Here is a 142,159-nt window from a genome sequence, read left to right as displayed (position 1 = left end):
TCCATATTCACAATTATAATGAAACATAATTATTTAATATGTATAATCAGACTTTTTTTTTTTTAAGTACAATTGGGGTCATCAGTAGTTGATCCACAACAGTCCACAAACACTCGCATAAAACTGTTGTTGCCCGATAAAACAAAGTTCTGTTTTTAAAAACGTAAGGCTTTTCATTGACATAAACTGCACACAGTTTTATCGTGACGCCAGTGTGGATTCTAATGTTAATGTCTTTTTCAATATCCTTTGGTTGTGCATACCACAAGAAAACATTGCCCTACACTTTCTTTTCGTCTGGTTTTTGGACACCGAACGCTGTGATGAAAACATTTACTACTACGATGATGAAGACGAGAGCCGTGACAATGTTCTCCAGTAGATTCAGTATGTAGTGTTTACTTGTGTCGTTAAGATTCCATTTCACTGGAAAACAAAAGCAAGAACAGCACAGGTTCATTCACAACAGATTTGACAGAAATACTGCCCCGTCTAATACAAGACAATTATTTCTCTCTCACTAGTCTTACAGATAAGGACTTAAAAATGGTTACGACTTTGTATAGCACTTTTATATTATTGCCTAAACTTTGTAGTTTTTCTCATTGTCATAAGTCAGTTTGGATAAAAGCATCTGCTCAACTCAACTTTTATTTATATAGCGCTTTTTACAATTTTCATTACTGTACATGAAACATGTTAACAATAAGCAATACATTCAACTGATAAAAATAGAAAAAGCATCAAGAGCAAAGTGAAAATATACACTCATTCACACATGACAGACGACACACACACAAAAAACGCACTTGCACAGCACACATACACTAAACACAGGCACACACTCAGCGAACACAATCGCACACACACACACATAAAACACAGACACTGCTAAATGCCTAAATGTAAATGTTTATATAAAGAAAGATGAATACGAACATGATCAAACTGATTAAACAATGAATGTTATGCTCGATAAAAAAGCTAGAATATAAAATCATTTTCACTTTATATGTAATGCTGCCCATGTATGACTTGCTGTAGATATTAAATTGTTTTACATATAAATAACGTAGATGAAAGTAAAACTGAAAGTAAGTTCATCCCATGAAATACCAAAGTGTTGAAAGTTAATGTTCATGACCTTTAGACGATTGCAGCATTTGAATTTTCCCAGAGTTATTATGCAAGTAAATTATACAAGCATACACACAATATTATCTCTCATATACCGACAAATCTGTATGGAGTATACCGTTTGAATACCATGCTTTTTGTTTGTATACTAGATCATTTGTTGGCGCTTGTGATGTTCCTCGTTTCTAAACTGCTTCACTCTTTCGAGCTCAACTCAAACACATTTATCGCTGTGCTTTTCAACAGGCACGTGTAAAATGTACAAACCTCGAGCCATTTGAAACATGTAGATCACTAAAACAACAGTGTTTAGATAAAGCATTTCATATCTAAAAAGAATTTGTAAATATAGTCACAGCCGAATGCTGCCACATTTTTGTACGTTATCAATGTTTCTGTATGCATTCTCGTCTCCAAGCGTGTGGCTAAAATCTGGGTTCTCGGGTTAAATGATCGAGATCCTCTCACCTATAAAGATCAGCAGGACCCCCACAATGATCTGCAGGATGAGAGAGATGCTGATGAGGGTGATGAGGGGGATGTAGAGGGAGAAACCAGAGCCCAGCTCCACAACGGTCTTCAGCTGAGAGGCGTTGGCCATCAGGAGCGCTATATCCAGCATGCTCTCCGCTGCGCTCTTCTTATTGGCGTAATGGTTCATGTTGATGGGGGTGTTCCTGGTGAAGCGGCTCGGCCGAGGAGGCTGAACATAACCACGCAAAGCCACACATGAAGACACATACAATACAAGAAACTTACAGTACTGGATATAATAAACATTATCGAGTCTCTGGACACATTTGCATTCAATCTAGCATTTATCTTTCAATTTGCATGAAATCCGATTGGTTTGTTTTTGTCCAGCAATAGCCCATCTATTCTTCATGTGGTTTGTGGTTCGAACTACTATAATCTTAATTCTCTGCTTCAGAAGGAACTGAAATTACATTGTGTTTACGCTTTAGGATATTTGTGCCACACGAGAGGAAGAGGCGAGTGGTCGGTTGACCCTGACATGTTTCCTTTCTTCCGTTTGAAATGGGATGCTGGCTTTACTGCACCGCTGAAACGTCAGATTAACTTCCCCAAAGCCTTTTCTGTTCATTCAAGATTTGACTTAGATTGACCTTACAAACAGTGCAGTTCGTGGCGCTTTTTGGGAAGTTTTTCTGACTTGCACGTTATAAAAATAAAAGGCACTATGGGGCATTGAAGACAGACACTTGTGTACAACACGCTACACGAATAAGAATGTATGGACAAAGTCATCTCCAGGTCACTTTAGGCCTAACGGTGATTTTGTGTTCCTGTAGCTCAACTAGGACACACATTTATTTGAGATCTATTTTGCATTTATACAACTGAAATGAATATCGATCGTCGTTTTTACTCTTTAATACTTTGCACCCTTATTAGCCCTTAGTATCATATCATCATAGTATATATCATATCATATATACTGACACTGTTAAACATATTGTGCTGTTTCGCATCCATCACGCACAATAATAATAACTGGGTGACCGGGGGTCAGTCAATAATTTTCAAAGCTCATGGATCATAACAATAGCGAGAACAACACACCCTGGCAGACAATGTGGATGATGTGCATGATTCACCTCCTTACACTCACTTGTGACGGTTGAACGTCAGTCGACTCAAATCTAAGTAACCAACCAGAGAGTGCAGGGGACAAATCAAACTTGAATGCACTGTAAGTCACTTTGGATGAAAACAATATGCCAAATCCCATCTTTGTGTCGCTCTCCCCACACTTGTGCCTTCAATGTTCAAATCTTCCAGACTAAAGTTGAACTAAAATCTCGTTTCGGTTGGCCACGTACCCACATATTCTCCAGTGGTGTGTCAGAGAGGTGTTGACTTTGGGTGCCCAACAGAGGGACCCTTGTGTCTACACTGAGAGCGGCACAAAGTGCCAGTAACTCCCACATCAACCCCTGAGAACACGGACGATGACATGTGTAAAACACACTTCCGTTATCTGACTGTCACAGACTAGGCATGTTTCCTCCATCTCTGTCACTGTGGATCTATGCAGTTCTGTGAAAACCAAAAGGGTTACGTGAACTCGATAACACTTTCAACAAGTTCTCATTAGAAATACATTTCTGTCATCATTTATTCACCCTAATGTTGTTCAAAACCTGTATATTATGACTCTTTGCAACACAAAAGAAGATACTTTGAGTAAGTCTCAGAGGTTTTGTGTCCATACAATGGAAGTCAATGGGGTCCGATGTTGTTGGTACCAACATTCTTCAAAATATCTCATGTTGTGTTCTGCAGAAGATAGAAAGTCATACAGGTTTGGAATGACACGAGGACGAGCAAATTATGATAATAATAAGAGTTTATTTTTAATATAACGAATTTTCTTTTTAGGGTGAGCTATCCCTTTAACATTAGTTCATCATGATTTAGCTAACATGAACATTAAGTTAAAAAAAAAATATTCGTATTGTTGTTCAAACCTACTTTCATATATTCATGATATATTTAAATAACAAATTCAACCTTGTTGTAAAGTGATCCTCTAGACACAAACTAGTGCACGATACTTGCGTCAGAACTGTATTTTACGTGAACTAGTCCACATCTTACAAGTGAAAAAACTGCTTCAATCATCACTGCATGTTTAAAAACATGACTTCATCTTTATGTTTCCATCTCATAGGTTTAGCCGTTTATGCCATTAAAAACATACAGTAGTGCTCTTACAAACAGCTGGAAAGTTATCCACCCTGACCCGTTGTGTGTACAATACAGTCAGTGAATGGAGTGTGACGTTCATCTGCGCTTCAGTCTTTCATTCTGAACAATTAACTGTTCAAATACATCTTTTGAACTGAAAATATAAGATGTGTTTTAAAGAAGAATAGTAAAAATACTATGGTAGAAGTCAACACTGGAGCTAGGGCTGTCACCGTGATGAAATTAGGCTGGCGATTAATTGTATATTAAATAGATGCGATTATGGCGATTAATTGTCTGTTTAAAGGCTTTGACGGTTATAACGATTAATTACAATGAATTTATTCAATGAATAAAATATATATGCATTAAGAAATGTGAAAATTCTAAAATAACTAGTAACATTCCCTACAGAAAAAACGGAGATATGAGGATGATGTCGTCTTGCTGTGTAGATGCAGCGAGTCTGGAATCACTTTAATAAAACTCATAAACACGAAAAGTACAAATCTGATCCAACTCAAATGATGAGAAATGTCATTTGAACGTAACCGTGACGGTGGATGTAAAATGCTGCAGATCCCCCTTGGTTTCTAAGGATTTACAATCATTGCGGTTATCTGAAATAATTGCGATGAGACGATTATTTCATCATTGTGACAGCCCTAACTGGTGCAACTGATGTTCCTCAAATATGACATCACACCATCACACCCCACAGCAGGTGGGGGTCTTTCCCATTTGAGGTGGAAATCCCTAGTATTTCAGTTTGGTGTTTTCCACAGGAATGATGAGGTTTCATTTTGTGTGTTTATTGATGTTTGCTAACGGTTAGATTTTGGTCTTTCTGACCCCTCAACTTTCACTGGTTTTGGTTTCCCACACAAACACCACAGCAAACAACTCTTAAAACCAAAGACTCCATTAGTCATCAAGATGATGTCAAACATCAGTGCGACAGGCTTATGCTGAGTTAAAACCATTTTTGTCATCCTTCTATAATTCTGTGCATGTCGTTTGTGATCTCAAATCTATCAACCGAATTATGAAATACGTGTACTAGTAATTTCCTTCTCTATTTAGCGGATCATCTTCTGCTGTGTTGTATCGACTTTGCACATTTTGTTGTTTCCTCCTTAACAACTTTAAGAGTTGCTGCCATTTATTCTCCATTTATCACTTTTCAAACTTCAATCTTAGCTTGTCATTTTAAATGACATTTGTGTGTTTAAGTTCTGTTGTTTCACGGGTGGATGATCTCATCTCCAGTCTAGAACAGGTGAACCGAAACAACCGGCTAATGAATGAAAGGCTTGTTGAAAAACTTTGAACTGCTTTTGTGAAGCGTAAGCGTTCGTGACCGCACAACAAACGGTCTGCCACTTCTAACTTGTTGTTTACTCTTTGCATCGGACACAAACATCCCAGACAAGCAGATTTGATCAACTAAGTGGGGAACACTTTATAAGATTGCCTTTTCTAGCACTAGTTATCTATGATAAATACTTCTACAGCATTTCTATCTATCTTATCTTAAATCAAAATTAAAAACATGATTTAATGCACAATGATTACCAAATGCAGTAACAACGCAATGCTCGTTGTAAGTTCATGTCAGTTAAAGCAATAATAAATAAGACCTCGTGAAGTATCACCCACTTATAACAGTATGCCATTTAGCAAACTCAATGTGCCACACCACAACATCCATCAGCCTGTCTGACGCATCCAAGCATCACAGTGTGGATGAGAAAGCTCCGCCTTGGAATGTTTGAGTTATAAACATTTACATCCATAAACTACAGCAACCAAAATAGGGTTAAGAAAAGGAAAATCGATTTTATTCAGCGCGTTTTCCCGGCTGGTCAGAAGGATGGGATAAGGTTTCACGCCAGTGAACTTCACACCAACATCCATCGGCGCGTGCGAGTTTCGTTTTGTGACCGTCACGAATGCGATCAATCGGTTACTGTAACGTTGATGTTGTGTGAAAGATGTCTCACCTCTACACCATTCCCTCTGTTGGCATCTCCGTTCAGCTCCATCGCTTCTGTCGCCATTACCCGTGTTCAGACAATAAGTGGCTTGCTTTCACTGTTTGTGCTGCATTATGAGCTCATGGACGATGAAAGGAAAAGGGGACGGACAACCACCTGCCAATCACTGTAGGCGCTTTACTTCACAACATACTGTAGTCACCGCGCCGGACACTCATAAAGTTCATGTCGTTTTCTTATCACTGTAGCCTACTGTGTGTTACGAGATCACGGTATCCTATTGGGTTTTGTTTTTAAGTTTTATATAGAGACAATTGTTTCGTGGCATGGCTTGTGAGCACAAAAGGGCACCGTCCTTGGGGTCACAGGCTTGAATGCGTGCCAACGGGTTTGCTATGACGACAGCATTGAATATTTAGAGAAGCAAGATAATCCGACCGTGTTTGTGCTGCCATCTAGTGGTGGTTTCATCAGACGTTGATTTAGTGGGTGGTCACAAAAGGTACACTTGGCGTGTCTTATCAGCATTTGTGACTGATACAAATGATACAAACAACGCTTGATAACACAATATACAGCACGCACACAGTAATGGTGTGCTGGGTGCCATAGCACAAGTGCAGGCATGATTTAAAATGACCTATATGAACTGTATTGCTTTATACACTAATTCTTATTTTCCTTTCCTGCATAATACAGAAGGGCAAAGAAGAATTGATTTATTTCCCTGAAAAATTTGCACCCTGTGGAGTTTGTTACGCATATTTCTATAATTGTTTTGAGGAATGTTTTTTGTGTTTATCTGTATCACGTTTTGGTGTTAAAATATGTTTGTGGAGTTGCTTTGAAACACAACACACAGTAAAAATGAAATTCTATGTGAACGAAATGATTTGTGGAGAAAACGTAGAAGTGTCATCACACTACTGAATTTGTGTTGTGTTCCTACATGTATGAATAAAATAACTTTGGATATATACAATTAAAATAATTATAAATAAAACTTTATCAAACCGATTTATATGCAAAGGAACACAACTGTAAATAACTATTTGAAGAATCAAAATATTTCAATCAAAAATACACATTTATATTGTATTATCGAACACCAGCACGTTTACTGTCAATCTGAACGGAGCACCAAATGACGTTTTCTGCATGAATAGATGTTATAAATCTCATTGCCGATACTCACATATCTCTCCGGTAGGTGGTACAGTTTCTTTCAGGAAAAGAGGAACAGAGAAAAGGAGGGGAGAGTATGAAAAAGCATCGTCATACAACATTCATTCATCGCATTAAATATTTAGCGCTCTTAACCGAGTCACGCGCAGCCCGAGTGCAGAAATACGGTGCGCACTAGAAAAAGACTGACACTGTATAGTAAATTCAACTTTATTTTCACAGACATATGAGTCATGCTCATGCATATATAATACAATATATCTGCCGGTATCTCTCTCTCTCTCTCTCTCTCTCTCTCTCTCTCTCTCTCTCTCTCTCTCTCTCTCTATATATATATATATATGTGTGTGTGCAATGAGTGCAGCGATGCGCCCTGTTCCGTCCTTCAACCGAGCTTTCGGTCACGTCACGTAAGGGCTTGGGCGGACCCGGCGGTCCATGGGGCCCGTGACGACCTGCGCAAAGGAAGATAAGGGTGCCGCCTAAAAACAGCTTTTATTGGACACACATCGTTGCTAGGCGCTGCATGATGTTCGCTTTACAAGTGCACGAAACTCAGTGTGAAAGCCTGCGCAACTGTCACATAAGGAGCGCGGAACCTTTGGGGAGGAGGTGTATTATCCGAGAGGAGGAAAGCGATGCCGCAGTGAGCAAATAATCTGATCAACGCTTCGGCGCAGGATTTTATGTCGTTTACAGACGTTGACATGTATTGACCGAGGGTTTATAAACCGACACGCGGCTTTCTGGTGAAAGTGGAGGTTTTATGAGAGGTAACGCATTATTTCATTTAAAATTCAGTGCGGGCCATCCTGAGCGATTTTAGCAGGAGACAGCTGCGCACTTCGCACTTTTATGACGGATTAGACAGCATGACAACCTTTGTCAGCTCCCCAACATGGTGAGTTAGAAAGAAATGTTGACAACGACTTGACTCTGGACACATCATATTTATTACACAGCTAATGAAGTGCATTTGACGAATGGATTTGTGATGGTAATGTACAATGCGCTGGAGTTTAAGCAGCTTGCCTCGTGCTTGAAATTGGAGATGCTCTTGCGCATTTCGTACTTCTAGTTTTTTTCTTTGGACTAACCTTTATACGAATGGCATCAGAATTGCCTTTAGCTATTATATGTTAAAGAGTTTTGCTGTCATTAAATGATGCCAAACTGCGTCAGTACAAACTGGCGTTGCAGGTGCGTCGATTCAAGGAGGACCATGGACACGGCTGAATGTCACGGATAAGTGTCCTGAAATTCACGGATCATGGAAAACCTGACTGGATCAGGTTCTGAACAGCAGCCTCCGGGCCTCCCCTCCAAAAAGACAGCGATTTATGAAAATGGTCACGAACATTCCACTCAAGTGGACCCCGCAGCTACAGCACACCGAGGGGCCAGCGATCCTACCGCATACCCCCTATCGGATTACCGGGGTCTGGTTCGGCAGAGGTTTATACGCAGAAGTTTGTGGTTCTCCGAGTCGGAGGATCAAGAACTCGACGCTTCGGAGTGCGACAGCAGCAGCAGTCCGATCAAAAACGCGCATCCGCGGAGCCCACGTATCCAAAGGAGCGCGAACGCGGAGAGTCAAGTCGAACAAAGGCAAGATGTAAACGAGAACTTCTGCAGAGAGCCAGAGGCCAGCGAGGCACAGCAAAAGCAAGATGCTGAACTGGACAGGAGTGTGGGGAAGGCTGGAAGCGACGAGAACGACAATGAAGAGGATGCCGGGATGAAGGCGGTATCCACCTCTCCAGGTGGACGCTTTCTGAAGTTTGATATAGAGCTGGGCAGAGGGTCCTTCAAAACGGTCTATAAGGGTCTTGACACCGAGACTTGGGTGGAGGTGGCCTGGTGTGAACTTCAGGTAAGAAAAATGCATCTACCACATATATATGCGTGTTTCATTTGAGCCACAACTTCAATTTGTTGAATTATTGCACTTATAGGGACAGGACTCTATGGACTCTTCAACTAGTTTGTTTCCTTAAAGAAAGACCTGAGGTGTATTTCAAATCATCGTTTAACATAACAAAAAGAAAACAAATCTCCTTAATTGATATACTACTGTATATAGGCCTAGCCTACTTGCTGTTGTGTGACCTACATAATTTGTTGGTCTCGGCCAGGCCCTGAATCTGTACTGTGTCCATGATCTACAAGTAGCCTACTGTAAATGTTAATCCTCTGCGTAATGTATCACTGGTTATCGAATTAAGTCTTTATATTTAAGCTTTCTGATCGGTTGTTTTATCATTCAGAAATGTTTCTGATCCCATCATTTGACGTGGCCTCTTCCCATCATCATTTACTGTAAAGCAGAGGCTGAATCGCCAAAATTATTTCTACCGATTCAAGATCTCTGACAGTATATCGGATTTCTCATGTTTAATGTTGTTGCCGCGGGCTCTAGAATCATTTGAGGAATGGGACAATTTTAAACAAAATCCAAATGCTAAGGAATTAAAATTTTCACAGAGAGTGATTTTGCTCTCAGCTTTTACTCTTTTGAAATGTCTCTTATGCACAACTGCCTGTTCTATTTAGTGTGCATAAGGAATATAACATTTATATTTGGACAGTTAAATGTTATTCCTGTTTGCTTGGAAATCATTGGCAGTACAACAACTGCAATGCAAATATCAAATGGTTTATTATTTACAATCAGTGTTTACTTCAAATGAATTTGTCATTTAGAAACGTCTGTCTGGTATAGACACAAACACAGAGCTGCATTGCAAATCCTTAAAGGATCAGTCCCTCCTGCACTGGAGGTCATGTGATTGAGTCTGGTCATGTGATCTTATACCTGCTGAAATGATGCAACAGTGCAAGTTCCCTTAGTTACGTTATCTTACATTTGTTATGTACAGTATCATAGCTCTGATCTTCATTTTGTACAGGTGTAAACCAGAAACCACCACACATCTACCTCGCATCTTTGTGACTAGCCATGACTAGGCAGTTATGATTCCTGGAGTCCAGTCTGCATGACGGTTATCTTTTGATTTTTATTTAAATTTGATACATTGGGGTACATGGAGGCCATTTTGATTTAGATTTATCCTGCTTAATGATTGTTAGGATCACACGAAAGAGAGCATATAGATGCCTACCTACTTACTGTACGGTTAGGCATTTGTGCTTAGAGGATTCAGCGAGCTAAAAAATGCTGACAAAGCATCCCAAATCTGCAACGAGGAGAGAGAGAGAGCAAGGAAAACAGAGAGATGCAGGTCAGCCGAGGCAAAGAAGGCAGTGTACAAGGAACTATTGCTTCCCTCGCATCAAACAAAAGCTCTCTGGAGACAGATATTCCTCCTCGGACTGTTTCATACCGTAGATCACCCATCCTGCATTTCCCTCAGACAGCCCTGACCAAATCAGTGTTTTCAGTTATAAGTCTTTAGTTATCTTTGATGGAGTCTATTGGCGAAACCCATAGTGCCACGCCCTGAGCAATAACCTTTATAGAAGTTCCTTAAAAAAATCACCATCTCGGTGTTTGTATTAAAAATAATAATAATAGAAATGCAATGATACTTAAATAAAGGATGGGTATAGTATTTAAACCAATTAGGATATTATAGGACTAGAGTACTGTTCCTGTTTATGTATAAGACATTTCCTGTGTGATGAATAAAAAGTGTCTATCTGTCTAATAGAAAAATGTACGTTTTTGCATATGGTCAGTGTGCTTTACGAATCAAGATTCAAGGTATTTATGCTGATATGTACTTTGGTACAATGAAATCATTTTAATTATTTTGTTTTTCCCCAAAAGAAGATGGGGTAGAAGGGTAATCTATCAAACAATAAATGTCAAAGACTGAAAAGAATACACAATAAAGGGCAAACTAAGAAAAATACTAAATATAAACAGCACACAATAGCCAAATGTAGCGGTGGTTTAAGTCATTAGCTTAAGTCAGAACTAGGCCTTAGTCTTATCAGGAAATTTAAGTAGTTTTACCAAACATGCCTTACTAAAAACATTACGTGTGTGCATTTTGAGACGACACAAAGCAACGATGTATTTTAAGATATGGCAGTGCAAGTTGTCACGGTTTGGACAGCGCTAGCATTTAGTTTAATCTAGGACTAGTCTTGTCCCTGTCCCGGAAACCGCCCCTATACGAATGCATTTTAAAACAGGGGGCAAAAACAGGAAAATTACAGGAAAAAAGAAAAATGTGAAAAGCAGTATCAACACCATATATCAACAGCAGAAAAAAATATATTTAAGTCAGACTCAGATTTGGCAGGACGGTTCTTTTCTATCTAATCTTTCACTCGGTAGTATTTTTGCTCATCATCTTTGTAAAAAGCGTCCAAATTATAATCAACGTCTACGATTTAGATCATCTGTAAATTTGATGGCAGATTAGGAATAAATGTAAGGAGATTTCGGCGTGTCATGGAGTTCATGTGAGGTTTTAGGTAGCGCAGTGTGGGTGTGAATCTCAGAGGTTTTATTGGGCCGATCGTTTGGTCCTCAGGGACAGAGATGATACAGATATCCCCCGTCAGCGTTTAGTAGATTTAACAGCAGAAGCAAAGCAGATGCCAAGATATTGATTTGGTCAGAGCTCTCTGATCATAGTAACACAACTCAACATGGACAAGCAACAACTCTGTCTGTAATGGCTTTGCGTTTCCACTTTGCTGTTGTGCCTCTACAATATGTTACATTTTGTACACAAGATTTCTATTTGGTTTATCTGACACATCCTAACAAAGAATGAAAGAGTGAGTCATTTTATTTAATTCAGTGTTTTGTTTTAATATGTTTTTTCTCCATTGTGCTTCATATCAAAGAGCTCCAAAATGTGAATCGCATTTGTCTGCATATGTTTCCTCTCACGCTGCCTCAATTTGCTTTGACAATGGAAGTTTGTATTTGTTTTTATCTCTATTTTTTTGCATGATCAAAATCATATTGTTTTTACAATATTCTGCCCACCTCCACATGGCCACCCAAAAAACAAAAGTAGCTTAGTGCTAAGTGTCTTAGCAATTGCCTGGACCACCATTTCTTCCACTGGTCATTTCTTTTTCTTTCTTTCCTCTTCAATGTTACCTCAGGATCGAAAGCTGTCCAAAGCAGAGCGTCAGAGGTTTAAAGAGGAGGCGGAGATGCTGAAGGGCCTCCAGCATCCGAACATCGTGCGCTTCTACGACTTCTGGGAATCTCCTCTTAAAGGAAAGAAGTGCATCGTTTTAGTCACCGAACTGATGACGTCTGGAACATTAAAGACGTGAGTCACAGACAACACGCAACAATACACAAATGACTTCCCTTAACCCTGAATCATTTTTGTTTGCAGCTATCTGAAGCGCTTCAAGGTAATGAAGCCAAAGGTTTTGCGGAGCTGGTGCAGACAGATTTTGAAAGGTCTTCACTTCCTCCATACGAGGACCCCTCCCATCATCCACCGGGACCTGAAGTGCGACAACATCTTCATCACTGGCCCTACAGGCTCAGTCAAGATTGGAGATCTCGGCCTGGCAACACTGAAGAGAACTTCCTTTGCCAAGAGTGTTATAGGTGACCATTTTGATATATTTCACTTTTATGAACACACTGCAAAAAATGACTTTCTTACTTAGTGTGTTTGTCTTGTTTTCCAGTACAAATGTTTAAAAATTCTTGAATCAAGATGCATTTTCTTGATAAGCAAAAGAAATTAAGTCTTCTTTTTAGACAAAAAATACTACATTTCAGTGAATTTGTGCTTAAAACAAGCAAGACAAATCTGCCAATGGGGTAAGAAAAATAATCTTGAATTTAGTGACTAAGAAAAAGGTAAGGTTAATTCAAGATTTTTGCTTGTTTTAAGCACAAATTCAGTATTTTTTGTCTAAAAACAAGACTCATTTTCTTAGGTAATTTTGCTCATCAAGAAAATGCATTTGTACTGGAAAACAAGACAAAAATACTAAGTAAGAAAGTCATATTTTGCACTGCATGGAGTATACGCTGTAAAAAAAACGTAATTTTACAGAATGTTACTGTTATTTTTTAACAGATTTTTCACGAATAATGTCCAAAAACCTTTTTTTAACAGATTTTTCACGAATAATGTCCAAAAACCTTTTTTTAACAGATTTTTCACGAATAATGTCCAAAAACCTTTTTTTAACAGATTTTTCACATTTTTGAAATACAGTAAAAAGTGTTAAAATACCGGAAAATACTGCAAATTTACAAGAAAACGTAATTTTATGGGAAAAACGTTTTATTTAGCTGTATATTTCTGGCGCCTCATCTGCTGGAAAATTTAGATTGTTTTTGCAGTAATTTTTTTAACAGTCTTCGTTTGAAATACAGTCAAAAACCGTCAAATTACAGAGAAAGACCACAAATTTACAAGAAAACAGTGGAAAAGTCTTACAGAATGGCACCCCAGCTGCCAGAAAATTTAGACTTTTTTACAGTTTAGCTTTATAGTAGAATGTATAGCTTGTGGTATTTTAAGCAAGTTTTAATCATTTTTGATTTTTTTCTAACACTTTCTCTTTCAGGAACTCCAGAGTTTATGGCCCCTGAGATGTATGAAGAACATTACGACGAAGCCGTGGATGTGTATGCGTTCGGCATGTGTATGTTGGAAATGGCAACATCTGAGTATCCGTATTCAGAATGCCAGAACGCCGCACAAATCTACCGCAAAGTCACCAGCGTAAGTCAAAACAAACAAGAGATTTTTGTGGTTCCAGATTGAGCTTTTGTTGAAGATGTGATAGTAAGATTATTTCTGTGCGTTTATCATACAATGATGTTTTGTAAATCCCATTAATCCCTAATGTCCTTTTCAATGAGTGTTTGTGTGTGTGTTGGATTGTGTGTGTGATTTATCGCACAGGGAGTAAAGCCAGCTAGTTTCACCAAGGTTAGCGTGCCAGAAATCAAAGAAATCATTGGAGAGTGTATACGCCATCGATGGGAGGAAAGGTGAGTTTATCGGCTGAACAACTTCAGGTCACATGAGCGTAAAGGTCAAAGGCCTCTGCTCCTGTCACACGCAGCACATGTAGTTTGAGCACAAAGCTTTTCCTGGAAGTCTGTGAGTTTATTTAACCAATAACCTTTACAGTAAATTCCCTTAGCAGTAACATGATCTCTGAGAGAACAAAGAGAAGATTAAATGCTAATCCGTTGTTAAACCTGACATCACGCACCACCATATATGGAATGTCATATACCGTTTCCGGGTCCAAACGCTCAGTAAGATGCTATAGGCAAACAACAAAAAAATGCTAATATACGCTCATGGTGAGCTATAAAACCCACATGGCCAGTCGTCAATTTATTTTTCATAATTTATTCAAATATTGATGTTGGAGATTCCATGAGCCTGGTAACTGTAGTGTATGCTTTGAGTTAATACATGTTACGCTTAAATATGCAATATGAGTAAACAGTGCTTGGAGCCCAAAAAGGTATTCCTTACGTCACCACTTAACAACCGAATAACATCTTTCCTCAAGACATTCTTCCTTGGTTGTTCGATGTGTTTGTCCATGCTTGCATCTCCATGCATGGACTGTCAATCAGTCAAATATCTCACAACATAATCTGCACACCAAAGCACTTGAATTTTAATGTCTTTTTTCTAATTCATTTGTTGTCTTATTTTTTATGATTATAATTCCATCAAAAATGGTCCTGTCCTAAAAGCTGTCCTTGGGTGATTGGTTGTCTTGTTTTTCTCGACATGAAAAAAAAAGTTCTTAGTTAAACATTTTAAAAGGTCCAACCAGCTCTGTCTTCTCTAACAGATACTCCATCAAGGATTTACTGAACCATGCGTTCTTCGCAGAAGACACGGGTGTGCGAGTAGAGCTGGCTGAAGAGGACGATGGCAAGAAGTCTCCCATTGCTCTGAGGCTTTGGGTTGAAGACGCCAAGAAACTCAAGGGGAAGTATAAAGACAGCGGTGCTATCGAATTCACCTTTGACCTGGAAACAGAAGTCTCGGAAACAGTTGCCCAGGAGATGGTAAACAAAATGTGTCCAAAGATTATAGAAATTCGAAAACGCGAAAGTGCCACCTTCCAGTTAAAACAACCAACCATCAAACATTAAAGACTGACGGTTCTTCTATCCACATTTGATATATGCATTTCTATGCATGTATATATTTAACCCAACCTGTTTTAATCAAATACATCTATGTAAAAACTTTTCAATGGTTTATTCACTGCAGGTAGATTCTGGCTTCTTTTTGGAGAGCGATGTGAAGATTGTCAGCAAGTCTATCCGGGACCGTGTGGCTCTCATAAAATGGAGACGGCAGAGAATCGTCTCGGGCAGCGATGGACAAACGGACAAGAGCGCAACCAAAACAGAGAAGCAGAATCTCCTTCAGGTGCCCTCCACACCAGCGGGCGGACCGGAAATAGAGGAGCTGCAGAGTGAACCCATCAGTCTGGTCTGCAGGGGCCCGGCCAGTGCGACTACAGCTACACGTGAGGACAAACGTTTCCTTTTTAATAAATACCAGGTTCAGATACTGTATGAATTGAATCTGTAATTTGTAATGCACTTCATGTGTCCCAACAATTGTAGCGGACAGCAGTGCAGGCTCAACGATGGTAACAGGCCAAGATAATACTTCCCAGCAGTCTCTTTCCGAGCCTATCTCCACCGCCCAAAGGATCGTAAGCCCTCCAACACAGCTCCTGGCCCAACAGCCATCTGCTGCACACCAACAACAACCTGTTGTACAAATGCACCAAGGGCTCCCGCAACAAACCATAGGCCAGCTACTCCAAGGGACCCAACAACAGCCAAGCCCCCACCAGCTCCAGGGAATCCAGCAACATCCCGGTGCTCCCTTGCAGCAAATGGCACAAGCACACATGCCCGGTTTAATGCCTCAAGGACCCCATCAGCTACAGCAAACTTCAGTACACCTGCACCAAACCTCCTACCAGCAGACACCTGTAAGTTTCATGTTTTTAACTACAGAAAAACCAAACAAAACCACCAGATCAATAGAGGGTATGCATTGACGTCACATTCCCACGTGAACACCTTGGGACACGCCCTCTTGACTGCCAAGTTCCCTTGAGTGGTAAAACACTCAGCAAAATGGCTGCTTTCAATAGGAGAAGCAAAGAAACCGGGACTAAAACAATTAACTAAAAGCAATTATTTGCTGAAATTAAAAGCAGTTGAACTCCTCGGTGATCCTTATGACTTACAAAGGAACCAGGTGTCCTTGGATGCACGGAATTGCGTTTCCTGATATTGTAAGCAGCCAGTGTTTTGCCACTCAAGGGAGTGTCTTTGGCATGGTCGCGTAGGAAAGTGACGTCACATGCATACCCTCTATATCTTAAAGAGATTCTTTCTTTTATTCACCCTTGTTTTGTTCAAAACATGTATGACTCTTTCTTCTGTGGAGCACAAAAGGTCAATGGGAGCCTATGTTGTTTGGTCGCGAACGTTTATCAAAATATCTTCTCTTGTGTACTGCAGAAAAAAAGAAACTTATTTTGAAGTATCCCTTGAAGAGACGGTTCACCCAAAAATGAAAATTCTGTCATCATTTACTCACCTTTGTTACATATCTGTGTACATATCGTTGTTGTGATGAAAGATATTTGTAAGAATGCTTGTAACCAAACCACCATTGGCCACCATTGACTACCATAGTAGGAAAAATGACAATGGTATTCAAAAGTGCCCCAGAACTGTTTGCTTTCCTACATTCTTTTGTGTTAAACAGAACAAAGAAATTTTTCTTACTATGGTAGTCAATGGTGGCCAAAAGCTGTCTGGTTATAAGCATTCTTACAAATACCTTTCTCTGTGTTCATCAGAACAAAGACATTTATATAGATTTATAACAACTTTGGTTGAGTAAATTAAGACGCAATTTTCATTTTCGGATGAACTGTCCCTTTAAGTCCCATTCCTTTCCTCCCATAGGACCAAGGTCATTTGTTATGACGACTGTCTAAAATGTTTTTTCTCAAATTTTGGCTGAATGTGCAGCGATATGCCAGTGTTTCCTGCGGCTCGCTGCTTTCTGAAAGCATGCCGGGGACCAGACGTTGCAGCGCTTCAATCATCGACTCACTACGGAAGAGAACTGACCTGCAGGATTTCTTAGAAGGGCTGCGTCAGACTTATAGCCGTAACAATCCTGAAGCAAGTGCCTCCACAGGGCCGTTATCATTTATGAAAGATGAACAGGAAACAAATGATGTTCCTAAAACTGAGAGTGTACAATCAGGGCAGATGAATTATCATTCTACGTCTCCTGCGAAGTCATTCAGAAGGAACTCAGAAGTCCATCCACATTACTGCCAGGCTTGTGTGGCACTGTTGCTGGGTGTAAAGTCAGGAGGGTTTTTGGGTCGCATTCCTTCACCGTCTACCTCTCCTGTTTCCTCCCCGAAACCATCATTCCTGGCTCATCCGGATTCAAGCTCACGTACACACGAACTGCTAAACGCCGCGCAAAACACATCTCTGTCCTCTGTTCCCGAAAGCAGCCCCAGTTCAATACCAGTTCAGATCACCCCTCCCTCTCCAGTCCACAAAAGCCAAACCACGCCATCACCTCACTACATATTTACACCATCACCAGTCCACACATCACCAAGACACATGTCCATATCACCCTCTCCAGTTGCACATGGTTCACATTCTCCTAGTTTAAGAGACAGTTCCGATTTGTCTCACCTCCATCGCTGTCTCCATCATATCATCAGTCGTCGAACCAGCTCCCCCGTGCTGATGGACCACATAGATGCCATACGTCAGGCCCGAAGCACAAGCTCTTTGTGTGTCCCTCTATCACATCAGGATATGCACATGGGCTCTTTCTGTGTCAAGGAAAGGGAATCTGGACAAGGTCTTGTGGTAGGTGACGTGAAGTAGAGTAGCTATGATCCCGGAGAAGAAATCTAGTATTTTAGTTCTGCTTACCCGTAGCGAATAAGAAATGGGACTGTTTCAGAGAGACTTCTGAAGGAAGCTGTCTCTTGAAAGGTTATTAGAGGATGCCACCGCGAGCTGACAGTACAATAAATGACTGCTGCCGCAAAGCTGCTTATTATCCCTGTCACCCCGTATGCGCTTCCTCTCAGAGCGTCATCCCCTGTGTGTGGAGAAAATCGCTGCTGTGATGTTTTTCTCCCCATAAATACCTAATAATTGACCTGTCACATCACAGCATGTGCTGTTGGAAGAACCGTCCACCCAATATCTCGAAGGCTGTCAGCTGTTAAAAGGCATATTTGTGTTTTTCAGCCTTCTGCACAAATGGTTTCATCTAAGACGGTCTCCGCTCCAGCGACTCCTGTGCCACAAGCTCGCCTGAATCAACAGAGCGTTCCTGCTGCCAACCTCGTAACACAGCAAAACCAGACCGCCGTACCACTAACACAGGAGGTAAGAGTGTTGGACAGGTATTTTAGACTTGTCTTTTTAAAGAAGATGTAGGTTCATATTTTTTACCGTCTACTGTACAGTATACAGTATATGTGGATGGGACACCATGCCTGTGTGCAGTGGTGGAAATGGCCGAGCTCCACTGGGGGGACTTTACTTGGGACATGTACAGCCGTGGAAAAAAATTAGGAGACAAAAATGATTGACAATTTTTCTTAATTTACTATTTAATTCAATTTATTTATATAGCGCTTTTCACAATGTGCATTGTTCCAATATCTAATGAATAAATAAATAAATGCAGTCTCCCGGTGAGCAAGCCAACACTGCACTGCTGTGGCGAGGAACCCAAACTCCAATGATGAATAAATGGAGAAAAAAAACCTTGGGAGAAACCAGGCTCAGCCGGGAGGGCCAGATCTCCTCTTACGTGTCATAGCTGCACTCAGTGACCCCGACCAAAAGCCTCCCGAGCAAATGTCCACGAAGAACAGGGAGAGCCCACCAGCCGCGACCCAGGAAGCCCCACCCGCCGAAACCGTGCAGGTCCAACCCGGTCCCATTCCAAGATCGACACCAGACAACAGAGGAACAACCAGGGAAAAATAGTAATGGCATAATTAACTTTATTCCTCTGTTGTCCGACATCGACCACAAAACAAGACCAACCAGACCAGACCCACACAGTCCCAACAAATGAAACGCCCCGAACCACAACCAACAAGCCCCCCCACTCCCAACAACACCCACCCAGCTACCTCCAATCAAAGTCACTGAGTGCAGCTATAACTTCAAACTGCTGTCATGTGATGTAAGTTTAGCATTAAATACCAAGTATTGTAAATTTAGCATTAATGTGACAAGTAGTCCGTCTTTGCTCTTGGTTGGGGATGGAATTATCTGAGTTGGGATGGTCAGATGGTCGCTTTTCTCTTGGGTGGTGATGGAATTGCCTGAGATGGAGCTGGGATGGTCAGTCAGTCTGCAGGCTCTCGCAGGAGGAGGGCGCGGGATTTTCCGATGTAGCTGGCGTAATCTCTAGTTGAGGATGGGCATATGACGTTCATCTGGGCCTGGCGGAATCTCTCCCTACCTCGGGATGGGCAGAAAGAGAATAATTAGCGTAGCTGCTGTTCATTAGCTATGTATTAAGTGAAAGCTTGGCTGAAGAGATGTGTCTTTAATCTAGATTTAAATTGGGAGAGTGTGTCTGACCCTCGAATAGTATCGGGAAGGCTATTCCAGAGTTTAGGTGCTACGTATGAGAAAGCTCCGCCCCCTTTGGTGGATTTAGTTATTCTAGGTGTTATCAAAAGTCTGGAGTTTTGAGATCTTAGAGAGCGTGATGGGTTGTAGTGTGGTAGAAGCTCTGTTATGTAGGTAGGGGCTAAACCGTTTAAGGCTTTATAAGTGATTAAAAGAACTTTAAAGTCAATATTTACTATATACTGTATTTATACTGTAGGTATGTGTTTAGGTAAAATTATCTTTTTTTTGTGAACTACTAACAATATTTCTATATTTCAAGTAAAAATCTTGTTTCTATTTGCATTTATTTGCAGAAAATGAAAACTGGAGAAAGTCAAAATAACAGAAAAGATGCTCTGTATTTTTTCAGACCTCAAACACTGCAAAGAAAATAAGTTCATATTCACTTTTTAAGCAATACCACTGTCATATTTTTTACACGTGTCTAAGAGAAGTTAAAAATTGTTTTGTTATGTTATAACCTGGATTTTGATCACAGTTTTCATGTGTCTTGTCATGCTGTCAGTCTTTCACATTGCTGTTGGATGACTTTATGTCAATTGATTTTGAAGAAATTCAACAGACACTGGACTGGAATGGCCACAATGCATCTAAAAATGCTGATTAAAAGAAAATTTGGAAAGTTCTCTTATTTTTTCCATGGCTCTATTTTATATCTTTAAACCATAAATGCTGAAAATTCCACTATTTACAGTATATGTATCAGTGTTTATGTATTTGCATAGTTTGGCTTTAAAATCAACAAAGATAGAAATCTTTTACATTTCAAACTGGAATCTTTACTCATTGAACATAGTCCCCCCCGAGTTCCCCCCATGTCCAGCGCTGCCTGTGTGCTAGCAAAGTGTAAGTTTGATAGTTTAATATAGTTTTTTGTCCTTGTGTTTGTATTTCTCTCAGTTTCATCTCTATTTCCATCCCGAAGCTTTCCCACCTCAGGTAGACACGATCTGATAAACCTTCTGACAATATCTCATACCTCTTCTGCAAGTTTTAGTTTCAGAGATAATGCTTTTCAATCATGTGCTAATATCCAGGGTTGCCAAGTCTGCATATAAAATCCAGCCCAATGACATATCAAAACTAGCCCAGTGACCCAAACTCGAAATATTTCACTCACATAACTAAAATACATATTTTACAGTCACTGCTTTATACAATTTGTATTTATGTATTTATACAAATTACTGTATAGTAGTAATAATATAAGTACAGTATAAATATAAATTAATAACATGTTAATAACTTACCTTAAGAATGACAGCTGATCATCCACCTTTACTCCGGCGTGATAAAAAACAACCTGCACATAGTTTTAAAATGTTTGCGGGATAACAATGGACCTGGCAACCCTGCTAATATCAAATGATGAGTAAAAATCTGCTAAAATAAATCATGACATAATCAAATTCCTACAATTCAGAAAGGTTATTTACATAAGTATTTTTAAATGTATTTGGAGATTTAAAAAAAATGTGATTTAGGGATGTTCTCCTAAACATAGTTCTACATTGTAATATCAGTTTTTATATGCATTTTGTCTTTTCCAGACTTTTCAGCCCCTCGTGCCGGCACATTCAGACGCTTCATCTATTCCACAGCATCTTTTACAATCTGCGTCTTCGGTCCTCAGTGTAAGCACTCTGCCTCCACAGCCACGGCTGAATGTTCAGACGGCTGCGCTTCTCCAGCCCCTGCAGATCACCACACAGGTCAGTTCATGCCATTGAAAACGTGTAGGCTTACACAACACCTTTTCTAAAATATCGCATCAAATCTACTCTTTAGCGAGACTGAAATTCGTTCTTCTGCATGCAAATGTTTCGCCTCTGGCTGTTTACTTTCTTTTCTATCCCGCTCTTGATTCTTTAGTTTCCTTCGACCTATACTCTTTTGCCAGAAGGGGGCGCACCGGCAGGGACAGAGCCAGTCTCTTTCTCCTCAGCCTCTTATTCTTCTCCCTACCCTACATATGCTCCTCCCGTCTCCCCTTACTATTCACTGAGCCCCATCACAGCTCATCTTCCAGTGGTACCCATGCACAACGTACCCTGCGTGCTAGGAGCGGGTACACCCGTGTCCACCCCTCTGAATGTGCCCGCCTCTGTACCTCTGCTTGCTATGGCCCTGTCCCCACCCACAGTTCCCCCCGAGCAAATGTACTCCCCCATCCCACCACAAGAAGGCGCTCTTTTCCTAACCCAGCCCTCCTTGTCCCTCCCTCAGCAAGACCCATCAATTCCTGAATTCCCTGTGGCTGTGGTTGAGGTAATGCTGTGGTTTCCTTCCTGCTACATGCAAGGATTGATTTTTATATAAATTAAAAGAATTATAAACAATTATTTTGAGAGGGGCAGTGTACTGGCACATCGATCAAGATTGGTCCAGTAGTGCGTTGCCATAGCAATTAATGATGTGGAATATTTCATATTTTTGAAAGAGACGTATAGTTGAAACAAACTGAAACTTTTTTAACAGGAGTACGGTCACCACGAGCATCCCCAGGTTCTGGCCTCAGCGCACATGATTCTGTCTCGGATTCAGTCTCCTCCACAGGACGGGCAGTTAGAGGTGAGGTTTACCACCATCCAAACTGAGACCATGGAGCCCCCTGTTGGCATACAGATGGGATGTGCTGTTCCTGAGATCACCGGCATGCCCGCTACCACTCAACAAATATCTGACGCTGCATCAGTCCCTGTTCCCCCTGCACTAGCACCCATCCAAATTCAAGCCAACGCTGAGGTAAGTGCCAGTTACTAACACTAGACTGCGACATCCATAAATATGATCATAATATACAGTATATTAATCAAGTTGTAACTATAATGTATATTAAAATTGTTTTTTTTTCATTCCAGGCACCTGTATCAATTCCACTTCATAGTTATGTAATAGACAGGTGTGTAGTTTTTCTCGATCCTCCATCTCAAATTATTTCCTAGTGTATATTCTACACTGCACTAGTATATACTTACACTAGCATGCACTTATATTTTGTGAAGCTTAAATCAAGATGCAGGGTCTGGTAAAGAGATGAGTGACACCTACGAAGGGCCTGGCGGTGGAGCAAAGGGTGACGGCAAACCCAGAAAACACCACCGCAAATCTACTCGCACACGCTCGCGCCAAGAAAAAATAAACAAGCCGAAGCTAAACATGCTAAATGTGAGAACTCAAATCTGAATTTTTGCTGTTTGTTGTGCAATCACGTCTTAATGCTTACTCGTCCTTATTTCATCCTCTCAGGTTAGTAATACGGGCGACAAAATGGTTGAATGCCAACTGGAGACTCACAATCATAAAATGGTGACCTTCAAATTTGATCTAGATGGGGACGCACCTGAAGAAATAGCCACTTATATGGTGAGATTAAAGTTGACATTTAAAGTACATTGAGACACGATATGGCGGCACTTAAAAAGTAAAATTGCGAGTTTGTAAAGTGATGATATAAGTTATTGTTTCAAGTGGCCGTAACTCAGACAGTTTCTGCACATCTCATGTTAATCGTACTCTTAAAACATCCATAGAGTCTTTAGTTTGATCACATTTATTAAAGACAGATACAGCTGTACGATTATTTCTGAAAACATACGATGCGTGCGGGGGTGGGGAGGGAGGGCGGAACTGAAGCATGTGCGCACCCATTGCCAACAAAACACAGACATATGACTTAGTTTCACTGACTGCGTGCGGTTCATGTCCGGCATCTTTTACCTGCGCCATCGGTTTCAAACAATCTCCAAATCCAGTGTTATATCCACCGTTTATATAACATCCATCAGTGAAATGCCGTGTACAAACAAACACACCTCAACTTCTCTCACTATCGCAAGAGTAACGAGCTGCACCTGCAGGCTCACCGCGCAGCCAATCTTGATGCAGCACAGCCAATCGCGACGGTAAGCGGGTCTTCCTATCGCTCGTTGGTTGACGCGTGGACGAGCTATTTCTTTCGCCTTGCCATGGGCGTGCTTTTCCGGGAGAATTGCCCAATAATGGAATAAGAAAAGTTGTCACGTAACGGTTTTTCATGTTTGAAAAAAACTTTCCGAAACCTAAACGAACCTTGGGGGAGTGTATCGAGCACAGAAATACTACGTAATACATCCAACTCGTTTTTTGACAAGTTGACCATGTCAAGCATGAGAAGACAGCACGTTTAACATTGTAAAGAAGTCAGAATGCATGAAACACCATTGCACATCCCCTTTAAAGGTCCAATGCGTTGATTGGAGGATCAATTGACAGAAATGCAGTATAATACACATAACTATGTCTTCAGAGGTGTATAAAGACCTTACGTAATGAAGCCTTGTGTTTTTATTACCTTAAAATGAGCTATTTCTATCTACGTACACCGCGGGGCCCGTTACATGAAATTCGCCATGATATTTCTACAGTAGCCCTAAACGGACAAACTGCTCTGCAGAGCGCGTTTCGTAAATACGTTACGGCAAAGAAGCGAAAATGTTACAACATCTTAGTCCTCTGTCAACCACCGTAGTGCTCCGAAAGGGAGGGGGAGCAGTGGAGTGAGCTGTTGGTTGCAATTTGCAACCTCACCACTAGATACCGCTACATTTTATACACTGGACTTTTAAACCAAAGAGCCATTATAAATGACCTCTTATATTTTTTATTACAATAATATCTCAGGTGGAGAATGGTTTCATTCTACCAATAGAAAAGGAGATATTTATAGACCAGCTGAAAGACATCGTGGACAAGGCAGAGGACATTTTGAGCGAGGAAATGGATGGGGAGAAGACATCTGAACTTGGGAAAAGTCATTTGCAAGGACAAACCCCTGGAGATACAGGAGGAGAGGTAATGCAGAAAGGCACATCACGTGCATGAGAAAATATTACACGAGTGGATATGTGGACATTTTTGTGTGTTGTTCTCCAGGGAATGATGAGACAGCAACCCGGAGCTCCTCAGCCAGTTTATCAACAAAATGGTAAACTCACTTCTATAAATCCCATGTTTAAAAATACACACGCTTAAAGGGATAGTTATAGCAAAAATGAAAATGCTTTCATCATTTTCTCACCCTCGTGCCATTCCAAATCTGTTTGACTTCTGCAGACAATAAAAGTTTGTTGGTAAGCCAACAACATTGGCCCCCATGGACTTCCATTGTATGGACACAAAACCACTGAGACATTTCTCAAAATATCTTCTTTAGGGTTCCACGGTAGAAAGAGTCACATGCCGGTTTTGAACACCATGAGAGTGAATAAATGATGACAGAATTTTTATCTTTGGGCAAACTATCCCTTCATGAATGTATAGATCTGTTTTTCTGGATGAATGGCTGATGTTTTCTGCCGTTTGCTCAGTTTTGCACACAGGTAAGAGATGGTTCATCATCTGTCCTGTGGAAGAGGCACCTGCTGTCAGTCATGAGGCATCCTCAGACGGGGGCCCGTCCACACAATCTACAATAACGGATGGAACGGCCACTGCTCAGCAGGGCGAGAGCGCCTCAGCCCAGCGGCCAGAACCCAGCACAGGATCTGCTTCGGCATCCATGGGTAATGTCAGATTATACCAATTTGTATATCGAGACACTTGGTATAAAATATACAGATTATAAGGAAATGTAGATGGAAGGAATACGTTTTATCGTGTATTGATTCGTTGTTTATCCTCCACACAGATTCAGAAGCCTGTGCCACAGCGCCCCCATCTGGAGGAAGTGATCCTTATGGGGTTTGGAGCCCTCTGTCTATGACCACTACAGACCCTCTTTCCTTAGCTCCCCTCTCCCAAACTCCCCCTGTCCCCCAAGCGCCCGCAATGCCAGTGCAGACCGCTACCTATTCAGAGGAGGGGCCAAATATAGGCTCCGCCCACCTCAGTGCCCAACGCTCCCAACGGTGCCTGGATCCCCACAGCTCTCTTTTTGTGGACGACACCCAGAGTGCCAGATTAAGCTCCGTGTCCCCCATGCACACCGCTCAGCAGATGGCCGAGGTTGCATGTGCCGTCTCCATGGTGGAGGAAGTACCCTGCTGCCCCCTGGTCATGCCACTGTCCCTCGAAGTGAACAGCGGGGCACAGCGGTCGTCTTCTGCGATACCCCCTCCACCATCGCAGGACGCCACATCTGCTCGCGAACACCTCCACTCCATCACGTCGAGTCGAATCGAGCGTGCCCCGCAGCCTGTGGTGCTGCAGCAGCCCGTGCCCGCTGTGGCCGGTGCCAAGGCACCTTCCCTGCCCCAAAGCCCCGCCCCTTCACAGCATCACTTTATCCCTGGGGAATCGGACGGAGAGGGGCGTGGCAGAGGAGGGTTTGTTGACAGCACCATCAAGACATTGGATGAGAAGCTGAGGAATTTACTGTATCAAGAATACGCCCCCATGTACCCATCTGGGAGCGCTGCTGAGACTCCAGGATCCGGCACGGAGTATATCCAGTCGCCATCGGGACCAGAGAGTGCAGTGGGAGGGTCGGGAAACAGCACACCCAGTCTTATGGGAGAGGGACGATTTAGAGCAGGAGAACAGCTGGTAAGTTTAAAGGTAAAGTTGCTTCTATGGAACACAAAAGAAGATATTTGGAGAAATGTCTGTCTGAGTGGTTTTGTGTCCGTAAAATGGAATTCAATGTCGTTTGGTTACCACCGTTCTTCAAAATATCTTTTTTTGTGTTCTGCAGAAGAAAGAAAGTCACACAGGTTTGGAATGATTAAACTTTTTTTATTTTTGGGTGAACTATACCTTTAATAATGAGGCTGTGTCTACTTTTGCTTTTAGCCACAGATACCTGAGCGTGTGGACAGTTTAAGTGCTCTCAGTGACTCTGCTGTTGGAGGTATGACAGGAGCTCTTTATATAATTTCATGAGAATCACTCTTTATCTGCAAAACAGCGGTTAGTTATATATTACACATTTTTTTAACAGTTACTGTGTCAAGAAGACATGTGATGCCACACTCCACATCCTGCTCTGGATCCAGAAGTCGATTTAAAGTACATCGTTCATTTATCATAGGGGTGTAGTGATACTCTCAGCTCACAGTTCTATATGATACTGAGTTCGTGATTTTGATAGTACCATGATAACTAACAACATCTAAAAAACAAATCTTAATTTAAATTTAGACAAATTGTTTTGTTAAAAACAATGTGGGTTTAATTATTTAATTTCTGTATGAAAATTGGTCTTACACTGAAAAATGAACTTTGAACATAAAATTAAATTTAAGAGAGACATCCAACATCATGTATGTTGACACAGGTCACATGTTGGCAGCTCAACCATTAGGTTTAAATTTCCTATTTAATTTCCTGTTTGGTTTCAAATAAAAACAAACAAACCAAATCTTAAATCTTTAAGGACAATCTTATTTTTTTGTATCATGATGTCATATCACAGTATATCATTACACCCCTACTTTTTAATCATATAATTAGCGTAATCTGAATATAATATTAATAATAATAATTATTTTATTTTATTACTATAATATTAATTTAATAATAAAAGTGATTATTACACTAAATATATAATAGTTATTAATTAATAATATGTGTTAGTTCATTGGCATGTTAATGCCTGTTGCTTCCAAATTGCCATTGTAAAGATAATTAAATGTTTACTTTTTAAAAATGGTTTATTATTTTTGATACAATTACAAACTAGTCATTGTGATGTTCCATATCTTGATTTTGTGTCCTATTGATTTGCTCTCATTGATTCAGATGATGCCGGGCACCATAGACATTCTGTCGGGTCAAGGGCATAAACAGCGTAGCTTGAGCAGCACAGCGTCTCCAGCGCACCCTGGAGGCTATTTGGGAGAATGCGCCATGTACGAAGAGCCAGAGATTTCAGCCACCACCGTCGGGCGTTTCTCAGTGGTGAGCACAGAGGACGAGGTGACACGCAGGAAACAGAGCAGCAGATATTCCGCCCCACCTGACTTTTATTTAGACGCCCCACCTCCCCTGACCAAAAGAGACTCCCTGCCGAGGGCACAGACCTCGATCTCAGCCGACGTCACCGTTCACGCCCGCTTCATGTCATCTGACTCTGGGGCCGACAGCAGCCCTGCCAAAATGGCACCCACGACGCCCTCCCGCCATGGACGATCCGAAAGGAGAGGAAGTGACCTCATGAAAAGAGCAGTGGCGTTTCTGAGACGCTCGGGACGCAGTAGCAGCGTGCAGAGCTCTGATTCGCCGAGCAGAAAGGGGGGCGTGTACGGATCCTACGTCAGCAGTGACAATGACTCGGAAATGGAGGATTCAGACGTAAAGAGGGAAGTTCAGAGACTGAGAGAAAAGTAAGTGTGGCTTTGTCTTAAAGACACAAAAGTTGAAATGGTAATATTAAATGGAATTCTCTTACTTGCCCTGTGTGTACTCAGGCATATGAAGGAGGTTTCAGAACTGGAGGCACACCAAAGAGAAGAAATTGAGCTGCTGTATATCAGACTGGGAAAACCACCACCGCCAGGTCTTTACATCTCGTCCACAGCGCCCCCTCCTGGACGCAAACGCAGAACCAGCAAGCACAAACTGAAAGCTGGCAAACTGCTCAGTCCGCTTGTACAACAGCTGAGAAACGTGGCATCTAAAACCAGCGATGGCAGCAAAACCAATGATTTAACAAAAACTGGTCAGAATTTGGTAGCTTTGGATCTGGAGTAATAAAATAATGACCAAGAAAGTCCTCAATACCATCTACTTAATAACAAGTCATTTTTCTTATTGTCAGCCGAAGCTTCCCTGAGCCTGAATGGTTCTCCCGCCAAAGCTCCTAATGTATGTGACGGCCGGGGTCATACCGGGACGGGGACTCTGCCCTCTTCTGTATCCGAGCCGGTTCAGACCCAACAGCCCTGCTCTCTGAAAGGATCTCTGTCCTCTGACAACATCTACTCCGGTCCGCAGGGTGAAGGGTCGAGGCCACGCTGCCTGCCCGCTCAAGGTGACTTTCATTCTTATATTTCCCAGCATGCACGTTGAGGCTGTCAGTAGAATATTCATGTGTTTGATTTCATGTGATGCTGCACAGACCGTATGACACTGAGGTGGAATGAGAGCATTTTGCTCATGAATCGCTATTGCTTTTCTTTAATGTTATATACTGATCGGTCTGCATAGCGCCTCATGATGACTGATTCACTGCTTTAAGTCAATATCAACTGATCAGTACCTGATAATGATAATGAGAAAAGATAATGATCTGATAAAATTGGCTTTATTGAATGAAAATATTTGTTAACGTAACTGTGAACTCAATTATGGGTTAGAGAATAGAGGACTTATATGTCACAGTCCTGCCCTCTTGTTTCTGAGTTTCTAGTCATGTGGCAGGATCGGGACGGAGCCCTTAGGTTTTATGTGAGAAAGCCATGAGTTGTTTACGTTTTTACTTCTCATGTGCTTTCTCGTGTCTCGTCATTGGCCCTGCCCCTCTCGTTTCCTGTATTGCTTCCCTGCCGTGTCTTATGTTTCTCACCTGCCCTGTGTAATTATCCCTCGTTTGTCTTTCCTATAAATGCCCTCATGTTTCTTTGTCCTGTGCTCGTGGATTGTATTGTATTCCTGTACGTGTCCCGTGTGCCTTGTAGCTTGTACCTTGTGCTTGTGAGTATTTACCTTGTCTTGTTGGCTTTTGGTTTTCCTTCCCCTGCCCCTAGACGTTGTGTCGTGTTTTGTTTAGTTTTGTTTTGCCCCACCGAGGGAAGTGTTTTGTTTCTAGTTTTTGTATTTTAGTTCGTTCCTGTTGTTGACACCCCCTCGTGGGTATTTCCTTTGTTTGTTTATTGTAAAGAATAAAATATTTCTGTTAACCCCTTCACCACCGCCTCCCTGCACTTGGGTTCTTCCACGCCGATCGTGACAGTATCCACGAGCCATCACTGAACCCACTGAACCCTCTCCACACCCTCCACCTCGTCCGGTGCGGCCGGCGTCCAGTCCGGTGCGGTGCGGCCGGCGTCCAGTCCGGTGCAGCCGGCGTCCAGTCCGGTGCGGCCGGCGTCCAGTCCGGTGCGGCCGGCACCCAGTCCGGTGCAGCCGGCACCCAGTCTGGTGCAGCCGGCTTCCCAGCCGGTGATCCAGCCGGCTTACCAGCCGGTGATCCAGCCGGTGATCCAGCCGGCGTCCAGTCCGGTGCAGCCGGCGTCCAGTCCGGTGTCCAGTCCGGTTTCCAGTCCAGTGTCCAGTCCGGTGCAGCCGGGATCCAGCCCGGTGCAGCCGAGATCCAGTCCGGTGTCCAGTCCTATGTCCGTTCCGGTGTCCGTTCCGGTGTCCAGTCCGGTGTCCAGTCCGGTGTCCTGTCCTGTCCAGCCGGTGCAGCAGCCGGCCTTCCAGCCGGTGCAGCAGCCGGTCTTTCAGCCAGTCTTTCAGCCAGCCTTCCAGCTGGCGTCAAGCCCTGTCCAGCCGGCCTTTCAGCCGGCCTTCCAGCCGGTGACTCTGCCGGCCTTCCAGCCGGCGCCTAACCTTGTCCCCCCCAGGACTTCCCCCCCTAAGTCCCCCAGGACTCCGCGCCCTCGAGCGCAGCCGGGGATTAAGACTGTCCCACCCTGTCCTAACCCTTTTGGACTGCCCCCCATGAACCCTTGTCTGTCCCCACCCCCCCTCCCATGTCTGTTGTTTTTGTTGTCTCACCCCAGCCCCGTTATCATTTTGTCATGTTTACCGTTGGTTATGTTGTCTATATGTATTTGGATCGTGTCTGTCACCCAGTCTGTCAGGTCTTGTTTGTCAACCCCTTGGTGAACACCTGGGGGTGTTCATTAAGGGGGGGGGCTCTGTCACGGTCCTGCCCTCTTGTTTCTGAGTTTCTAGTCGTGTGGCAGGATCGGGACAGAGCCCTTAGGTTTTATGTGAGAAAGCCATGAGTTGTTTATGTTTTTACTTCTCATGTGCTTTCTCGTGTCTCGTCATTGGCCCCGCTCCTCTCGTTTCCTGTATTGCTTCCCTGCCGTGTCTTATGTTTCTCACCTGCCCTGTGTAATTATCCCTCGTTTGTCTTTCCTATAAATGCCCTCATGTTTCTTTGTCCTGTGCTCGTGGATTGCATTGTATTCCTGTACGTGTCCCGTGTGCCTTGTAGCTTGTACCTTGTGCTTGTGAGTATTTACCTTGTCTTGTTGGCTTTTGGTTTTCCTTCCCCTGCCCCTAGACGTTGTGTCGTGTTTTGTTTTGTTTCGCCCCACCGAGGGAAGTGTTTTGTTTCTAGTTTTTGTATTTTAGTTCGTTCCTGTTGTTGACACCCCCTCGTGGGTATTTCCTTTGTTTGTTTATTGTAAAGAATAAAATATTTCTGTTAACCCCTTCACCACCACCTCCCTGCACTTGGGTTCTTCCACGCCGATCGTGACATTATATTTATATTTTTACTTATACTAACGATTTAATACTTTTAATAATTAATTTATGAAAATAATTATATTCATTTTACATGTACACGAATAATTATTAATCATATGTATTGTAATTATTATTAATAATTATGTTTATATTAGTACTTTCATTCATTTATTTATATTTAATAAAATGCGTATGAATGAAAGGATTCTTAAAATTTAGAATATATCAGTATTGAAAGGTTATATCACATTGAAAGGTTGTATTTGTTAACATTAGTTTGTGTAAATAATATATTTAAAAATATATATTTGTTAATATAAATAAAATATTTATATTAATATTTTAGTTTCTTTTTTTTAGTAGAAGTTAAGTAAACTCAGCGTTGCTACAGTCTTTGATATTTACAGGCTGAGTTAAACGTTATGAATCTATTAAAACTCTTTCTGTTTATATACTGGATGTTTGAGTATTTCATATCAAGCTCAAGTCTCCTATTCTTTCTTCTCTATCTGCAGGTTGGCCACCTTCTCCACAGGCGTCTGCGCAGGTCACCTATAAATCCAGCAGTAAACCACGGGCTCGATTCCTCAGTGGGCCTGTTTCTCTATCCATCTGTTTGTATCTCTCTCCTTTCCACCATTACCCGTCTCATAACTCTGGAGCCCTGCTCTGTCTCTCTTTTACTTTCAATACTTTCCTTATTGTGTTGCTCATCAATATGAATTCCCCTTTCATTCCGTCAATTCACCTTTGGTCATCTATCTGTGAACAACACTCTGAATTTAACCTTTCTTTTGTAATGTTTTATCAGTTTAACTTTTAATAGCTCCGCTCTAATGTATCTTAGTGTTAGATAATATTTTCACCTTTTATATATTTGAACAAAAGCCTGTTCACTGTCAAAGACTAATTGTACTTTCTTTCTGTAGGGTCGACACTTAAACGCTTGTGTCTGGGCAAAGAACGTGCCAGCAGTAAGTATCTCCATTTTTCAGTTCTTTAGACTTTTAAAATATTAATTTTGTTCCTTCTTAATAACATTGGACCTCAAACCTACACAATTCAAATACATGAATTTATATTGTTGCTGTCGGACTGAAAGCTTGTATGATTTTTTCAAAAATCATTCCTGTTGGTCAACCTTCATGTTTGTATGTAGGTTTTGCAAATATTTAACCGGTAAAAAGCAGTATAAAAAGCTTGTCAACTTTGACAACACGGTGTTTTAAATTATTTTAAAAATGCTGTTTTTTCCAATTTCTGTGAAGTGGTCATTTTGGAGATACAAGCTTTCAGTTCGACAGCGATGATATGCTATATGTCACATGTTGTAAACGTTGTCGCTACATAACATTAGCCTTTACATTTAATTTCAGAATGATAAGATTCAATATATAAGTTTAATCATTGCCTATCCTTGACGTCTGGGTGCCCTAAGCAAACCTTTGTAGTGGCCCTTGTCATAGTTAAATTTAGATAAACATAACTGTAAACTATAAGAAATAAAAAATGATAAATCATTTAACACACTTAAATGAATAAAAACTGAAAGACAAAAAACTGACAGTAGTGAAATACACAGCAATATTAATATAGCAATATTACATATTATTTGACAGTTTATTGTAATAAATATCAAAAATCTAAAAGGTGTGCATTATCGCTGACACCCACATGAACACTGTACAGCTTGTTTTGTGACTGTAAGTCATTCACTTTAAATCCTATTGAAGTTATATTAATATGTAGCCTATGTAACTTTGGAGACGGCCCCTAAATTCAGACTATCGAACGTGACGTCAAACCAACTTTATGCCAGTAGATAAATACTGAATTTGTAAACCTGTACTTGCATAATTTGGCAAAACTAAAAGTAATTAAATAAAGTAAGTACTAAAAAGGAAATTTCCAAATGATTCCTTTAAAGTTGAATCCGCAAAATAAAAAAATAGCGTCTTGTTTACATTAGTGTTTTTGATTCGCTACTCAAAGGGGCCCCCTGGTGGTGCAGAGGCCCTACGCAACCTGCGTAGTCTGCGTATAGGATGGATCGGCTCTGAGTTTAATAGAACTTATTTACACGTTTCACAGGATCTGGAACTCCATCAGGTGCCTCCCCGATGCCTCCTAGATCCACTCCCCCGCCTCACCAGCCCATGGGTCTCGCTCAAGCACAGGCGAACAACAGTAACAATAAAACAAATGCTTTCACGCAACCCCTCGACGGACGGCTGAATAACCGGACAGAAGATGCGAGGTCTCCCTCATGCTCCTCACGCTCCCGGATCTGGAGCGCTGTAGAGGTGATGTCATGAACACACTCCCATCTGACTTCTGGCTTTTCTGGCTTGATAGTTTGCTAGACAAAATGTGGATTTTTCTTTCAGGATTCATGGCCTACAGAAAGAAGGAGCGTTTCCCAGCTGCCTCTGGGGAGATTCTCATGGCCACGGATAGATTCTCATACCGTCACAGTTACGGCTGACGCTTTCATGGTGCCTGATAACCCGTACCGGAAACTTTTAGAAATGGACCGCTGGCCAATAACGAAAAACAATGAAATCTTTGCTTTCCCCGCCGTGCATTCGCCTCCGTGGACAGCACCTTCCTCTCCCAGTGAGCTTCCTGGTTCTAGATCTAAGAACATGTAGCTTTCCATCGGTCTCCTGACACTTCTCACACTGACGCCAAAATATTCAAATCGTTTCTTTTAAATGCTTTTCAGTGCGCAAATCTGTTGCAGTCGCTAGCATGTAGTTGTTTACAATGCACAATATGTAGTAATCTCACATGAAGGTGTAAATATACAGTCGGCCAGTTAATTTAGGCATTTGTGGTGAATCATTTATGTAAATTCAGTATTCTTGTACATATTCATATAGCCTATGTAGCACTGACTTTTAGCGTAGGCTATGTACAGAACGTATATTTTTCATCGGAACCTGTTTAGCTTGCTTGTGTTTGCACAGGATCGACTCCCTCAATACCTTGAGCTGTACACAAATGTAAATGCAATACGTTCAAATGCCCTTGAGTTTGTGCAGATGTGTACAGTATAGGCACTGTTTATATACTGTAAATATAAACTCTGTCTGTGGATGCGCATAAATCGAATATGAGTTATCGATTGAGATTTAAAGTGTGTAAGTGTGAACTGATTTGTTGCTCGGAGAGATGAACACAAACATAACGTGATTGTATATTTTTTTTATCATGCCGGCAGCGATCACTGATTTCACACGGCATGCTTGTAAAGTAACAAACACTTGCACTGGGAAACAAAGGAGAACTGACTGTACATTTAAAATGACTACAATAGTGCCTGGGTTGTACTGAGTATCTCAGTGTTGAAGAGTTAAAAATGTCTGCTTTTGTTTTTTATAATCTGTTAGCGTTATCCCACTACCTACATTTTCATCCTAAAGTTCATGGGGTCCGTTATATTGATATACATTTATAAAATGTAATCTAGCACTAGTTTAGTTACATGTCATTTCGCCTTATGAGTGGGCTTAGAGTCATAGTTATCATGAAAAGGGTGTCTTCATAATACTGGGTGTGTCCCAATTTATTTCTGGACTCATGAATTGTTGTAGACGCCCTCGATACAGCACAAAGAAATCACACAGACATATTTTATTTGACCTATATAAGGTTATTTGACCTATATAAGGCTGTCATGCTTCCAGATACACTGCAAAAAAAAAAGTGTTTGTCTTGTTTTCGAGTACAAATGTCTAAAAATTCTTAAACCAGGATACATTCGCTTGAAAAGCAAAATGAAAGTGATCTCGAACGGACACTTCACCCAAAAATGAAAATTCTGTCATCATTTACTCTCCCTCGAGTTTTTCCAAATCTGTATACATTTCTTTGTTCCGAACACAGAGAAAGATATTTGGAAGAATGCTTGTAATCAAACTGTTCTTGGCCACCATTAATTTCCATAGTAGGAAAAGTTACAATAGTGAAAAGTGCCCCGGAACTGTTTGCTTTCCTACATCCTTCAAAATATCTTCTTTCATGTTCAACAGAAGAAAGACATTTATAAAGCAATTTTCCTACAATGGTAGTCAATGGTGGCCAAGAACTGTGCTTCACCATGCTTTTTTGTCAAAATGGTTCCATGAAGAACCTCTAACATCCAAAGAACCTTACTGTTTCACAAATGGTTCTTTGTTGTGAAAAACGATCTTCAAATTATAAAAAGAAAGAGGTGGTTCTTTAAAGAATGTTTTTTTGTGGAACCAAAAAATGGTTCTTCTACGGCATCGCTGTGAAGAACCTTTTAAGCACCTTTATTTTTAAGGTGTGTTCTTCCAAATATCTTTCACTGTGTTTATCAGAACAAAGAAATGTACATAGGTTTGGAAAAGTTGAGGATGAGTAATTGAAAACAGAATTTTCATTTTGGGGTTAACTATTCCTTAAAGTCTTGTTTTGCTGGAAACAAGAACAAATTAATTGAGTTTATGCTTAAAACAGGAAAAAATATCTGTCAATGGATTATAAAAAAGAAACTTAATTCAGGATTCAACTTAATTCATTAAACTTATTTATTATAGTTTATTTTGCTGACCCCTTTGCCAGATGTTCTAGCTTGTCTTAAAGTGATAGTTCAGCCAAAAATGAAAACTCTGTCATCATTTACTCACCCTCTTGTCATTTCAAACATGTATGATTTACTTCTGCAAAACACAAAAGAAGATATTTTGGTATTACACTAAGTAAGAAATGTATTTTTTGTAGTAAACAGCACTTTCTCATTGGCAGACTGTCTAAAATTTGCAAACACTGGCATATATTATAGTGTAATATTTTTGGCATCATGTTTCTTCTGTCAAAACACTTAACTTTAAAGTCCCAGTGAACCGGAAGTTGTGGTCGTTTTTACTTCCGTATTCTGACACATTTCCGAGTGAAAAGGAATTTCAAAGGGGAGAATTAGTAGGCGTGGCTTGCATTTTTCACTGCGAATTGATTGGATGTGTAAAAACAGCTGTTGCATTGATTTTGAAATGAAGCTGGCAGCAGACTGACAGTTGAAGGGGAGGAGTTAACGGATGCTCCGCCCAAGCAGTCTAACCTACGTCATTTGAGATGGACAGTCATTTCAGGGCGGAAGTGCATTTTTAGATTTTAACTGAAGATTATGAGAGTACATGAATTTTAAAAAGATGACCGACATTGATAAGCTATTTACTATAAACGCTGCAATATTTCATGAAAAAATAAGAATTGTCATTTTTCATTTCACTGGGACTTTAACTCCTTTTTTAAAATGGAATGACATTACACTCTCTAGGATAGAGGGAGGTTTCTGCATTCTTTTAACAGTAGCCAATCAGAGGCGAATCAATGCTTGACGACGTCCCCGTCCTGTAGCTACACCAGCAGGATTATGTGAGTGTGTGTGTTGAGGTTTACTTTATTGTGTCAGGATGGATCGAGCGTTCACACTGATTCTGATGGGCTGCTTTCTCATCTCTGTCTCTTCAGCTCCTGTTAAAAAGGTGAGGCGGTAACACTTTAGAATAATGGTCCGTTGTTAACAAGTAACTATGCAGAAAGTAATAGGCAGTACTACATGAAATATATCTCTATGGATAGGCTATATATGTAGAATATATCCATTCATGTTTTGGTATTTGGCTTTTGGTATTTGTAGCCCTATTTATTCATAAATTAGTTTCCACAAACAACCTATTTTTTCACTTTATGTACGTTAATGTTGAGATTAGTAATTAATTGTTTTTTCTTTATTAATTGGTCATAGTTCGCAAGTAATTGTCAATGATGACATTTTTCTTTAGTAATTATCAAATACCAAATAAGGAACTATCTTTGTCCTAAATTAGCTATTACTTACTGCTTAGTTAATCTTGCTTCTATATTAGTTAATAGTATTAAGGTAAGTGTTAATGTAGTACTGCCCATTACTTTCTGCATAGTTACTTGTTAACAACGGACCATTATTCTAAAGTGTTACCGTTGAGGCTCATGTGACTCTATAGCACGAGTCATGAAGATGTGATTTACTCCATGTATTTTTCAATCTTTTTGCAAACATTTATTTAAAATAAACTGTTTGGTTGCTCTTACTGTTTAAATGTTGTCATTTAGAATTTTTATTACCAAAGGGGCCTTACAAATGAGAAATCTCAAACAAATGATCATATAGCGGACCAACTAACTTAATTTTGCAATCCTAGGTTTTAAAATGAAGCTATAGTGGCTGAAGCGAAAGGTCACATTAACTAAAAAGTGATTTTTGATGTGATAGAACAGTCCGTGATGCAACCATTAAACTCAATTTTTCTTCTGACCAAATATTTACTTGAACAGTAAACATTTGTGCAATCCCATGGAAAACGGCGTAAGTATGTACGGAGTGTCTATTTACACTGAGTGCAAATAGTAAGGTTTAAAGTCTGTACAGCTTGGCACAGGAAACCGGGGTTCTAATCCACCTCTCGCTGAAAATGCTCTTTAATCTTTTTCTTTAACTTTACAGATCATAAAGGCATTTGATTTCAATAAAATTGATTTAAGACTTAAAATTCATTTTTATTCAAAAAGTTTAGGTTTATGGTAAGGTTAGGGTAGGGTAGGTGTAGGGCTTTAATATATCAATAAGTTGCCATCATTTTTATAAATATAATGATTTACACTCTTTACATAATTAACATAAATACATGATTTACACGTTATTATTGCATAATGTTTAATGCACAACAATACTGAAGTGCAAATAGTAACGCTATATGCCACTGTTTACAAGTACACTGTAAAACGTTGCTGCAATTTCGCAGCAGGTTTGCCAGTAATTTACTGTAGATTTAATGTACAAATTTGTTTTAATCATAAACTTACCTATTTTATATATTTTTCTTTCATAAAACAAGACTATATCTTGGGTCACTTTTCTTGTTATGTAAATGTTGGTAATTTAAGAAGTTTCAAATATTTTTACAGAAAACGAGAAAAGTGCTAAGGAAGAATGTCATTTTTTTGCAGGTGTTGCTGTGCTAATGCCAGTCTCTTCTTGCTCATTTTAAATCTCAAAAGTCAAAGTATTTTAATTTGGATTAAAGTAATTGAAAACAGTACTAATTGGAAAGTATAGTAATTAAATCTACAGTAAATTACTGGCAAACCTGCTGCAAAAACTACAGCAAAGTTTTACAGTGTACCAATAGCATCTAACTAACTACTATTTCTACTTAATCCAAAGAAAATACTGCTATTTTCGGTTAGTGTAAACAGAACCTACTGTTATTTAAACTTAGTGTAAATAGCATATCGCTAAGAAATACTGCTACAGTATTTTCACTTAGTGTAAACAGAACCTACTGTTATTTAAACTTAGTGTAAATAGCATCTCTTGCGATTTACACTTAGTGCAAATAGCCGCTGCCAAATATTTAACCCCCTGTTTGTACACGAGAACACTTTAATGGTACATTTGATTTCTCAACACAGACACAAAATGTGGATATTTACAGTTTCCACATTAGCTCTACTGTGACCAGCCGCTACGCCACCACAACCATCACGAGCCGCGTGGCAAACAAACTGAATAAATCTCAAGAGATCCTGTTTGAGGTGAAGATACCCAAGAATGCCTTCATCAGCAAATTCAGAATGTGAGTGAGTATGTTACACAATAGGGGATAAGAGACTAGCATGTGGATGTGAATCAAAGTTCATGTTTGGCTGAGGATAACCAAACAAGAACAAAGTAAAAATAACTGTGCTTATTACTTTCAACAGTAACCCAAACTGGTATATTTATCAGTGGCTGTGTTTGTCTCTGCAGGATAATAGAAGGAAAGAGTTATGATGGAGTTGTGAAGGAGAAAGCAGAAGCTCAGCAGCAGTACACTCAAGCAGTATCACGAGGACAAAGTGCTGGACTCATCAAGTACTAAACTCCACTTACGCCCATGAAATCTGTGTGTTTATAGGATTAGTAGTATGCTAGTGATATGATGGGTTGTGTTGTGTTTCTCAGGTCTGTTGGAAGGACTTTAGAAGAGTTTAAAACATCAGTGACGGTGGCCGCTCTCAGTAAAGTCACATTTGAGTTGACCTACGAGGAACTGCTGAAGCGTCGCCTCGGCAAATATGAGCTGCTCATCAATGCCCAACCCATGCAGACAGTCGCAGATTTCAAGGCACGGACAATATAGACATGTGGATAAACATACAAATGTCTTATCTATTCTGTCTTTATTCCAGATGGACGTTCACATTCATGAGAAAACAGGAATTTCCTTCTTGGAGGTGAAAGGAGATCTGAGCACCGATGATCTGGCCAATGCCATCAAAACAACCAGAGCAGACAAAGATGTAATGAATCCATTATTCATCTGAGATTTTCATTATTCTTGAACACTTCACAGAAGTTACCAAATGAGCAAACTCATTATTTCAGGCATGGGTGACCTTCTACCCCACTCGAGACCAGCAGACCAAATGTAAAACTTGTGATGAAACTGGACTGAACGGAGATCTGCTCATCACATATGATGTCCAGAGACAAAATCCTAACGGAGAAATGACCGTGAGTTTTTTAATACAAGATGCTTTGATGGCAAAAAGAAATGTGTGTTTTAAAACATACTAACCTAATTTGCTTAAAGAACATAAAACGAAGAATTACGAATATTATTAATAGCCTACGTTTGATTTTTCTCAGGTGTCAAATGGGTATTTTGTCCACTCCTTTGCACCCTCGGATGTTTCACGCATCCCCAAAAATGTGGTGTTTATCATTGACCGAAGTGGCTCTATGCACGGCAGAAAAATGGAGCAGGTAAATAAGATGTGTTTTTTCGACTACCTATGAAAGCTTTTCTAACAGTGATAAATTCTTAGGTCTGATTCTTTATTTTTCAAATTCTTAAAGAATATATTTTCAAAAGTTATTACATTTAGCATATAGGCAAAGGATTAAACAAATAAATTTACATAATAGTAGAAAAGTCGGGGGTTTTTTTGGAGGGTGCTGTTCAATTCTATCATTTTTGTTAGACTCGCTCGGCACTGCTGAGGATTTTGAGTGATCTTGGTGAGAACGACCACTTTGGACTGATCACCTTTGACAGTAAAATTGATTTGTGGAAGCGTGAACTTCTCAAAGCCACCCAAGCAAACCTGGAGGATGCGAAAGCTTTCGCGAAGAAGATCACAGATAGAGGAGGTCAGTTCTTAATGCTCGTAGCACATTGCAAAGTAAGAAAGTAAGCAACACAAAGACACAAATGTCTTTAACCTTCTTGTAGCTACGGACATAAATGCTGCAGTGCTAGAAGGAGTGAACATGATCAAACAGCATCCACGAGAGGGAACTACCTCAATCCTGATCCTTCTGACTGATGGAGATCCAACATCAGGTGACACATTACACAAACCTACCCATCACGTGTCCACACAGATCAAGTCTTGTCTTATGATGACTAAATCCTGTGTGATTTACATCCCTTAAAGAGAGTAATCTCATAAGAAAATCAAAGGGACAATTTATAGATATTTACCAAACAAAATGAAACGTGTTTTCTTCTCTAACAGGTGAGACCAACAAGGAGAAGATTACAGGGAATGTGAAAGAGGCCATCGGGTCCAAGTTTCCGCTCTATTGTCTTGGTTTTGGATATGATGTGAATTTTGACTTCCTTTCAAAAATGTCGCTGGAAAATAACGGAGTTGCTCGCAGAATTTATGAGGATTCTGATGCCGATCTGCAGCTGCAGGTGCAATACAGAGAACCGCCTTTAAACTCGTGTGAACTTGAGCGCATTGAACTCTTTGTGTGTTTGTTTGTTGTGTAGGGCTTCTACGATGAAGTTGCCGTCCCGCTCCTGACTGATATTCAGCTCAATTACATCGGAGTGTCAAATCTCACCCAGACCAGTTTTAACTTGTACTTCAACGGCTCTGAAATTGTGGTGTCGGGTCAAATCACAGACAACAGTGTGGAGAGCGTCACCACTGAGATCATCGCGATATCTGTACGGTTTTACATCTAGAGCTCTGCGTCTCTCTATCAAGAAGAAACAATCAAAAACATTTGGGATGACATCATTCATGATGAAAAAGTTGATTGATATTCTTTTATTGTCGTGCAGAAAGGCAGTAAGGTGACGTATCGTGACACTGTAACGGCAAAAGATGTAAGTGATGTCCAACCTGAACATGAACATTTCCTGGAAAGACTGTGGGCCTACCTCACAGTAAAGCAACTTCTGGACAGACAGTAATAAAGATCTCGTCTTTGTTTTTAAGATGATTGAGATGTTATGTTATGTATTATAACTGCTCTTTCTTATTTCCCAGGGTTCTTCTCAAAGGTCCAGAAAAAGAGGCTGCAAAGAAAGAAGCTCTCAATCTGTCCCTCAAATATCAGTTCGTCACACCTCTCAGCTCTATGGTTGTTACCAAACCACAGGAAGATCAAGCTGAAGTTGCCGACAAACCCAGAGAGGGAGAAGCACCACACAGACCTACAGCACACAGACCTGCTTCACCTGGGTGTATGTATATGGAGTTGAAACATGTATACAGTCACACCAACAGGCTTTTAACAAAATAGTAACTCCCTGTTTAATACAACAAAAACACAGCAGCATAATAGTCCAACTCAAAGTTTGCGATCAATGTCTTTGTTTTTCATCAGTTAGGTTATTATCTGATGCTGGATTGAAACCATTTGATCCTCAAATGGGTCCTGTATTATATGGTCATTTGAGTCCTGGATTAATTGGTCAAATGCGTCCTGGATTACACGGTGAAAGGGGTAAAGTATAAATTAGCATATTAATTAATTATAACATAACATATTTAAATAATGGTATAAAATTGATGCATACATTCTACAAGTATGTAATTATATGTATTCAGAATATAAATTAAGATTGTTAAAATTGTTCAAAAATCATGTTTTTTTTATTGTGCATTCCAATGAATATCAATCAAACTGCAGTTGGTTTGTTTTGATTTAAGCCATAATAACAAAAAATACAGCTAACTAACACAATAAAAACATGATAACATAATAAAAAACATGATTTTTGAAAGTTTATCTCATTTTGCAACCATACTCTTCAAATGCATGTACTCAGAATGTTGAGTTAATGAGCTATTTTAATAATACACACTCAAGTTTTTATTATCCATTATCTTTTTAGATTTTCTTTGCACATTTTTCTTGTACTAAAATGCTTATTAAAGCTGCTTTTAATTTTTCTTTATTGAGAAATCAATGCAGACGTTATTCTTCTAGAGATATACATGTATTTTATAAATATTAAATAAACAATATTCAGATTTATGGAATTATGGAAAGGCCAGGATCTGACTATGAAGTATATTTGGTTATATTTGGACTGTGAAGTTTGGTTTGGTTTTGGGAAAAACAAATCCATGCTAAAGAAATCTATGATTCAAGGTCAAAGAAATAACCTTTTTCCTTTCAGGAAGGCTTTTGGTTCCTGACCCACTCCCAACTCTATGTAAGTTATTTGATTTTCTTTTGTTTTGTTCTTGTTCAATTTGATCTATATGCAGAAATGAGTGAATACAGATGCACATCTCATGTTGGTCTTGTCTATGTACCCCCACCAAAAAATACTCATGGTTGGGTAAAATGTGCACAAACCCAGCCGTTGGGCTGAAATTAACATATGCACTTCTAGTTTTGTGAAATGATCATGGAATTAAAATTATTGTTGTTTTGATCGACCATTTAACCACGGATTGATCATTGAATCGTTTCTTGATCTCACAGCTTCAGTACACATGACAATGGTTGATCCTCCTTCAGATGATACTGATGGCTTTGACATGGATGCTACTGGTGTGTATGACTTGAACTTTAATTCTGTCTCAAAGCAGGTACAGTAAACCCATGCAATATTTTTTTGTTAACATTTTTGTTGGTCATAGACAGCGATGATATTCCGGAAATAGCATTTGCTTACCCAACTCAGTCAGGTACATAAAGATCTCGCAAACCTGGTCATTACGCAATGGATAATTTTATACTGCAATTTTTGAGTTTTGTTTTCTTTAAGCTCCTGCAGTTCGGTTCCTGCTTCCCGCTGATGGTCAACCTAAACCACTTTGTTTTGACGTTGCTCTTCCTTACAAACTCAAACTCCTACAGGATTCCGCTTCAGGTCAGACACTGATCAATATTTACTGTACATCTGCATCACTTTCATGAATGAAACGATTTCGTTGGGCCAAATAATAATGTCAAAGATGTCTTTAAAATATTCCTAAAATGTAATATTTGCGGACTTCTTTTCCTTTCTTTAAAGAGCTTGAATAGCAAAAATGTTTAGAGTTTGTTAAAAGATTAACAACTGAAAATATAAAGTGATGTAACTGTTAAGTCACATTACATACTGTAACTCTTATTTTCAAAAACATGTTCCTAAAAAGAAGATATCGTGAAATATCAGATATACAGTATGTAATATCATGATGTTATATAACCATAACAGGAAGTTTTTTTCTTGGGTCAGTGTGATCTGTTTAACCACTTTATAAACAAACAATAATAATTATGGTGAAATGTGCAGATTTTGAGAATCATGACTGTTTCATGGTTTTCCTGGCATGATGTATAAAAAACTCTTTAAAAACCTCTTGGGTGGGTTTTTTCTTCTTTTTACAATCATTAGAACAACAAGAAAATAACATATTATGAATATGTTTTCAGCATTAATTCAGATTTTAAACGTTTATCATAGATGAGGTGTAAGAGATGCAGGTTTGTATAAATTGCATTTGTGTGTTTGATTTAAAAATAATAACTGAAGACAAACTTAAATATGAACACATCATGGGCTCACACAAGTTTACTGTAGTGTTTTTTTATATCTTAGGGTTTTCTATGAATGGAGAGTCTGTGGCATCTAACAATGGATTCCATCAAATCATCATTCGTTACAAAACAAACCATCACCTGACAATAAATACAAACTCTATCAGTTATCATGATGGCCAGAACAATGTTCAGTATCTGTGGGGTCAAGAGCCGACCCAACATGCTCAAGAGGGGTAAACACTACAGCGCTTTTTAACCTTTTTTACTAAAACTTTAGTCATTTGTACGATAGCCCATTTGTTTACACAAATTGAGCAAGTCTATAAAGGGTTATAATTGACTCTTATTACTCTCAACAGTATATACTTGATTCTGCGGGGCAATGAATTTGATGTTACGATGGGAAATATCCGTGTTGTTATTCTACTGCATAAGAAAAACAGTGACGCGTTTCTCTGGCCTGCAATTTGGCAACAACCTAAAGGCGTCACTTTGTCAGGTATTTTAGGTAAGAAAGCAACGCACTGGGTAAACATTTAAACAAATACAACACATTTCAGCATCAACATGTATCACAACGTCTTTGAATAATATTTCAGGCAAAGCCAATATATCCTATGCAGAGATTCAGGGGTCCAACACGTCAACTCTGAAGATAATGGACAAGGAAATTATGGTGTCTTTGTATGTGGCAAAAAAAAAATATATATATATATATATACTGTATGTAAAATAAATTTATATATTTTATTTATATATATATTAACTGTATCTTCTTCTTATAGGGCCGATGTGACAGACTACAGATATACTTCTGCTCCAGTTGTCAGATGTTGGCTTGTGCCGTTCGAGGCTGTGATGAACGGAGAGATCTCTGACTTCGCTGTTACTCAGCTGTAATGTTATTATGATCACAGTTGAATAAAGGGTCAAATAAAAAAAATGATCTCACCTCAGTTACCTTGTTATAACTAATGTTAATTTCCATAATTAAATGGTCTATTACTTCTGTCTGAGATGAAGTCAACTGGCAGCCATATATATGGCAAATGTGACTATATATAAAATAAAATAAAAATGAAATGCAAAACATTATGTTGTGCAGAACTCATAAATATTCTGCTTATTTGTAAGGTAATATACTGTATCTGCAACACCTCTTAACAACAATTTTTGAGCATTGTATTTATTGCAGAAACAAGTTCAGAACATAACTGTTGAGTGGTTTAGCTTTAAAACGATGCATAGTTTTTGATAGTTGATTATATATTCATATAAAACAAAGGTAATAAAAATGCCCTTCCAGCCGGCCCATGGGCCCTGTGCATGATGAGGTAAGCATTAAAACAAGAACAATCTGATTCAACTATTGTATGTATGTAATTGTTGAGGTCAAAGCTTCACATTTTGACACTGACTTTCACTTTCATTTTGACTAAAAAATGCTATTTGAGGCAAACAAACATTCGGGAGCTACACTGAGATATGAGATATAAACTATCCAACACTATTTGCGCTTTTGACCAAGTGTTTACTTCAACAGAGAACATTGAAAGTAAATATTTGTGCTGTCCCATGCAAAACCAAGTCACTAATATGTATCACACTCCTTAACGTGAACACAGTTTAATGGTACTTTTTGATTTCTCAACAGAGAAACGAAATCTGTATATTTATCGCTTCCCTATTAAAGCTGGAGAGAGCAATTACCGTACAGCAGCCGTCGCCCTGTTTAAAAGTTGAGGGTCAAAGGTCAGTTTAGGTGCTTTTCAGTAATGATAGGGTGTATAACTTTTTACTAAAAAGCACTTTTGTGAACTTTTTCTTGTCAAAAAAAGTACTAACACTACACAAATATGCTAATTATTTCGTGACGTCACCAGCGCCACAAGTCTGTCAAATATGGGAAACACTGCAGATGGACGTTCACATTCATGAGAAAACAGGAATTTCCTTCTTGGAGGTGAAAGGAGATCTGAGCACCGATGATCTGGCCAATGCCATCAGAACAACCAGAGCAGACAAAGATGTAATGAATCCATTATTCATCTGAGATTTTCATTATTCTTGAACACTTCACAGAAGTTACCAAATGAGCAAACTCATTATTTCAGGCATGGGTGACCTTCTACCCCACTCGAGACCAGCAGACCAAATGTAAAACTTGTGATGAAACTGGACTGAACGGAGATCTGCTCATCACATATGATGTCCAGAGACAAAATCCTAACGGAGAAATGACCGTGAGTTTTCTTAATAGTGTTTTAGATAAGAAAAGTGTGTTTTAAAACAAATTAACTTGTATTGCAAAAACTGGAGATTCTGAATGTTAATATCTTGTTTGATTGATCTCATATGTCAAATGGTTATTTCGTCCCCTACTTTGCACCCTCAGATATTCATCGAAATCCCCAAAATGTGGTGTTTATCATTGACCGAAGTGGCTCTATGCGTGGGAGAAATATAGAGCAGATAAATGACGAAAAATGTACATTTAATCCAAATGAAAGACATACAAACAATAAATATTATATCTAAGATGTTATAAGTTTTATTATTTAGACTCGCATGGCACTGCTGAGGATTTTAAGTGATCTTTCTGATGCCGATCGACAGCTGCAGGTGCAATACAGAGAATCGGCTGTAAACTCAGAAATAATATTGGATTTGACTGTGAATTTGAGTGCATTTTGTTCTGCGGGCTTCTTTGATGGCGTTTCCATCCCACTCCTCTCTGATGTTCAGCTTAGTTACATTGGACTCTCAGATGTTACCAAGACCAGTTTTAACATTTATTTCAGTGGCTCTGAAATTGTGGTGTCAGGTTGAATCACAGACAACAGTGTGGATAGTGTCACCACTGAGATCATTGCGAAATTGGTAAGATCCACACTTTACTAAATATCTCCGTCTCTTTAAGATGACATCATTCATGATGAAAACATTTATTGATATTCTTTTATTGTTGTGCAGAAAGGCCGTGATGTGACGTATTATGACACTGTAATGGTAAAAGATGTCCAACCTGAACATGAAGGTTTCATAGAAAGACTGTGGGCTTACCTTAAAGTGGAAGTTCACCCAAAAATCAACTTTGTGTGATGTTTTACTCACCCACATGACGTTAAACATGTTTAGAGAACTTCCGGCGTCTTCGAAGCACAAATAAAGATATTTAGGTGACATCCGAGAGCTTTCCAGGCCTCCTCTGTCAGGAAGTGTGGAGGACAGAACCCAAGCGCAGGCAGCAATTAAGGGGTTAACACCAATATTTATTAAAATATAAAACAAAAACCCATGATGGGGGAACAAACACTATAAACAAAGACTTCTCAAAAGGCAAACAAAAAAACTTCCCTCTAGTGGGCAAAACAAGAACTAAAGCACAAAACAAACAAAACTCAAAAAGAGAGACAACGCAGGGCAAGGCAAGGCAGGACCAAGATTTTCTGGACGGGGACTTGACACGAACAAGGTACGAAGAACAATGAACGACAAGGGGCAGAGATGACTGGGACTACATAAAGGGGACCACTAACGAGGGATGATTACTCAACTCAACTCAACTTTATTTATATAGCGCTTTTACAATTTTCATTGTTACAAAGCAGCTGTACATGAGACACATTGACTACAAACAAAACAATCAAAGTTGTACCTGCAAAAACAAGAAAAGGTTGAAACACAGAAGACAGACACACCCACACACAAAACACTCCACACACACAACACGCACACGCACCAACACACACAGACACAGAGACACACACACACACACAAAACACTCCACACACACAACACGCACACGCACCAACACACACAGACACAGAGACACACACACACACACACACACACACGTACGTCCACAGACAAGTACGCACACACACACACGCTCAGTGAGAGCACACATTTAGGATAAAGGAGAGAGAAGCACAGGTCAAATATAACAGATAATAAATTCCTATATGCAATATTAATTAAGTAAAACTTTAAGATTCAAAAGCAGCCCCCCCGGTCAGGCAGATAGTGCAAAAACAGTATGCAAACGGTGGCGAGGAACCCAAAACTCTCAAAACTCTCAAAAATTACATAGGGAGGGTGACGGGCAGGTGACTGGGATCAAACACTAAGGGGAAGTTAATGAGGGGGCGGGGCTTACGAGACGAGACACCGGAGAGAACGCATATTATGTCGTGACAGACAATAATATGCTTCTCTCCACACAAAACATGTGGGTCTGTCATGATTCTGCCTCAAGGCTCAAAAAGCATGACAAGAGAGGGCAGAATCATGACAGAAGGCCCTCCCTACCGCGTTCACGAGAGCACTTCTTCTTCGTCTTTTGCATGTAAACACAGAGTTGCGCTTCTGCATTGTGAGTCAGAGCGCCGGCATCCAATAGGGGCAAGCCCCATGCGGCCTTCGGCACACAAACCTGTCTACTTTTCAAGTGCTCTCATCCAAGAAGAAGACGAAGAAGAAGTGCTCTCGTGAACGCGCGCCATACACTGACAATATGTATGGAGAATATATTGATTAAAGTCGGTATTTTGGTTTGTTTTTCGCATATGAAGCATTCTCGTCGCTTCAAAAAATTCAACTGAGCCACTATGCGCAGATGGACCAATTTAACGATGTCTTTAGTACTTTTCTGGACCTAGGCAAAAACTGACCTGGATCTGAGATGTTAAAAGCGTATAAAGTATACTGTCACATTTGCCATTGTTATTAATAGCAATGGCCAATTTTACACGACGAATCAATCACATACAGTCACATCATTAAACGAATTTATTATAAATTAACAAAGTTTTGCTTTAGTTTCAGTAGTGTGGTCTTCAAAAGAACGGGTGTAGGGTAAGCGGCCAAGTACCTTTTACTGTAGGGTCAAAATCCTTTTATACGATATATAAATAACATTTTCCCTGTTTTTTTATGCACTAATGTTCCCTCCTGTTCCTCCTGGATTATATGCACCTCAAGGCTATGGAGGTAAGACAGAAACAATATTATTCAATCAAAAAAATTTTAAAGGGGTCATATGGCGTGAATACGTGTTTTTCTGTGTCTTTGGTGTGTTATGCATGTATTAGACAAGTTAAATTGCATGGCAAAGAGGAGATACAAAAATGCACGGTTTGTGGAAAATACTGCGTTTTTTAACCTTAAATCGTGTAGACACACATCTAAAACAAACGATAATATTCGTTTTAGCCGTGTCATATGACCCCTTTAACAAAAAAGTTTTATAATAAATTGTCATGTTTGAAATTTAGATTAAACGATTAGTTGTGGAGAGGCTGGGCGTTGCGGAGTGAAAAGAATAACTTTGTTTTCATGAGCAGCACAGAGCACCCTGGATTTCCCCCCTGGGTATCCTGATCCAAGTAGGTTTAGCAATGAGTAAATACTGTTAAATTCAGTTAACATTAACATGTGCAAACATTTAAACATGTGTCAACATGTATAAATCCATCCAAAATGCCTTTAATGTTTCTGAGATTATGATAATTGAGTCAATTTTTACAACAAGTAATCACAATTATGAGCTACTTAAGGTAAAGCCAGTATTTCATATCAGAAGATTCGAGGATCAAACACACCAACACTCAAGATAATGGGTCAGAGAATTGAAGCGTCTAGGTAAGAAGAAATTATATTTTGCTAAATGATACTGTGCTGCTTCTTTTCTTTTCAGGTTTGTCAAATATTTAGAAGAATATGAATAATAATATGTAGATTAATGCGGTAAATCTTTACATTAAGGTACCCTCTATGAAGCATTTATAAAGGTGTTCATTGAGGATTAATAAGTAATTTACAAATGCATTATAAAGCAGTTATAACTGCATGAATAAAAATGGGGATTCTTACGAAATACCTGCCAAATAGTGAGCAGGTATAATAAAAACAACACAACACCCCACAGTGTCCAATCTGACAGCCTATATGGCAAACAACATCAAGATAATAATGAATCTGCTTTCGAGTCAAATAAATAATGAATAAATACATTTATTAAGCATTTATAACAAGTGAGTTAAAATGGCTCACTATTTGGCAGGTATTTCGTTAGAATCCCTCTTTTTAGTTATGCAGTTATAACTGCTGCTTAATGCATTTGTGAACGAGTTATTAATCATTAATGAACACATTTATAAATGCTTTATAAAGGGTACCTTAATGTAAAGTGTTACCATTAATGTTTATAAAAGTTTTCAATGCCAGGGTTATTTCATACAGTACATCTTGTACTTCATGTCTCCTCATTACAGGGCCGATGTGACAGACTACAGATTTTCTTCTGCTCCTGTCGTCAAATGTTGGCTTGTGCCATTCCAGTCGATGATGAACGGAGATATTTCACTGTTAATTACATGTAGATTTCACAGTATATTTAGTATTTGTACAGTAGTCATAAATAGGGTGGAGGTACTGTTACCATTTGCCCTTTTATTGCCATCCTTTATTAAAATCTGTATGATTAAAATTATAAGTTTTCCACCAATAAACTAGAGTCAAACCGCACCTTCTTGCAGGTGGACACATATTTGACCAAATATATGACTGTATTCACAAAATGTTAATAAAATGTAAAGCAATAGTGTGCTCTGTCCATCTGTTCCATGTTTGTTGAAATCTGTTGTTAACTGCTAACTCAAATTATAATAAAAACGTATATTAGAACACACATCACCACTGTGACATGCTACGTTTTGCACATTTTTTGAACATTCACTTTAAGCAGCATTGTGTGTTTAAATATTTTATAATAATCATTACAACATATACTATAATATTATATATAATTCTATAAGATGTACTGTAAATGCAGGTTTACATTGGTAAATTACCTATATTGTCACTTTTGCATGTTATTCGTAAACAATCTCACAGCAATTCATGATTTGTTTTTGTGCCAGTGACGTTGTGTTGGGGGGTGTGGTATTGCTTTCCTGGAATCATGTAATCATGTTTTTTGTATGATTCACATCGTACGAAATCATACAATTAGCCATCTTGTAAAATACTAAGATCATCTATTCTCAAAAGTGTGGTCAAAGTTAGAAATCCGTTCATTTTAGGACCATTAGTGCAAGTTTAATAACCTAGAAGACCCTGCTTTAGATTCTGTCATATTTTGAATTTAGACCTGTCATTTGGTGAAATCAAAATAAGAGGCAGTTTGCATTTGTCACGCCTCTCACATACAGCTCAAGGATTATGCCATAAATCAAGTTCATACAGAAACTCCTGCACGAGATAAAGATGTTGTGAGTCTACAGATAGACGGACAATCTAAATGCTATATGTGACGTTATCTCGCCTCTTTGCTTTGTCCTTTGCCCTTCTGCTTCATTCTTATTTTATAATGTACTGTAAACTTGAGTTTATGACCTGTAAAAAACTCGTACAGTAGCTCTCGGTCCAAAGGATCCCTGATGAAACTCTCCATCTCGCTTCAGAGAGGCTGTGTTCATTTGAATGGCTATGATATCATGGATGTTCATTTACTATTAAAAAATATTCTGCAGATTTAAACTATATGTGAACATTTAAGGCTTAATACAAAGCTGCACTATGTAACTAGATTACAGAGAAGTGCACAACATTCCTTTTGCAAGGTTTTATCGATTGACTGACACTAACAATTCACTAAATGCGAAGTTAATGTTCCTTGTTTAAAGGAGCTGCGTCACTGCATGCGCTGAGGTCAAAGGTCATTTCACTCACCTCTCCCACCGTTAAACTACAAGAGCTCGCTGTTTAAAGCACAGCACATAACTCGAGAACTTCAGCTGACAGAAACTCTGGATTATGAAGATCTAAATGGATTTTCTAGAGACCGGCAAATGATTTGAACAGACCCACAATCACAAGCAGGCAAGTAGGCTCTCATCATTCTGATTCTTGAAATTAATAGAAAAGGTTTTAATCATGATCAATGTTGCTTTCCCTGGAGAGAACTAAACGAAGTACATGGACTTCTGAGGCTTCTCTTTGAGTTTCACTACAATCATTAACTATCGATGCCTGCATTCCAATGCTGCCGTTTTCACTGTGTTTACATTTGCTCATTTAGCAGAAACATTTACCACAAGAAACGTAAACATTTTGCATTTAACGTTTTGTTTTGCTAAGCAAACTTAGCAGCAAAAAAATATATGAAAAGTCTTCCCACTTCCCAGAGATACACAAATGCACAAGGACGTACAGTATACTGTATGACCAGAGAATTCTTGACAATTTTTTTGTATGTATTTGCTTTATAGGAGCGTTTCTCAACTATGGGGGCCTCAACAAACCCTCAAGGGGGTCATAAAAGATGAATTAGAAGATGACTTAAAATAAGATTTTTTGTGTCAAATATACATTTTATGGTCATGCCAATGCTTGAGCCTTCACATACTGTAATGGATAATGGTGGGGACTTTTAATTTGCTTAAAAAAGAACGAGATCCATTGCTTTATAAGGCAGGTAGGAATCCTTGACGTGTGTAATGAAACATATTTGTACAATTTTGTCATGCCGATGCAACACATTATTTTGTTTTGAGATTAATCATGAGTTGTGTTAATATATAATCATGATTATGTTTTGCAGGTTCGCAAAAAAACCCTCAAGACTGTCCAACCTGGAACCTGACCTCTGGTTTGGATTAGGCTACCTACTACACAATGTTCAGTGATTCATTTTAACATTTAGTGAGTTAAACAAAAATGTGGAACCTATTTATAAAGAAGCATTTCAATAAATGACACATAACTCTTGTTTTTAAATGGATTGTAGGATACACTTTGATTTTTTATTGCTGTCTGTATTTTACCTGTAATTACCATCAAACTGGCTTTACAAGTCCTTTCAATTTACTAGTGGTGAGATGTAACCTATACAAATAAATTGTTGAAATTGTCTAACTTAGTTGAAAACATGTCAAAACATTTAAAAGTAAAATAGTGAGTTGAAAGGACTTGTGAAGCCACTTTGATTGAACGTAAAAGAAATTGCACTTCTGGACATCGTGATGGTTAACATCACAAGCGAATTGAACAACCATTCCAGTTCCGGACCGAATGATGTTGAGCGAGTGTTGGTGCCCATAATTGACACCTTCATCCTCGTGACCGGGTTGGTGGGACACATCCTGGTTCTCGTCATCATCTCTCGTACCATGCGCCAAGGACAGCCCAATGGAGGCCGGATGGGAGGAATACAAGAAACGAACGCAAATGGAACAGATGTTCTTCTTCTGTCATTAAGTGTGGCCGACCTTCTTCTTCTCTCCTGCCTTCCCTATCACACGGTTGCCATCGCGACCCGTCACTGGCCCTTTGGCAGCTTCATGTGTAAATCTGTGAGCTTCCTGGGTGCCATGTGTACCTCTGCGAGCGCCTTTACGCTGTCTGCTTTGGCGTTCGGGCGGTACATCATAGTGGTCCATCCGTCAAAAGCGTATCGATGGCGCAGAGAAGGCCGCTTGAAAATAATCGCAGGTGTTTTGTGGATACCTGCTATTGTCCTGGCAGCGCCTCAGTTTGCTTGGCGAGCGCTGATTTCGCCTGACGTTCATCAAACCCGGGAGGACATGGCGTGTTTTAATTTCCTATCCGACAAAGGCCAATTGGCATATGGAGTGTGTCATTTCTTGCTGGCTTTTGCCTTTCCGCTTGGTATCATTGTAATAGCGTATACAAAGATCTACTGTTTCCTCCGAAACACCAGACAGGGCCGAACGAGCCCGACTGACCGCTTGGAACAGTATCACGTCAAGGTAACCCAAACGTCGGCTTTGTTAGTGCTGGCGTTTGCATTGTGCTGGCTGCCTTCGTACGGTTTGATGTTTGCTCAGATAAGTCAGGGTGATGCTGTGGTTGGTCCTGTACCTCGTTTTGGACCTTTTGCTACCTTCGCTCGCATCATGGCAACCTCGTCAACTGTGGTTAATCCCATTCTGTATGTTTTTATGTCGGACAAATTCAGAAAGGAACTAATAAATCTGGGTCAAGAATGCTGTGGAAATAGAGATCTGTAAACAGGATGTTTTGAGAGATGAAACTGACTGATGCGGAGACGTCACTTCTTCCATAAAATAAGTTGTTTACACACCTGAATGTATTGTATTGTATACAGAAAGTTCAAAACCCCGAAATTAAAGTTCTTTGCTTATTCACCAAACCTGTATGACTAACTTTCTTGTGCAGAACACAAAAGAAGATATTTTGAAGGATGACGGTAAACAACATTGACCATCATTTCCATCGTATGGACACAAAGCCTCCGAGACATTTTTTCGAAATATCTTCTTTTATGGTTCATAGAAAAAAGAATCATATACAGGTATGGTGAACATAATGTTACAGGTAACATAATGGTGAATAAATGAGTACAAATGTTTTGTTTTTGGCGTGAACTATTCCCTTAGTAAGCAATTTCAAATCCTAATTTGACGCAAGCTTGTATAGTGCATTTCCACTGAAGATATTCTGATGATATGAAAGGTCTGTATAATTTAAGACTTTACTGTAGTAAACAAAAACAAGCACTTGCGTTCTAGTTCTTCAGTTTAGTCATGTTAGCAGAGCTTCAGTTCGTTGTCCTTCCAAAACCTTGGATGTCCAAATTCTCTTTTTTCAGGTGATGGAAAAAAACACTGAACTTTTTAAATGATTAAATACTATGTTGTCAAAGTTGACAAGCACTTTTAATACTGTTTGTTGCTTAGATATTTGCAGTGACAAACATATAATTTATGGCATAAAATAAAAGTCATGTAATATGGAGGTTTAAGAAGGACAGTAGCGATTTGTTAGAATATTGGTTTCAGTTGCAGACTCAAATTGTTCATCACAAGGGGTACAGTTCAGTTTAACGGGGAAATCACCAAAATAAATACTTCTTTAGACAATTTACAACCTCAAAATCCACAATATGTTGATTTCCTAGTACTCTAGTTAATGGTTTAGCAGAGGGATGTATGTGGGTCCAGATTCTGGTATGTTTTTCAAATTATGACATTTTAAGGTTCAGAATGTTACAATGTCCTAATGCCAAATGTGTATTTATTATTATTATAGTCAAGTAAACATTAGAGAATTAACATTTTGTAAGAGAATATCTTGACAAATCTTGACAAGGAGATGGATGTCAGGAATACTTCAAGGTCACCAACAGGCCAAATAATAGACTGTTTAACTGTGCTTACAATCAATTTTAAAGAGGCATTGCTACTGTAACTGTGAAATTATGTCGCTAAAACGAATCTGAATGATGAAGTCTAAACCCAATGCAAGTTCATAGTACTTGCACATTGTTTGTTTGAATCGAATTTTAATGTGCCTTATAGAATTTGATACAATTTGATACAATACACAGGCCAGATGTGATCGAACTTACTAAATAGATTACGTTATATTTTAGAAAACATAGTTTTGTCACTATGAACTACAGCTGAGTAACAGTAAAGTCAGAAATATTTCCGTTCATCACAGCATCGAACGGCACAAGCCAACATCTGACAATAGGAGCAGAAGTAATTCTGTAGTCTCTCACATCAGCCCTATAATAAATTGACACAATGTTTAATGAAATACAGTACATTAAATTAAATACAGAAACATGATAACACAATGCTCTAAAAACACAGTACGAAACTATGCTTGTCAAGCAATTCAGTGTTTTTAAATACATTTAACTGATGTTAAGGAGGTTGTAAGGTGTCTTACCTAGACGCTGTCACTTCCTTGTCCATTATCTTTAGAGTTGGTGTGCTGTATCCTTTAATCTTCTCATATGAAATACTTGCTTTGCCTGAAATATGATTCAATTATATTCTGATTTGTTACTATTGTTTTTTTTTACATTCATATAATCATCAGAGTGATAAACAAGTGTTGTAGCTGTCCCCAGAAAACAACACAAACACTGAATCCAGTAAAGTATACACTGTAAAAAAAAAGGTTATATTCCCGCAGCTGGGGCGCCAGAAAAAGAATAGAATAAAAATGTTAAAAGTAAAAGTAGCTTTTCAAGCAGTGAAAAGCAGTGTATCATTACTTCCGCTAGCACTCCAGTTCATAAGGTGGCAGTAATGCACCTATAAGCTGATTTGCCAACCGCCAGTAAAACTCAAGAAGAAGAAGTTACTTCCGCTAGCGCCTCAGAATGGAGTTTACCAAGTGGCTTGCACATCTGCCACAAATACGTCTAGATGATGTACAACGTCTTGCAGACAAATTTTCGCTAACGACAAGATCAAAGCTAGAGAAAGGACACAAATTCTTCGTTGAACAGTACCTGTTTGATTGATTATGAAGGTAAGTGTTTTGTTTTCTTTTTGTGTTAGCGAAGGTGCTAGGATAAGTACTTGAATACGTGTTCTGTCAGTTTTTTTTCTCACTGTTGTTAAATTCCAGCGCGACGGCAAAACGGAAGTTCTTCTTCTTCTTGTTTGTTGCAAGACGGATGTTATGATACACTGCTTTGCAAAAGGCGGAAGTTAAGGGACGTCATTGTGAAAAGGGCGTATTATGAGTGAATTTTCATTTTTTGGTGATCTCTATATCTTTAAATCACACACAGCACCACCTACTGTTCTGGATGAGGGGTTGAGGTCCTCGCCAGTTTTAGTAAAAGACAAGTGTTGAGACATACAATGTGTTCAAATGTTAACAGAGTAAATTGATAGTTTGCCATCTTACCTAAGATGCCCGTGGGGCTGGAACCTTGTGGATATTGCTCTACGCCAGGCCACAAAAACAGATCCCCGTTCTTATGAATAAGAACACTGATAATAAAATCCCCCACGGTGATGTTGACTTTTGAGGGCAGTATTAACACGGACACACTGTTGGTAGAATTACATACAAAATGCTTAGGAAATTCTTTAAAACTCTCTGTTATACATACACAATTCTGTGGTGTTAATAAAGTACTATTTTATGCAGATTTTTTAGCATTACTGTCATACTATGCATAATATAGTTTCCCCGTTTAAAATTTGAACTATGGTATCTGCAAATGCCACAGCTGAAATATGGCTACTGTACCAGAAATGGTCATTTTTTTCAGAGAGTTTTTGTGATTATATAGGCAGAAAACTGTTCTTGTACTTATTTACCCGTCTTTGTTAAGTCCGGTATATTTATGTCCCCAGAAAAACTCCTCATTTTCCTGGTCATTATGGTAATTGATGGACGTTGTGTTTACTACCAGATGATGGGTCTTTTTATAATGAAAGGCAATTTGACTGAATCCATTTTCAGATGTCTTGGACTCTCCATTCATTGAGAACTCTATAGGATGCCACAGTGAAGAAAACCTAACAAATATAAATCAAGCAAGCATACATTGACATGCAAAACAACCATTTCTTATTGTCTGACCTATTGAAGAGTCCTCCAGCAGTTTGAGTTTGTAAGGAAGAGGAACGTCGAAACAAAGTGGTTTAGGCTGACCGTCAGCAGGCAGCAAGAAACGATGAGAACGAACTACCGGAACTACTGGAACTAAAGGAACTAAAGGAACTACAGGTACTACAGGTACTACAGGAATTGAGAGACAGTGCAGATTAGAGTAAAAACTCCAATAATCTCACACAAAATAAACATTGGCATTGAAAGATTTTTAATGTACCTGCCACAGTGTGAAGAAAATCTGCAGTCACTTTAGAGGGAAATATGTTTTGGACGCTATGTTAGTAAACTACGGCAAACATACTGTGAAAATATGTGTTATAAAAATATTATTGTTTCAAGTAAGGTTTCTGTATTATGTAGGAGATACTTTAGCTTTACCATCAGGTAATTTAATTGCGTGCTTACTGCTAACACTTAAAAAAATACTTGACAGATTTACTTTAAAGCAGGAAAATATTTTGGCCTACCAGACGAGGAGTGATCATCATAATCCATTCCTGGAATGTTAATGAAAATACTTGTTTTATTAGTTATAATATACAGTATTTTAATCATTGGTTTTCAGTCAAAGGGAAGTCAAATAAATATCTTACCCATGATCCTTTTCCGACCGAAGAGATCAGGATCACGTCTGGCTGGATATGCTTTTTAGCATGGCAGAAAATACAGAAAATGTCAACGATTGTTTTGACAATAATAAAATAATTTTGATTTGAGCATCTCATTCATCATTTACTTACATTGAAGACGACTGCCTTTTTGTCTGCTACCAGAGTAGCCTTAATAAAGGAGAAAAAAAGATGAATTCCTTATTGTATATATGTACATATTCAATGTTATATCTTGTGAAACGGTTTAAGTCCATTTTAATTTACCAATGCGACTATTTGAAACTCCTCCTGAAAACCTTTGTGCTACTGAAAGAGTAAAAATAAAATGGTTACTGGTACTGTACTGTATATATAAAAGAAGCAACAAAGCAGTTCGTGATAAACTTTCAGTTCTTCGTCCTTACCACCAGGTGAAGCAAATACTGCAGGTCTGTGTGCTGTAGGTCTGTGTGGTGCTTCTCCCTCTCTGGGTTTGTCGGCAACTTCAGCTTGATCTTCCTGTGGTTTGGTAACAACCATAGAGCTGAGAGGTGTGACGAACTGATATTTGAGGGACAGATTGAGAGCTTCTTTCTTTGCAGCCTCTTTTTCTGGACCTTTGAGAAGAACCCTGGGAAATAAGAAAGAGCAGTTATAATACATAACATAACATCTCAATCATCTTAAAAACAAAGACGAGATCTTTATTACTGTCTGTCCAGAAGTTGCTTTACTGTGAGGTAGGCCCACAGTCTTTCCAGGAAATGTTCATGTTCAGGTTGGACATCACTTACATCTTTTGCCGTTACAGTGTCACGATACGTCACCTTACTGCCTTTCTGCACGACAATAAAAGAATATCAATCAACTTTTTCATCATGAATGATGTCATCCCAAATGTTTTTGATTGTTTCTTCTTGATAGAGAGACGCAGAGCTCTAGATGTAAAACCGTACAGATATCGCGATGATCTCAGTGGTGACGCTCTCCACACTGTTGTCTGTGATTTGACCCGACACCACAATTTCAGAGCCGTTGAAGTACAAGTTAAAACTGGTCTGGGTGAGATTTGACACTCCGATGTAATTGAGCTGAATATCAGTCAGGAGCGGGACGGCAACTTCATCGTAGAAGCCCTACACAACAAACAAACACACAAAGAGTTCAATGCGCTCAAGTTCACACGAGTTTAAAGGCGGTTCTCTGTATTGCACCTGCAGCTGCAGATCGGCATCAGAATCCTCATAAATTCTGCGAGCAACTCCGTTATTTTCCAGCGACATTTTTGAAAGGAAGTCAAAATTCACATCATATCCAAAACCAAGACAATAGAGCGGAAACTTGGACCCGATGGCCTCTTTCACATTCCCTGTAATCTTCTCCTTGTTGGTTTCACCTGTTAGAGAAGAAGAGGGTTAGATTAGAGTTTTAGAGTTTTTTTTAGAACGTTAGATGCTTTAGAGTTAGATGCTTTTAGAAACTGGGATGCACAATGTATGCTGTAGGTGAAAAGAAACAGTATTTACAAAACAAAATGTGCATGGACGTTCGCTGAATTTAACACTGATGGATAGTTTAAAGAATTCTAAACTTGTTAAATGAATAGAATCTTGTCTTGTGGATTTTTGTAATTCTTAAAATACGCTGTTTTTATTGAATGTGGCCAGTGATGGATTGCCTGTAGTGGGGTCTCCATCAGTCAGCAGGATTAAGATGGAGGCAGTGCCCTCTCGTGGATGCCGGTTGATCATTTTTACTCCTTCCAGCACTGCAGCGTTTATGTCTGTGGCTATTGGAAGGAAAAATATATCCGAGACGGTCACGTTTATGCTTTATAAATATATATATATATACTGTATATATATATATTGTATATGCTAGGGGCTCACCTCCTCTATCTGTGATCTTCTTCACGAAAGCTTTCGCATCCTCCAGGTTTGCTTGGGTGGCTTTGAGAAGTTCACGCTTCCACAAATCTATTTGACTGTCAAAGGTGATCAGTCCAAAGTGGTCGTTCTCAGTAAGATCACTCAAAATCTTCAGCAGTGCCAAGCGAGTCTGAAGAAAAACATTTAAATCAGAACATGTGGATTTTTTTATAGAAAAGCTTTGCTCAAAACCATAGAAAGAATACATATCCTTGATTTTCAGGTTCATATAAGCCCAAATGCTGGCATCTTGCATCTTTTTATCCTTTAGCCATGGTTCTATTGCTTTTATTTGTAGTAAAACCACAACGATAGAGACAAATTTGTATTCTCTGTTGAGAAGTCCTTGTTATTTACCTGCTCCATTTTTCTGCCGTGCATAGAGCCACTTCGGTCAATGATAAACACCACATTTTTGGAAATTCGTGGAATATCTGAGGGTGCAAAGTAGTGGATGAAGTAGCCATTTGACACCTAAAAGACATCAAAAGTAAGTGAATTATGTATACAGTTAAGGTCTCTTAATAATCTCATAGGTTTCGCAAAAACGTATTGCAAATAGCCGCTGCCTTCTTTAATAGAGACAAGAATGTATTTTCCCATCAAAGCATCTTGTATTTAATAAAACTCACGGTTATTTCTCCGTTAGGATTTTGTCTCTGGACATCATATGTGATGAGCAGATCTCCGTTCAGTCCAGTTTCATCACAAGTTTTACATTTGGTCTGCTGGTCTCGAGTGGGGTAGAAGGTCACCCATGCCTGAAATAATGAGTTTGCTCATTTGGTAACTTCTGTGAAGTGTTCAAGAATAATGAAAATCTCAGATGAATAATGGATTCATTACATCTTTGTCTGCTCTGGTTGTTCTGATGGCATTGGCCAGATCATCGGTGCTCAGATCTCCTTTCACCTCCAAGAAGGAAATTCCTGTTTTCTCATGAATGTGAACGTCCATCTGGAATAAAGACAGAATAGATAAGACATTTGTATGTTTATCCACATGTCTATATTGTCCGTGCCTTGAAATCTGCGACTGTCTGCATGGGTTGGGCATTGATGAGCAGCTCATATTTGCCGAGGCGACGCTTCAGCAGTTCCTCGTAGGTCAACTCAAATGTGACTTTACTGAGAGCGGCCACCGTCACTGATGTTTTAAACTCTTCTAAAGTCCTTCCAACAGACCTGAGAAACACAACACAACCCATCATATCACTAGCATACTACTAATCCTATAAACACACAGATTTCATGGGCGTAAGTGGAGTTTAGTACTTGATGAGTCCAGCACTTTGTCCTCGTGATACTGCTTGAGTGTACTGCTGCTGAGCTTCTGCTTTCTCCTTCACAACTCCATCATAACTCTTTCCTTCTATTATCCTGCAGAGACAAACACAGCCACTGATAAATATATCAGTTTGGGTTACTGTTGCCGTTACTAGTATAGTTAAATATAGAAGTTGTTTTTTCTTCAACATCTGTCTGGCGATTCTCTTTTATTGTGTATTCACTCACATTCTGAATTTGCTGATGAAGGCATTCTTGGGTATCTTCACCTCAAACAGGATCTCTTGAGATTTATTCAGTTTGTTTGCCACGCGGCTCGTGATGGTTGTGGTGGCGTAGCGGCTGGTCACAGTAGAGTTAATGTGGAAACTGTAAATATCCACATTTTGTGTCTGTGTTGAGAAATCAAAACTTATAGTTTAAGTGTAAAAAAAATTTTTACGCCTCTTTTTTGCGTGGGATTGCTCAAATATTTACTGGTCCAAAATGACGTGGAGTAAAGGTCTTTGCCCTAAAAGACAAATAGGATTTGTGACTGTTGGTGTTTTTGGGTCAACCGCAGTGAGTCATACTGTATAAATACAGAGCATCTTTGTGTTATTTTTTACCTGTTTTTCCGCAAATAAGTGCAAATAGAAACAATATTTTTATTTTAAAATTGGAAAGAAATATTATTAGTAGTTCACATCCGTCGAAAAAAATAAGAAAAAGAATTGTATGTTTAAGTAAAATGTAAAGATATATATTTATTTTACTTCAACATATTGTTAAAAACATTCAACCATGATGTTAATCCGAACATTTTAGTATGCCTTTATCCATTTCTGTACACTAAAAACTTGGTGTAGAATTTAACATTGACCTATAAATCTTAATGACTTCACATCTTGACCCTCACCTTCTTTACAGGATCTGAAGTGGCAGAGAAGAGAAAGACGGCCAGCAAAATCACTACAGCTCCATCCATCGTGACCTGCAAAGATAAGAAGATCTCTGAACTCACTGCTTTTAAAGTCTTGTCCAGATAATTCTATTGGCTAATATTGACAGGATGCAGGAACCACCCCCTTTAGATATTTGTAATAACATCCTCTCGTGAACCTCACAGATAAGCACAATTTGATGTGGGTTGACCATGTCCTTTTATTTTGTGAGTCACAATGAAGAAAAAGAAAAACAAGGACCAGTGCAACAGTTTTTTGGGTTCATGCTGATAATCCTAAAATGATCTGATGAAGTTGAGATGACATCTTTTGACCTTATTTTCTGTTGGTTTAATATCAATATTATATTGTTAATATGTACTTACAAAAAGGTTGTCACTAATAAAGTGGGAATATTGTGTGGCCTGCAGGGGGCGCTCTTGTACGTGTCTAATAATTTCCCCACAGAGTTTGAGTTTTATGAAGAGTTTGGTTCCAAAATGAGATAAAAAATTAATGTTTGTTATTGTGTTATCATGTTTTTGTTGTGTTTTATTGTGTTAGTTTTAGTCATTATGGCTTAACTGAAAACAAACCAACTGCAGTTTGATTGATATTACAGTAATTGGAATGCACAACAAAAAAACATGATTTTTGAAAGATTTTAATAACTGAGTTAACCCAATTGTGGAACCAAACTCTTCATATACACCTAAGCGAAAATCTAACCGTTTGAAAGCATGTTGCTCCAAATGTTAAGGTTAACTGCATTATGTCATTTAATAGCATTGCATAACATAAAACGTTTTTTTCATAAATAAAGCTTTTCATAAATAAACCATAAAACTTAAACTGCAAACTTTCATATGAGTGATTTAAAGCGATAATCGTGCTTTATAGTCTTTCTATGGGCGCCATTGAAAAGTTATGTAAGATATCATATCATGTGTCCTCATAAAAAGACAAAGCATTTCAGGAATCCCACAGAGCAGGTCTACGGCAGAACTGAAAGTACTTCATTTTGTTCAGAGAATGCTACCCAACTCGTTTATTCAGATCTACCCCCGAGACATTTACAGTATAGAACAAGCACGCAGAATACAGGCTTATGCAGTTATGATAGTTACTGAAACCAAAATGCTTAGATGAATGCCGACACAAGTTTTTTTCTAGTTCTTTAAAAAGCATGTGTGTGTTGCGCTTTATAGAAACTAATACATTGACCTGAAAAATAAGGCAAAATCTTAAATGCTCTGTCATTGTTGAGTCTGGCTAAACATCCCAAGTTGGTTTAGTCACATAAAACAGTTGTGACTTTAATCATCACAAGTTGTGACTCCAAACATTGGAAATATTCACAAATAAAAAGACAGACATATAGGCTAATGTACCACAATGGTTATCACTATGACAACATATGTACATTACAGTAATGTGAGATAAAATCAATCATCTTCTGTTATAGCTGTTTTATTGCAGTGATGTTGGTGAGAAAGTCACATAAAACTGAATTATATGCATTATGAGTGATCTCATTGTTTCTTATTCCAGGGTGATAGTCAATGTTTAACAGAGGACATTTAATTAATATGTTGCTATGGTACAAACAACACAACACACAGAGCTGATAAACCAACTCCTTGTAGCTGAGAATGTTTCTGATAATGAACTTTGTACCAAACAGTTTCCTGGTTACAGTTTTACAAACCAGTACATTAAAGAGATCACGTTTCTCTTCAGGTAAAGTAGACCATGTGTTTCTGCTGCTGTTTTCATCTACAAAGCTATTATGTATTTGTGCGTGTGCGCGTGCGTGCGTGCGTGCGTGTGTGTGTGTGCGCACGTGTGTGTGCGCGCGTGTGTGTGTGTGCGCGCGCTGTGTGTGTGTGTGTGTGTGTGTGCGTGCGCGTGCGTGCGTGCGTGCGTGCGTGCGTGCGTGCGTGCGTGTGTGTGTGTGTGTGTGTGTGTGCGTGTGCGTGTGTGCGTGTGTGTGTGTGAGGTTTAGTTTGTTAGTGTTGTTAGTCAAGGTGTGTTTTAAATCTCACAGGGAGGAGTGAGTTTCCCATGTAATCAGGTTCTCCAGCACACCTTCCTTTAATGTGTTTCAATGTCAGTATGTCACCATTTGCAGCTGTATAACACACATTATGTGTGTTGCGCTTTATAGTGCAACACACTCACTTAAGAACTCTGAGCAGTAAGTATTCTTTTACTGTATAGCTCATTTTGTTTTGTCTTGTGAACAATATTCTGTCATATTTTGTAACTTATATTACTTCGTCTAATTTATTTTACTTATTTAGAAGCACTCGTTCACAGTTAACATAAAATCAATTGTTTATATTTTGCCATCCAAATGGCATTCGTGCGTTTTAAGTGTGTTTAGAGTAAATAACATAGATAGCAATCAACAAGGAGGTGCGAACATGATTCATAAACACCCACGTGAGGCACACCTGAGCATTTACTGTAAAGACTCACCCAGGTGGAGCTTATAGTACAGACCTACGGACAGACGCTTAAATCGATCCATTTTTATAGAAAACAAATAGTCATAATGGGGGGAGATTGATGTATTTATCGTTTCTTTCAGAAAACCGGGACAGCATGCTGCGTAAATTTGCGCTTTTGCGCTTCCTGGTCGGTGAGTTTGGCGTAATGGATGAAGGACTCGGACTGTCTATCCGAACCGATCAGGATTGTGTTTCTCTTGTGACCCCTTGAAGCCTCCTAAGAAACGAAATAGCGAAGGATATTATTTGTGGGGATTTTGTTCTGTTCCATCATCGAGATCGCGTTAATCGTGTTGGTAACCAAAGCGAAACTATTGCGCAATGGGTTTGTCATGGTGGAGACTTCTGCTGGTCTTCTCGGTTTGCGGGTTTGTGTGTTCACTTAAACAAGTTACACACAACCCACAAAACAACATCATCTGTCCTCAGGTTCAGTATTAATGCAACTGTTCCATTTTTGAATTCAATTCATATTAATTTGTTTATTTATATAATGTATTGTGTCAAACAAAACGTTTTGGTATATAAACCTTTATTGGTGCCTACAAATTAAAGTATGTTAAAAATATAAGTAACAAGATTTGGGAAAATATTATACTTTTTGTAATTATATTTATTTTTATTATTGTATGTATATAGGCTATATTTATATTCTTAAAATGGGGTGCTCTGTTCTTATTATTTTAATGCAATTTGGAAAAAAGCTCCTCTTTTCCATAATGGTAAACATCTGCGTGTCAAAATCTTCACCTTCTTACAAAAAAACACACAAACATTAACAAAAAGCAACCAGTGTATTGTATACTCAAGAACAATGAATTGCTGGGCCTCTGGAAAACAAAGTATTATGTGGATTACTGTCCAAATATGATTTTCCAATTGTTTGATAATAATCCTTTATTTTCCAGGGTCTTTTAAACTGCAGCGTGAAACCTACAGACCCTCTCAGAGCCCATGATGTGGACTGTGGTCCTGTACTACTGTGCTCTCTGACAGTCAAGTCTAAATTGTGCTGTTATGATGAGCACTGCAAACCGTGTTTGTGGATCAACGTCCAGTTGACTTTTATCCCGGATGCTGAGTTTGAGGAGGATGGAGAAGGATCTGGATATGACCATGACAACAGAGGTTTGTCTTAATGTGAACAGTAGTAGTATACAAAAAATGATCAAATCTTCACACTGACATTTCTAATGTTAGGAGCTTGGGATTCAGGGTGTGTTTCACTTCCAGACAACACAACCAAAGGTCAAAGTGCAACCGTAAGTACATTCCCAACAGCACAAACATTAGCGTGAGGTAATTTCATGACGTAAAGTACCGTTGTGTACTAAACTGTAATCCTTCATGAATTCATCTTTATCTTATTTCTTAAAAGGATTATCATCTCTGTGAACATCAGCTGGGTTATCAGGGCATGCCAGGTACATTGATGAATTTCACGCATCTTTAAGTGCTGTTACCTGTGTGTAGTTTCAATGTTAAATTAATACTTAGAAGCTTTATATCTTTTCATCTGCTCTTTTTGTAGCCGCTGTGACAATATGCTACAATTCGGCTGGAAAACTTCCAACATTGTGCAAGAGGTTAGACTTCATAGTGTCCTCTGCTAGAGGTCACAACACATTTAAAGTAAGTGTCACCCAGTTCGTGAAAGTTTTTTTTTCATGTTTGCTCTCCTAATGGCTGAAATCAAACAGAAAATGTACTACAAATTCATAAATGAATACTGTGTTTTTCATTTAAACTTCATCATCTTACTGAAATTCTTATCCTGGCGTTATCATTTAAAGGGGTCATATGACACGACTAAAACAAATATTATCGTTTGTTTTAGATGCAATGCAATGCGTATACAGGATGCATGTTTGTATCTCCTCTTTGCCCCGCCTCTCTGAAACGTGCAGATTTTTTATAAAGCTCATGGCTCTGAAAAGCGAGGTGTGCTATGATTGGCCAGTTAACCAGTGCGTAGTGATTGGTCGAATACTGCAAGCATGTGAGGGAAATGTAACGCCTCTTACCATATTTGGAACATCAGGTTCCTCTTCAATTGTACTGACAGGTACGCCCACCTTACTTGCGTATACATTTGGGCGGTTTTAGTCAAATCAGACCACCAACTGACGTGGATTTGTGGGGGTGTGGTTACACGAGGTGTTTCAGGCAGGGCTGGGTGAGCATTCGCTTTTAGACAGAATACATCTTTTGTTTCCGACACTTTCATTTTTGCAATTTTACGTGTCTAATACATGCATAGGCAACTTATAAAACAAAGACACAGAAAAACACGTATTCGTGCCATATGACCCCTTTAAAATATAACATTGCGCTGGATTAGGTAATTAACTGTACATTTATGAAATGATGCAAAATAGAAACTGAAATATGTTTTTGAGTAATGTTTATGTAACTAATTCACTTGTGTTGTGATTTAAAACAGAAAGTCCACTAAGCAGTGGTGAAGAAAATCAAAGAAGCATAACATTTGTGTCATAAACATGCTGTCTGTTTACTGTGAACATACTGTGTTTGTCTGTGTGTTGTCCAGATGACTCTGGTGGAGTATGAAGATGTTGACTTTGGCAAAAAAATGAAGATTTCTGTCAGATCTTTCAGTCAGTCGGCTGAAGTTGAAGTTCCTACATTAAAAACAGGTATTGTTTTCAATTACCACCATACTGTATACATATGGCAATTCTATTGTTACTGTATTATGTCCTATTTTTTGTACTTATAGGAATAATCATATAATTATAATATGAGTAATATAAATAATATTTAAATACTGTGTCTTAGAATGCCAACATCACTAGCCAACTCATTGGTAACATGTCGCTGAAAATGTATCAAAGCTGTTTGTGAACTATATATACAATATATATAAAAAAATGGTATGATGCCACCATCCACAAAAATGATGATCATTGTAATCTTTGTCTTCTGGCAGTGTGTTCTTCACCCCTTCACAAGCACATAACGGAGTGTAAAGGTATGTTTGAATTAACTGTGTTTTAAAATGTAAAACGCCACAGAACACAAGATTATATCTTGTGTGGTCATTTATATTATAAAAGTTCATATTTCATCCCAAATATGAATTGGAAACGGCACAGGACTCAAAAGAACTAATACTGCATATACATTACATTTGATTGATTTAGCAGAAATGTTTAGCCAGACTCAACAATGACAGAGCATTTAAGATTTTGCCTTATTTTTCAGGTCAATGTATTAGTTTCTATAAAGCGCAACACACACATGCTTTTTAAAGAACTAGAAAAACTTGTGTCGTCCTTTGGCATTCACCTAAGCATTTTGGTTTCAGTATTAACCTTTGTTTTTCCAGTGTAAGACAAACAGCTATAAAAGAACAGATTCTATTCACGAAGTCTTCTTTCATCAGGTCCCAGGGTCAGTTATGTACTAGACAAACAGGACGGTGTGGTTAAGGTGAATTATGAGGCTGGGGATGCGTCTGAACCGCAGCTCTGTATGAAACGTGGAAAAGAAGGAAAATGCAGGGTGAGTAAATAATATTGCAGCTCTCAATATAATACGAAGCCAATGCGAGATATAAACAATTCACTTGACAGATTTTTTCTCGCTCATCATACCTGTTTGTTTTCTTATGCTCCTTTTTTTCTCAGCGTCTCACAAGTAACGTCATTCCACTGGAGTTAATCACAGACTGCACGTGTTTTCAGGTACTTTAGATTTTCTGATAATTACATACACACCCCAAACAACTCTTGCTAAACTTATGATGATTTTACCCTGCCCCGTGTGTGTGTTTGGGTGTGTGTACCGTGTAGGCTTGGAAACAAGGATCAGGTCGTGTGGAATTCTGTCCATTTGAACAAAATCAAGGTGAACAGAATTTTTACTGTATGTCATTTTTTCAATTCTCAAAAATATCAGAGTGCAGTAATACACCCCCCAGAGGACGGGGGGTTTAGCAATGCCCTGGCAACCGACCAGAGCATCCTAGTGGTACACTCGCATTTTAAAAGAGTGAAGCAGATCCTCAAAACTTTTAACCTGATCTTGATCCGTGTTCTCAAAAATAACCATTCACCTGCAGAGTTTAAAGAAAATGTCCTGAGAAACGTGTCTGTGTTGGTGTACCACACTAAGACATATGATGGTCAGCCTGTGCTGGGCTGGGATCTATCAGCCCCCTGCAGGATCAAGGCTGAACTGTGGCCCTGTCACGTCCAAGCTGATGGAAAATGCACAGAGATTCATGGATTCAGACAGCAGTGTACCAATGAGACACAATGGGAAGAGAACGTCACGATGTTATGGGTAAATAACTATGTATGGCTGTATATACTGTATATATATACAGTATATACAGTATGCTGTGTCATTTTGTGTTCTCTATAGTAAGTCAGAGCAGACAGCATATTTATTTTGACATGAAAAATAAGTTTAAGGATACAGTATGTACAGCCATGGAAAACAATTAAGAGACCATTCCAAATGTTCATTTAATCAGCATTTCTAGATGTATTGTGGCCATTCCAGTCCAGTGTCTATTGAATTTTTTATAAAAACAAACCTCTGAGTGACATAAAGTCATCCAACAGTAATGTGAAAGACTGACAGCATAACAAGACACATGAAAACAGGTTTTTACATAAAATATACATTTTTAAATATTACTGTTGTGTTGCTTAAAAGTGAAAATGAACTTGTTTTTTTGCAGTATTTGTGATCTGAAAAATACAGAGCATCTTTTTTGTTATTTTGACCCGTTTCTCCAGTTTTCATTTTCGGCAAATAAATTCAAATAGAAACAATATTTTTATTTGAAATTTGGGAGAAATGTTGTTAGCAGTTCACAGAATGAAACAAAAAAGATCATTTTACCTAAACACAAATAGTAAATTCAGAAAAACTTTTGAAATGGTCTCTTAATTTTTCTCTGTGGCTGTATATATAAAATATATACTATGCATAAATAAGTAGGCTATATAATGAAAATGACAATCAGTATAAATAAAAATCGTGTTCAGTCTTAGGATCCTGTATAAGCATGTAAGTCAGTAAATCTTACTATATGTAAGTAATGTAAGTGATTACACAGATATCTTCCTGCTTGCTTAGAAATTTGTGAAAATGTTTTATTCTTTTTTATTTGAACCTAGAAATATAAAATCTTATATAAAAAACAATATGTCTATGTGCCATTTTCAACATTCACTTAAAGGTCTCGCATAGTTTCATTTTCTTTGTTGTCAAATGAAATATTAAGCTTTGTTTGAATAGAGCCAATAGTTGTTTTTACAGATAAGCAGAAGATCTTATCAAAGCCAACGTTTGTCTCCTCAGGCATCCGGTAGTTTTGTGAATATCAAGTTTCGGAATCACCAGCAGCTCTGTGTGATGGTATGATATTATCTTCATTTCTTTTCACATTTATTCACAGAAAGTGAGCATGGTCAGGATGATCCATTGTCTTTCTTTTTCAGGTTCAAGCTGATGGAACACTTCCACACTACCACTGCCAACTTTCCTGTAAGAGTTTATTTCAAATATGAATAATAAATGTCCTGTTTCAAGCAGCTTTATGTTGTTTGATTACAATGATTTGTGTGTCAGGATATTCTAAAGCAAAATAACTTTACCATTTGCTGTGATGTTTGTTTTAGTGAAACGGCAGTATTGGAGTCTTTTTATTCCTCTGGCACTGGTCATCGTGTTACTGACCGTTTTTGGAATCCTTCTGCTTGTGAACAAACTCAAACGTAAGTTTTTGTTTAGTATAACCTGCTGTTGTCCTCATACTCGCTTTGTTCCTCTTGAAATCAACAAAAAAATGAATGAGATAAATAAAATAAGAATAATAATTGCAATCGCAATCTGACAAAGACTAAAGAACTTAATGGGAAAAATGCAGAATTTATATTTTTGCCCTAGCAATTTCTAAAACTGTAGGAAGACGATATGTGCTGTCTCTGAGCAGTCTGAGCAGTCCACTTTCAGAGCCCTGAGAGCAAATACAGTATGAGAAAAACAGGAATTCATGTCTGGAATTCATCAGACTGACTGACTCTGTGTTCGTCTTGTATTTGTGTGCCTGCTCTAAATAGATCTATTCATGCGTTTCTCTCAATGCTGCATATTACTGTGCTGATCTGTGAATAATGCATGTTCATATTTTTTTCTAAATTTTTTTCTGTCTTACACAGTGACTTCTTATGTAATTTACATTGTGTTGTGTCTCTTTATCAGGGTGGATCAGTGGATGGGAGAGACAATGTCATTCTCAAGGTAATGCCGTACTGTAATCTTTCTTTATATAAAGAAGACTTTTAGCATAAGGGTTTCTTAAAACAGGACTGTGAAAAAAGTAAACCGTCCCTTTTCATTACATCAATCTATAACCGCCTGTTTTCATTTCTATCTAGATACAAGGAGACAGGTGTTGTTGCTTCATTCATCTGCCACCGACCACCAAGAACGGCTGGTGTGTAAACTGGGCCAGATGTTTTCTGAGCTGGGCTTTGATGTGTTTCTAGACCTTTGTTATCAAACTGAGCTCGGTTCTCTGGGCCCGGCACCGTGGTTCCACTCCAAACTCAGTCACGTACAGAAACACGGAGGCAAAGTTCTTCTGATGCTTTCACCGTCAACACTCCAGTATGCCGAGTGGTACTGGAACCTGCACAAGAAAGGGAAGGAAAAGATACCCAAAAACGTTTCCGCCTGCTCCGCAGATGTTTTGGGTGCTGCCCTAGGCTGCATTCTAGCTGACCGCCAGAAGGGCGGCGCTCCTCAGCGATTTGTTCTTCTGCAGTACGACAACATTAAAAACCTTATCAATGAGGAGAGTGACGTGCCAGAGCTGTTAAGGGGCTTGCCGCTGTATAAACTCCCCTCACAGACTCAAGGACTGCTTGGGGAACTGTGTTCGGAAAGCCTGAACAGCCTGAGCGGGACGTTAAAGAAGATGTGGTGGATGAAGAGAGCGCAGAGGAAGTTGTCTCGTGGACTGCAGAACGTTTGTAATGATGAAAGAGCGAGGACTGAATCGATGCTCACTCAGGAGGAGGCACTCAGCCTGGACATGGAAGATGTTTACCTGAAAAAGGAACAGTTATGAAGCTGTCATGTGTCGTGGACTGCCTCAATACATCAGAACTCGGACATCATTTTTGGTGTACGGTATTATTTAGATATGGTACATATGACTTTACTTTAAAAAAAAACATTTTGTCATCATTTATCCACACTCATGTCATTGAAACCTGTATGACTGTCTTCTGTGGAACGCACAAAAAAGATATTTTGAGAAATGACTCTGTGGTTTTGTGCTTATACAATGGAAGTCAGTTGAGGCCAGTGTTGTTTGGTCACCATTGTTCTTTAAAATATCTTTTGTGTTCGCAGAAGAAAGAAAGTCATACAGGTTTGGAGTAACATGAGAGTGAGTAAATGCGGAAATCATTTTTTATCCCTTGATACCTTTTTTAGACATGCAGTACAGTAGGCTGTGTCACTTTATGATCATCATTTGGTATACCATGGTCATTATCGGAAGTATATAGCAATAGACTATGTTAAGAAAGATTAATTTTCTAAACTCTAAAGCACAAAGGAAAACAAGTAAACATTTGAACAGTAAAGTAAGAGGAAGTAGGCTTTATAAAGAAAATTCCAAGGAACCTTAAATGTCAAATGAAATTTCTCCGGTGTTGTAACTTTTCCGTCTACACTTAATGTTGTAAATACCTTGCTTTTTGACTAATGTATTTGATGTAAATAGGCTATATGAAAAAAATGTTTTATAAATTGACAAAATGTGTAATTAATATAAACGTTCTGGTCGCACTGATTTATTGACAGCTTCATTTTTGTTGGATCATGGGCTGTACTCACCGTCTATAAATAAACGCGTCACTTGAGAAGCGCAGCGTGAAAAAAACGCGACGTCGCTCAGATGCCCACTTTGGTTTTGAGCGTCACATGACTGAAGGGGAACCACCGTATGTAGAATGACCATTTAAGTAATGACCAAAAACAAAGTAGGCGGGGCTCTCTGGACCAAGAGTTTCCTTTGATTGGCCAGAAAAGATGAATATGCGTTTACGTCGTCTATTTAAATATCTTTAGCGTTTGTTTTCAATTCATTAGTTGTTAAAATGCCTGTCTGTCATTAAATATGTGTAAAAGATTTTAGGAACTTTGCTGAAGCTGCATACGTAGTGGTGATTTACAGTTTGCTTCTGTTACTTTTCTCCTCGCTGGTGAGACTGGACCAATCACTGAGGCCTACTGTGATCACGTGGTAAGACGTTATTCCCGACCATTGGTTTTAGTATATTTAAACAATTATACGCTTAAGTATACAAACCTAACCAGTAAAATGAAAACAATCTAAGATCTTAGAGACACTCAATGGTGTTTCGGGACATTTTGAGCTCCCACGCGCATCCTTTTTGTTTCACAGAAATCTTTAGAAAAAATCTGAAACAAGTGCCACCCAATGAGCAAAGCTCAGCGAAAATACTATGGTAAAGCTTTAGCTTCACCCCGTGGCCTTTATAAAGTTACTATGGACGTCATCATGTGTCCTATATTTAGTATTCTTATGTTAAGCCTTCACCATAGTATGATTCGTATACAGTAACGCGCTCACGAGAATTTCATTGCGTGTTGAGACAGAAGAGCGAAAGTAAGCAACAATTGTTTATTATTGACAACTCAAGCAACGCCTCGCCTGTTTTGTGAGTCTTTACAAACAAATTATATGCAGAACATTCGCAAAATGTTTGTTAAATGTTGTTCTGTGGTTTGAATGCATTGCGCAGCGGTTTAGCTTGTCAAATTAATGTTTAAGTTAAATAATATACTCATCTCCCTGTTTTTATTAATCCAACAGTGTTGCGATTAGAATAAATAAGTCTAAACAAGGAACATACATTTACTTGAAGATAAGGTTTCTTATGCTGTGCATGTTATCATATATCAACATTTTATCAAAAAGATTATAATGTTTGTAAATATATTTTTTCAAACAAATAGATTTTCACATAAACAATAACATTATTGTTTACATTGACATAACATTGTACAATTATTACATGCAAACATTTTAATGAGTGAAATAGTGTTGTTCATTATTGTTCATATAATAGTATTATAGAATGTGGTATAATTTCAAAAAGATTGAAAACGCTGAAAATTCTTATTGCTAAATGGGGTTAATATTAGGGATGTACCGATACCATTTTTTAAAGACCGAGTACGAGTACCGATATTTGTTTTCTGGTACTTGCCGATACCCATAACTGCACCTTTTCAAAACACAGTGAGACTAATACAAAAATAATAGCTTCATACAAACAACTCCACCTTAAACACATTATGAAAAAAATAATTTGCTTTTCACAAACAAATTTCAGAACAAATGTCAGTCAGTTCTGTAATCGGTACTGGTATCGGTGCATTCCTAGTTAATATAAAACATCAACATATGTCAAGGTTTACCAATACAGTTCTTTTATTGCTAATGCCGATAATAAGTTTTAAAAGTGAAGGAGGTTTTTTATATATATTAAATGTATGTATACCATCTCTTCTAACATAAGTTTTGTGGTCTCCAACAGCTACCATCATCCGTGCTGAAGGACTTCTCTAGCTTCGCAGAGTGATGTCACGCTCTCAGTGGTTCTTCCTGTCTGCTGTGTTGTGTTTGGCCCATCCTGAACTGATTTTGGGTCAGAACTGCTCAGAGAACTGTAAAGCATGCGGAGGAGCAGAAAAAGATCAATGTCTGCAGTGTCACGCAGGATTTAGTCTGCATGACAACATGTGTGTGGGTAAGACGGCGATCAGACTGAGCACGTATGCATTTCATTCACATTATTGTCCTGTTGCTTCTGAAGTGAAACTGGCTGTATTTCTATTCTGACAGATATTGATGAATGTGGCACTGAACTGGGCTACTGTTCCCACAACACATACTGCTTGAACACTCATGGGTCTTACCAGTGCAGAGGTATTTCCTTATTAAAATACATATAACAACAACAGTCAAATATTTACACGGATAACAATACTTATGGTAACACAAGAATTATCTTCTGCTGTATTATTTTTCTTTGACAGCATGCGACAAGGCTTGCTCGGGGTGTATGGGTGGAGGACCAGCCCGCTGTAGAAAATGTGCACCCGGATACAGATCTTCAGCAATGAAATGTTTAGGTGAGTTTTAGTGAACCTTGAAGAAGACAACTTTATTTCACCAAGTAGGATCATGTTTAATAAACCTTTGAGTTTGTTTGCAACCTTTTCATTGAGGCTACAATATTTGAAGAGTTTGGTTCCAAAATGAGTTCACTTTCAAAAATCATGTTTTTATTGTGTTAGTTAAGATATATATTTTTGAGTTATTATGGCTTAAATCAAAGCAAACTGCAGCTTGATTGATTTTAATTGGAATGCACAATAAAAAAACATGATTTTTAAACAATTTTTATCTCATTTTGCAACCAAACTCTTCATATACAGACATATTTTTAACAAGGAATTTGAAATAAATTTCTTAATTTAATAAGTTATTATTATTATAAGTTATATAATTATTATTTTATTTAATAATTCTTAAAATGCCATTGAATGCAACCTTAAAAATATATTTCACTTTAATGAAAAAACTTCCGTGGTCTGCTATTCAATTTGCTTTGAAATGGCGCCATCTTGTGTCTATCAGAAGCATTTAACTGCTGTGACTGATAAAACCAGTGTTACAAATTCTTGTCGAAATGTAATCTTGTAGCAGTCACAACATTTTTTAATTACTAAAAAATAGATTTTGCAAATCAAACGTGTTGTCTTTATGTATTTATTTGCATTAGAGTAGTATTGTTTTTCCTCTGTGGGTTCAGAAATTAAAGTGGTGTTTGCTCTCTGTTACAGATATAGATGAATGCGGTGAGGAAACTTTGGCCTGCCCTGGTCTCAATGTCATCTGTGTAAATACAGAAGGTTCATTTCACTGTCCGTGTGCGGAAGGTTATACACGCAAAAGCACGGGCTGTGAGAGAGACCAGGCAGCAGGTGAGCCGGAAACATCAGTCTTGTACTCAAATTACGAATGATGTTCGCAACAAAAGTTATATAACATTAAACACGTCTGTCCCAAAGGTTACAATGCTGTATGTTTTGTCTGCTCGCAGTACTTGTAACTCCACATTCCACATTATAAAAACCATCCTGCTGAAAGTGACACATTGTAATCCACCCCTATATGTATAGTGTATGAAGCAAAATTTTGCTGATAAAAAGGGACATTTTAACTACACTTTGCATAAAAGCAGCCTACAACTTGTTTACAGCTATTTTTCTCTGAAAAGTATAAAGTATATTTCTGAAAAGTACATTTAAAGCTACTGTATACTAGTAACAGTTACACTGTTATAGGTCTTAATACCTTTGTCAATTTTGTAAAGAAAATCACATTTATGTTCTACATTTATCAATTTTAGTATGCTCTATTTTTTAGAAAATTAAGTTTTTGTGTTTGTCGTTTTGTTGTTGTTTTTTAAATGTGTCTCTGATTTTGCACATCTCTTTTCTTCAGCTGGTGAAGGAACAGGCATTTTTGATAACATTCAAGATGATGAAATCGAGGTCCTGCAGCAGATGTTTTTCGGTGTGGTGCTGTGTGCATTGGCCACACTGGCGGCTAAAGGAGATCTGGTGTTCACCTCCATCTTTATGGGGGCGGTGGCGGCCATGTTTGGATACTGGCTGTCTGATAAGACCGACCGAGTGATGGACACCCTCATCAGAGGGAGATAACTAACAGCAAAAAAACCATTCGAATGGAACAAACAAAATGCGACAACATTCTCCATTTTCTGGTTGTGTACTGTATGACAGCATGTCATCTGAGCAATATAAAATGTATTTTTATCAACACACTCTTTAGATGTCAACTAATAAACCTTTATTATTCTTTTTTAAATAAAAGAGCTCTTATCTCAGAAAGAAAGTCACTTTTATTGAATGGATATAAACAAGCTAACTGACACTCAAGAATAGTGGCGGTTACAACACGTACAATAGCAAATATCAGGGAGGGTTGAAGACTCTTGAGTTCAAGCCCAACAGGGTTCAAAAACATCGATTTCACACTAAACCCGAGGGCCTCGCACCGGTAACTTTCTGCAGTTCAACACACACGCAACATTCACACCCTTTAACAAACTTATACCTGTTGCATACACAGACACGATCATGCAAGCAAACCCCACGCTCTCAGCATCTCAGATCTGCTCCCAGAAAACATGCGAGCGCTTTGATTTTGTTGCACGGGCAATCCACTGGCAGTGGGTAGAAGAAGGTGGGTGGGGCCACAGGTGAGGACATACGCCAACACATCACACCATCAGGATGCTAATGCCTCTATAATGACTGATGCACCATGGGAAAATGAACCCCCACGTTCACACACTGTATCATTCAGCATGCTGACACACATTAGACTGTACAGAAAAGGAAAACAAAAACCTCATGTATAAATCTCTGACATATTCAAAAAAGCATGAACCATAAAAAAACAACATAAATATCTTAAAAAAGTAAAAACAATGTTGTTATAAGTACTCTTTTTTTTCTGGCATTTGTCACAGTGGTTTGTATCATCCGGAGGTTTGCATTTTTTGACATCGCGAAATAAAATAAATGCAACTGGCACACAACAAATATAAATATAGAGAGAAATCTTCTTCGTTGTTCTTTTGGAACCAGAGGCCCTTTGAAACGGTTTAAAGACCTTAATTCTTGTTATTTCTTATTATTTTATTAAGTCCTCTGCACACAGTTCTGTCTCACACCACGGCCCAAAGTTGGCACATAATGAAATATTCATGCATTATTTTCACATAACTCAACATATTTCTCTTTTTTCTTTGTTCTATAATATATCTTTTCCCTAGGCAGGAGTTCACCTCCTACTTCAAGTATATTAACAGGTCCTGAAAGTGGAGGACTGAATTGCGTCTCCTAAAAGGAAAGGTTTGATGTTTTATGTCCTCTTAACTAATAGTACAGTAGACTTACGCACAGACAGATATCAGAATATCAAACACTCTTAAGGTGTTTAAAACTGACTTCACAAAAGGACTCGGAAACATCCAAAAGACAAATATTCTCACACACACACAGTGGACACATTTTGGATGAGCAACTGTTTGTTCTTGAACCACAAATGCAAGTAAGAAACCTAGAAAGCAAACGTAGGGATATTTCTGAGCAAAAGAAACAATGCTACGTTCATGTCAGAATGGCTATCATTTCTAGCTCACGTGTTTACTAGTAACAAGTTCGGAAACTTGGAATTTTACACATTTTAAGTCAACGCAACATTGATGGTTTTTTATTTACCTCGACACATTTCATCGTGATATGCCATATGATCAAATAATATCACGGTTTTTCAAAATAATAATGCATATAGTACATACATTTACGCAGATGCATTGTGTGGGTTCGCAGAAATAGTGTTTTGTCATCTGCACGTGAACGCAGCACAAGGACGATGCTCCAGAAGAGACGCGCGTGTGGATGAAGGCAAGAACGCAACATGGAAGCACAAACATTTCATTGTGTAACAGTCAGATTTTGGCTAACATAAACACAGCCACAGACAGCAGCAGTGGAATGAGACATAAGACGATGCAAACAACCTTCAACAAGCATTTCAATGTTATCTGCCATTTAGTAACTTTACCGTCCGTCTCTAACGGTGCGGTATCGGACTGTATCAGACGGCAGACCACATGCGCTTGAGTATATAAAATTCAACTTTGCTCAACTTGGTTCGAAATAAACGACTCGCTCTATGGTTGCAAACGCTGTCGACGTCAACGGCGTTATTACCATCGAGTGCAAGTTTCAGCCGACTGCATTGCAGAAGGATCATTCAGATATCTTTACCGAGTGATTTTTATTTTTTTGTTCTTGCAAGGTGCAACATATGCTATACAATTTTTCGCTTCGAGAACAACAAGACATATTCAAAGTCAACTGTTTCTCAGACGTTATTTTTTTGCATAGACCCCAGTGCCACGATCTTGCGGAGGAGACACGGCGAGGCCAAACAGACGATGATAACACCACACACAACTCAAACACACCTAAACAGAAGTTTCCTCAGATTTCATTGTTTTTGACACAGTTTTCTGACCACAGTAGACACTATTATTTCTCTCACTATATATATATATATCTATTTATAAATAGGCACTCGCCATCACGTGGAGACGTTATGAGACGTTTGGGTTGGGTGTGGCCAATACCTGGTGGGCCGGTTAGTAAAAGGAGGAAAGACGTCCCTTGGGAGTGGACTAGACTGTCAACTTTACAACAATCAAGTTGCACAAAACTGTAGCGGGACACTTTTTTGAACAGACCAGATCCGTGTGATATTAATCCACAACCTGCAGCAGTAACTTGGGACATGACGTTTTTTCCCTTTTCCAGAACTCGTATGATGACATCATGGACGCAGGGAGCATTACAACATTAAGATCCACGGACACAAATCCAGACAGCCTTATCAGCTGATGTCCTCCGATAGAAACACAACTCGCTGAAAATTGTAAGCCATGGCTGTCTCCATCTCTGTTGGGTCTGAGCACCATTTAAAGCACCATTAGAAACAATCCCTGTTAGAAGGGGTGGAGGTGCATAGGTGCATGATAACGTACATGCAGACCAGGCCTGGGGTATGACATTGAGAAAAGAGAAAAAGAAACACATATGGGCACATTGTGGTTAGCATGGTATGTGTGTTCTGTGCGTTTCCGGTGAGCAAAAACAAACAACAAGGGACATGAAAAGTGGCATGGAAATGAAATGCACGTTTCCTGACTCCTCCCTCCATAATGCATACTCATAAAACTCGAAGGCCCTTTAAAATGCGAACGTGTTGAAAACGAAAAACGGATGGTTTTATTTACAATGTTTTTTTAAGAACATAAGCAAAGTATAGTTGCCTACTGACAGATCCAAGGCTTGAACCGAGTGCTGTCAAATGTGCAGGCTGAAGAGGTGGAGCTGAACGAGAGTGGGTGGGGCCAAGAAGAAAAGGGGAGGGGCAGCTAGACGAATGCCCTCATAGCAGGTGGTCTCCGGAACATGGAGAGTGTTCAAGGCAAACGTCTTCTGGAAAAGTACTGCAAAAGAAAGTGTTTCTGTTCTACAGTCCAGAGTTCCTCTCCATTCTTCTTTTCAAACCATCTGTAAAACATTTTCAAAAGTTATTTTAGCAGGAGTGGTTACTTGAATTAGCATTAATCCTAAACCATGTCTTCACTGTAAGAGTTAAAAGCGGCATGTACTGTACAAACTTGGAGAGAGCTATGCATTCGCATTTATCATCACAGAAGTTTACTGGCTCTTTACCTGCTCAGGCGGTCTTCTCCAGCTTTGGCCCTCCCACTCACACAAATGCTCCGCCTCTTTCCCTAAAGCGTTCAAATAAATGGGATCCTATCCAAAAAAGTGAATCTGATTGTAGGTAAAGACTGGCCGAGTGGACAACGTATAATTTCATCTACATGGCATGGCTGTATTTCTCCTGTTAAAGAAAAACAGAAGACAATAAGTAGGAGAATCAAAAGTCTTCATTGGGTCATAAAACATTTAAAACAGACGCTGATGGATCTCACCCCAGAAAACAACACCATAGCTTTGGTTTGGAAATGGTTATGCCCAAATCCCTTCTTCATCATCCTTTCAGCCCAACATAGATCCAGAGGACAGCATGAAGTGAGAATTAGATGAGTTAAGAGTGAAACGGCATGTTGATTAGATCAGGGGTTCTCAAACTGGGGGCCATGGCCCCTTGGGGGGCCCCAAGATGGATCCAGGGGGGCCACAGATTTTGTGGCATTTTATGAAATATAGAAATTTATCATAGATTTTATGCAATCAAACATCAGAAAAATGACACCACCAACCAAAAGAATTGAGGTTCCAGCATTGTATAACTGAATGTTTTTGGTTTAATTAAATTCTAAGTTTAAGATTATACGTCTTTATATGGGGGGCCACAAAGCGATGCACTTAACACAAAGGGGGACTTACAACAAAAAGTTTGAGAATCACTGGTTTAGATATATAGCATACAAAGCAATATTACTGTCTGTATTACAGTGAGTGATGGGTGGATCATACAGAGGTCCAACCCTTGCTGAAAAGACCAGAAGAAGCAACAAAAAGGTTGGATTGGTGCCGTTTGAAAAATGAATGGTTCACCTAAAAACGAAGATATTTTGAAGAATGTCGGTAACCAAACGACATTGAACCCTATTGACGTCAAAACCACTGAGACATTTCTCAAAATATCTCCTGTTGGGTTCAACAGAAGAAGGTTTCGAACGACACGAGGGTGAATAAACGATGACAGAATTTGTATTTTTGGTGAACAGGACCCGAACGTCCCAATCCAGAATGTTGGTTTTTTCAAGAGGGACTGAACAGAAGCAGACTTAGACAAGAAATATCGCACATCTTCAGATTATAAATATAACAGCGAGCACCATGAATGAAACACAAAGATACAAAAGACAGACACAAATTTTGTTAATTTGAATCTAAACAAAAACATGTATTTACAGACCTGGTCTGGGGCGGGCCGGTGTCCGGGATGAGGCGGTCCGCGGCCTGGACCTCGATGGTGTGGGGGCATGGGGTGTCTTGGATGAGGGCCCTGTGGTCCGGGGTGTTGGGGGTGATGGGGGTGCTGCTGCGGGTGTGGGAGGGGCTGCGGGTGGGGGCCTTGCTGAGGCGGAGGCCCGTGCAGGTGCTGGGCGTGTGGATGCTGCTGTGGAGGCATCCCAGGATGAGGGTGTTGAGGGTGTGGCTGTTGGGCTCTGGGAGGGTGTGGTCCAGGAGGCTGAGGGTGCTGGGGGTGTTGCGGGTGGGGATATTGCGGCTGGGGGGGTTGCTGTGGGTGGTGCGGTGGAGGCTGTGGGTGTTGAGGATGGGGTTGGTGTGGGTAAGGAGGCTGGTGTGGGGCTTGTGGGTACGGAGGCTGGGGCTGAGGATGCAGAGGTTGAGGTTGCATGTGGGCAGGTGGAGCGTGAGGGTGGTAGTGATCGTCCTCGTAGTTGTCTGTGATCAGTTTCATTCTGCTCTGGGTCTAAACGAATAAAACACACAGGACGAATAAGTCGAACAGTCGTAGAATAACATAAAATATACCACATCATGTATTTCTTTATGTGCTCTTTGTGAGAGATGGACAAAATGATAGGAACCACACAGGTTAGAGTATTTCGCAACCATTTGGGCAACAAATTCAAGTCTAATAGGTGCGATGAAATTTAGCGACGGCTATTGGTGAGGTTGTGAATTGCAACCAACGGCTCACTCCATCCCTCCCTTTCGAAGCACAGGATTAAGATGTCATCACGTTTCGCTTCTTTGCCGAAGGAGACACCGTATTTACGAAACGCGCTCTGTAGAGCGGTTTGTCCGGTTACGGCTACTGTATGGACATGGAGAATTCCATGCAAGGGGACCGTAACGCTTCATTATGTAAGGTCTTTGAAGACATAGTTATGGGTATTATATTGCATTTCTGTCAATAGATCCTCGTAATAAACACACATTGGACATTTAAGTTATGTTAGTAAACATGCTGACCTGTTGTTTTAACTGATGCATCAATCTGTCCTTCTCTCTTTTCAGGGCCAGAACTTCCTCTTGTGTCTTCTTCTTATTGGAGGACGACAGCTCCAGAAGAGCAATGTTAGCATCCTTTTCACTAATAGCAGCGAGCAGAGCCTGCTGTCTGTGAAGAGAAACACATCAAATTTACATATACGCACAATCCAAATTTCCTGACGTCTTTTAGGACAATAACCTACAAACTATATTCAAAAAATAGTTGCAGTTTAAGATTTCTCACTTCATTTCTAAGATCTCCTCGAGTTGTTTCCTGCGCTCGTGTCTGAGGTTTGTCAGATGTCCGTCTCTCTCAGACAGAGAGTGCTGTGTGGAGGACAGACGCTGTTTGGTGGCGTCCAGCTCCTGTCTTGTTTTCTCCAGAACATTCATCAACTCTTCCATCTGAGAAAACAGGATCAAAAACAAATCTTTTATTAAAGGGACACTTCGCCCAAAAAAGAAAATTCTGTCATCGTTTACTCGCCTTCAAGTTGTTCCAAACCTGTTTAAATGTCTTTGTTCTGATGAACACAGAGAAAGATATTTGGAAGAATGCTTATAACCAAACAGATCTTGCCCCCCATTGACTCCCATAGTAGGAAAAATTACTTTATCATTTTTTTTGTTCTGTTAATCACAAAAGAAGACGTTTTGAAGAATGTAGGACAGCAAACAGTTCTGGGGCACTTTTGACTACCATTGTATGTTTTCCTACTATGGGAGTCAATGGGGGCCAAAAAAAATGTAAGAATTCTTCCAAATATCTTTCTGGGTTCATCAGAACAAAGAAATGTATACAGATTTGGAACAACTCGAAGGTGAGTAAATGACAGACAGAATTTTCATTTTTGGGTGAAGTATCCCTTTAAGTACTGAGTTACTCAAAACAAAGATATCTTCAATACACGAACACTTAAAGGAACCCAAAAATGAAAATTCTGTCATCATTTACTCACCCTCGAGTTGTTCCAAATCTGTATACATTTCTTTTTTTCTTGATGAACACAGAGAAAGATATTTGGAAGAATGCTTATAACCAAACAGATCTTGCCCCCCATTGACTCCCATAGTAGGAAAAATTACTTTATCATTTTTTTTGTTCTGTTAATCACAAAAGAAGAAATTTTGAAGAATGTAGGACAGCAAACAGTTCTGGGGCACTTTTGACTACCATTGTATGTTTTCCTACTATGGGAGTCAATGGGGGGCAAAATGGAAATGGAAGCATTCTTCCAAATATCTTTCTCTGGGTTCATCAGAACAAAGACATTTATACACAATTGGAACAACCCAAAGGTGAGTAAATGATGACATAATTTTCATTTTATTTACACAAGCATTCTTCTAAATATCTCTCTCTGTGTTCACCAGAACAAAGAAATGTATACAGATTTGGAAACATCTCGAGGGTGAGTAAATGATGACAGAATTTTCATTTTTGGGTGAAGTATCCCTTCATATAGACACACACACCTTTGAATTGTCCATAGGATTATCTTTGCGGTGATCCTGCAAGATGTTTCCAGTGACTTTCTTGTCCATCTGAGGGCCAAGCTTGATACCTGGGCCCTTTTTATTTTGATCCTTATTTTGCCTTGAGAACAAACAGAATATTGTCAGCGTTGTTGGATTTTACTAGTTGTATTTATTGAAGTGTCCTTCGGTGGTACACGGCGACTAATGTATTTGGACACTTTATGCTTGTCAAACATGAATCCATTGTTGGTGATTCACTACACCTGTGTTTATTCTGCCGGGACACATGTGAGCACAATGACACTTTACACATCCACTACAACTGCACCAGATGGTAAAACACAGATAGAGAAATGCCTAATGCAACAGCATGTAAATGTGTGACCAAGTGTCCAAATACATACGAAGAACAAACACAAATAACCACACAATGAAAAACTAGAACAACATCACCGTGAAATAACAAACGCTTCTAGTTTTAGCATAACCATGAGACACAAACGAGACATTTATGATCTTGAGGTGAGACAATTCACAGGCGCGGTTGCTCAGCACGCCTTGCAGGCTTTAAGAGTGTGTGACGGTCCAACATGGATATTTGTGACTATATTACGTAAGGAATAATGTACAGGTAGCCGGTTGTTATCGCAGAAATAAGCCCTGACAGTGTGGTCTTGTATCTTATTTCGTGATAACAGCCGCCTGCTTGCTTATTGCATGGCTACTTGCCACATGAGAAAAAAACTGGACATGAAATGTGAATTTGAAATATTTTATTCGCTCATTTTTACCGAAGGCAGACCTTCCGCGAGGAAAAGCCGTTTACTTTCGGTTTTAACGTTAAGAAACGACATTCAGAACAGGCAATTTGGTTCAATCATTTGTAAATATATAATGTCATATTTGTTATTTAAAAATGCATTTATTTAATTTGTCAAAAAAACCTGTCAAAATGATGCATCCGGGTACCGTGTGTTAATAGTTTTGAGAGGGTGTTATATGGGAATAACGAACCTGCAAATGTCAAGACTGGCCAATCAGAGTCAAGCGTCAAGTCAAGTCATGGCTAATTCATACGACGTCATTCGTACGATTTGCTTGTGTACGTTTAGGGGCGGAGCTTAATTGTTGCTTTTCTTCCTTACGTCTCATTCACTTCATACAAATGCATAACAAAATGGCCACCTCGTAAAACACAATTCCCGTGAGATCGGGTTGGCAGGTCTGACCTGAGGAATGCTAAACTTACCTGGGAGCAAGACTGGCGGTAGAGAAACAGGAGGGAGGAAGGAGGGGCAGGAACAGGAAGTGGAAAATGCCACAGGTGACAGGAAGAGGAAAAACAAGTCGAGAAAGAAAACCTTTAGAATTCAGTGAAATAAAGTATTACCGGCTGGAAAGAGTCGCGTGAGAAAGGAGAAGCCGTTCAGAATGGGTCCTGAGGTCAATAATGCAGGATGCATCATCATCAGTGAAAGCCACTGAGCTCAGCTCTGCAGCGGCCCGTGAAAGCGCCAACATGCAGCAATGGGACAAGAGCGCTCAGTTGAGCAGTAAAGGCCAAAGAAGAACCCAGCTCAGAGCCGAGCTGACACGGCAGCGCTGCACATCGTGTCATGCAGGCCGGTAAGACAACCGTTGTGGAAGTTTCGCAGGCCGAGGTGGATGAGGATGGAGGGGAACCATTCAATAAAGGGTAGGACAAAGCAGTGAGTAAAGAGGACAGACTTTAAAAGGAGGATCGAGTTGTTATGGAGCAAAGACATGATTGAGGGGAAAGACAGCAGATCAGCATGTGAAATAGGTGTTAGGGAGTTGTGTTTAAAATATGTTAAAAACATTACAGAGATCCCAGATGCATGTATGTCAAAGATTACCAGACCAGAAAGTATAATCACGAATTCTCCCTCATGACATGACAAACGTGTTGCACTTTCATCCGTGAAACACATTTTACAGAATGTTGATGTGGTTTTTACAATACAAAGTATACGCCGAGTACGGGCTGTCAAGCACCAAATACCCAATAGAAATAAAAGTAGTCCACACAACTAGTCTGCGGAAGTCAGCTTTGTGTAAAGACGGTCGTTTTTGGATCTTAATGGCACACATTTCGGGAACACATTTTGCACCTGCTTTTGTGTTTCACAGAAGAGAATGTGCATTTTCGGGTGAATGTGATTTGGGTTTTGATGTCCAATGAACATGATGTCATGCCAAGTGTGAAGTCATCACACATTTTACGCAACGTGAACAAAATCATACTGAAACCGAGCAACCATCTGGATTTAGAATGAAAGACATCTCACGTGAAGCCAAAAAATGTTGTTTTACCAATGCGCAAAATACATAACACACATAATGACACCTGATGTACACATGGACTCTGTTCCAAACCCTAGTGAGCCGCCTAGCTAGGCACGCGTCTGTGGACATCAAAAGTCATTTTGCCCAAAATGTATAGGGCACAGAAAGTCAGGAACGAGTTAATTATGAATAAAATATCTTTTTAAATATAGACAGAAAACAGGTTCATTTTGTGCAATGGCACTATTTCAGACAACATTTTAATACACTGCAAAAAATGACTTTCTTATTTAGTATTTTTGTCTTGATTTTCAATACAAATGTCTAAAAATTCTTCAATCAAGATGCATTTTCTTGATGAGCAAAATGACCTGAGAAAATAAGTCTTGTTTTTAGACAAAAAATATGACATTTCAGTGAATTTGTGCTTAAAACAAGAAATCTGCCAATGGGGTAAGAAAAATCATCTTAAAATGTCAAACTTAATTCAAGATTATTTTTATTACCCCATATTGGCAGATTTTTTTTTTGCTTGTTTTTAGCACAAATTCACTGAAATGTCATATTTTTTGTCTAAAAACAAGACAGGTCATTTTGCTCATCAAGAAAATGCATCTTGATTGAAGAATTTTTAGACATTTGTACAGGAAAACAAGACAAAAATACGAAGTAAGAAAGTCATTTTTTGCAGTGTAGTAATTGAGTATCATTTGTGCATCGTATATGTGGATTGAATTTGGTTACGATGTTGTCATAGAAGTCAGCTGCCTATGTAGACAATAAACAGCGAAGCAGCGCGCTCGAGTTTACAACAGAGCCACACACTTCAACATACATTTGTTTGAGCCTACTGTACATCCACTGATTTTTACATATTTCAAATGTAAAACATTTTCATTGCATGAAATGACCTAACGCTTTGTTGTTTGCAAAACCAGTGGAACACAGACAGTCATGCAACAGAGAGTCACCAAAGCGACGGCCACAGAAAGCATGGCAGATGCCAACAGATAAATGCAGCCGGGCCGTGGTGCCAGGACAGAGCACTCACTTTCCCAGGAAGTCCCACATCATGCCCCCAATCTGCTGGGGGGCAGCGGACTCTGAGGGGGGAGGGTCAGAGGGGGCTCTGCCACCAGGGCGGGGCGAGGGGCGGGCAGCGGGGGGAGGAGGGCTGGGCCACAGCGAAGGTGTTATGAGGATACAGTGGAAGGAGTGAGCGAGTGAATGATGTAATGTTGAAGGACAGTAGCATGACCCGTGAAAGAACACGAGGGGATAGACAGACAGATGACGTCATGGAATAGAGATGAAGGATAGAATTAAGATATGCCATAGAGGGATGAAAAAGCAAAAGGACCGAATATGAAGGATGGTGGAAGAACATGAGGAGGAGGAGGTCATAACAAGTGACAGAAGAGAGAAAGGGTCGGCGAGGCGGCAAAAAAAAAGAACAGAAATACACCATTAATCGCACCACATCAACACCGAAAGCATGTGCATGACAACTGAGAAAAAGCAACAAGACTTTTAAATCAGAGCTGAAGAACCTTTAAAGAACCGGTTTAGATGCCCGAATCTATCACAGACAGTTCACACTGACACAGATTTTAATGCTAGAAGTCTCCTGTTCACTCCACCGCAATTTACTACGTTACTTATAAAATATCAATCCCTTCTGACAATGATTTTAAAAAATGGAGAGAAATAACTTTTTAAAATGATTATTAATTTGTATTATATTTAACATCATAGTTAAACTTCGAATCTTTGTCAGTTTGAACAGAAAACAGCAGAGACTACGAACGGTCCAATAATAATAAACAACGGAAAGTGTAAATATACAAATTTATACAGAAGCAGTTGTACATGAACATGCTAAACACACGCACACACGGATCTGTTGAGAGAGGCGAACATTAAAGCGCAGGAAGAGAGAGGCGATCCACCACCACTAACACAAGCTCAATATTCAAAACATGTCAGAAACACGAACTACTGATGACATCATGAATGCAGCATTACAGAGAACAGCTATATTCGCTATACACCGCAAATATTCGCAACCGTCACCATTTTTCTCCTCTAGCAGATGAATTATTGACAGCAGAGTGCAGTCTGGTTTGTACCGCATGAATATCAAAAGCAGATTTTTGACGTAACACCAATTTGATACGAGGCGGTACAGTAGAAAAATTGTGAACCGATGCTGTCAGGACCAGAGACGATTGTAAACTGAGAATACACTGCCGCTGCGATACGAGACCAGATCGACAACACCTGGATCGAAATTCAGACATGGTGAGCCGTCTTAAGCTATAATAAAATTTGAATTTGAACCTGAATTGATATGTTTAATAATACCAGTTAAATGTTTGCACACATTTATTCATTATGTAATATTAATATTTTACGGATTGTAAAACCATCTTTGAAAGGCGTCAGTAGTTCCACCTTTACATACAGTACGATAAACAAGAATATACGGGTTTTGTTAAAACTGAAATAAAAAATAGTCACCAAATGTGTTTAAGATGTTTTATATATATTTTTGTACACTCTTTCTACCAACCAGATGCATTCTGGGATGCTTCCCCCCAGTATGTATACAGTATATGTATGCTGTAATTTTCTTCACTATCCGATTCCCTAACTCATGTATTAAACATTTAATTTGAGCATATTTGATGATAATCTAAGCATAGGCCTTCTTTAAAACAATCAGAAATATTCATTTCACAAGTCAACTGTGTTTCCGAAAAGGTCATGTTCACACTACAACAGGCATCCGTGTTAGAACGCCCGTAAGGTTAGTTCATCCTTACCTTTCCAGTTCTGCGATCTTCTTATCTTTATCGTTTTTCTCGGTCTCCACCTCTCTCAGGATGTCTAGTAACCTCTCGACCTCCGTCTGGGCTTTGCTGGACTCATCTTTGTAGAAGGACACCTCCTTCTCCAGCAGTTTCACCCGGTCCACGTATTCTGGGTTTCCACGTGTGATCTGCTGTACCTCCACCTCATGGGCCTTCTGTATGGGGATCGCCATGGAAACCCAACATCAATTAAAGAAATGCAGAAACGTATGAAGGCACACCTCTTTATAGACAGCAGCAATATGATCACGACAAACAAGACACATCTTACGAAGCAGATCAATAAAAACAGGCACGCTTCAAAGAACATATCTCACATTAAAAAAAAAAGATTAAATCATATTTTACTATTTGACTCCCACGAAGATGAAACAAAACGAGATGCAGTTGAAAGTGAATATGAGAAATCATGTTAAAATTAGGACTGATAAATTATTCAAGTTATTAAACTTAATAAAAGCAAAAGTGAAGAACGATACAGCGTAAATCATCCAAGCTTATGTGTGCAACTGTATCACATCTTTGTGTAACAAAGGCAGCCCGAAGTGAGAACAGATTCCAGAGAGTGGAAGCGAAGGGAACATGCAATGCAACATGCAGTCGAGGTGCTTTTATTATTGCTCTTCGGCTCAATGGTAGGATTCTTTGCAATGCACGTGTTTTCAAACAGCCAGACGGATGTGTCCGAGTATCCGGGTATCACATCAAAGACACAAATGAGTACTTTACACATGGAAGCATGAGGAAACATATACCGTGCTATGTTTAAAACATTCTGAACGGGTCTCACAATGTCATATTCAACATAAATATCATATAATTAGACATCAGCATAAAAGAGATTTTTATATTATTAGTTCGACCACTGACGTTATACACAGTTAATATATAACAAAATACAAAAAAAATTTAACAATGGAATCGGGCCAATATTGAGGATGCAAAAATCTGGAAAGATCTATATCTGACAAATGTTGTTGAACTACAGAGGACAATTTACTAATAATTATAATTTACATCATTAAATTGCTGCAATATATGGTCATGCTCTGTAATGTATATGTTTACTAATAAAATGATTTGTTTTTATTTATTCTTATATATTTCTATATTTTTTGCATCATACATAATATGTACCCGCTGCATCCTGCAGGCCATTGGTGGTACTACAACAACAAAAGCCCAAACCGTTCCACCATAACCCAGACTTTAGGAAAAAACTGTCCCTAATATGTATATTGAATTGAAACATCAGACCATAATTTAAATAATGTAGGACGCTGAAGCACAAACTACAATTCTATACAGATCTCCAGAAACAGAAGAGAAATAAATCCAGTAACAAACTGAGTAAAGTGTCCTCATGCTTTCACGGCGTACTAAGTACAGATCCGGAGAAACACTTACAGGGTTGTTCATCTGACTGAACAGCTGCTCTGCTTGCTACATTGCAAAGGAGGGAATTATGGGATTGAAGAGGAGAGGAGGGTTGAAGGAGGAGACCCAGGAAAGCTTTCACATTAGCTCAGAGAATGTAAGTAACCAGAGAGCAACAGAAGAATTTTGTCTCAAATCTAAGCGTGCTGCCTACCCGACAGCATTTAAGCAGTGTTATTATCTTATGGATAAAACAAAATTCCCATGATGCCCTCGAAGATGAGTGCTGATGCAGAAAACACATTCAATGAAATGAATTCATTGAATGTTAATACAGTATAGAGGTAGACTAAAGTTGTCCGTTAACAAAGCTGTTGGTAGATTTAAAAATGTGAGTCGTGAATACATATGATTTGATTATAAGTAAAGAAGGGCCACCACACCTTTTGTAACTGCGTCTCCAGTTTGCTGCATTCCTCTTTCTTCTGCTCGATGGCGATCTCCAGAGACTTGAGTTTGGAGTCTTTTTTGAGACCGGACGAGGCCAGCGAGGAGGCGTGCTCTTTTAAATCTATGAGATTTGACTGGAGGACAAGAGAGACATAACATGAGCTGACAGTTCCGAAAAACTCACACACACACACACACACACACACACACACACACACACACACACACACACACACACACACACACACACACACACACACACACACACACACACACACACACACACACACACACACACACACACACACACACACACACACGCAACAAATCCTGCAATAAAATGGTACGCAGCTGTGTTTTGGAACAGGGGGTATTCGTTGGTTTAAACAGCAAATTGATATTACTAGCTGGTTCCTGGTCTGTTGCTGGACTAGGGTGGTTTATCAGCTAGAAAAACAGCTGTCATCATAATCTGGAATTTTTAGCGAGGAAACGGACACACAGATGTACCTCTTTCTCCGTTAGCTCCAGCTGTAAAGTGTTCACCTTCTCCTTAAGGTCTTTGTTCTCTTTTTTATACGAGTCCACCTCCTCCATCCTCTCGCGATCCTCTCTCTCTCTCTGTTCCTTTAGACGCTCGATAATTCGCTCCTGTGGCAAAAGCACTTCATTAAACCTGCCGCTTGTGGTTAATCGAGCATGATATAATCCTTTCTATTTTTCACACTAATTTTCCTAATAAATAAACTTCTTTATTTTCCTCTTCCACACACATCAGTATGCACTTGCGCTATTCATGCAATCTGTGAACGTTTTCTATCGTTCTTGGCAGCGGTAATTCATCAAATGATGAATAACGGACAATTCATGTCCAGTGATGCCGGTCGTGAAGCGATGCTTTAGTCCCTGCAAAGCATCATGGTTGCGTTCTGCATCCTTCACAACCCACTCAGAACAAGCCTGCAAAACAGGAAACTGCTAATTGGGTTCAATGCTAATTTTATGGGCGTGTTTGTGAAGTTGTCCGATTTGCATAATTGCTTTGGAGAATCTGAAACACCGCAGACAAGCGTATGCAAATAGACCGCATTATCAGCGCGTGCAATTTATTCTTAGTCAACAAGTCCCGCTTAGCGTCACATAAATATGTCGTGGGCAACGAGCTGTGGAAGGCAATTTCTCAAACTGTTTTGAGAGCATTAAGAAGAGGTCAAACTTTGACGCTGACCTTCTTTTATAGTAATGTTAAGAAAAGGCTTTTCTCGGCGTGCAATACAACACCACCCGGTGAAACAAAGTGTAAGTGGTCTGAAAAAACTGTACATTTTAACTGTGTTCAAACTGATTTACTCGTACACGATTTTGGTGCAGCAAGATTGTTGAAAGCATTTCTTCAGTTTGCAGACATTAAAGGGCACACATGGCTGTAGTCTACATTTTTATCACTGCAAGTTGTATTCTTCTCATAACTGTGTATGTGATGAATAAATCTTGATATTAGTGGTATACTGGACCTTCTCAGACAGCGCTTCCTCCAGCGTGACGAGGGCAGTGTCTGTGTTGCTGGAGTCGGTCTGGAGTGACTTCACTCTGTCTTTCAGGTTACCCAGCTGTTTATCTTTATCTCTCAGCTGTTCTTGAAGATTCTCAATCTGTGAGAGAGGTTAAAGGCAGGGTGGGTGATCCTGTCCAGAAACATTTTTTGTCACGTTGGTCGGAAATCTCTTTACATCCTGATAGCAATCAAGAAGTATAGTGGTCACATAATATTTTTATAATTATATTTCTTCTGTGAAGGGAGTAGAACCAAAAAACGTTCGCCCAATCAAAACGTTCTGGCCGAACGCTGTGACTGGTCATGTGTACATTTTCAGCCAACGTATTTTGCATACCACTGCGCACCGTTCACGCAGACATCATACGTCATCAGCGCCGCAGCACGCTCACGTCCGCTGTGTCAATGTAGGGAGAATGGCGGACAATCTGCAACAATCAAACTTTCCTGCGGAACGACAAGTAAAGCTACAAAACGAAAGTCAGTTTTTGAAAAAGCAGTGACGAAAAAACATCTGGATCATGAAAGAGGAAAAACTCGAATTAACATCGGTTCACCTTTTACACGATGGAGACAGCTCCGGCAGGCAAAGGGTGACCATACCATGTTCTTTTGGACAGGTATGTACATGCTTGGAGAAGAATTTAATGGATTTAGTTTGTAATTCGTTACGTGGATTTACGAAAAACATTCATGTGTTTGGACGGCGAAAGCATAGAGGGTGGGATTAAAATTTCCGTGCTAGCAGGCTAAAGTTAGCGCCTTTCCAAATCAACCACTCCACCTTTAAGGGTAAAACAAGATGTAACTTGCCATGTAGTTCATCGTTATTCCATGTTTTAAACGTGGACCTCCTTTGATCGCAAACCCAGAAGTGTCTCAATCAATCTTAGGTGCGCCTTGTTCTGTATTGCGATCTGTTATTCACCTTTATAATATTATCCAAACAGATATGTCGAAAGTGAAACACCACTTAAGAGTGACGAGTGTCACTTTCAAATGTTTAAATATTTTCTGTTGTCCCAGTTTAATATGCAATCGTTATTTTTTTTGAAGAGCGCAAACACTGTGGCTCTAGCACCGCTTTTCAAACATTTGCTTGAGCGATCCAAAGTTTCAGAAACTACTTTCATTCTTTCGAGTCTGTTTATCATACTTTAATGCAAATAGAAACGTTTAAATTAACTTAAATGAACGTGCAGTTGCATGTTTGGTAGCTTGATAATAAGCAGAACGTGTCGTTTATAAAAGCGCTCTGCTCATTACAGCTTCAATATGACGTTTTAAAAGCAATATGAGGCAATTAACTAAGTTATGAATATCCCAAATTGCTAGTATCAAAACAGCAAGTGCACAGGTCACAAAAACACAACGTTTTTGTCTAATAGCTGTCGTCTAAGGAACAGCAGCCACAAACCAGCGTTTGTTTGTGTTTTATAGCATTGATGTATTTTATGGTGAGAACGAAGCTTCAGAAAGCACATGCAGGTCTACTCAAGGCCAACGCACATAGATGGATGACCTAAAGAGCACAAAACGTGGACACCTGAGCAGGGGACGCAAGTTACACGATCTGATGGATCATCTTTCAGCCATCATTTCCATCAGAACGGTCACTGTCCAAGAAAGCCAAGGCACATTTTACACCACAATGTGACGTATGGTGGGACGCCTGTAATGGCACGAGTGGAGGGAATGTTCATCTGTAATAAATTATGAATGTACTATAGATTAGGTTGGATTTAAAAGGATGGTTTCACTCAAAAGCTCCGCCTCCTATCAAGTCCTCACTGCCCCGTCCCTGCTTGCCTATATTGACAATTTGGCCAATGTTTTTAGTTAGTTTAACCTATCCTTTGGACTTGGTGATTTACCTTCTTCTGTAGGACGTTGATCTTGCGTTCTTTGACCTCCAGCATGTCTTTCATATCTCTGATCTCCCCGGCCAGCGTTCCCTTCTCTTCCGTAAGGTCTTGCAGTTGCTTCGTTTTCTTGTTAAGGAACGATTCCTTCTCCTCCAGTCGCAGTCTTAGAGCATCCACCTAGCCAGGAGAACACAAGTACAGAAGACTAAGACAACAGTTAGGTTTTACATCATGAAAACATGAACAACAATACATGGCTTCATATAAAAAGATGTTTTTATGAGTATATGAGTATATTTGAAGACAAATGTGATCAATGAATCAATTTCACATGGCTATGGATAAATGGAAATACGCATGGAGGGGTAGTGGATAGACAGGCAGAATCACCTCAGTTTGTAAGATGGCAGCACGTTGCTCTTTGGCAGTGAGAGATTCTTTAAGCACTTCGATATGCTGTTTGCAGTCTGAATTTTGGTTATTCAGAGTTTCCAGCTTTGTTTGCAGAGCCAAAAGCTCAGACTCTTTTTTGGAAAGTTCCTGCTTTAGCTGGTCAATCTGAAAGACAGCAAGAAAGAAGAGGCAGAGAGCAGAAGTGAGAACGTTTTCTGTGAAGGTTTAGTTTTGCTTGCTTTTAAAGTGTTATTTCAATGCAACCGACAGCTAAAAAAGGTCATTTTAGCGTCAGAAAAAAATATACGTTTTAGCACTAAAAAGTTCAACACAATCCTTAAACCCTTGTTTATGACAACAACGTCTGTATTTAACAATCTAAAGTAAAACAACAATCTAAGAGCTTGTCCACACCGGGACGATAATCGCACGCACTTATCGCCAGCGTTTTTTCGAGACGTTTTCCGGCGTTCAAACCCAAACGATTTCCACTTGCGATGAGCCGAGTGAACATGCAAACTCACTCCCTGACACAGATGGCGAGTAATGAAAAACAGAAATACCCTCGTACACAAGGTGGCGCTGAGCAACTTTATGCTTCTGACACTCGCTTGTCACACAAAAGAAGAATTAATCTTGCTTCCTCTTCGTAAATGTGTGCTCGGGCAAGACTGTTTTGTGCTTGAGCGCCACCAAGTCGGGTTTTACTGTTACTTCAGCAGCTCCAGGCACGTGAACAAAAGCGTCAACCTCATTGGTCGGCCAGTTTTTAACGCGCCGTGTCAAAGAAAAAAAACGAGCCTGAGGCGTTAAAAAAAAAATTACGCTCAAAAAATGAATGTGCACACTCACATTGGAGCCCTTTGTTTAGTCACGAGGCGTTAAACGTCGACGATAAACGTGCGCGATTATCGTCCCGGTGTGGACAAGCCCTTACCAGCAGTCAGTGTGTTAGTATGCTCCGTATACTGCCTTACAAAAGGTTACATAATCTGAATACCATTTAATATACATCAGCCACATCCATTATTGATCAAATAAATTCCATAAATATTACAACAAAACCTAACGAACAAGTTAGCTACAGCAAATACATCACACTGAAATGCCCACGCACACATGCATGGAAATCCATCTCCACTAAACAACAAGCAATGTGCAGAATGACAAAGCCAATAAGTATTCAGACAAACTAGAAACTTCTCATCGATAAACAAACCATGAAATTACCCTACTAGTAGATCGGCCAACAATTAATTTTTTAGTTTGCATCTGTGCATGCTAATACTTCCCAAACATTTGTGATCATCCTCTGATACGAAATCAAATGCAATTTTGGATGCTGTAGCATGTACCAATACTGATGATGGACGTACTGGCTTACTGTATACATTAAAGCTTTAACATCGTACATTATGGCCCAGTTTCACAGACACGGCTTAGCTTAAGCCAGGACTACGCCTTCGTTGAATTAAGATATTTATGTCGCTTTTACAAAAATGCCTTAGAAGAACACATTACTGGTGTGCATCTTAAAACAATGGCACTAACATATTTTAAGATATTTCTGGGCAAGTTTTATTCAGTTATGACAGGTCAAACATTCATTTTAGTCTGGGACTAGCCTTAAGCCTTGTCTGTGAAACCGGGCCTGTGTGTATACTTTAACATCGGCAAAACATTTCACAGAAGATTCAGTAGAAGTACGTGAATTGAGATGTAAATAGGGGAAGAAATGATAATAAAGTGTTACTACAGCAGACAGACAGACAGATGAGTTTTGACAGGACGTATTGTCAGCATAGCCGTGAGAAATTGTTACGCCGTTCCTATTTTAATATCGCCGCTTCTAGCATTACTCGGCAAATCTATCATCGCCATTCAGTAAGCCAGCCATGAATCTTCTCAATAGCACGTTCACTTCGTCTTCACTAAAACACTATTTTTATTTACAGTTTATATGCAAAAGTGAAAGAGGAGCTTTTACAGCCACTCAAAAGGAATCGTGGACACTAATCAAATCACTTTAATGCAATTTCTTCAACTGTACACATGAAAATAACATTTCTTCAACAGACAGTAAAATCACATGCTAAAGTAAAACTTGGTGTCAAAACATAAATAAAACTATCACAATAACCTCTAATGTTATCGCTTTGCCATTGTCTTACATGAATACGTTTTTTGTGTGCGATTGTGACAGCGTATCATGTCAAGTTAGCAAAAAAGTTACTTTACCTTGGTCTTCATGAACTTGGAGTGGTTCTTGTAGACCTCCATCTGTTTGATCTCCTCCTCTCGATCCTCGTTGTTCAGCAATCCATTCGCCTTTAACATCTGAATCTCATCCTCCAGGTCGCGAATGTTGCGCTCCAGGGATGAGATTTTGGTGTCCTGGACAAACAATTTAGTGGAAAAATTAGCCACGCTGTGCTCCATCATCTTAAGCTAGTATGACAACTTTGGGGCGATTCTAAAGACCGAAGCTTCCCAAGCCACGTTCCCAACAGACAGACAGACGTGAAATCGCGTTGTCTAGCAGCAATGCGAGCGAATAGCTGCAATACTGCTGCATAGCCAAAGCAGAATCTGTCTCTCTCATGCTAATGCATCAGCAACTAATCACCATTTGGTAGTAGTGAGCACACATCCAGCCTGCCGGAGAGATGCTCTGGGACACAGAGCTGCGGGTGTGCTTCTTTCTGCTCAGCCCGTGGACTGCGAGGATGAGAGTTGCAGCGTTGCAGCTTCTTCTGCTTTTTAAATAAATAATACAGCGTCTTTGGCATTAGCTATGGTCCATCTCCCATTCAGACATAGGAGAATGTTTGCGGCTTTCTGCTCGCAAGCTTTCGCTGGTAACCCGCCCTTCCCATTAGCGCACTCTCTCTCTCGCTCGCTCGCTCGTTCTTTCTGCCTTTTTTGTTTTCATTGACATCGACAGGCACCATTTTCACGCGAGGCCTTTGAAAGCGAACAGACTGTATAATCGTAGCTCGGCATATCATTAATGTTTTTAAGGGTCTTAAAAATCCAGTTTAAATGTGCCATACTCTCTACCGGTGCTATTTGTTCGCCAAACAAAAGGATGTAATGTTATACATATGTAACGTTATACCGTGCTGCTCTGTGTTGGATAAAATCCATCTTCAGCAAAAAAGCAAACGGATCATGTTTCTCTCAGCCTTTGTCATCCTCTCCCATGCCTGCATTTGAGCTCTCTGTGATGTAAACAACTCCACCTGTTCCCATGGCACCAGAATTAGCATCCCAGCTCAGCCAATAGAGAGAGAGAACAGAGCACTACCAGTGATGCTAAAGGTTAAAGCAGCTTTAAATGCCACTACAGGTGGATCGGGACAGCGGACGCAAAGCTTTTCTTGGTCTGACACTACTTCGGGTGCGTGGAAACCGTGCTGTGTCAAGATTCAGAAGTTAAGACGTGCACAGCACTTTGAATGAGTCGATCCTTGTGCCTTCACGTCACATGGGCGCAGTGGGTAAAATTTAGCTCCAATCAGAGAGAACCCGAGGGGTGTGCACATGCCTCACATGAGGTCATGCTTTATTTTTAGAGCAGTGTGTAATGCTTGTGCTGGCACGAGTCTCTGTCTGCCTCCGAGTGCACAAACCCACTTACAGTTTCATTCAGCCATTAACCGGCATGCTGCAGTGCTCCTAGTCTTCCTCATCCATTCGGTTTATATTATGCATTTTATTTCCGTATTTGTCTTCGAACTATTCTACTTCCTAAAACACAGCATGGCATAAATAATACCCAATAGAGCAATGTATTTATTAAACACGCTGTTAGGGCTGCAATACGTACGCCATAAAATGCAGAAGATGGCAAGATAAAAATGTAGGCTCACCTTCATCTCTATGATAGTCTGAAGGGCTTTAGTTTTGCCAGGGTCTGGATGATGCTGGTTCCTTCTGTGAAGCTCCTAGATGAAATCATGTTTAACATAACAATTGGTTAAATAATATTGTTAAACAATAAGACAAATAATCAATAGCATCACTATCCATCATAAAATCGGGATCCATCTTATATTGTGCACTTATACAGTATCTTTTTTTTCTTTCATTTTTATATTTCATCTCAGCTTTCTACATAGTGGGTTGGGAAATGTTACGTTACAACAATAAAATAAGTAAATAATCTGTGTGGTTGCAACAGTTTGGCTCTCCTTACGCATATGATGTTTTAATAGCATCTGACTTTTACCATAGAAAAAGGTTTATAGTAGCTTACAGTATAAAAAAAAGAAATCTACATAATAAAGTAATTCCCAAAAACAAGCAGTTAAGGTAGATACATCAAACGGGTTTACAGTACCATTAGCGCAAGGTTTTATTTGCTGCTCTATAAATGCGTCGGACGCCCGTCAAGTATTATTGTTTAATCGGTGTCTCCTTTAATCATAATAATATTATATTATATTACAAAAATGGAATAAATAAAAACAAATCACGTTTTGTCAATCCAATGCAAGACGCTGTGATCTCTCTGCGCTTCCTGCGGATTACCGTATGTATCACAATATGCGCGCGCGCGCTAGATTGACCGTGCAATTTTAAACCGCGACTAGCTTTTTCAATACGGCGTGTAAAGTTAAAATAGCACAAACATGTCTCAAAAACATGCGTTTTGTTTCATTCAGTCGCTCTTCTAGCTGTGTCCGAGCGTCTCTCAGCTGCTCCCCGTGCTGCGCAATGTTGGAGGAGAAGCGGCTGTCAAATACAACAGACCGCGATGTAACAAAACATTCAAGGAGATGGTCCTCACTGCACATGCAATGTTTGGTTTGTCAACGGTATTTGATTAGAGAGAAATGAATAAAGTCACTCTATTATTGAGCTTTCATGTTAAAATGAATGTTTTTTACTTTCGTCTTTGATTTTTGAGAAGCAAAGTAGCTCAAGTAGCTCCGCGCTAATCTCACTGGAAGCATCTTGAACGTGACGTCAAATGACGCGTTTAGGTCTGGGTCGATCTGCCGTGAGTTGGAAAAAGAAACGATTTTCTTTTTTACCATTGTATCTACTCAAGAATATTTCGGAAAGACTTGGAAATTTATATAAGTGGAAAATTGGGAAGTATAGTGGAAATGAGTGTTTTTGATGTATTTTGAAATGATATCTGAAATGATAATTTACAAAGTAAAGAACAATACATTACACAGTTATTCATTGTATTAGGTAAATATCATATACATAAAATGAAGTGGGCCTTATGTAAACCAAACTTTTCGCATTTTTTTCAATGATTTTAAAATATGTCATGCCATTGGAACAAATGGAGCTCTGAGTTTAAATGCACTTTATTTAGTGAAGTTTTCTTTCTTTATTATTTTTTTCTGTCTTTCTTTTCTTTCTTTCTCTCTGGCAATGTGATGTAACACATGTTGTATTGTATTTGTGGGAATAAAAAAAATCTAGGGCTGTTCGGTTCCCGAATTTTTGGAATCGATTCCTTGCAGTTGTTTTTGATTCTCCAATTATGAAAGAACTTTTATTTGCTATTCAAAATAACACATTTTTAACACACAAAAAAAAGATCTGCCCTGAGTTCAGAGGTCGTATGCCCGACTTTGAGCAATGTTCAAGACGTTATTTTAAAGTCCGAGGTAGGGAAAATCGGAAAAAAACGCCTTGTTTACAATGCATCATAAATTATACACATAAATAAAAAAGAAAAAGTTGACTCAGTCGCGTTTGAAGCCGTTGTAAATAACCCTCGGGAAATATAAACCTGTGACCGCATTACATCAGTACCACTGCGCCACTGCGTCTGCTTGGCTTAAAAATATGTCTCAACAATATCAATACATTTTTGTTGTTTTATATTTTACATATACTTAATCACTGGTTCTGAAATTAACCATGGTTTTACTATAGTAACCATAGTTTTTAGTTATATTTGTTGTAAAACCACACCAAACACAAATTTTCTTTGGTCTCACCATGTTTACCAACATAGCACATTTACTCATGTAATCGAAACATTTTGGACTGAAAGAATATTGTCTGAAACGACCTATCAAGCAGCATGCTCTAAAATTCCCTTCGTAGCCAAACTGGTGGTGTAAAGCCTCAGCTGTACCTCTCGCAGATGGAGATTTTCCTTCTCCTTCTGGTCTAATATCACCTCCAGGTGGCCCAGCTGAGCTTCAGCGTCCGCGATACGCCTGGCTCTCTCCTGTTCCTCCTCATCCGAAGCCCTCCCTGACGCTGGGGGCAGCCCTTTACTCTGCAACATCTCCAACAGCTTCTTGATGGACTCATCTCTGGCTCCCAACGTCTGCTTCTGTGTCTCGATCCTCAGCTCCATCTCCTCCAGCGTCTTCCTTAACAGAAAGAGCTCCTTGGCCTGCCGGTCGTGTTCGGCTTGGAGCCTGCGGAAGTTCTCTTCCGTCAGCTCGATGGCGGTGAAGTGGTCGCCGCCTCCGGCCCGCGAGCCGCTCTCCTGTTGGAGGAGATGATTGAGGTCGCGTTGGGTTCTCAGTTCGTCCTGCAGGGCCTGGATGGTCAGCTGGAGGTGCTGCGTTAGGAGACAGAAAGGTTACAGGTTCTAGACCTCAAATGTACGCAGCGTGTTTTCAACTAGACCCATTCAGAACATGTTTGGAGAACGGGAAATTGGGTTAGATCTGGAAAAAAGCTCATATGTGGTAGACCCCACTGTCTCACTTTCAGTCTGAACATATTTGATGTCTAAAGGGATGGTTCACCCAGCTTTACTCACCTGTATGTCGTTCCAAACCCATTGTAAGCTTTATTGGGTGAACTAGCCCTTTGTATACAGTTTTGTTGGAGTAGGATTTTGGGCCAATGATATCACTGTAGATGCGAGAATTAAAAATGCAACTGGCCAATGTAACTAAATCTTAATTTTAGTAAATGAATCCAAATGAAGGAAATGACAGTGAGGTCTATTCTAAGAGAGGAAACAGTCAGGAAAGGATCTATTTCTCCAGAGGAAACACTAACTATAAAAGTTTAATAAGGTTAATGACCAAACGGTGCTAGAAATAGTCACAAGATAATGATGTTTTCTAGTCTATGTGGCACATATTGTGCCTGGGGCAGAAGAAGAGACACTAAGAGAAAGTAGATCAGAAAGCCCAGAGAAAATTTGGATCATTAGACTACATTGTGTTATCACAATCAAAACAGACGATTCGGACAGAAGGACTGGCTCAGTTAAATATCACAGGCATGCTGTCGGTTAAAGAAAGAACCAGTCGTCTCAGACTTGGCTACTCCTGCCTCAGCTTATCCTAAAGGGACATGGAGCAGATAAGGAAAAATGTTTCTCATTGATGATGTCTTTAAATACTGATCTGATCCATTTAAACATTACAACATACTACACCGTTTTTAAAATCATCATAGAAAAGATTTGACCAATGATGCATTAGCATTTGTGAAATTTTGTGAAAGTCTGTGTTCAATTTCTGGCGAAGTACTACAATTCCCACCACAGTCATATGGGAATGTTGTGATATATCTTGAAGCTAGTCAATTTGGCTCAAGAAATCAAGCCTGCTGAAAACAAAACTGCTTACTGTTGCGTTTTGCATTCAGCGTTCTAGGTCAGATCAGATCAGAAAATAAAAACAACGGCCTAAGGAACCCAGAAGATCGTAATCCAGGGATCAGACAACGTGGTTCTGTTACGATTAAAGACACACTTCACGCTGACCGTGCGGTGCATGTTCTGCACACGCTGGCGGTGGCAAACATGACAACAAACCTTTGTCCTCCTGGCGTCCAACAGGTGCTGCGTGATTGCGGCGGTGCGACAAAACAGAAACAATGAAACCCACGAGAGTTGAGTGCAGAACAACATCAAAACAAGAGAAGATGGACTGAGCAATGGCAGAGAGCAAAAAATCAATACTGTTAAGCAAATTATTGGCTTTACGGAAAATGAGACATAATGAATGCAGAATACTGAATAACTGTTCATAACTGGAAATACTATATCAAAGGAGGTCATAAAATTGATGTGGGCATGATCTAAGTGGAAACTCCTGGAAAGAAGGCAAGTATGGTTGATTTATTTGCAAAGATCTGTTGTAATACACATTCCTGACCACCAGGGGGCAGTGCTGTTCGGGAGACACACAGGGTTGAGCTGGCTTCTGCCAGCCTCTCTTAGTTCCAGATCAATAGCCACTAGGTCTTACATAAGAAATGCAGATTTGGTCTGGTGCACTTCTGCCACTATATATTTTGATCATACAGACACGCACATCGTACAAACATACTCATCCTAGCATACAAAAACCACTAAAACGGAATACAAATGAATATGACATTATTTTAATAGCAATTAAAGAACCTACTTTAAACCTAGGCTCCAAATATTTTGCATAGAAATGAAATTATATTTAATCAGCTATGGGTATATGGTTAAAGCATGTCTTAAAATATCTTCCGTTTAATCTGGTTGATGTAAATAAAGTGCGCTTTTTGTCTGCTAATATTCTGCTCCGCCCGAGTTCATTTGATCTTAAAGAGTGTAATGCAGCTGTAAGGGTTCATCTGTCTTAACCACAGGCACATTAGCAAATTAATTGAACCTCCTTAAACGCACAAAAAAACACAAACACGCCCGTTCATTTATCCCAAAATGCATGCAGGCATGCAGTCCAAAAGGTACACACTTAGATATAAAAAACACACACGAGACGAAAGGGGAATATATCTCAGCAAATAAAAAATGTTGTGGGAATAAATGACTTCTATAGTTCTCATTATGCATTTGGCAGACAACTTTATTTACATTTACAATGCATTTCAGTGACACGTTTGTTTATCAGTATATGTGTTTTTCAGGGATCAAGCCTTTATCATTTTAGTCTGCTAACACAACGCTCTGCCATTTGAGATATAGGAACACATAGCTTCTCATCTATTTCCTCCAGTGAGGAAGTGCAGTGAGGACCGTCTGTTTATCCGTCTCGTTCCTAATTTATCCACCTCGCCGCCTTTCTTTTCTTGATCAATAATCTGTCTTGGCTGGCCAGGAATTTGAGAAAACAGTCCAATTATACCATTTGCATAATTGCAATGGTTTGGAAAGAACCGCAAACCCCTGGGTTGTGAAACGTCGGCAGGGATTAAACCACATTTCTGACGTCCAGAGCTATTTTGTATGCATGTGCATTTCTATGCGTGAGGTTCAGAAAAATATTGAAAGTGTTCAGCTTTCATGTTGTGTGTGTTTGTGTGGTTAGCTCTCAGACCCACTGAAGCACAGACAGGCATGAATATGTATTCCATACGGCAGCGGGTGATAAAGCGAGCGGTACTGTCATTCGGAGAAGAGCTGGCAGAGAGAATATTCCAAAAGCGCCCGTGAGGCAGCCCTGCATCACTTCCTTTCACCCTCATTACTCATTACCCCCCGTTACTATAACACATGTTTCAACATACGTCCAGGAGAAACGTTTTTTCAGTCAATTGGTCGTTCTTGGATGAATATCATTTTGTACCTTTGTGCACATGAAAGAGAGAAAATATAAAATTATATAAATAAACACATCTCTTTCTCCTTAGTGGGCAGGTAGTGTGAGAAACATCTCTGATATCCCTGTTGAAAAAACCAGCATATGCTGGGTTCGGTATGTTTTGATGCTGGTTTGACCAGCTTAAACCAGCTATGGACCAGCACATGACCGGCTTAAACCAGCACATACCAGCATCAAAACATACCAAACCAGCATTTGCTGTTTTTCAACGGGGATAAGAACTACAGTAGTAAGCTTCCATATTGATGGCCTTTCAACACAAATGTATGTGTATTTATCTCAACACAGCAAGAGAAATCTGATTTTAAAACTATCCATGATTTGTGTGACTGGAGTGATAGGCCAGAAACGTGAGGAAACAGAAAAAGCTATTTAATATGTAGATGGTTTGTCTTTAAGTGCCACATCATTGCTGCATGCTGATACAAACACACATTTAGCTGGAAATGTGAAGGCAGCGCTGAGCACATGCTGTAGATCAATAACCTGTAACAATCTGTGCTGGAGCAAATGTAGTTAATGTTCATCCACACAACCATCATAGACACAGACACAAACACAGACACAAGCACACGCACGCACACACAATCACACACCCACACACACACACACACACGCACACACACGCACACCCACACACACACACAATCACACACCCACACACACACACACACACACACACACACACACACACGCACACACACACACGCACAGGCTTTGGTTGACTACATGCACGCACACACAGCCACCAGTCCATATACACAATTACACACACACACTAGTGGCGTAGCGTCCGGGTATGCAGAGTATGCAGGTGCATATGGGCCCGGGGGGTTTTATTCATGGATAGATGACTGATCTCAGATCTGGTCTACCCATGGATGGATGTGAGTGGGTCCTCCCCCAATAAAAATGTAGAGTGTAAAAACGACAAGACGCGTAAGACGCGTCTGATGCTAGATCGAATCCACTTTTTGCCGAACTACATTCACATCACATATTAGATAATATAGGCATTTACCTTGGGGTCTGCCGTCACTATTTGAGCGCGATTTACACGCGTCAACATTTATATTACTTACCTGAGTAGATGTCCAGTAATGCGCAACGCAGGAGCGAACAGATAGAGGGGGCCCGTTAAAAGTTTCTGCATACGGGCCCGGACCTGACTTGCTACGCCACTGGCACACACACATACAGTACACACAAAGCGCATACAGACACACATTCATACACACTGCCCTACATTTTTCAAATTGGTAACTGGAAAGCACCATTTGTTCTCTCTTTCAATTCCTCAGACATCTTTCATGTAAGATTGCTTTGCTAATCTGTCTCCTGTTTCCCTACAGACACTTTATTGCCCCTGCAAATGCATCCACCCATCATCAGCGTCCTCTAGGGTATACTACTACATCTAAAAAAATGAATTGGAGGAATCACAATACGGTTCTCATTCTAATCCATATATCAGTGTACCGTGATATAAATATCTGACACCATCACTTTACAGCTACAATCCGTTTTGTTAGGTTAGCGTATGGTGTGTATTCTGAGAGCTGTATAATATGATGATGATGTCTAATCTAGTCTACGAGTTCGCTCTCATATAATTAGGATTTAATCTGACGTGTTATGGTATTACAAATCATCCAGGGGACAATCTAATACAATGCAACTGGAACATAGCATGTAAATGAATACGCTTACTTAAGCCGGTGTTAGTGAGCTGTTATTCAGAGATGGCCGGTTTTGGCATCTGATGCGGGAGTCTGTGGATGCTTTTGGGTGTCTGCGTCAGTTTAGCGTGCAGCTCGACCATCCAGTCAGAGCATAGAAGATAAACCAGCTCGAAACGCCTTAGTCCGTCACGCAGCTTACTCTTCTGGGAAAACGGCCGGCAAGAAAGTAACAGGATTTGATGTCAGATTTATTTTTAACCCTAGTGAGGGCCGAGAAACTGCCAGTGAAAAGTGCTTTAAACTTCAAAGAACACAATAGCAACGCCACAATACCAAGAAAAACATGGTATTACAATAGTGCTTGTCCAAAAAAACCCGGGAATAGTGAACGTCTCTGAAATATCCCTTAAATAGTCATTCAAGTGATGCTCAGCTTTGGCTTTGTGTTCATCCACAAAAGAAGTGGGATGCGCTTGATCTATCTTTCAGAAATGATATCTCCTCACAAAATGATTCATGGTCAATAACATTTCTCAAAAGATGTGACTGCGCCAGCAAGGGAGACAATTGCGACACAAAAGCCAACGGAGATTATTTATTTTAACACATTAAATTCACAATCCGAATCTGGTTTTCCATTAGCTTGCCCAGTCAGCCTGAAACACGCTGTGTAAATCATAATTCTCCTCAATGCCATCACGTTTAAACGCAGCCCATCGAATCTTGTTACTGTACAAATCAAAAACAAGTCGGCCCCCACTAATCCTTCTTGTATTGGCTTTCTATCAGGCCCCCGGGGGACGAGAAATTGAGAGTTGGGCATGAGAGCAGAAAAAAGAGTGGAGTGGAAGAAATGAAGAAGCCGACCAAGAGAAAGTGAAACACACACTTGAACTAGCCTGAGGACAGCCTCTCTCTCACCTCTACAACCTGAGAACTGAATTACACCAACCATTACAGTACAAGCGCACTCGGCACAACACTGCCACCTCCATCAGTAGTGAGAATTCATTCATCAAAACTAAATATTAACATCAAGAGAAATTCAGACCAGGTTTAACAGGTCTGTCTGGATCAATACCAATTTTTCTAGAAGGACTCACCAAAACAATTTGTAGGAAGCAAGACTTATATATTTACTTTATGGAAAGTTTAATTTGTTCAGCTGCTAAGGCTATTTAATACATCGACATCAATTTACAAAAGTTGAAAATGCATTGTGGACCAAAACAGGACAGTCTCTGCAACCACATTGCATTGTGGGATATCGTATTTTATAAATAACGTTCATTGCATAAAGAACATTTGCATATGGTTCACAGTATGCATACTATATAGTGCAGAAGTAGTAAACCCTGTAGGTCACTTGGAGCACTGCATGAGTATTATTCCACTATTCCAAACGTAGCCTTTTGCCTCCTGAAAAAGTAAAGTAAGGGATCACTCTTATTTTTTCTGTAATTTAATTACAGTTACTTCTGATGTAATTGAGCTAAATACTGTGGGCCCTATTTTAACGATCTAAGCGCATGGTCTAAAGCGCACGGGGCAGGTGCATTCAGGGCGTGTCCGAATCCACTTTTGCTAGTTTAACGTCGGGAAAAAGGACGGCGCGCCAGGGCGCATGGTCTAAACGGGTTGTCCCAATTCTCTTAATGAGTAAAGGGTGTTTTTTGGGCATAACGTGCAGTAAACCAATCAGAGTCTCATCTCTCATTCCCTTTAAGAGCCAGTTGAGCTCGCCCCATGGCGGATTCGCTACTTACACGGCAGAATATGCAAGAGCAAAGACTGGACGCTTCTCCAGAGAGGAAACACATCTGCTCGTGCGTGAGGTTAAAGCGCACGAGCAGACCATCTGCAAGACAAGCTGGATTTTTATCTTTATGTACACAATAATAATCTTTTACATTGTAATCCATTTATTTTTTATATTTGGCATGTTTGTGTGCTGCTGCGCATCCCTCTGTGTAATAAGTAAAGTGAAAGCGAGCTGTGGACCCGCCCAGGGGCGCATTTTCTACTAACGCTCTTTAAATAACAAAAACAATATCGCCAACTCAAACCTGGTCTATGGTTCCTCAAAATAGCAATGCGCCAACAATGCGCCTAAAAACACCTCTTTTTTAAACCAACACGCCATTGGGCGCACAAATGCATTTGCTATTTAAACAACGCGGCGCAGGACGGGAAAATGAGAACTGCATCGGGCTGAAACTAGCAAAAATATATACAATAGGGATGCACGATAAATTTTTGGCCATATCAGTATCGGCCGATAAATGGTCATTTTTAATGTTATCGGCATCGGCCGATAATAAAATGTATGCCGATATATTAAAGCCGATAAATCTTAAATCATTTCCTCTGGTTAAACTACTTCATCTGCACGCTGCTCGCAGTTAAAATACAGTACAGTACTGTCTTTCTGTCGTGATCATTCACTTACTGCTATTATCAAAACATTGCTGATGTAGGTACAGTATTTATGATGTGTATATTTATCATTTCAATGTGTAAATTATAGGAACAAAAGCATATTGTTTGAATCAGACTGCTGTCTGAATGCTTTCTGTCTTGAGACCTGTTTGACGTGGCTAATATGAAAACATTTTTCTGGAAGAACATCTATATATTACATATACCAGAAAAGTTTTAAGGTTAAAGAATCGTTAACTAGTGTAAAGTAGGCTTGGTACATGATTTTCAGGGGAAAAAATAGAACTAATGGTGACCTTGTTTTCCGCGGTGAATGTTTTCAAATAAAAGCAGTTGTCCACTTTTTGCCTTTTGTTTCAGTCTTAGGGACTTTTATATTAATATTTAGATACTGTATATCGGCCACTATATCGGTTATATCGGCTTCAAATGTTCAAGAATGATCTGTTATCGTTATCGGCCAAAATGTACATATCGGTGCATCCCTAATATATAATAGTGGAAATGACATCAACATTCTATGTCTAACTTTAAAACATATGCTTTAATGTATCCTTCTCACATTTTTAATACTTTGATCAGTTAACAATACTACTTTATGTAGTTTTACATTATTTATTTGAATGAATTAAAAGAGCCGTTTCATGTCTATCCTTGAATCGCTTGACTAATCAAGGTTGATATAGGATATAGAAAGTAATTACAGTAGTAATAAGTAATTAAATACTTTTTGGAGAGAGCACTTTGTACAGTAATCTAATTACCCTATTGAATATGTAATTAGTAACTAGTAATGAATTACTTTTTCAGAGTAACTTACCCAACACTGTTCTCCGTGGAGCCAGTTTCTCTTTACAGACCTCAGCACATCTAGGACACCACACTGCCATTTTACATGTTTTGCTCATGAAAGTCTATATGTTTCGTGGTAATGTGTAATGCGATTTTTATAATAGACACAAATACCGTCCCATTCAAATGCACAGAAACACAAATACACTTGCAACCACTCTATGTGCTTCATGAGGACTTTTGCACGTCTAATCCTGTTACTTTGTACCACAGGGCACTAACTGTGTCACTACAGAACTGTCACTGGATATACGCACACACACGCGCGCGCACGCGCCACACACACACACACACACACACACACACACACACACACACACACACACACACACACACACACACACACACACACACACACACACACACACAGGTGTTTGCTGGGGCTGTGATGACAGGATCCTAATTTAACCTTGAGGATTCTAAAAAGGGACAGTGCTCACAGAAAGGAGAAATGTATCCGCCTCTCGCTCTCTTGCGCACACACACACTGACAGAGATTGGCAGAGTATAGGCCAGTCTGACTTGGCCGCGATAGTCAATTTATCGATTTATCGCGCGATATATAAACTTGACGTCGGTAGTTTTTGGTGATGCAATATATCGCCATTGTGTTTATATATGCATTGTTTACATAAAAAGATTTTAACATTGTATCCGATCGCGCTGTCCCTGTTAGCGCTGCCAAGTGTCTGTGTGTCAAAACCGGGGCTCGCGCGCACACACAATCATAAGCGCGCGCACAGTCGCACACACGAGGCGGACAGCGGCAGGTGAAAAGACTCGAGGAGTTCTACTGTGTTATCCTGATGAATAAAGCCAGTTCGGAATAGTTATCGACTGGTGTCAAAGCCGCAAACCTCCCACTCCGATATGAAAACAAAGGAGCGCTTGAACAAGACGCTCTACTCTTTAAATACGGAAGTAACGAAAACAGCAACACAACTGATTAAAACAAAAGCCGCATTTGGAGCTCGACAGAGGTCTTACAGACAGTTAAGTTAAATATGACATGTCACATGTATGAATACACCTTAGACGAATTTCATGCACCGTTTTTGTTCCTTTGAAGGGCACTTCACGAATGGAAAAGTCGTTCCAGATAAAGAGACATTGTTTTTCATTGCTCATTTGGGCAAGTGTATTTTAAACGGACACATTATGACAAACAATCGTGCTGCCCTCTCCATGGTTCACATATCAAGGGCTCTGCTGACCCTAAACTTCATCATAACAGCTTGTAACGTAAACCAACCAATTATAACTGAGGACTGGAAGTGTCTGCTTTATTGATTTTAAATATTTACACTACAGTTATTATTTACATTCCAATTTCAGTGTCCAAATATTATATCAAAAGGTCTTTGTTCTGTAAAAGGGTGTACTTGCAATATTATTTCATTACTTAATCAGTGGCATAAAATATTTATAAAATGACAATAATATCGACTATCACAATTATTTCTGATGCAATTAATCGCCAAACAAAAATTGTTATCGTGACAGGCCTACTTGGCATATCCAATCTCATTTGTGTATTTCACTGTCTTCCTGTGCCTGTAACGTCTGCATTATAACCGTGATTGTATTATACATCCAGCATCTGTTCCAAGCCTGCAATAATTTTATATTTATGTAAACAAAATGCAAGGCCATTTTCTCTTTTAATACAGTGACACACCAGAAAGACTTAAAACGACCTTAAAAGGATACTTCACCCAGAAATGAAAATTCCGTCTTCATTTTTTCAAATTTGAGTTGTTCCAAATCTGTATGCATTTATTTGTTCTGATGTACACAGAGAAAGATATTTGGAAGAATGCTTATAACCAAACAGATCTTGCCCCCCATTCACTCCCATAGTAGGAAAAAATTACTTGATAATTTTTTTGTTCTGTTGAACACAAAAGAAGCCATTTTGAAGAATGTAGGACAGCAAACAGTTCTGGGGCAGTTTTAACTACCATTGTATTTTTTCCTACTATGGGAGTCAATGGGGGGCAAAATCTGTCTGGTTATAAGCATTCTTCCAAATATCTTCCTCTGTGTTCGTCAGAACAAAGAAATGTATACAGATTTGGAACAACTCGAAGGTGAGTAAATGACAGACAGAATTTTCATTTTTGGGTGAAGTATCCCTTTAAGTACTGAGTTACTCAAAACAAAGATATCTTCAATACACGGACACTTAAAGGAACCCAAAAATGAAAATTCGGTCATCATTTACTCACCCTCGAGTTGTTCCAAATCTGTATACATTTCTGTGAAATGAACACAGAGAAAGATATTTTTTGGGTGAAGTATCCCTTCAAAAGGATCTTTTCATCTCACAGATATTACCACAAATTCTTCACGATATACTTAGAACAAATATCATATATACTGTATGTTATACAAATAACAATAACATAACATAAAACTTACTCTTGAAAATGATTAAATCCACACATTGTTATATTTTGGAAAGCCAAATTTTAGCTAAGTTTGAGAGCTTTATGTTTGAGTTAAATGCCAGTTTTACACACACTTCTAATAAGTCATTTTTGGTTAGATGGGTGACACTGACACGGTAAAATCATTTTTAATATAGGTTTCATATAATAGAAAATACAATCGCTCCTTAATGTGGCCCTTCAGATTTTTAGCTGCCAACAACAGGTTCTCCAGCAATATTGCTGTAATTTGCGTCATCCATTCTTTCATCTGTTTTAATAAGAAACCCATTTAATGCTGATGAAAAGCCACCCGCAGCTGTTAATTTCTGCATTTGTTCTATTTTATTGCTAAACTCTTTGGACTCTTTTGGAGGTCTTTTATGTTTAATTTTCCCAAATGTCTTCAAACTCACAACCTGAACAGCTGCACTTTTATCCAGAAAATGTGATGGTTATTTAAATGATTCACAAGCAGAAGCCAATTGTAAGGCAATTACGTTCTCATCAGGGACATTGTTTTTCATTCATTCAACTTCTGCAGCACTGAAACAGAATATTTACTGATGATTCATTAAATAGTACATTTCATAAATTAGAAAGAATTGACTATTATTTAAATGTACCTTATAATAGTGTTGTTTATTAGCATGTTCTGATTAGATGAATAAACAACCAATACATTTTTGCTAAACCCAATTTAGATATTTTATTGCCACTCTCACCAGCCATTTTCCAAAGAAAATCATTCCAACTTGGATGGTTCTGTTAATATGGCAACAGAAACTGTGGCATGCATAGTGTTGATTTTAACCAGTACGACCTACGTATATTTAAGCTCAGTTTCCATAGAACGTGTGCTAAAAATAATGACTGACAGCATTTTTTGCAGTGAACTGTGGAGAGTTATTGAACAAGGTGCTGCAGGACATGTGCAAACTAAATAGTGAATTCACCCCACAGAATGAAAAACGTGACATTTTAATATGAAACGTAATTCAGTCGAATGGGTGAACCACAAGTCAAAATGCTTTAGCGGTACTCTGTTTGTGCAGTTTCTAATATACAGGTTCCATATGCCATCAAATATGTAAATGAGAACATACAGGGAGAGGCAGGTAAAGATATGTCAGGATAGGAGCCAAAAAGCAAGATGGTTGACAGAGAGAGAAAGAGAGAGAGAGAGAGAAAGAGAGAGAGACCAGGTTTAAGCATGCCAGGGAAGACAAAAATCAAATGAGCAAAGTCAAACATTTGAGCTTGACATTCCCCCCTTGTATTTTAAATAGGCCACTACCCCGCTCTCAGGTGAGAGAGTGACAACACAGATATCAACAAATCTCTTTTCCTCCAGCTGATGGAAAGTGAACTGTCTTGAAAAAACATTGGTACATCCAAAAACTGCAATTGTCTCGACTCCATTACATTCCAAACCTGTATGAGTTTCTCTTTTCTGTAAAACACTACAGCAAAGGAGAAATTAACTCATTTGTATGCAAAAAGGCCTGAACCATCTGCATAAAAACATTTAAAGAAAAAGAATTTGTGGGGGGATTTACTCCCTACTCTGGCAGTAAATGGGGGATGAGACCTGTTTGGTTACTGACATTCTTCCAAATATCTTCCTTTGTGTTTAGAAGAACAAAGAAATGTATACCGGTTTGGAACAATCTGAGGGTGAGTAAATGATGACAGAATTTTCTTTTTTATGTGAACTATCCCTTTCAGTCGCTTCGCTTGAGTGGCTTATTGCGTTTATAAAACAAAAGGTACAGCAATACGTTTAAACATGCTGATATTCACATATTTAATTCATTACAAATAATTATCACGTCAAACTTTTTCTGCCACCAATTAATACATTTCATGTCCTAACAAATAATTTATCCGAACTCAATTAACATGTCGTTATCTGTGTGTACATTGATTGTGGCTCATCCAATCAGAACTGTCTGTTTTCTGAAATGTGTTTTAAGAGCGGCTTTGGCGTGTCTGCTGAAAGAGTGCCACATCTGATTAGACGATGAAATATTAATGATTCTAAGAGCCTCTTTCCAGAAGTGCCACAAAAAAGACGAAGAAGACTAAAAGAGGAAATGAGCTGTGGGGAGACGTGAGGAGCGTGACAGTGGGTGGAAAGAGAGAGTCAGAGCGTGATTGTACGTTTGAATGAGAGCGGAGGAGAAGAATAGAACCGAGCCCACAGCTGACGCCAAACCTGGAGGCAGCGGAAAACAACTTTGGCAATGTAGAAGTAACCCTGAAATAAGCTTAACTTTGTTGGGAGTCAATAATCTTTACTGATAACCTTCACTGAACTGAATTCAGTCCAACCTTTGTAACCAAAGCTCTGTTTTAAAACGTAGAGAGATGCCTTTAGGTCGACTGGCCGTAACCGACTGAATCATAAATTATTTGGAATGTTCAATGTAGGCAGTAACTCAGAAATAGCACTTCTGAAATGAATCGCATACCCTTTTATACCCTCATTCACTATTACTAATATAGTGCCCTTGAATAAGAGAATGCAAACAAGTGAATTCAGACACTGAAACAATGCACTCTATCATGACCACTATTGTTTGGAAGGCAACTAAAAATGGCCGTCCCTTCAAATACTGCACTATATAAGGATATAGAGGCTTATTCTGGCATGTTACAGATTTAGTGAAATACATAAATAGGTAAAAAAAATTGTAAAATGGTCATTTTTGAGTAATTGTATTGTATATCTTTACATTAGACATTTGACTTGACTCAAAACTTTTCCTTGAAAAACTCATCTGGATTTTTCCCTCAGCGGTCTCAATGCATTCTGGGAGTGCCACATCTGTGAAGCATAAATGCAATGCTGTCTTAGGTTTTGGATTTAGAAGGTGTCTTAAATGACAGGAAAATGCTGTCTATGCTTTGGAACAAACATGATTTAATTAGTCTTTAGTGCTATCTGGGTAGGCAGTTCATTAGGTTTTAAAACAGAGCCGGTATATATCAAACCCACTGTACGTGCCACACTTACAATACAAAGCAATTTATAGAACATATAAATTGGTAAAGCACGAAAAATCACCTCGGCCAAATATGCATTCTTAAAAATAAGGTTGTAAAAAACATCTATATTTCTGCGCATCAAATCAGTATTTAAGTATTTTTCCTCAAGGACAATTTTTCAAGTATCTGTACCTTATCTGCGTGTTATGACTTTGGGAAAAAATGTACTTGTAAAAGCATCGAAAAGCGTACATCATATTTTTACTCCCCTTTTTTACATAATTTTTTTACTTTCAAAAGACATTCAAAATCTAGCACTTTCTTACTTTTACTCAAGAAACATAATTATGAGTAATTACAGTAAGTATTAAAGCTAAAAAACAACAACATGTATTTAGTAAAGAGTAAGAAGTGTAGCAAAGTACTTTTTTTTCCAAAGTAAGCAAGTATAGATACTTGAAAATGTTAAAATACTTAAGCATTGTCCACCTCTGATAAAACAACCCATGAGACATTTCGTTTTAGCTGACGATACCTGGAGGGAGTCATAAGAACCTACAAAATCTACAAAGAATCTTTATTGTTAAGAATGCACAATTCTGTCACCTTTTAATCAAGAATTTGACCTAAAAAGATCTTCATATGATCAAAACAAGAACACAGAGGAACCATCCTAACCTGATTCTCCTCATGGGTCACCCGCATCTGCTCCTTCAGGATGGAGGTGCGTGCCGCCTCCTCTTTTCTCATCACCCGTTCTTTCTTCAGCTCTGGGCTCCAGAAGCTCTTGATGCTGTTGGTCGAGGAGTCCAGCTTGCTGTCCTTCAGGTCCAGTTCTCGGCGAAGGAGTTCGTTTTCTCTATGCATGTCCCGCATTTGTGCCTGGAGCTCCAAAAGTTCACCCCCACTGCCCCTCACTGCCTGACGCAGCAGGGCAGACGGAGTCCCCTGGTGGTGGAGCATAGAGATCGAGCCCAAATCTCCATACGACAACAGGTCGGCGTGTGGAAGCCCCACTGTAGCGATGTTGGGGGTGCTGCCCATGGCGGTGACCCGGCCGCCATAAATCGCTCGGTTCGTGGCCCTACCGAGCGTCATGGTGCCTTTAGGGTACGTAGCCGTGGATCCGACGGCTTCATGATCGCTCAAGTACATAGGGCCGGATGTAGCGTAGGCAGCATTGAGAGATTGGATGTTCTCCATGGATAAGGTCTTACAGCCCGAACTTCCGCTGTTGACCCGTCGGTGGCCCAGCCGTGGGGAGCGGGGCAGCCGCGGCGAGCGTGCAGGGCTGCCCTCAATGTGGCTGACGGCACGAGCGCTGCCGTACATCTCTCAGGGTTCTGTCGTACTCAACGTCCGTAAGAGGGGCGTGTTTGCACTGTAAAATCTGCCCCTTGCCAAATGACAGGGCATTTACTGCATCCTGAGAAGAGAAGAAAAAAGTCATTTGAAACTTCAAAATGGCAGCTACTTAAAATGCGAAGACTTCCTAGCTTCCTGAGAGACACACTTCACATGCACGCATCAAAAAACAAGAGTCAATGAGTCATTTTATTCTTTTACATTTTCAGACTTCCTACGGATGTCTTTCATTTCAGTGAGGTAGTTCAAGATAACGCTCATATTTATTCTTCAGAAAGATGAGTCAAAACGAGAAGTGCCCGCAGTTTTCTCAGAGGTGTGGACCACTTGCTGCTTGCGGGGATGAGGCTGACGCTGTGGAGAGGGTTGTTATGGCAACAGTGACTGAGCTGATGAAAGGAAGCGCACCTGTTTTCACTCGTATGACCAAGCATTGAGGATGTGTGGGCATTCGCGGGTGCGAGTGAGAGAGAGCATGTGGGAAATGTACATTTATGCTGACATTCGGAGAGGGTGCTGCAGATGGCCGCTTCATCTGTGCACTTCCGTGCCAGAGAGAGGACATGTCCAACCCTGTTGAAAACTTCATCTTTTTAGCCAAAGGCCATATATAGCTCACTGTACTGAACAAATGAAGACGAACTTTACATTTTCTTACTCGCCACCACAACGCTAGAGTGCTGTGGATGGTTGCCAAGGTGTTGCCATGCAGTAGCTAGCCAAAATCGTTTGAGCACCACTTCTAATTAAAAGGTTTTGCCAGACCCCTTAATTCCAGTGAAAGCAAGTCTTAATGCAACTGCATACAGTGACATTCTGGAGACATTCATGTACTGCATGTGCTTTGTGAGGAGTTTGACGAGGGGCCTTTCTGTTTCAGCATCACAATGCCTGTGCAGCGTGAGCACAACGCAATATGATTTACTGAGTCTGGTGTGGAAGAATTCGACAGACCTGAACTTCACTTTACAGGATAAACTGGCTTGTTTGATTTCTTAACCCTACGTTTGAGTAGCAGTAATAGTATTGCTTGTCATTGGAAACTCCATTGAGTAAATTAAACGTTTCATAAAACAAGCTTTTTGGGAACAAGAACAACTTACTCAGGTGAGAGTTCTAGAGACACTTATAAAAGAGCTGAATGACAGAAATAGCGTTTTCTTGAGCGGTAATATATATGACCCAGCTGTTCTCCAGCATTACAGACTTAATCAGTGTGGCAGGATGCATATCATGAGCCAGTGACTCTCTCTCTTTCTCTCTGCCACCCACTCCGACGCTGAACATACTGTGTTTATAGAGACACAAAAGGGCAAATTACCCAGACTTCAATAACACGACGTGTCAAAAGAGACTGGCCAAGCGATACACGCAGACCCAACCAAGACATTTACATTTTGTGCATGGTTTGCACCCACAATTTGATGGCAATCAATTCCATTTTGAAGACATTTTACACATTATGGCAAGAATTATACATTTGTCATGGTAAAATGTCAAATTTTTTACATTTTATTTGTCAATTATAAGATCACTTAACAAAGACTAAACAAATAAATTTATGGACATTTGCCCCTCCCGATCCTCTCATAAATAATCTAAATTCTTATTATCTCACTATCATCTGTAAAATGAGCACTTGAAGTGCTCTGTAACAATTGTTACCAGTCATAAAATACATTTCAAACCAATGCCTGCCGGCAGACTGTGAGAAATATCCTCTAACATCCCATAATGTAATCATGGATTGCCAGACGCACTGTTCTTCCGACAGTTAAAACGCCAATAAATTCTTTGATCTTTTGAAGATTGCAGAGTGACGCCACACGTGAAAGACCTCCCCCATTATTCAACCACTGGCCCCGCGAATAATACCTGTTTTCTGATTGGCCCACACCTTTGTCAATCATGAGCAAAAAATCACCCCGTGAGGCTGGTCATACATGCCCATGTTACATTTAGCAGACGCTTTTCTCCAAAACGATTTACACACTTGAAAATCTAATGCTTGAATAAACAGAACGCATGGTGGTGAATTTAATTAACGTTATTATAAATATAAATGTTGACAATTGTTATTTCTTACAATTACATCGAAATAATCGACACGTATCCACAGCGGTGACTGAACACACTAGACCGCATACAGAAACATCCTTAGACAGAAACATCAATATTTTTCATTCATAAACTAAGGATAATTGGAAAGCTTGTTAAAATATTGAGAATAAAACGAATATTAACCGTAAGAACAAATGCTTTCAAACAGCGTCGACCGACGCTTCAACCCGTTCACAGTACACGAGAAACGGTTTTGAGCTCATTTTTACTACACAACAAAATATAATTAGCCTACATCGACGGATATGACCGCATTTCGACCGTTCACTGTGAGCTCTACCTAATTCCTGTCAATGAAAGCCAGTATAACGTTAAATTTCGTTACCTTCTCAACGACGTCGCCGCTCCATCATTGTGCGGGTCCCCCCAGCCTCAGCATCAGTATCCCACGACTTGCATCCACTCCAACCTCAGCATCCCGCGCTCCGATTGGACACCCGTACAGACGCCCCGCCTCCTACGCTTATAACGGAGCTTCAGAGGGGGAGAAGATTTAAAGGGCCAGCGCGCAGAACAACGACAGACGTGACGCTTCGGTCACACGAGGCGTTGTCGCCCATACATGTAGGCCTAGTACGCAGCATTATCACTTGTTAAGCGTAATTTAAGTAAAGGTATTTATACTAACAACAAATAGTGTTTTGACGATCAAAGAGGACATTTCAAATAACAGAGAGCTCCAGTTCATCTTGTGCACCTATATTTACTAAAATACAGTGTCATCCTAACACACGAACTGTTATGTGTGTGTTATCCGTAATTCAATTGAGTTATTTCGTAAAATATTGCTTAACAGTTACTTATGAACTCAAATTAAACAGCTGGTAAAGCTGAAGATGATAGTTATTGTAATTTAGCACTAACAGCCTTTCTTAAAATGAATTCTGTGAAGGTCACGTGTAAGAACTTTCCATGAAGTCTACCGTCCAGGCCATGCCAATCATACGTGGTCTAGTGCGGTCATGTGACCACTGTTGTAATTGGCTATGATGCCTCTGGTGCTTTGTGATTGGCCGGGTGCCACTCAAAGATGACACCTTCAGCTCTTTCTCCAGACATGAATGATGCTTGAGGATGGAGAATGCCGGTGAACCAGACTGAGGATTTAAAAGCAGAAAGTAGATATGAACAGACCATCACCACATGACACATCTGATACTGCTGTGCAAAGTTTACTTAAAAAATGAAAACATTTTACATTATTGAAATATAACCACACCCAGTAAGAGTCTATTGTGGTGATTTAAACATTGAGATAATGTGATATTGTTCATTTTCTTATGGTAGAGGTTTGTTGTACATTACAAGCAAGCAACAAATAATTTAGTTGTCAATCAGAGCTGCTTGTGCCTGAAATAAATTCAATGTTAATTACAAGGTGACCTGTGAAGTTTACTGCAAGTGACAAGTGATTATGACTCAAAAGTGCATGTCAACCTAACATAAAGCGCTTTTAGTCCCTTGGTGATGTGAGTAATATCTTACAGCAGCCCTTTCATATGCTATAAGCCTTCCACTGGGGATTTTAGCAAATGTTGATGGTGACTGTGAGTACGTGTGACAGTGGGTGGACGAGAAAACGCATGCATGGTTACACAAACAGCACAACAGCAATGTCAAGTAGCAAACAGAAGGCGTGTTGGGGCACAAGCGTTTGCACCCACTACAGTTAACACTAGCACACTTATATCAGTTTCTCATCATATGGAATCACTGGTAAATGTCTCCTTAAACTGTCATAAATTAACTGTTAAATGGTTTTAAAATGTCTGTTTATTGTTTGGTGCCTCACAATAAATTTAATGGACAGGGCACAAGATTTTGATTATTTACTGAGAGAGAAATTACATATTTGCACCATTTGAACGCAGCCCCGCTGCAAATGCTTTGGCAATACGAATGTACATTTTGTCATGCCAATAAAGCACCCTTAAATTGAAATTGAGAAATTACGATCCAAATCAAATTAAAGAGCACCAAATAAATACCTAATCGTGATCATTGAGAGAGCTCATGACTCACTGTAAGAATTAAACGGTCCAGTGCTGACATCTAGAGGCCTTGTCAAAACTTACATTTTAGCATTGGCAATTTGGAGAAGTTAGAACTTCCGCTTGGAGAAAGTTATACGCCTAACCTAGTTATTTTTATTGAACACATTTAGACTCATATATATATATATATATTATATATATATAATATATATACTATATATATATATATATATATGTGACCCCCTGCTATTTTGGGTCACAATCAAATGATTTGTATACGTGTATATATTTTCTATTTATTGTATATTAACATTCATATGAAATGGTGCTTATAGAATTAGAAGATTATTATAAGAAATGTAGAGCTGCATCTTTTAAGTTCTTGGTGCAGTAGAGCTTGAGTTTACGGACAACTGTGGTGGCCTCTTCAGACAACACAGAGGATCGCTTGACTAACAGCAAACTCTTGTCTCTCTTACCTTTTTATTGAAAAAAGTTGGTTAAATTGTCTTAATTGAGATAAAATCGGTAATTCATATGCTTTAATGTCAAATGAATGTTTATTTATATGGAGTAGTTATTGTATTATTATTTAAATAGATGTTATGTCAGAAAAGAGTTTTCTAGTCTTACATTTTAGTAAAAGTGACATTGAACAAATGAAATCAAATTGACTGAAATGTTTAACTTATTGCTTAAATAATAATTGTATGTGTTACTTGAGTGTCTTTATGCACAGTTAAGTTTATTGTGCAAAAGACGCTGTGTGAGAGTCTGTATATATATACAAGTTATTGGATGATTTTATCTATTTATTGATCTATTTGTTGTGTAAGAAGTTTATTCAGTTTACATAGGGCATTTTCTCATGGTTTAAATCTGTTTTATTAAAGACAACACAGAGGATCGCTTGACTAACACAAACTAGCGTCTCACTTTTGCTTCTTTACATGGCGTGTGAGAATATGAGTCTGATTGGTCAGTCACACATACTGATGTATTATATATAATATATATATATATATATATATATATATATAAAGTGAAGTTTCTGAAGAAATGTCACACAATGCCTAATAACGTTACCTGCCTATGCAAAAGTCGCCATCACGATATGGGTTTGTGGTGGATCCTAAACTGGGGTACGGGAGGCTGGGCACACGCAAACGCGTTCTTTATTGAACATTAAACTAATATATATATTTTTGTTTGTTTCTGAAGCGAGAGGAGATGGGATAAAACACAAAATATGGTTGCGTAATCGCGTTTTTCCTTTGACGATGTCAAAAATTAGGTGCGTTCACTGGGCATCATTTGCATACGGCATCAAAATACGTGGTACTATGATGTCACACGCCCATGGGTCTGCGCAGCGCCTCATGATCCCACAATGCATCTGGAGAACGTCGAAATTATTAAACGCTATATATTCTGCTGTGGACTGTTATGTAGTTGTATTGCAATTACTATAGTTTTAGTTATTTTAGCGCGTTGCTACGTTGTGATTTTTTAGGCCTATTTTTTCCCAGGTCACAAGAGAAAGTCTTTACAGAACTTGACTGCATGCATCTCTGTTCTAAAACAAAAATGGGTGAGAGGCTCTTAAAATCATCCACAAACAGTTTTCCTCAGTTCTAATAAATGATTAGAAATTCTCAAGGACATTTTTTCTTCTGTATGTTAGGACTACAGACTGAACAGATCTATTGTGGTCCCTTAATGTCTTAGCTGTCAAACTTTTGTTGGGTGATTTTAACACTTAGTTTAGAGAGAGAGAGAGAGAGAGAGAGATGAAATGTTATCAGTACACCAGACCATGTCGTTTTTCATTTTTGTCTTTATTCTTCTCCAGTTTGGAAACAAATTGCAGGTTCAATATTTTCATAATCACATTACATGACATGATGCACCAAAATGTATCTTTTTAACAGGAATACATTAAAATAAAACACAATATTTCACAATGAATACTGGACTCAAATTAATCCCATTGCACTTACAACAGTGAGTGAATCACTTGTGAGATTGTTTATCTGGATTTGTGTTGCCTTTATCACGTTTTGCCTTTTACATCCCAATTTAACTCACACAAATGATTATTTCATCTAAACCCACTTTTCTGGTACAATCGTGATGGAAGCCACTTCAATATTTTCCAATTTAACAAACACAATATGTATAGAACCCTACACAGATCGAATGTTTTCAGATTTGCCTCTTTTTGTCCTCTGTAGTCAACAGTCATTGAGAGCCAGCAACATGTACAATGATTTTTTCCTCATAATAATAACGATAATTATCATTATTCTTTTATACACAAAAGCACAAAAGGTTGGCAACAGGGCCGGTGTGTAGTTGCACAAGACGGCCATCATTTTACTCATGATATTTAAACACTGTACAAAATAACCAAAGTCAGTATTTACAGCAACAGTTAGTGTGTGTGTGTGTGTGTGTGTGTGTAACTGTGTGTGTGCGTGCACATGCCTGTTTGTGTGGATGTTTGTCTTCGCGTATTTCTATCTATCACTGTGGCCGGCTTTTGTGGTGGCAACTTTGGCTCATGCACTTGTTATTGAATATCTCCATGGTAACAGTGATGTCCTACTTCATCATTGATTGACTAAACAGCATTCCAGTATCAAAAAGGAAAAGGTTTGTGACGAATTGGTCATGGTGATGAACAGTTTGTGCTTTCAACGTTCATGCCCTGATTTTCGTATGAATGGAGGTGAATTCATGCTACATACAGTAAGCACTAGCAGGCTTTCTTCTGTCTTCTTCAGAGCACTGTTTTGGTTTGAATCGTCTTTATATTCCCTTAAGTTGCTTATAACGTCTCTCTTTCTTCTATTGAGAAGTGTTGAAGAACGTTCAAACAATTTCCACGGAATAAAAGTGAATGGGGATGAGGGGTGTCGTGAAAATTTTGCTTGACGGTTGTGGTCACCATTTAGCCTACTTGTACAAAACAACTTAACGTAACGTTTTCCGAGTGTCACGGAACGACATGAGGGCCAGTAAAGGGACATTCACTTGTTATCTTCTCATGAGTAGGTTTTCTTCATCAAAGTCACAGAGTATTAGAGAAACGCACAAAGACCAGTTACACGATATTTGCGGACACCATAACCAAATGCCACGAGCATGGCTCTAAAACAGCATTTTCTGTGGAAGGAGATGGAATAACGAGTGCATAAGCCTGACCTATCACCTGATCATACCGCAGACACAAAGACCAGATGACGGACACTACAAAGAGCCAAAGAGAGCTGAGCAGATTCATGCCGCAAGCAACAGAGATGGTGGATGTCCAAGACCAACAAGTCCACACAGTTAACCCTTTGGCAACAGATTCCCTGAAAACTAGGGAAGACGACGGGTTTCATAAACATGCCGGTAAAATAAAAAGAAGTAGTAATTTGATGTCTTCATACATACAGATAAATACAAACACGTCCTTATTCGTATTGGAACCCACCGTCACGCAGTATGGGGGATGTTACAGTGGAAATGGTTTTACATGAATTATTGCATAGAACATTTGAAATCGGTTCATACTCTCTTTCTAAGCAGATGTTTGGAGCTGTTCGTGTGGGTTTTTATGGAGGAATGTGCATTTGAAAGTGTGTGGGAGAAGGTGATGTTGTAGTTTGTTTCACCTGTCTACGTATACAAGACGGGCAAAAGCAGATGTGTGACTGAGAAACTTTTAACAACAAAATGATTGTGCTCTGTACGAATTAGCATGCTATTGCTTTAAGGGGGAAAAAAAAAATGTGTATAGATATAAAACACATTAGATTACCAATAACGATGAGCAAAGTGTGATGGTATAAATAATACTCATAATAATACCAAACATTAAACAAAGAAATACCAGAAATATAAACCCATAAATACACAAATCAATATTTTACATTAGCAGAGTGATTATGATATATATGTACATGTTCAGCAGTGTACAGTTGTGCAAAATAAATCAAGTAAGGATGATATGGAACTTATAAAAATGTGAGGTATACAAGTAAAAAATATTAGTAAGGCTCTTAAGTTCAAAGAAAAGTAGGCAAAACTGATATGAAGCTAATCAAATGAAATAAAAGAAAACAAAAGGAATTCTGGGATAGTAATGGCTTAATAGTTGATAAATAATGGATACGACTATACGAACATTCTGACCTATTACTGACCTCGGGACTAGTTTATTTTAACCTCTACATTAAAGAACCAGCTTTTTACACAAGGTGCACATGGCTTCACCCTTGAAGACTCTGAAAAAGGTGTCTAGATATGGATTCATATATATATCTCATATATGTATACATATAGATTTTTTTGAGCGTGCATTCCATGTCCACGGTTTACACATTTGCATTCATTACACACGTGACAAAAAAGTTTAAGGAAGAAACAAAAACATTCATAGAGAGAGGGTCAATCATCGCCATATTGGAATGTCAAGATCTTAGAAATCGAGCATTGTTGTAACATCGTTCCTGCCAAGCCTTTGTAGATAGTCATTCTTCATCGTTGTGGTGTCCTCGCGCCGGAGTAAGTCTTCATTTGAACTGTGAATAGCTAAGATCTGTGGCTGCCAGACAACCTCACGCGGCTTTGAGAACAAGGGGGGACACCTGAGCACTGACTTTGGCGTTTTGGGAATTGCAATTGATTGATGGACAGTTAAGGAAAGGCTCCGGAAGAGAGATTTAGCCTCCAGTGTTGGTTGCTTACACAGACCTCACCTAGTCGACCGTGCCTCTGAAATTCCCCTTAGTGGATGCACACTCGAATACTTGAATGATACATCTGGGGAAGAAATAGAAAGAAAGAAATATAATGCCATCTTTTATGAGGGTTTCATACGCAACACTGTTCTTAGACACTAGATGGCATAAGAGCATCAATTTATCACACAAACAACACCAGCAAGTCACTACTATCTGATGCATACTGTACATACCCAACATGTGGACATGAACCATGACGCACTTTCTACTATTGCTGCATTAGCAAACCACGCTGATGTGCGGTATGAAACGGGATTTGGATTGTACAGTAAACCGAGAGTTGAATCGGATTAGCTTTGGTTTTAGGAGACCCTAAACCTGTTTTATCCCAGATCCTTTCTCTGGATCTACACATGCACCACACCCGCTGACAGCCAAAGACATCAAGAGTTATGAAGATACAGGAGGAGAGCCAGACTGTGTGCAGAAGAATCAATAGGAGAAATCACACTGTCAATATGTCTTACGTTCGGTTTATTCGTCAAACTGGAAACGGATTAAAGAGGTTTAGCATTGTGGGATCTAATATTTGAATGCAGTGAGCTCTGGCACATTTAGTAGGGTTAGGCATGCATGATGCACAATATGCATACTGCTACTAAATAACTGGAGTCATGAAGACTGGAGCATGCAATTGCAAACAGCCATTATACGTAACGACACAGAGGAACCATCAACATAGAAACAATTTTCAACAGGGCCAAGTTTCAATATACACCACTAAACAGAAGGTGCGCCCCAAATCGCTTACTTATGCAACGTTCTGCAGCATTTTGTAGTATAAAAAGTTTGAGTAATGTGCCCACATAGGAAATTCTAACAAGATCAAGTACTCGGATGATGCACTTATTCAACCGAAAAAATAAAATGTGAAATGCTGAACACTTTATGCACTTAACAGTTGTAGTTTTGCTTATGTAATACAAGACAAGAGGTCTATCAGGAGGAGTGAGCAAAGTTTGCCTGTGGAGAAAATTTTAGACAATACTTTCCTTCTAAAATTGATGAGTAATATGCTACGCTAAGGACTTCATTTGGACAACTTTAAAGGCGATTTTCTCAGTATTTCGATTTTTCTGCACCCTCAGATTGCAGTTTTAAATAGTTTTATCTCAGCCAAATATTGTCCGATCCTAACAAATCATACATCAATGGAAAGCTTCCAGACAATGTATAAATATTAATATTGAAAAATTGACCCATAAGACTGGTTTTGTTGTCCAGGGTCACATATTTTCAGGTGACCAGATTTTTTAATGAAAACCGGGGACATTTCCTAGTTAAATGGTCAAAATATCATTAAAATCTCATTCGCTATAATCAATCAATTAAAAAACGGGGACAAAACTTTTTTTTCTTTGTTGCAAATAATTATTAATGAGTTTTTGTACTATTGCAATTAATTACAACAGTATAATATTGTTTGTAGATCAAACTGACCATGGTTTTAATACAGTTTACCAAAACTCTAGTAAATGCTAACCATTGCAAATGATCAAAACAGTATTGCATGCATTAACACAAATTGAATAACACTACAAAAATAAAACAAATATGAAAACATATGACAAATAATACTGTACTTATCATTTTTAACATTCTCTAATTGTATTTAGTATCTTCATTTTTACAAACTGTATACAGACATCACAAATGGACCTTTACATTAAGCTTTTTATTTGCATTTTAGACTCATTTTGAGCACGGATGTCTTTCTGCGAATGCAATAGTTGTCAGTGTAATTGGTATTGCTTAGATAAATATTTTTATTTGTTAATAACGCTGCGTACTTTCACCAACGTATGTGTGGGAATCACTGGATCAGTGGTGGGAATATTGTGTTGTGACGACTTTAATGGTAAAGTTTAAAATTTCGTGCAAAACAATCCAGCTCCCTGGCCTGACCCTGTTATATAACACATACAAACAGTTTAACTTTAATTTAACAAGAGTAGTTATTACCTTGAACCGATAACTTTGACTCTAGTCTTTTGATATTTGATAATAACTTGATGACGCTTTCTCGTGACTCGTAGTACATACATTCTAAGCGGCGCGCGACCAAGTAATTAGTGTAGCTTACAGCCCCCTCTGCTGGTGTAAATAATCACTGCATGGTTGCTGTGGTACTCCGCAGGTTATGTTGATAGGACTTTTTCAGTGTATTTTCTGGTTGTTTTGGACGTGCTGTAAACGGGGACAGAAAACCAAAAACCGGGACTGTCCCCGGAAAACGCCTTAACATATGTCTATGTTAACTGCAAAATAGAGGCACGGCATTCTTTAAGTATCTCCTTAGTGATATATTTAATTGAAAATCAATTCATTGTCATGTTATTATACAGTATGTCTTGTGCAATTTTGAGTCAGTCTTTATTAGCGTGACTCATCAGAATACACGGCACATGAATAAGCTTTGACCGGATGCTAATGCTAATGCTAATCCAAGCACACAGATCTGCTTGCTAATTATAGCTCACACTACAGCTCAGAGTCTGACCTAATTCACCTACAGTTAAGAATGAAAGGTTAGATGTGTGTGGCCTCAGATAAGGGTCAGATAATCTCTAAACATGACTAAAGAGAGCGGTTGAGGATACGTGTCCAACCAAATTTGGTATTCAGGAAGCAAAAAATGAACTTAAGTTTTAAAAGTTTTTTCTGAAGAACACAAAAGAAGAGACTTGGAAGAACACTGGGAACCGGACAACATTGGACCTCATTGACTCCAATTATATGGACACAAAACCACCAAGACATTTCTCAAAATATCTGAAGTATTTTTTGACTATCTGAAGGAAAAGTGCAGTATAAACATGCAAAACTCTCCACCCCCCAACATCTCTTTTCACGCCCCTGAATATACAGTGGAATTCAATCACGCATTCGCGAAACCTTATTTGTGCTAATTTCACACAGATTTGTAAAAGCCGTTGTGTCAAGGGTCTTGAATGCTGAGACAGGCATTCTGCTCCATCTGTTCCCTGATAATTATTTCCAACTGCCCGCACTGCCAACACAGTCTCTGGTGAGTCATCAATCCATTTTGTTATGAAATGCATAATATATGTAAATATCTCCTCGAAACATGAATTCTACTGGTTTATCTCCTGCAATGCAATGAGACCAAACTGGTAACAGTTAAAAAAGCTATTTTATCCTTTGAGGTAATGGCAAACTCAATCTACCAATATAAGATATATACATTCTTTGGGTTTAAATATTATTAGTAAACCAGGCTGCAAAATGAAATACTCACCAGTGTCCTCAGGTGTACCCCGCTGTCAGCCGAAGATGTTGAATGGCAGATACAAATTCATAGTTTTTTTCAGCTCGGACCTTTCAAGTCACCCCCAACAAACGCCTGAAACAGCAACATATTAAATATGAAACATAACAAATATCATTGATGTAACACGTGCACTAAAAAACATTGTATTATTTTTTTTATTTCACTTAATTTTTGCACTAGTCTTATCCACCAGGTTCATGCACCTCACCTTGCTTCTAGCACATCACCAAAATGAAGTAAACTTCTTCCCGAGAGCAGATACAGCTGTGTGAAAGATATACAGGAGACATTTAATACAAAACATAAAACGAGCATCAAAATTCCATATAATAAAAACTGAAATACTAGTAAACTCATAATTTGATAAATGACTCAAATCAAAGTGTTGCTCTGCCCTCGGTCATTTTGCATTAACCCCTGGGTACGCATGGGAGCTATCTCTGACATTGCTGTACTGAAAGCTGTTGTGGATGAAAACCATCTGCTAAATGGCAACTAATTACTATCCTCAGCCAAGACATGTCACATATTCTTCATAACGTCTGCCTCCATCTCTGGTGCCAAAATCTTGATTGCTTATATTTCAGTTCCATACCATCTCCCAGTTTCCCCGCTTGTTCCGCAGCTCCGCCTTGCAGGATCTTTGTGAGAACATTGTCCCCTTCTGCAGGCGGCTGTGCAGCGCTGCCTATCCCCCCTGGCCGTGGTGCTGCCTTTGACCCTGGGGAAAGAAAGATTTTTCTTAATGTCTTATAAACCTTATTGTTTATTGTTAGCGTGATAGCACAAATACATCTTGGAGGCGTCTTTTTGATGTCTGCATTTACATCTGCAAGATGTATTTTTTGTGCGTTCTCCTCTACAATACGTCTCTGAGGTGTTTCCTGTCAGATGTCATATAGACATTTATGATTTAAAATGTATGTAAAGACGTTTATCGGATGTTTTTACACAGCAGATGTTTTCCAGATCTTTAGCAGACATCATACATACAGTATGTACCTGTGCTATCTGGGATATGGCATATTTCTTGTCTACTTATTTTATGTATTATGCTTTGAAAATATTGCACCTAAGCACAATCATGCCAATAAAGTATCTTTAAAGTGAAACTGAAGATGAGATGGTCTGAAGTGCTACAATATAGCTTGACTCTAGGCCTCTAAACGACTCAAACCTGTCAAAAAGTCTTTTTATTATTTGCAGAACAGAGTGCAAATAGTAGTTTTTGTCAGAGGTTACATTCACCAAAACAAACGAACAGGTAAAAAAATTCTGCCATTGCCTTGAAAACAAATCATACTGAAAACAAAAGACGCTTTGAATAAGACAATTTAGCTTTACTTACCGATTCCTGTGGCAGGAGCCTGGGGTATTTTTGCAGTCTGGGGTGCTGCTTTTGAACCAATAGCGACTGCAGGAGTTGGTGCGGCAGCAGGCGCAGCTGTGTCTGGTTTTGCCTGTACAGACATTATATACAGTTTCTCATGTTCCAAAAAAATACCTCGATTTCATACCTAAACTGAATGAAAACTCACCATAGCAGCAGCCGGCTGGGCAGTGGGTGGTCCTCCTGGCTGTTGTCTTGCCTGTGTTGGAGCCTGACCTGGCTTAGCTTGCTGCTGAGTTGTACCCGTTCCTGGGCCAGGAACTGTGGTGGTGGGCTGAGTTGCTCCCATTGTGGTCGCTGGCTGTTGTGACTGCTGCTGTGTACGAGTTGTTTGTCCCAATTGTTGCTGTCCTTGCTGTGCTGCCTCAGGTGGCTGAGGCCCTGTCTGTTTGGCAGATGCTTGCTGGCCTGCTGTAGATCGTTGATGTTCATGCTGTGATGATGCTTGCTGTTCTCCATGCTGCTGCCTAGATCCCGAAGGTGGCTCCTGCCTCGATCCTGAAGGTGGCTCCTGCCTCCTAGATGAACCCGGTTGCCTCTGTCCCCGTTGTCCACTTGAGCTGTGATGGTTTCCAGATGGATCTCGGGAGTAGTCTCCCGAGTCTCGGTGGCTGGCAGATCGCGGATCGGAGGTTCTTTTCTGTGAAGAGGACGAGCTGACACGGCTGTCCGAGCGAGTGGAGGGATCTTTCGGATGGGATCGTGAAGGACGTGATGACCTGGGATCATCCGAGGCATGTCGGGAGGAGGAGTGCCTTCCTGAGCTGCTGCCATGGTGACGGTGGTCCCGAGATGAGGACGAATGCCGTTGATGCCCATATTCGTCTTGAGGCCACAGATCTTCTTCAGGGGGCTCGTCGTAATCATGATAGGTGTGCTTAACGTTGCTTCTCCTGCCAGAGGACGAATGACTTCCGCTCCCGTGGTGCCTTGAGCGAGCTTCACGTGGTTTTTCGAACCAGTCGGTCTCCTCCTGACCCAGATGATAGGCTTTTTAGGAAATTAAGTGAAAGATCAGTACTTTATGGTGTACAAAGGAGCAGAATATGGACACACTGAAGCCATGCAGGAGGTAAAATAGAATGCCCAAATCCCCCCAAAAATGGAAGGCAGCAAAAATAAAACAGCCAAAATAAAAAAACAGAGACACTTGTATCACATAATCTCAAACAGATAACATAACGTTGTGCAGTTCATGCAAAAAAAAGGCAGAAATGGTTTCATGCACTGATTACAGCATTCACACACAGTTCATATTTCTCTTCTGCCTTCAAGGCAAGATCATTGGCATGCAGGCGTTTGATTGTTAGATGCATTTAAACTGGCAGGTTGTTATTCAGCACCAGTTACCTTCACTATCTGAAACAGCACAGTGCATGTCATCGGCAAGGTAAGGGTCATCTGGCTTATACACATGACTTTTAGGCACATCCCTCGTATGGTGGTCCTGCACATCTGGTAAGGAGTGACTAGAACCATACTGATTTCGTGCATCATGAGGATCCGGCACGGACCCACGACCGATACCCATTGGCTTTCCAACGGGACTGAGAGGGCTCTCTTCTTCCGAGTTCTGCGTACGCATGGAAGGACGGCCGCTACGACTGTGCATGCCCCTCTGCGACCGCTCCATGGCGTCCCTCTCGTAAGACTTACTTCGATAGCCACTTGAATCTCTGGAGGAAATCTTATCCATCCCATAACCTGTGGATCTGGATCGCCCAGAACCGTAGAGACGATCATCCTCTTCCAATGCTTCTCTTGATCCATAGTATTTCTGCTGATCATAGCTCTTCCTACCCATCCTGGATACCACGGTGCAGCTACCGCCTGTTGATGTTGTCATGGTGTAGGAGGCCAGATCAGACTCAACATCCCGAGCTTCTTCAATCGGGGAGAACTTGGAGATCTTCTGCTCCATGCCTTGCTTCCTATGCTTGCTACGCTTAGATGAAACAGCAGGTGCCAGATTTTTGGATGAGTGCTTTTGGTTGCCCATTCCACCACTGCTGCGAGAGGAATGCTTATAGTCATCATAGTAGTAACCAGAACTGCTTACATTGGAACCTGGATGTCCATGGCTGTCTACGGCATTCTGATAGGTGCTTGTAGTTCTTCCATACATATTCTCAGACCCATCCCCATAGGATGGTCCACGTGGGCCATTTTCATTTCCATAACCCCGTGACATGTCAGAAGACCCCATATTCTCCTTCGTCAGTTCACTGATATCATCAATCATGACGTAATTTCTGGGGATATTCTGCTCTAGGTTGGTGGCATAGATGCCGTCGGTCACATATCCTGATGATGGACTCGGGATCCGCTCAGTCAAAGGCTGGTCAGATGTGCGGTATTGACCATAAGCATTATTCAGAGGTGAGGTATAGGCACCGCTGAATCCTGTCTCTTGAGCTGATGTGGCTATCGGCACTGAAGGATTACTGATAACCTCGTAGTTTGTGGGTAGCTTTTGTTCAAGATCAGCAAGCGAGGTCTGTCTTGGCCTTTGATGGACAGAAAGCATGTCAGCTTGGGGTTGGTAAGACAGGCCCTGCGATGGATAAGGTAGGGTCTGGCCGGGTAAAGTTGCAGTGGGTGGTTGAAAGCCCTGGTGACTGGGTTGCTGCAAACCAATATCAGACTCATAAGGAGGCTGACTGTAGCCATGAGTTGGGTATGGTGCCTGGTTCTGATAAGATGAAGGCTGAGGAGGATGAGGCTGGAAGGTTCCAGGCTGGGGCTGTGAGGAGGTTGGGTATTGTGGTGGCTGGAACCCAATTTGTTGGTAGGGTGCAGTGGGTGGTTGTGTGGGCTGGGACTGGGGATATTGATATGGAACATATGAGGAGGTCGGGGGGTACTGAGATGCATTCAAATCAGTAGTATACTGGTTAAGAAGTGTTGTACTTGGACGTGACAACAGTCCATTTTCTTCATAGGCTCCTGCTGCTACCCCAGCTAATCGCAAATTATTCAGCTCGCTATCTGACATGTAGTCACGTGCATCCCCTATGCATCGTATGTACGCCAACTCTCGTCGCTCTCTCTCTTTAACTCGGGTCTCCTTGCGTTGGGTGATGCCCATTTCCAAGCAACGTAGTTTGGCATCAATTTCTTTCTCCTCTTCCTCTAACTCTGCCTGCTGTTTGCGTAGTTTAGAGGACTCTTGTTCCACAGCTTTTAGTTCACTCAGCAAGCCCGCCTTCATGGCACCGTGTGCAGAACGTGGTAAGACCCTCTGGGACATTCCGGGTGAACTGTATATCTGAGGTATCGCCGGTGTTACAATCGGTAGAGGTGTCTCATCTGGAGGGGGACTGGGAAGCGTTCTCTTCACCTTTCTCATCATTGAGTTCTGCTGCAGGGCAGACATCTGGACAACAGAATTGTGTGAGATCCATTAGTATGACAGTAAACATGCAGTCAGAAAGTGTTTTGAGACTATAGATTTATTAAAATGTTAATTTGTATTACTACCGATATATTGTCTACCACTACTTAAGATTTAATAAATTGCATGCGCCCAAATGTATATGCAGACAATAGAAAAGTAATAATGATTTTCGCTGAAAATAGTCTTGTATAACAGGCAGAGGTGGACGAAGTACACAACTTCCTTACTTGAGTGAAAGTACAGATACTACTGGTCAAATATTACTCCACTACAAGTCAAAGTTGTAAAGACAGATTCTTACTTGAGTAAAAGTACAGAAGTACGTGCTTTTAAAAGTACTCAAGTATTAAAAGTAAATTTCCTTTATGTCAGTTGTGCATTGTTTTATTGTCGTATACCTTATGCCTCTGAAGCAACCTACTGAATACACAGAGTAGCTCACAGTATCAGTTGTATTAAAGGAGTAGTTCACTTCAACATTTGCCCCCATTGACTTTCCATAGTAGTTTTTATTCCTACTATGGAAAGTCAATGGAGGCAAATTTTGCAGTGAGCAACTCCTTTAAGAGCTTTATATGTTTAGCACACATATGTTTAGTTTAGATATAATCCTGTATGATCATTTAGCCTAATTATCCTCATTAGCCCCCTAGGCCTATATGTGTTTATGAGCAGTGTTCTTTTATTTTGTATATTCCCTTAACCAGTTTTAGCAGCAATTTACCAGTAAGTAGTAAGGTTCTTGTAAATAGTAAAGTGTAGAAGCCATGTGTTTGTTGGATTTATTACCATTTGTATTACCATAATTTAACTACAAACATAAACGATAGCTAGTATAATGAAACTATGGTATTTTTAGTTGGTGTGGTTTTACTAAAGATTATTAATTGGAGTATGGTTCCTATATTTAGAAAATGGTAAATTTGTGGATACTGTGGTTTTACTGCAAATACCATCCCTGCTGAAAAAAACAATGATTTTTTTAATTAGAATGAGATTTTTAAATTAAATTCCTCTTTGTAGTGTGTTTTGGGTTTTATTCCAATAGGATTTACCATCCCACCAATAAAATCCATCACATACAAGTAGACAACAAGTATCCATAGTACAATTCCCATTATAACCATTAAATCCATTACATTTTATGTTGTATTTTGGGCAGGGTTCTATTGTTTTTATTTCAACAGGAATACTTCAACTATAGTTACTTCAGTAAAAACATCATTCATTTTCCAAATCGCTTTAAATGATACAGCAGCAGACCAGAAGTTAACATGCACGCGTAGCACAAGGTGTATGTGATGCTTATTTACCGTTTAGCCGTTATGCCGATCATTTTCATGACAATGTTTCAACGATCTTTGACTGATCGTAACTCACAGGTGATTACACCACACTTTAACATGTGCCTTTTTCGTCTTTTATTGTTCTATTTGCCTTTTCAGAGCGCTATCAATGGTGTAGCAGCGCGTACGTTTACATTAGTTTAGCGGGGAAGATCCCAGAGTTGCCAGATTTGCGTTAAAACAATCTGCCAAATGGCCATTCAAAGCTTGCCGGAAAAACGCGAGCTTAGAAAAACTGAAATACTTGGCAACAGTAAAAGGTCCTGGAAGATCGCAAGCCAGATAAATTGCGCACACAGGAAAACCCGCTGCATAGAAACCATTTTCTACTTTTGGACCTTTTTATAAATGTAGTGGAGTAAAAAGTATGATATTTGTCTTTCAAATGTAGTGAAGTTAAAGTACAAGTACTCAGAAAAAATAATACTCAAGTAAAGTACAGATACTCAAAAAGTGTACTTAAGTACAGTACTCAGGCAAATTTACTTCGTTACTGTCCACCACTGATAACAGGCAATAAATTATTCTTGATGCATAAAGAATTGTGTAAGTATTCAAGTATTTAACTTTTTTATTTTTATTATATATTTTTTATTTCGTTGTATAAATGTTGTGGTATATACAGTGTATATATATATAATTAATCAAGTTATGAGGTTTGGAAGACTTTCAATGCTTTACAATACATGAACAAATTCAAATAAACAAAACATAATGTAGTTTAAACATAAAACCATAAATCCCACTGTAAGAAAATGAGTTAATAAAGTTAATAAAGCTACAAAAAATCTACAAAAAGAAATCATTGGTGAATAATGAATAATGGAATTACAAATTCTATTTAGAATTATACGGTACATGCCTTTAATCAGATTAATTTGTTTTGTACTGTAATTACAGGTTAACACAGGGATGCACAAAGTATTTGATTTAAATATATTAAATAAACATATAAAATGAAATATATAATAAATATATGTAAAATAAATTGGAATTCTGCATACCTATTGTTGAGAATCCATAAAAAATTTAGTGGACGAACATACACTGGATGAAAATAGCTTCCTTTTAGCTGGTGAGCAAGTCTCTGATTGATTTTCGACAAGCCTGAGCATTCTTTAGACAGGAATCAAACTGAGAATGAAAGATTCAGACCTCTCTGACCAGCTGCTGCACAAGCCGCAAGACAGCATGGCTGATCCAGAATGCCTACACTTTGTGCCACCCTCTAGCATTTCTAAGACTTTACCAGGCATAGCGTTTTGTGTGTGTGTGTGTGTGTGCGTGTGCGTGTGCGTGTGCGTGTGCGTGTGCGTGTGCGTGTTTGTGCGTGTGCGTGTGCGCGTGCCTGCCTGCCTGCCTGCCTGTGTGTATCTAAACTAGACATTTTTTTAGAAGTGGGCTAAAACTTACAAAATACTAGATAAAGTACACTAGATATTCCCTAATTTCCTAAAAACACATTATAAACACATTTTACATTTATTTGTAATTATTTTTGTGTGTTAAAAGAAGGGACATAAATGTAAACAAAAAATGTATAGCTAGAACTTCTTTAAATAAAAAGTAAGATGTTGAATATACAGTAGTATAATACAGCCAGATATTATAGTAATAGTTCAATAAAAAATGAAAATGTTGTCATTTACTTTCTTTGTGACACAAAATGCTTATGTGGTTTTAACCCATAATAAAGAACCGAACAGTATCAGCTAGAATTTAAAATAATAATAATAATAAAAAAATTAATGTAAAAATGACTAAAAACTAAAACAATATATATATATATTTATAACTAAATAAAATATAAAATAAAATATAATACAAAAAGAAAGTGACATCATAAGGTCCGCCACGATTTCACCATCAAGTTGTTAACATAAATACAATAACATAACACACATGCTTTTAGCTGACACTCTTGGGTGCTTTGTTAGGTGTTAGTAAAAAAGATAATTGTGTCGTCGTTTACTCACCCTCTTGTCATTTCAAACCTGTATTACTTTCTTTCTTCCGCAGAACACAAAAGAAGATATTTTGAAGAATGTTGTTAACTGGCCACTATGGACTTGCATTGGTTTTGTGTCCATAAGATAGAAGTGAATGGAGACCAGTGCTATTCGGTTACAAACTTTCTTCAAAATATCTTCTTTTGTATTTTGCGGAAGAAAGAAAGTCATACAGGGTGAGTAAATGGTGACAGAATTTTCATTTTTGGGTGAACTATCACTTTAAGGTGACTTATAAAGTACTGTGTATTAAATCCACATGGGCATTTAATGTTCCAAATGTTTTATTGTGGGTTAACTATTCCTTTGAATAAGTGGGTGTACAGTATTAAACATTTTAACATTAGTTTTCACTTCTCTCTATATCTTTTCCATTTATCTTTCTGTCGCCTGCTCAAACACACCACAAATGGTGAGTAAATCGATGCAGACTTTTCATTTTTGTGTCAATTAGACATCTAGCACAAAAGAAATGAAGGTAAGATTCCAGGTTTAATACTACTGATACTACAATTTTTTATATTTACTCCCTAACACAGCCTTGTGCCTAAGGTATACATTGGAGAGAAATTATACCAGAGAAAAGGTGCCTTTGGAAAGATGAATGTCTATAAGCTTTAAAAGGTATTGTTAACAAAGATTTACAAATAAAGTGTGTCCATACCTGGCTCCCTGGAATGGCTTGGTTTTGGTATAGGGAGAACTTGGGTTTGCTTGGGTCCTCTGATGTTGGGCTGAGAGGCTTAGGGTCTGACATGGACCTCTGAACATTCTTTATAGGCCTTGGAACAGTCTGATGTCTCTGGGGTGACTCTGCAGTAAAGGCTTTTTGTTGGGGAGTTACATGTGCCTTGTTAAGTTTCTCACTGGAGGTAAAGGTAGTCTCCAACATACGATGGGGTGACAGTGGAGACACTGGCGAGTACAGCACTTGCGGAGATTTGGGTGGCTGACGTGAAGGAGACTCATTCTGCTGATATCCAATATCTAGTGGGTCTGGCTTTCTTCTTTCAAATTTGGTTGGAATGCCACCAACTAACTGCAAACTAGTGGAATAGGGACTAACAGTAGTGGGAACACTGAGCTGAGGAGCAACCACTCCCTGCGACTGGGCTTCTGGATCAGTTTGACAAGCCAAACTCTCACCTTTATGGGTTCTTTCTGGTGCAGATATGTAGTGAAGGAGTTCAACCTTTGATGTTTCAGCCATGGTAATGTGTATGGCTGGAGATATTCTGCCCAACTGATCCGATTCAGTCTGGCATGAAGAGTCATTGCTGGTCTGAATGGCAATGCTAGATGTAACTTTAGACGCATCACTCTTAGGGTCTGCACTTGAATCAGAGTGTTTAGAGTATCTTGAGCGCCTACGTCGTATAGGCTGATTGTCCCACTCACCCTGGTCCTCTTCATCAGTCTGAACACTGCAGTCAGCTATTCGCCTAGTTCTACGACGGCGAGACATGAGTTTGTCCTCATTGTCCTCATCATCAGTTTGGACACTGCTATCTGCAATTCTCTTGACTGATTCATCCTCTGTCCCATTCCTCAAACGGGGCATTGAGTTTTGTTTCTTCATAATCCGGCCATCTGCCTGATCTTCACTCTTTAGAGACATTTCAGAGGCAGAGCTGGGCAAAGGCCTAGTGGACACCACAGCCTGGACAACCTGCCCATCAGCACAAGGTAAGATCTGCACACTCTGGCCCTCTTGTGGAATAATTCTACCATTTTGATCATAAATAATTGAGATGGTTTGAGGTGAAGCTCCACCAACCATTACACCTTGAATGCCACCTTGAGCCGTTGTAGCTGCTACTGCAGCAGCTGCAGCCTCTGCCGCTGCAGCTGCCGCTGCCGCTTCAATGGCTGCTCTCTTTTGTCTCTTCTGTTCTTCAAGCTGCTGCTGGAGCTGCTGCTGCAGGGACTGTATTTGGTCTAGCTGCATCCTCTGCTGTGCTAGCTGCTCTCTTTGCATCACCAACTGTGTTTCTCTTTCAGCCTGTTGCTGATGAATAACCTGCTGTTTGATGTTCTGTAGTTCTTGTATCTCTCGCTGCATAAGGATGTGTTCTTTCTCTCTGTGCCTCTGGAGCTCTATGCGGTCCCTCTCCAACTCCTCTTGTAGACGCAGCTGACGGAGTTTCTCCAACTCAACACGTTCTCGCTCTAAATGCAAGAGTTGCTCCTGTTGCAGTCGCAGACGTTCCTCTTCTTTTTCTTTCTCAGTACTGGCAGATGTGGTTATAGTGGTACTGGCAGCAGTATCTGGAAAGACTCTCTGTGTCTGTTTTTGTGGCACTGTTTGAGGCTGTGTCTGAGACTGGCATTGAGCTTGGGATTGTTCATGACCTTTGACCAATGATTGTGGTTGGGTCTGTGGTTGGAGTTGTGTTGTGGTACTTGCTGCTGAAATGTGAGCCAAAGGACCCTGTTCATTTACGACTGATTTACCAGCCACTACACTGGTCTGACCAGCATTTGGGGATGTCGTTGTTGACATACTGCTAGATGTTGCAGGCTTTCCAAGGTAAACTGGAGCGTCTTGCTGTGAGATACCAGTAGGTGGTGCATTAACTGAGGAAGTCTCTGGAGCTGTTGCTGAGAAATGGTTTGGTGAAGGATATCTGTAAGGTCCTTGTGAAGTAAGTGGCATTCTTGGGGTTACTTGAGGCAACCTGGTGAGAGTAGCCAATGGAACAGCAGTTACATTGCTTGAAGGTCCATATACTCCCCTTAGCATGGGATTGAGAACAGGGGCAGGCTGAGTTGTAATTGGAAGAGTCGAGGCTATTGGGGTGTTGATAGTAGAGTATATCATGCCATCAGCTGTTCTTACCGTTTGGGGATATAATGACCTTAAACTAGCTTGTCTAGCATTGATTAGATTTGTAAGTGTTTGACTGTGCACTGTAGGTCTGCCATCAGGACCATACAACAGGTTGGCTCTGATAGATGCTAGGCCTTGTTGAAGATTAAGTCTACCAGCAGGATCACCCCTGCCAGCACCATATTGCAGAAGCTCAGGATTGCTGGTGTAACGGCTACCAAACTGCTCCATGGAATTAAGAGCAGCACACATTCTACTAATCTCTCTGGCTGTAGTGGCACTGTACTGTGCAAGATTGGATTCTTGAAAAGCCCCAAGATCACGAGAAGGATAGCCATACTCTGCATTAATATTAGACATTGAACCATATCTTCTTAAAGGTAATGGTGGAGCTGAATCCACACCTTGATGGCGTAAGTCTGTGTAAGATCCATACTGGGCACCCATTCCCAGATATCCCGCTTCATAGGCCTGTTTCATGGTGCTTAAATCTACTGCTAGATCCCCAGGGTCAGTCCTCTGATAATATTGGAGACCTGAATTTGTTAGATTGTCCTCTGACATTGATGGTGGAAGTCGTCCTGGAGGAGGCAAGGTAAAAGATTTGTGTTCATCTGCCCCTTGTATATTTGCTGGTTGCAGCCCGGGAGCTTGGGATGCCTCTGTGGATAAATTAACATCTGTAGGCTTATTTCTCTGAGCGAAAGACCCAGAGCAACTACCAGCAAATGGCAACTTATAGACAACATCACAGCAAGCTAACTGGTTCTCTGGTTTAATCTGTCCTGTGAGATCCAGGACCTCTAATGGTGGTTGGGGCTCATTTCTTTTAACAAGCTGGGTTACTGTAGCTCCCTGAGCATTACTCTCATCCAACTGTACCATCATTACTTGGGGCTTTCCTGTGGATAGATTCATTACAGCAGGCTTGTTCTTTAATTCCAAAGCTGCCCCGCCATATATATCATGACCAAGTGTAGGAGTGGAAGATGTAGAACATGATAATGGTGGTGGAGGAAGTGGAGATATCTTGGAAATGGAACTGACCACTGTTTGTGTGCCTCCACCAATGCTCTGACTTACCACGAAGTCCTTCTTTAATAACATTGGTTGGACTTGATTAGCTAAGTTGTACCGGGCAAAAGAAGCACTATGTTGGTGCTGCTGGAGCTGTTGCTCAAGAAGCTCTTGTTGTTGCTGAAGCTTTTGTTGCTGCTTTTGAAGCTGCTGTTGTTGAATGCCCAGATTTTCCAGACATGCATCAATTTTTGGAATGGTTGGGTCTGTGATCAGTGGTCTGGTCTGGGTGAGACAAACTGCAGATCCAGCTCCTTGACCGAAGTCAACTCTATTTTGCAATGGATCTCCATACACAACTGGTTGCTTTGGCTGTGATATGAACATTGATGCTGCCACAGTCACACTGACTGTTGTTGGTGTAGTTGCTGTCACTTGAGGTTGTGCTTGTGCATTTAAATTCATGATAAGAGGTTGCACAGCAGTATGGCGACTTGAAGGCTTTTCTCCATCAAATGAGTACCTTCGTGTATCAGAAGCCAGTGATGTTAAATCCATTCCCTGGTCTGTCATGATGATTGGGGCAGGCTTCTTTGGTGCTCTAAGATCCATTACATTACTACCAGGAGCAATAGTTCCTTGCTCCACAACTCGTGAGGTGCCAGGGACTGTAGAAATTCTACACAAGGATATGTTACCACTGCTTTGGGAACCAACAGAATGGGCAGCGTGTGCCCTCTGCATGCTGTGCTGAGGTGATTGATATTTCTGTGGAGATGTGGGTGATTTTGCTGTATGTTCGGTCTGATAAATTTTCTGTTGGCCATCTTTTGTTGGTGAGGATAAAGGTGAAGTTGATGAATTCACAGTCATTGGTTTGGTGGGCTGACTGCTGGTTTCTGATGCTAATGTAATTACCATAACAGGGGATTCTTGGGAGGACTGCTGCCTTGCAAGACGTGGAGCTCCAGCTCTGTGATGGATCTGTGAAGTTTGAGTGGGTGCCACTGTGGACATAGGTGCAGGGGTACGAGTAGGACTTTGTGTGGGGGACGCAGAAGGAGATGTGGTAGGACTTGAGCCTTTGAGATATGAGAACATCTTTGATGTTAGGGAGGATGCCCCAGGATCAGGTACTTGACTCTGTACTGTCCCCTGAACAGCCGGTTTTCCTTGAGGTTGTGTGGGAGCAGGCTGCCTAACATGGGATTGTGGGGTACCAGCTATATGCCCTACTTTGTAGGATTGGGAGTTTATTCTGCTTTGATTTTGTTGTGAATGACCATGAACCCTTTGTGTCCCTCTGCCCTCATTTCCAGAGAAAGGGACTGGAGCAGAGACCTGGGTTGGACTTGTGCCTGGACTTAAAGATCCTGTTCCAGAATCTAAATGGTGTTTGCTATCTGGCTGAAGGACTCTTTCCTGTTGTCCTTGTCTTCCAGGTGTTCGTTGCTGCTGCTTCTGCATCAGTTCTGCCTTTCGCATCATTTCCTCATAAACTTCTTCAGCACTTTTTAATGATTTGTCTGGTGCTGATGGTGACACAGCAGAGGTTTTCTCTGTTGGGGAGTACAATGACATAAATGTAGGTAAATTGTATTCACTTCCAGATTTATATAGCTTTGAACCCATTTCAAATCCTTCTGCCTCTGAATCCATGGAGGGAGAGTATTCTGAGCAGGATGATCTATGAAGCTCTTCCATTTCAGCAGCTTGTCTGAGCTCCTCAGTTGGGGATGCATCTTCAATAGGTGATAGGTTACTAGGAGGCGTCTTTGATCTCTCTCTGCGTCTTTGTGCCCTCAGTTCCTCCTTGTCTCTTTTAGTTTTTCTGGCTGTACTGCGAATTCTTTGCTGCTCTAAGTCTCTCATCTTCTCCTGCTCTCTCAGGAGTTCTTCCTCTTCTCGCAGTTCATCTTCTTCTGAGGAGTCCTCAATAGTGGGTAATAGTGGACCATGGGATCGATGCCTTGCTTTTCTTTGCTGTTTTGCCTCCTCAAGCCTTTGTCGTCTGCTAGGGCTGCTGTCACTATCATCTTCCATTGATGACACAGAGGTGGGAGAAGTGCCGGAGGTATAACTTGGTGTGGTTGCAGGAAGCGTTGAGGAATATTCCCCCCTTGATCT

At 39.5% G+C, this 142,159-nt stretch overlaps 10 protein-coding genes across 27 annotated transcripts in view; 6 read left to right on the top strand and 4 right to left on the bottom strand.

Moving 5' to 3' along the window:
* ninj1 (ninjurin 1) overlaps window positions 1-6,893 on the bottom strand; it is a 7,722-nt gene extending 829 nt beyond the window's left edge. Inside the window, exons 1-3 of the mRNA XM_057362347.1 lie at window positions 5,853-6,893; window positions 1,606-1,840; window positions 1-426 (exon numbers count right to left, since the gene is read on the bottom strand). The exon at window positions 1-426 is cut by the window's left edge and continues 829 nt beyond it. Coding sequence (XP_057218330.1) covers window positions 281-426; window positions 1,606-1,840; window positions 5,853-5,909 — 438 coding nt within the window. The 5' untranslated portion in view covers window positions 5,910-6,893 and the 3' untranslated portion in view covers window positions 1-280. The remainder of the gene's footprint in view (window positions 427-1,605; window positions 1,841-5,852) is intronic.
* A 513-nt stretch (window positions 6,894-7,406) lies between these two features.
* wnk2 (WNK lysine deficient protein kinase 2) lies at window positions 7,407-34,186 on the top strand. Of its 5 annotated transcripts, none has more exons than XR_008965083.1 (29): window positions 7,407-8,904; window positions 12,123-12,295; window positions 12,365-12,585; window positions 13,563-13,720; window positions 13,904-13,992; window positions 14,820-15,039; window positions 15,248-15,509; window positions 15,610-15,986; window positions 18,307-18,447; window positions 20,617-20,655; window positions 21,267-21,428; window positions 21,589-21,984; window positions 22,195-22,461; window positions 22,578-22,618; window positions 22,722-22,884; window positions 22,966-23,082; window positions 24,379-24,549; window positions 24,631-24,682; window positions 25,065-25,259; window positions 25,385-26,241; window positions 26,488-26,545; window positions 26,636-26,703; window positions 27,436-28,019; window positions 28,104-28,354; window positions 28,454-28,666; window positions 31,575-31,606; window positions 31,989-32,033; window positions 33,151-33,362; window positions 33,447-33,560. XR_008965083.1 is itself a non-coding variant. In XM_057362339.1 (29 exons), exons 1-29 carry the CDS (start codon window positions 8,302-8,304, stop codon window positions 33,708-33,710), a joined length of 6,450 nt encoding a protein of 2,149 aa, XP_057218322.1. In that variant the 5' UTR covers window positions 7,407-8,301; the 3' UTR covers window positions 33,711-34,186. The 5 variants fall into 5 exon arrangements, 4 of the variants coding, with proteins under 4 accessions (XP_057218322.1, XP_057218321.1, XP_057218323.1 ...); XM_057362339.1 differs by having other exon boundaries at window positions 31,575-31,625; window positions 33,447-34,186; XM_057362338.1 differs by having other exon boundaries at window positions 31,575-31,649; window positions 33,447-34,186.
* A 2,221-nt stretch (window positions 34,187-36,407) lies between these two features.
* Window positions 36,408-41,855, top strand: LOC130571412 (inter-alpha-trypsin inhibitor heavy chain H3-like). Of its 2 annotated transcripts, none has more exons than XR_008965084.1 (14): window positions 36,408-36,572; window positions 38,542-38,705; window positions 38,879-38,983; window positions 39,074-39,236; window positions 39,301-39,411; window positions 39,497-39,625; window positions 39,761-39,877; window positions 40,096-40,264; window positions 40,347-40,457; window positions 40,633-40,814; window positions 40,893-41,072; window positions 41,190-41,234; window positions 41,398-41,594; window positions 41,738-41,810. XR_008965084.1 is itself a non-coding variant. In XM_057362344.1 (14 exons), the coding sequence occupies exons 1-14, from the start codon at window positions 36,501-36,503 to the stop codon at window positions 41,762-41,764; spliced, it is 1,851 nt and encodes a 616-aa protein (XP_057218327.1). In that variant the 5' UTR covers window positions 36,408-36,500; the 3' UTR covers window positions 41,765-41,855. The 2 variants fall into 2 exon arrangements, 1 of the variants encoding a protein (XP_057218327.1); XM_057362344.1 differs by having other exon boundaries at window positions 41,190-41,317; window positions 41,742-41,855.
* LOC130571413 (uncharacterized) lies at window positions 41,831-44,911 on the top strand. Its single transcript, XM_057362345.1, has 9 exons — window positions 41,831-41,857; window positions 42,537-42,572; window positions 42,848-42,916; window positions 43,006-43,053; window positions 43,134-43,238; window positions 43,953-44,127; window positions 44,254-44,402; window positions 44,494-44,578; window positions 44,680-44,911. The coding sequence occupies exons 3-9, from the start codon at window positions 42,859-42,861 to the stop codon at window positions 44,792-44,794; spliced, it is 735 nt and encodes a 244-aa protein (XP_057218328.1). The 5' UTR covers window positions 41,831-41,857; window positions 42,537-42,572; window positions 42,848-42,858; the 3' UTR covers window positions 44,795-44,911.
* An 8,009-nt stretch (window positions 44,912-52,920) lies between these two features.
* Window positions 52,921-53,928, top strand: LOC130571656 (somatostatin receptor type 2). The gene has a single exon (XM_057362781.1). The coding sequence runs from the start codon at window positions 52,921-52,923 to the stop codon at window positions 53,926-53,928; it is 1,008 nt and encodes a 335-aa protein (XP_057218764.1).
* A 667-nt stretch (window positions 53,929-54,595) lies between these two features.
* LOC130571021 (inter-alpha-trypsin inhibitor heavy chain H3-like) lies at window positions 54,596-62,100 on the bottom strand. 3 transcript variants are annotated; one of them, XM_057361658.1, is made up of 23 exons: window positions 62,013-62,100; window positions 61,343-61,506; window positions 61,103-61,207; window positions 60,850-61,012; window positions 60,675-60,785; window positions 60,461-60,589; window positions 60,186-60,302; window positions 59,790-59,958; window positions 59,579-59,689; window positions 59,115-59,296; window positions 58,857-59,036; window positions 58,612-58,739; window positions 58,326-58,531; window positions 58,186-58,227; window positions 58,051-58,089; window positions 57,904-57,954; window positions 57,778-57,807; window positions 57,528-57,557; window positions 57,278-57,436; window positions 57,013-57,187; window positions 56,594-56,739; window positions 55,619-55,703; window positions 54,596-55,452 (listed from the first exon to the last, which is right to left on the bottom strand). In XM_057361658.1, exons 1-23 carry the CDS (start codon window positions 62,079-62,081, stop codon window positions 55,338-55,340), a joined length of 2,706 nt encoding a protein of 901 aa, XP_057217641.1. In that variant the 5' UTR covers window positions 62,082-62,100; the 3' UTR covers window positions 54,596-55,337. The 3 variants fall into 3 exon arrangements, with proteins under 3 accessions (XP_057217641.1, XP_057217642.1, XP_057217643.1); XM_057361659.1 differs by having other exon boundaries at window positions 57,278-57,409; XM_057361660.1 differs by lacking the exon at window positions 57,528-57,557.
* Window positions 62,101-64,129: 2,029 nt separating this feature from the next.
* On the top strand, window positions 64,130-72,400 carry il17rc (interleukin 17 receptor C). Of its 2 annotated transcripts, XM_057361662.1 has the most exons (17): window positions 64,130-64,234; window positions 64,631-64,979; window positions 65,459-65,678; window positions 65,751-65,812; window positions 65,929-65,974; window positions 66,082-66,182; window positions 67,102-67,207; window positions 67,501-67,542; window positions 67,957-68,075; window positions 68,201-68,257; window positions 68,366-68,420; window positions 68,635-68,858; window positions 69,888-69,944; window positions 70,028-70,073; window positions 70,208-70,303; window positions 70,791-70,829; window positions 70,967-72,400. In XM_057361662.1, exons 2-17 carry the CDS (start codon window positions 64,872-64,874, stop codon window positions 71,659-71,661), a joined length of 2,073 nt encoding a protein of 690 aa, XP_057217645.1. In that variant the 5' UTR covers window positions 64,130-64,234; window positions 64,631-64,871; the 3' UTR covers window positions 71,662-72,400. The 2 variants fall into 2 exon arrangements, with proteins under 2 accessions (XP_057217645.1, XP_057217644.1); XM_057361661.1 differs by lacking the exon at window positions 64,130-64,234 and having other exon boundaries at window positions 64,297-64,979.
* LOC130571024 (protein disulfide isomerase CRELD1) lies at window positions 71,603-76,420 on the top strand. Of its 4 annotated transcripts, none has more exons than XM_057361664.1 (6): window positions 71,603-71,718; window positions 74,168-74,380; window positions 74,476-74,559; window positions 74,670-74,765; window positions 75,480-75,620; window positions 76,144-76,420. In XM_057361664.1, the coding sequence occupies exons 2-6, from the start codon at window positions 74,212-74,214 to the stop codon at window positions 76,362-76,364; spliced, it is 711 nt and encodes a 236-aa protein (XP_057217647.1). In that variant the 5' UTR covers window positions 71,603-71,718; window positions 74,168-74,211; the 3' UTR covers window positions 76,365-76,420. The 4 variants fall into 4 exon arrangements, with proteins under 4 accessions (XP_057217647.1, XP_057217646.1, XP_057217650.1 ...); XM_057361663.1 differs by lacking the exon at window positions 71,603-71,718 and adding an exon at window positions 72,769-72,846; XM_057361667.1 differs by lacking the exon at window positions 71,603-71,718 and adding an exon at window positions 72,853-73,233.
* Window positions 76,421-76,541: 121 nt separating this feature from the next.
* On the bottom strand, window positions 76,542-118,412 carry erc2 (ELKS/RAB6-interacting/CAST family member 2). 6 transcript variants are annotated; one of them, XM_057361652.1, is made up of 21 exons: window positions 118,290-118,412; window positions 115,157-115,904; window positions 102,303-102,329; window positions 100,650-101,087; window positions 98,413-98,487; window positions 96,779-96,934; window positions 94,538-94,705; window positions 94,157-94,324; window positions 92,242-92,379; window positions 91,238-91,378; window positions 90,721-90,861; window positions 90,308-90,343; window positions 88,853-89,055; window positions 87,079-87,201; window positions 83,718-83,838; window positions 82,486-82,646; window positions 82,221-82,368; window positions 81,193-81,714; window positions 80,240-80,303; window positions 79,974-80,148; window positions 76,542-79,808 (listed from the first exon to the last, which is right to left on the bottom strand). In XM_057361652.1, the coding sequence occupies exons 2-19, from the start codon at window positions 115,808-115,810 to the stop codon at window positions 80,277-80,279; spliced, it is 3,447 nt and encodes a 1,148-aa protein (XP_057217635.1). In that variant the 5' UTR covers window positions 115,811-115,904; window positions 118,290-118,412; the 3' UTR covers window positions 76,542-79,808; window positions 79,974-80,148; window positions 80,240-80,276. The 6 variants fall into 6 exon arrangements, with proteins under 6 accessions (XP_057217635.1, XP_057217638.1, XP_057217639.1 ...); XM_057361655.1 differs by lacking the exon at window positions 87,079-87,201 and adding an exon at window positions 84,970-84,981; XM_057361656.1 differs by lacking the exon at window positions 87,079-87,201.
* A 3,370-nt stretch (window positions 118,413-121,782) lies between these two features.
* bsnb (bassoon (presynaptic cytomatrix protein) b) overlaps window positions 121,783-142,159 on the bottom strand; it is a 97,425-nt gene continuing 77,048 nt past the window's right edge. For both annotated transcript variants that reach the window (XM_057361649.1, XM_057361650.1), the window contains exons 5-12: window positions 136,850-142,159; window positions 130,784-132,809; window positions 129,582-130,423; window positions 129,392-129,503; window positions 128,639-128,764; window positions 128,252-128,307; window positions 128,011-128,115; window positions 121,783-124,770 (exon numbers count right to left, since the gene is read on the bottom strand). The exon at window positions 136,850-142,159 is cut by the window's right edge and continues 771 nt beyond it. In XM_057361649.1, coding sequence (XP_057217632.1) covers window positions 128,267-128,307; window positions 128,639-128,764; window positions 129,392-129,503; window positions 129,582-130,423; window positions 130,784-132,809; window positions 136,850-142,159 — 8,457 coding nt within the window. In that variant the 3' untranslated portion in view covers window positions 121,783-124,770; window positions 128,011-128,115; window positions 128,252-128,266. The remainder of the gene's footprint in view (window positions 124,771-128,010; window positions 128,116-128,251; window positions 128,308-128,638; window positions 128,765-129,391; window positions 129,504-129,581; window positions 130,424-130,783; window positions 132,810-136,849) is intronic.

This window comes from Triplophysa rosa, linkage group LG20 (genome assembly GCF_024868665.1).
Source record: "Triplophysa rosa linkage group LG20, Trosa_1v2, whole genome shotgun sequence".
Lineage (NCBI taxonomy): Eukaryota > Metazoa > Chordata > Actinopteri > Cypriniformes > Nemacheilidae > Triplophysa > Triplophysa rosa.
The sequence above is the reverse complement of the archived record's forward strand: the minus strand, read 5'-3'. Positions and strand labels throughout refer to the sequence as shown.

What these genes read in the sequence shown, in the direction of transcription:
- LOC130571413 (XM_057362345.1), top strand. Translation starts at nt 42,859, where the DNA reads ATGACAATGGTTGATCCTCCTTCAGATGATACTGATGGCTTTGACATG. An exon ending in CACTTTGTCAGGTATTTTAG is followed by an intron (nt 44,403 to 44,493) that starts GTAAGAAAGCAA and finishes ATAATATTTCAG; the next exon opens with GCAAAGCCAATATATCCTAT. An exon ending in AAGGAAATTATGGTGTCTTT is followed by an intron (nt 44,579 to 44,679) that starts GTATGTGGCAAA and finishes TTCTTCTTATAG; the next exon opens with GGCCGATGTGACAGACTACA.
- wnk2 (XM_057362336.1), top strand. Translation starts at nt 8,302, where the DNA reads ATGGAAAACCTGACTGGATCAGGTTCTGAACAGCAGCCTCCGGGCCTC. An exon ending in CATAGTTATGTAATAGACAG is followed by an intron (nt 22,619 to 22,721) that starts GTGTGTAGTTTT and finishes TATTTTGTGAAG; the next exon opens with CTTAAATCAAGATGCAGGGT. An exon ending in GGATCTGGAGCGCTGTAGAG is followed by an intron (nt 33,363 to 33,446) that starts GTGATGTCATGA and finishes TTTTTCTTTCAG; the next exon opens with GATTCATGGCCTACAGAAAG.
- LOC130571021 (XM_057361658.1), bottom strand. Translation starts at nt 62,081, where the DNA reads ATGGATGGAGCTGTAGTGATTTTGCTGGCCGTCTTTCTCTTCTCTGCC. An exon ending in AAAAGGCAGTCGTCTTCAAT is followed by an intron (nt 57,955 to 58,050) that starts GTAAGTAAATGA and finishes CATGCTAAAAAG; the next exon opens with CATATCCAGCCAGACGTGAT. An exon ending in CAGCCCCACGGGCATCTTAG is followed by an intron (nt 55,704 to 56,593) that starts GTAAGATGGCAA and finishes ATCATATTTCAG; the next exon opens with GCAAAGCAAGTATTTCATAT.
- LOC130571024 (XM_057361664.1), top strand. Translation starts at nt 74,212, where the DNA reads ATGTCACGCTCTCAGTGGTTCTTCCTGTCTGCTGTGTTGTGTTTGGCC. An exon ending in TGGGTCTTACCAGTGCAGAG is followed by an intron (nt 74,560 to 74,669) that starts GTATTTCCTTAT and finishes TTTCTTTGACAG; the next exon opens with CATGCGACAAGGCTTGCTCG. An exon ending in TGAGAGAGACCAGGCAGCAG is followed by an intron (nt 75,621 to 76,143) that starts GTGAGCCGGAAA and finishes TCTTTTCTTCAG; the next exon opens with CTGGTGAAGGAACAGGCATT.
- LOC130571412 (XM_057362344.1), top strand. Translation starts at nt 36,501, where the DNA reads ATGGATCGAGCGTTCACACTGATTCTGATGGGCTGCTTTCTCATCTCT. An exon ending in TGATGGAGATCCAACATCAG is followed by an intron (nt 40,458 to 40,632) that starts GTGACACATTAC and finishes CTTCTCTAACAG; the next exon opens with GTGAGACCAACAAGGAGAAG. An exon ending in AAGCAACTTCTGGACAGACA is followed by an intron (nt 41,318 to 41,397) that starts GTAATAAAGATC and finishes CTTATTTCCCAG; the next exon opens with GGTTCTTCTCAAAGGTCCAG.
- LOC130571656 (XM_057362781.1), top strand. Translation starts at nt 52,921, where the DNA reads ATGGTTAACATCACAAGCGAATTGAACAACCATTCCAGTTCCGGACCG.
- il17rc (XM_057361662.1), top strand. Translation starts at nt 64,872, where the DNA reads ATGGGTTTGTCATGGTGGAGACTTCTGCTGGTCTTCTCGGTTTGCGGG. An exon ending in GGGTTATCAGGGCATGCCAG is followed by an intron (nt 65,975 to 66,081) that starts GTACATTGATGA and finishes CTCTTTTTGTAG; the next exon opens with CCGCTGTGACAATATGCTAC. An exon ending in GCACATAACGGAGTGTAAAG is followed by an intron (nt 67,543 to 67,956) that starts GTATGTTTGAAT and finishes TTCTTTCATCAG; the next exon opens with GTCCCAGGGTCAGTTATGTA.
- erc2 (XM_057361652.1), bottom strand. Translation starts at nt 115,810, where the DNA reads ATGTACGGCAGCGCTCGTGCCGTCAGCCACATTGAGGGCAGCCCTGCA. An exon ending in TGGAGCTAACGGAGAAAGAG is followed by an intron (nt 90,862 to 91,237) that starts GTACATCTGTGT and finishes CTTGTCCTCCAG; the next exon opens with TCAAATCTCATAGATTTAAA. An exon ending in TGGAGACGCAGTTACAAAAG is followed by an intron (nt 90,344 to 90,720) that starts GTGTGGTGGCCC and finishes TTTGCAATGTAG; the next exon opens with CAAGCAGAGCAGCTGTTCAG.